At 33.3% G+C, this 144,179-nt stretch overlaps 8 protein-coding genes, 1 long non-coding RNA gene, 1 other non-coding gene and 2 pseudogenes across 14 annotated transcripts; 5 read left to right on the forward strand and 7 right to left on the reverse strand.

The window, feature by feature from the left end:
• Positions 1 to 11,488: 11,488 nt before the first annotated feature.
• LOC144576203 (uncharacterized) lies at positions 11,489 to 18,454 on the forward strand. Of its 3 annotated transcripts, none has more exons than XM_078326506.1 (7): positions 11,489 to 12,774; positions 12,885 to 13,003; positions 13,352 to 13,942; positions 14,440 to 14,731; positions 14,929 to 15,094; positions 15,228 to 15,330; positions 17,898 to 18,454. In XM_078326506.1, the coding sequence occupies exons 1-7, from the start codon at positions 11,761 to 11,763 to the stop codon at positions 18,013 to 18,015; spliced, it is 2,403 nt and encodes an 800-aa protein (XP_078182632.1). In that variant the 5' UTR covers positions 11,489 to 11,760; the 3' UTR covers positions 18,016 to 18,454. The 3 variants fall into 3 exon arrangements, with proteins under 3 accessions (XP_078182632.1, XP_078182631.1, XP_078182633.1); XM_078326505.1 differs by having other exon boundaries at positions 11,623 to 12,774; positions 13,334 to 13,942; XM_078326507.1 differs by lacking the exon at positions 17,898 to 18,454 and adding an exon at positions 15,439 to 15,462 and having other exon boundaries at positions 11,623 to 12,774; positions 13,334 to 13,942.
• A 667-nt stretch (positions 18,455 to 19,121) lies between these two features.
• On the reverse strand, positions 19,122 to 20,078 carry LOC144543611 (RING-H2 finger protein ATL80-like). The gene has a single exon (XM_078291936.1). The coding sequence runs from the start codon at positions 19,967 to 19,969 to the stop codon at positions 19,256 to 19,258; it is 714 nt and encodes a 237-aa protein (XP_078148062.1). The 5' UTR covers positions 19,970 to 20,078; the 3' UTR covers positions 19,122 to 19,255.
• A 2,646-nt stretch (positions 20,079 to 22,724) lies between these two features.
• Positions 22,725 to 23,929, reverse strand: LOC144543644 (stress response NST1-like protein). Of its 2 annotated transcripts, none has more exons than XM_078291979.1 (2): positions 23,452 to 23,929; positions 22,725 to 23,116 (listed from the first exon to the last, which is right to left on the reverse strand). In XM_078291979.1, exons 1-2 carry the CDS (start codon positions 23,866 to 23,868, stop codon positions 22,946 to 22,948), a joined length of 588 nt encoding a protein of 195 aa, XP_078148105.1. In that variant the 5' UTR covers positions 23,869 to 23,929; the 3' UTR covers positions 22,725 to 22,945. The 2 variants fall into 2 exon arrangements, with proteins under 2 accessions (XP_078148105.1, XP_078148106.1); XM_078291980.1 differs by having other exon boundaries at positions 23,047 to 23,252; positions 23,452 to 23,918.
• A 2,839-nt stretch (positions 23,930 to 26,768) lies between these two features.
• On the reverse strand, positions 26,769 to 29,542 carry LOC144543894 (nicotinate N-methyltransferase 1 pseudogene; annotated as a pseudogene). Its single transcript, XR_013508104.1, has 3 exons — positions 28,744 to 29,542; positions 27,701 to 27,765; positions 26,769 to 27,098 (listed from the first exon to the last, which is right to left on the reverse strand). The product of XR_013508104.1 is annotated as a nicotinate N-methyltransferase 1 pseudogene (transcript).
• A 7,609-nt stretch (positions 29,543 to 37,151) lies between these two features.
• On the reverse strand, positions 37,152 to 38,401 carry LOC144576208 (uncharacterized). The gene is made up of 2 exons (XR_013518616.1): positions 38,352 to 38,401; positions 37,152 to 37,708 (listed from the first exon to the last, which is right to left on the reverse strand). It is a non-coding gene; the product is annotated as an uncharacterized LOC144576208 (long non-coding RNA).
• Positions 38,402 to 39,104: 703 nt separating this feature from the next.
• On the reverse strand, positions 39,105 to 40,217 carry LOC144576206 (nicotinate N-methyltransferase 1 pseudogene; annotated as a pseudogene).
• A 10,388-nt stretch (positions 40,218 to 50,605) lies between these two features.
• On the forward strand, positions 50,606 to 53,536 carry LOC144543776 (nicotinate N-methyltransferase 1-like). The gene is made up of 3 exons (XM_078292170.1): positions 50,606 to 51,387; positions 52,303 to 52,367; positions 52,987 to 53,536. The coding sequence occupies exons 1-3, from the start codon at positions 50,703 to 50,705 to the stop codon at positions 53,284 to 53,286; spliced, it is 1,050 nt and encodes a 349-aa protein (XP_078148296.1). The 5' UTR covers positions 50,606 to 50,702; the 3' UTR covers positions 53,287 to 53,536.
• Positions 53,537 to 64,449: 10,913 nt separating this feature from the next.
• Positions 64,450 to 71,262, forward strand: LOC144543895 (putative disease resistance protein RGA3). Its single transcript, XM_078292345.1, has 2 exons — positions 64,450 to 65,554; positions 69,148 to 71,262. Exons 1-2 carry the CDS (start codon positions 64,499 to 64,501, stop codon positions 71,260 to 71,262), a joined length of 3,171 nt encoding a protein of 1,056 aa, XP_078148471.1. The 5' UTR covers positions 64,450 to 64,498.
• A 3,776-nt stretch (positions 71,263 to 75,038) lies between these two features.
• LOC144576197 (uncharacterized) lies at positions 75,039 to 76,478 on the reverse strand. The gene is made up of 4 exons (XM_078326496.1): positions 76,341 to 76,478; positions 76,139 to 76,216; positions 75,871 to 75,960; positions 75,039 to 75,254 (listed from the first exon to the last, which is right to left on the reverse strand). The coding sequence occupies exons 1-4, from the start codon at positions 76,341 to 76,343 to the stop codon at positions 75,189 to 75,191; spliced, it is 237 nt and encodes a 78-aa protein (XP_078182622.1). The 5' UTR covers positions 76,344 to 76,478; the 3' UTR covers positions 75,039 to 75,188.
• Positions 76,479 to 82,975: 6,497 nt separating this feature from the next.
• On the forward strand, positions 82,976 to 86,514 carry LOC144543975 (pentatricopeptide repeat-containing protein At1g07590, mitochondrial-like). The gene is made up of 2 exons (XM_078292419.1): positions 82,976 to 83,395; positions 83,697 to 86,514. The coding sequence occupies exons 1-2, from the start codon at positions 83,054 to 83,056 to the stop codon at positions 84,999 to 85,001; spliced, it is 1,647 nt and encodes a 548-aa protein (XP_078148545.1). The 5' UTR covers positions 82,976 to 83,053; the 3' UTR covers positions 85,002 to 86,514.
• An 8,551-nt stretch (positions 86,515 to 95,065) lies between these two features.
• On the reverse strand, positions 95,066 to 97,458 carry LOC144576318 (putative xyloglucan endotransglucosylase/hydrolase protein 32). Its single transcript, XM_078326653.1, has 4 exons — positions 97,101 to 97,458; positions 96,888 to 96,988; positions 96,562 to 96,779; positions 95,066 to 95,607 (listed from the first exon to the last, which is right to left on the reverse strand). The coding sequence occupies exons 1-4, from the start codon at positions 97,300 to 97,302 to the stop codon at positions 95,241 to 95,243; spliced, it is 888 nt and encodes a 295-aa protein (XP_078182779.1). The 5' UTR covers positions 97,303 to 97,458; the 3' UTR covers positions 95,066 to 95,240.
• A 30,864-nt stretch (positions 97,459 to 128,322) lies between these two features.
• On the forward strand, positions 128,323 to 128,428 carry LOC144543985 (small nucleolar RNA R71). Its single transcript, XR_013508119.1, has one exon. It is a non-coding gene; the product is annotated as a small nucleolar RNA R71 (small nucleolar RNA).
• Positions 128,429 to 144,179: the final 15,751 nt, after the last annotated feature.

The following is a 144,179-nucleotide window of genomic DNA, read 5'->3' on the forward strand; positions in this document are numbered from 1 at the left end:
CTTAATATTTTGCAGCATAAATAATTAGACCCTTAAACAAGTCAAGTTCCAACCATAATAGTGACAGCTTGGCCAGTAAAACGGACTCTCTTATATTTTTCATCCAATTCTATGTGCAACACAGTTCATCAAATTGAGCATGGCGGGTGATATATAGTCTAGAGGTAAGAGGTGGGAGGTTTGGCACTGCGAAGACTCAATAGATTAAAGAGAGAGAGGAAGAAAGGGTAGAATGGTCATTACAAGATTAATTAATATTGTAAAATAAATTTTAATGTTTAAAAAATATGAATTAATTATATTTGGAGATATTTGATATATAATAGAGTTAGATCGGATAAATATGTGAGTTTTTATAATTTTTAAGGATAAATATGTAATTATAGATTTTAGATGGATAAATACGTAATATTGAAACTTTTGAGGGATATACATGAAATTCCCCCTATTAAAAGAGCTTCGTGCATTCTGTTTTAGACCGAATTAGTCCGGATTTTAATCGGTTGGAACTCTGGACTACGCACCGATTGAATTTTGGAACTAATTCAATCTACTTTGTGAATGTGTGCACTCCTCTTTGGATAGATTATCTTGGATTTGAATTGGACAGTGCGGATTTAAAACCCAATATTTCAGTTGCTTCACTGAATCTGAACCCCCTTTATTATCGGTCCCTATACAATCGAACAGATCGAACAGTCCCTTTAATATCGGTCCCTATAAATCTATAATGTCAGAAACTCAAAATTTGCGTTACCGCGGACGAAATGAATTGAAATCAGTGAGGGGCTGAGAAGAAAAGTTTCTATTGGACTGAATATTAAAGCCTGGTAAGGGCCTTTTCTGACAACCTTCAACAGGCCTTGTAATGGCTCAGAATCCAATTGGACGGGCTTTAGTCTTCATTTTTGTTGGAAACTTTGTTGAATTACAAAATTTTGAGGAGCTCTTTTAGTTAAATGGTGGTGCAAATTTAGAAACTCAATTATTTATTTAAAAAACAGTAATTCATTCATTCATTTAAGAATGTACTTCAGCTACAACAAGAGGTGGTGGTCACTGGTCACACAAGGGGGGGAGGGTTCAGTTTTATAGGCAGCTTATTTGTATTATGACAAAAGAATGGGGTGAAATTATAAACTTAAATTACTAATATTCCCCGAACCACTTGAGTTGATGTGGTAACTCAGCCCTATTGTTCGGAACAAAGTATGACTGATGTCTCATCTTTGTTTCTAATTATCGATGCAAACAAAATTCTACACAATTTTCGGCCTAACTTTGTCCTGACTAAACTCTGTCGCTTTCTGATTTTTTTTTAATGTCCTTTTGACTAACTCTGTCAATTCTAATTAGAAATTCTTAACTGTGATTTCTTTATTATTTTCTTGCTTTGCATTGGTATACCGTTTAAGAGCATCTAATCCTGCCGGCCTAAGAGCTTCTAACTGTTAAGAATACATCAACCAAAGAACTGAAACAAAGACCTGAAGCAAATAACAAATTAACCAAATCCAGAGCAAAATTATTTAGACCACGTGCATATCTTGTACTTGACACATATTATATCATCTTTGAAAGTTTTTATCACCCAAAAATAACAAGTCAGTACATATTTTCATCATTTACAAGCTTTTTATCATACAAAAGTAATAAGTGAGTAGACATTTCATCATTTAGAAGTGTTTCCCAATTACTTTTTGCAACTAATAAATTTAAATGCATCAAACAAAAATTATAGAAAAATCAATACAATATTTATACCTACACAAATTGAATTGCTTGATGCACTTGTGGGTGTTTCCCTATTACATTAATAATTAAAAATTCTGAAGCACTGACAACTTCAATTTCTGTGTTGATTATAACTCTTATGTACTAACTCACCTGTAGAAAAATTTAGCAATTTTAAATTTTATTTTGCCTCAAAACAAAAAAGAGTCCAAGTGTTCAGTTAATTTAGAAACTGTACTCCAAATTAAGATCATCATACTATAACACAAACTCATCTGAAAATGAAAAATTTTAAGTAAAATTTAATTGATAAAAACATATGAGAAAAAAAATTGTGAAATAAAAAAGACAGTGTCCTTCTCTCTTCCTTTCGCTAACTCCTCCCCCTTGTACTGCACTAGGTATATTGTTTTTTCCCCCCCTTTTTCAATTTTAACTGGATTATCTCAAGATCCAAGTAACTTAAGAATACCTCCTAAACCATATTGAAATAAAAAATAATCTGAATTGCACTGAATTACAACACAAAATGATGGTCATAATGTGTAGATAAATTTAGAGTTATAATTCACAATTAAATTACTTTTTAGTTCGTTTCTAAATAATTGATTTTCTCTACTATCTCAATAATGGTCATTTTGTAGAGCAAGTAACATATTTTTTATATTAGTTGGGTGTCATAATTTTTTTTATGAATAGACTTATTAGAATTTTAAGTTCTCAATAATTATGCCGTATGTACTCATTTATAAAGTTACAAGTCATATAAAAAGTGATGGACCGCCATACTTTAAATATGAGAAAACAATACCCATGTGATTTCATGACTAGTTTTACATGAATTTAGTGCGAAATTGACAATCATATATTTGCTTGATAATAAAGAGAAAATATTATGCTCCCAAGCATCTATTTCCAAATGCGTCCTTCCACTAATTGAACTGCTAACTACATATTTTACTAATCATCTCTCTTGTCACTATTGAGCATGCACGATCAAGGAAAATGTCAAGCAGGCTCGGAATAAACAGGTGCCAAAAGAGATGGAAAGCATGCCTCTACAGAGTACAGACATGGGATCCAGAGAAGTAGTGTCGATGGAAGACTGGTGATGCATGGCCAATCTGGAAGGACATGTTGTTGTTGATTTTATTGAAACAGTAAAAAAATAAATTATAATCTTGCTTTTTATGCATCTATTGATTCCTTTGAAACGGTCAGGAAGAAGACACGCACATATATTACAAAAAAGACTGTCGTTAATTGCTTTATAATTAAATATTCCTTCTGAAATTATATCTTGTGAGAATATGCATATTTGTTGTGTGTTTGGGTCATTAATAATTTAAGAGAATTTACGCAAATAGGTGCATTCAATTAAAAGGCAGTAATACAAGCTCCAACAATATTTAAAATGTAAAATCTACGTGTTTCTCTTGTCATTTTTTTGAACGCGTGGTTCTTGTATCGTTATTTTAGTTTCTTATTTAAAATCTACGTGTTTGATGTGTCTAAGTTGTAATGTAAATGTTATATATTTTTTTTAATTTTTTAGTTGAATTATTGTGCAGTTGATCTAGTTGTTTACCGGTATATACGTCTATAATATATATATTTTTTAAATAATGTTCATTAGTGTCCTAAATATTTTTTTCTATAAAATTGAATTATTTTACAAATGAACCTTTTTTCAATTGATATTTTTCTTTTCCGGACGAAATTCAACAAACAGCCTTAGATAAGAAAATAATGCTTAATTAGGCTATCTAATTCTTTTAATTCAGGTCAAAAGTAGCTTTTGTGTAATGAATATTTTGGTGGGGTTCATATATTTTTCCAAACTAAGATTGTACCTAGATTTTTTCATAGTATAATATTAGCCTCATATTTATTTTATTTTTTCACCATTCATCCAGAAATCCAGTGCATCACAATTTAGGTACAATCTTAGTTTATTTTGTACCCATCTTAATAAATAGTAAAAAAATTTCAAAAAATATAAAATTTGGTCTCCAAGCACATTTTATTGTAGAGATCACATCTAATGGTTTGGATCGACGATTTGGACTTTCATAATGTAGAAAATGTTTGTTGTAACTTGTTGTAACTTAAAAAATGTTGTAACTTGATCCCTTCTCTTTATAAAAATGCAGTTTCCTTGGGATTCTTTTGCAGATCAATCAACTTTAATCTGCATCCGGTTTTAATCATGTTTATCCAATTTTAGTCTCCGGATTTTGGTTTTCTTATACAAACAGATCACTGCATCTATTTAATATTCAAATTATACATCATTGCAAGTGACTTCTTAGATAATTAGTTTTTAAACTTATTATTAGTCATCAATTTTACAAATGAAGTATATTAGCTCACATTTACCTCCTCAATATTAAATGATTTATATATTTTTAAAAGATTAAAAACGAAATAATTATAAAATATCATTTTAAAATTGTTATTACAATTTTATCTTCTTCTTTTTTTGTCATTACAACATAATTTTATCTGACAGATTATAATCCAATCAAAATTCGATGATCGGAATCAGATAAATCAAAATTGACCGATCAGATAGAATATATGACAAATTTTAGCAAAATACCATAAAAAGATACGCACGTTTATGTGAATAGTACAATTTTGATGAGATTGAACTCCTGCAATAAATGTGTCATTTATCCAGTTGAGATAATTGATGGCTCCATTCTGAGATTTCCTCATTTACAAAACTAGAGAGGTCATAGTCTCCATATGAGAGGTCATGCGTTCGAAATTCGGATGAGATAAATCATTTGTTATAATAACAAGGGTATTAAATAGTTTGGTGGCTTGACTTTCAACTTTTACTCAAAAAAAAATCACAAATTAGACAAAAACGACCCATTTATGCTCAGGGCTAATTTTTCACTTTCATTTCTAAGATGAGAGATCCACTTACATTATTTTTGGTGACACCTGATTACATCTTATATTTTTAAAGTTTTTAAACTTCAATCGATCCAAATTGTTCAATATGATAGATATATTAAAATGTGCATGCAGTTCAAAATTTTATATTTTTTTTTTACTATTTATTAAGTATTTTACAAAAACATTGTTTTCAGACCATTAAATTTTTGTACCCATTTTAATAAATATTAAAAAAAATAAAAAATGTAAAATTTAATCTACAAGCATATTTTAATATATTCATCATGTTGAACAGTTTGGATCAGCTGTTTGGACTTTGAAAATATAGGGTATAATCTGGTGTCACAAAAAAACAGTGTAAGTGGATCCCTGCTCCATTTCTAATAGTGTTTAAGGTATAGTCCTATAGGGTCTAGAGCATTGGATGTTTAAATTACTTATATTAGATCTAAATTATTCATATTTGATTGAGATTTATAGTTATTCGTGATATCTATGAAGAAATAGTATTGAGTAAAGAAGAGGGGAAAAAAAATTGAATGGTGGTTGATAGTGGAATGTGTATCACTTCATGCCACTTACGGGTGCAATGAAGAATTTTGGAATGTCCTTTTACTCTGGCACAAATCTTAAAGTAGACCCTCTATATCTGTAATAAGCATCGGATATATTTTTTTTTTGCTCGACTGGTATTAAATTTGGACCGTTCTTTTTCTATTGTACCCTCAGGTACATGAGGATATACAAATTCGCTGATAGTGGGGTCGTAGGATGCAGGAGGGTTAGCTCTTACGCCACATTGAGAGGTAATTTAAATGTAGAGGTCTAATTTTGGAGTTGTGCCTATTTAGACAGGCCTAATTAATCTACATTGGGTGGAATAACTGAGGCATAAACCCCTCATTATGTTGTTTAAGACTTGAACAAACACCAATCTTTTTTTTTAGGAAGATAAAACGCATATACTACTAAAAAACTATAAGATTACATATTTTCCCTTTAAATTATATAACATCGTATTTACCCTCCTAAATACGTAATTTTACCGTTTTGAAGGAGAAATACGTAATTTTTTTTTTTTTTTTTAGGGATTATATAGAATTCCCTTTTTAATAGAGCTTTGTATCCGTTGGACATCATATCTTATTTCTACAGCAATTTTTTTTAAAGAAAAAAAAAGTATTATTATTGCGTGCCATCCTTTGTTCAACTGCACGTTGAGTGATGATTATAGAGAATTATGAGTAGATATAGATGTGATTGTCTAGCAATAATTTATTTCACAACGACAAAATTGTTGCATAAATACCTTTCTCCGTAGGTATGAATAAACTTCACAACAACTTCAATGGCCAATAAAGTCGCTTCTCCTAGAATATTTAGAATACATTAAGGATAGCTACGCACTTTAATTATATTTAGCGAGCATCTTCATGTTTTGTTTTGGTTTTGTACAAATTTCAGTAACGAGATGGACATTTTTCACGTGATTTCTTTTTTGGATTACGGGTCTATTTTCGTTATTCTGATGATGAAATTAAGAAAATATATAACATGATTGTCAATTAAAACTAGATAGTTCAAATAACATTTATTTTAATTTGTTAGGAAATAAATTTTTTCATTTGGAATTTTTTATTTTTTCAATTAAAACTAAATAGTTTAACATGATTGTCACCTAACCATTTAATTTGTAACTAATTAGTTTTCACATGATTGTCAATTTTAACTAATTATGGCACTTATTGTTAAATATATAGTTCGATACATGGATGCGCCTTTTGATTGGTCAAATAAAGAAATTCCTCGAGACCATAACAATGGATAAATTAAATAAACACATATATAGAATAACATATTGATTAACTTAAACTTGATGAATAAAAATAATAAGGAAGTCATTATTAGCAGATAAGCCATGCTTGAGCACAACGCATTCCCTTTAGAGGAAGCAAGGAACGATTCATCCTGATGACTTTTGAGCCCCTTTATGTAATCATACTTTTGCATGTCTTATATCTGTAACACTATTATTAGTATGTTTCGCTCTAGTCCCTTAGATTTACCTATTTTATGAGATTTCTTATGTTGTTGTGCAACATCATAAATTGACTGTTTTAATCTAAAAAATATTAGATTTAACAATAGCATCGATTGATCAGTAATGTTATGCATAACACTATATTTTAAACTTCATGCACATATATGTGAACTTCAGAGGAAATAATAATAATAATAATAGTAGTAGTAGTAATAGTAATAATAGTAATAATAATAGTAGTAGTAGTAATAGTAATAATAGTAATAATAATAATAATAATAATAAAAAATAAAAATAAAACCGTTAGATGTGATCTATGTTATTTTCTTTATGTGCTCGTAAATTTTTTAGCACATTTTAGTTTTGTTTATATGTGAAACAGTAAGTTGAAAAATCAACGTCTATAAATTATGTACATTAGTAAGTTTTTACAAGCTCTTGATGACAATCAAAATAAAGTTGAAACGTCATAATTTTTTATACGTCCATAGATAAAATGTTGTAAATCATATTCAACGGTTTTATTTTGAGTTTTAAGTTTTAAATTTTGAGTTTGTTTTTTAAATAAAGGTATATGAATCCTCTTCTAGTAATAATGTGATAGTTGTCATTTATTTTGGTACGGAGGTGCTTTATTATTTTGGTTAACTGCCGTATGCATTGCCATGAAATAAGTTATTAGTGCTTTGTTTTAGATGGTTATGAGTTTTTAAATTAACTTATTAACTAGAATATTAATTATTCATAATTAAATAACTAAAAAATATATGGGACCTTTTTGCATTTTTTTTAATATTTTGACCGTTCCTTTGTAGAATTTCACGTATACCCCTCAAAAACTTTAAAATTACGTATTTTCCCCTCTAAAGTTTGAAATTACACATTCCCCCCTCTAAACTTCAAAAACTCACAAATTTACCCATTTTATTGTATTTTATATTAAAACTCATTATAAAAATTTAAAATACCAATTTTACCCTTTATTAAAAGCATATAAAGCCTATCAAACTCAAATTTAAATCTAAAGGGTTCCTCTACTGTTCGATCCGCGTGCATTGCATTAAGATCTGTGCATAGTGCTTCAATATTCATGCTGATCTTGCATGCACGGATCTTAAAACAATGTTGATTCGTGCGCATCGCATTAATATCCGTGCACATCGCTTCAATATACATGCGTGTTGGCATCAAAATTTGTGCTGATCTTGCGCACGCATATTTAAAAGCAGTTTGGACGGTAGAAAAACCGTTCAGATTCAAATTTGAGTTTGATGGGCTTTATATGCTTTTAATAAAGGGTAAAATAGGTATTTTATAAATTTAGAATGAGTTTTAATATAAAAAACAATAAAATGGGTAAATTTGTGAGTATTTGAAGTTTAGAGGGGAGAATATGTAATTTTAAACTTTAGAGAGAGAAATATGTAATTTTGAAATTTTTGAGGGGTATAGGTGAAATTCCCCCTTTTTCTTTTCCTTCTCAAAATTGAATGCAATTGAGTGCAAGTTTTTCTAATGTAAACTATAGGAAGTAAATCTGTACAGCATCAACCTAGTCTTGCTTGTAGATTGCGCACTATGTCCCTCTCATGCTCTTTTATTCCTTTTTCCTTTATTTTTATTCACTTACACCTTGTTTGGATGGAGAGTACCAAGAGGGGAGGTGAAGAATAGAAGAGAATGAAATAGAATAGAAATGAAGATTAATATATTTAATCTCTTCATGTTTGAGTGATTAGTGAGGAAAAATAAATTTAATTGGAAAATTGGTAACTGTTGTAGGTTTGTGATAAATAAACTTTAATGATAATTATATAGGTAAGATTGATATAGAGTTGAGTATTTGTGTTATTTTCTTTGAAAATATTTGCAATAATTTCTTTTCCATTAGTTACACTTCAAATCGGGAGTTATAGGTTTGTGACAATATGATAATTATATAGGTAAGATCGATATAGAGTTGAGCATTTGTGTTATTTTATTTGAAAATATTTGCAATAATTTCTTTTCTATTAGTTACATTTCAAATCGGGAGGAAAAACAATTTTATTGATTACAAGCATGCAAGGTAAACGTTTTCCCTCCTGTACCCTTCACCTCCTGTACAAATTTTGATGCCAACAAATCCTAACAACTTTTTCATCGCTTTGAATTAACATTGCATCAATATAATCCGTGCTCTAATATCAACATCAAATGATATTAAAGGATCGCTTCGAATTTTAAAGCATACAAATCATGAAATGGCACGAGTGCAAATTAAAAAAAATACTCATTGCATCAATATAATCCGTGCTCTAATATCAACATCAAATGAAATTGTTGAGTAAGAGTAAGGGAACATATTTCATCTATAACATTATGTCTTTACTTTTGGAGCCTAAAGCTACGTAGCGAGTCACATAAATTAATCGACAACTATTAATGACCATTATTTGTTAACCTGAAAATACATAATTTGGTTAGTTTATTAAACAAGTTTTATAATATATTAGAACGATTTATTTGTCAAAAATTATATTAAAACGATTTTTTTCCAATTCATGAAATTTCCTTACGAGTCTGTTTATTTAACTACTGCTTCCTGTATTTTCATAATTCTGTTAAAAATCATATTGAAGTAGTTTAGTCAATTATAATTTTTGGATTTTGCTTATATTACCGAACATTTTAATTTTTCAATACGTTGATTACTTGAATTTTTTTATATGAAGTATATATTGCTAAATTTATATATTTTTTTTTAAACTTCCGTGTATCATTCTTTTTTAAAGCGCATGAATTTATGCATCCTAGTATGCTAAGTTTTTATTATTCTTACTAATTACTATTTTATTCTATAAAGTCATCAATTTTTATTAAAAGTTAAAAATATTTTGAGTTTCTATTGATTGTGTCTATTATATTTAGAATAATTTGAGTAAATAAAACATTTCTTTCTAAGTTGCCGATATATAAAAAAATAAAAAATATTTTGCTAACTCGAATTATTATTAATTAAATGTAGCCATAATAGACGGTTTTGCCCTTAATCGACAAGTAGGAATGGCGAAGGGGCCCCGTGAACTCTAACCCGTCAGTAAATTCAAGATTCCGGTAACTCAAACTTTGAGTTTAAATCCACACCATCTTATTAAAATCTGCATATGAATATTAATGGTGCAGATTCTGATCAAATGGACCAAATTCATACGCAAAGTTTGAGTTACATTAGAGGATCCGAACCCATTTTCAGTTCCAAAACGTGAAGAAGGTCAATTTCAAAATTTTATGATAAATAAAATCTGTTTGAACCTCGTGAGTCGTGACACCAAAAACTCACCTAACACAATTGATATATACCCGTCACATTTAATGGCCGCACAGTTGTCACTTGAGAGATTTATGTAATCTTTTTTGTTTTGCCACGTTATCCAAAAAATTTAAATAATAAAAAGGACTACATTGAAAAAAATCAACTAAAGGCGAAACAAAAACAAAACCATTGATTTTGGGTTGAAAAATATCTCCGAGGGAAAATATCAACTATCAATAAACGCACCGACGGTAATGGCATATTTGGCGCCAATACCATCACGGGGCCCGTTCATGCGGGACCCGTTATGGGTGATAAACCCGACACCGTTGGATCAAGCCATCACGGGCCCGTTTATGCGGGTAAATATATTAACAAAGAAGTTTTAACTTCATGCAGCGCATCAACCATGTGCAGCGCCGTTTTGATTCTATATTCTGTGCGCTGCATTAAGTCAAAACTACTCTGTTAAAATCTTTGCACCGATGACTTTATCACAAAGTTCTCAACCTTCTTCGCAGTGTAATTAAAAGAAGCTTTTCGTACGCAAGAAATTTACAAATACTTACGGATAGCTGACGTGTAATGAAACCGGTGGTTAAAATTTTCTTAAATTCGCAAAGTCCGTCGAGTGGTGTATTAATTGCAAACAGTGGAACTGCATCAAAAATACGGTAGGCAGTGATTTTCGCTGTTTCCCGAAGAGAGGGTAGGGGTAGATTGGTAATTTGATATTATAATATATCACGTAGTAAAGTGGGGAAGAAAAAGACAAATCCAGGTGGCATCGAGTGACATGACGTGGACGGTAAGCAACTTGATGTTCTTACCCCGGACTTGTACATAATTAATTCTTCTTGAAAATTAATCCATTTTATCAGAAAAAAATTACTTAATCCATATAAAGCCCCTAATTGGCTAAAGCTTCGTATCTTGAACAAATTTGTTTGCTAAAATAATTCACTATACTTTAATATTATTGCAATCTTGTCTTTTCTTCTTGCTAAATAATTAATAATTAATAATGTACGAATTATTATGCCCATTAAGTTTTTAATTATTTTGATTTATTTAACATGTCTGCAATATATATTCGATAAAGGATTATCACTAATTATTTATTTATTTTTTAACTGCAACCAAATTTTTATCTGATTAACTATGTTTCAAATTAATATTTACTTAGCTTACACATAATTATTTGAATAAATTACCATTAGTTAATGAACTGTTATAATATGAGCATATTAATACTTAGATAGCAAACAAAAGGTTAATTTGGTCTTTATACATAGTTTTATATCATAATAACATTCTTTTATCATATATTTTTAGCCAATACTAATTTCGAGTGTTTTAATCCACAGTGCCGTCCGGAACAATAGATATTGATAATTCTAAAAGGAAAAATATATCCATAGAAAATTGTTTGATCAGTTCTCCTCTCCTGCACATTGACCGCCTGATATTGATCGTAATCTAAAACTCACATCACAACAGATGAACAGAGCAATCACATAATTATCGAAAATTATCCCTCCCAAATTCCCAAATTAAAACAAGTCCTTTTCTACCTCTCTATTAAAGAACAAAATCCAAAATAAAAACAAATTCACCCCCGGTTGAATTGATTAATAATTTCCTCTCCACTTCACCTCGCCTGTCGACTACTCCCTCCCTCCAATTCCTGAATTCCCATTCCACCCCCAATTGATCTTAATTCTTAAATTACACCCCCATTCCCCCAATTTAACCTTTTTAGGGTTTCGATTACAGTCGCATGGACGCGGATTTGCAGTTCAGGCGGGGCCTGGAGGAGCTGGTGCGTGGCCACTTCGACGGGTGCGCCGCTTCCATCTCTTCCTCGTGCGCTGACAGCTCCGCAGCGTCGGAGGAAGATCTAGCGGAGTCGTCTCGCCGTCACGAGAGCCACATCCTTAGCCGCTTGGTCGCTCGTGAAGCCGATGAGATCTTCAACAATATCGAGCGCGAGTCTGAGATCCTCGCTTTGTCTGGTCTCCACTCCGTCTCCACCTTCGACTCTTCCTTACTGCGAGAGACTCGAAGGTCGAATTCTGGCTCCAATACTAATGCGAGTTCGACCCCAGTTGGGAGGGACGCGGGTTCCCCTGCTGTATCGTACAGGTCGCAGGCGTTTCAGATATGGCGGGAACTGGAGGACGTGTCAGTGGCAATGGAGCGGGAAAGGAGACTACAGGGGCGCCGTGAGAGAAGCCGAGGCGGCTCAGAGGTGCTGAGGTCCAGACCCAGTCTTGTCTCACCCGGCGGGTCAGAGGTGTCGAGGTCTAGACCCAGTCGTGAATTCAGTACAGAGATTAGACAGGAGGTATTGGAGAGGGAGAGAGAACGAGAGATGGAAAGAGAGAGAGAGAGGGAATGGGAAAGGGAGAGAGAATCTGAACGGGTTCGCCGTATTATCTCTCAGCTGTTCACAGAGACAGAACCCCGGACCCGGTCACGAGCTCCCCCTTCCAGAGAGGATAATTCACGTACAGAGCAGGTTCGGATGGTCAGGGAATGGATTCAAGAGAGGGATCCGGCCCGTGCGAGCAGGAGGGAGGAGAGGGAGTGGGAGAGAGAACGGGGGAGGGAAAGAAGCGCGGGAGCAGTGGTGGAGCAAGAAAACGGGCAGCGGAGACAGATGTTGCGGATTCGGGGACGTCAAGCCCGATCCGATTTGATAAGTCGCATGGCCAGAGAGAGGCAGAGGGAGCTCCACAGCCTATCGGAGCATCAGGCTGTAACCAGGTTCTCGCACCGGACCCGCATTCAGGTTAGTTTGACTTTTGAAGAACTTTTTTCAAACCTGGGAAATATGCCTGTTCAATAATTTACTTTGTAGCTATTTCCACATTGGTAAAAGATATATTGCTTCACTTTCAGGCATTGTTGAGAGGGAGGTTTCTGAGGAATATTCCAGCAGTTGAAGAGGAGAGGCCTGTTTCTGTGGCAGCTAGAGAAATAGGTCAGCTGAGGCAGAGACAGCGGGTGTCTGGTTTAAGGTGTGGTTACTCAAATATCTTCTTCTTGCTATGATATTGTATTTATACCTCTGTTTGAATTTTACATTAGATGTAAATATATGGTGATCATATACACATCACAACGAAGAGATTTATCGTACTCTAGAGTTGAAAGCACTGTTTAGATTCCGAGATTAGGGAGTTGCTTTTTAACTATTGGAGAGAAGTAGAGCTTTCCATGTGATCAATTCATTTAGTGTAAATTATGGTCTCTCTTTCTCTCTCTATCTACACATTCGGTTTTGTAGATCCAATTACTTTTAATCCCTTCAACTTAAAATTTTTTATGTTTGTCGATGTGCTCACAAGTTTGTCAACACATTACAGATTGGAGGATGCTGTCTCGTATGACCTGGAATCTTATATATCAGATACAACTTCCATTGGACATTCTGAACTCTCTAGTGACGTACAATCTCAGGCGACCATTGAAATGCTTGATAGCCAAGAGACAAACATTACCACCACCGCCGCCCCAGTCACCTCCACCACCACCACCACCACAGCGCAGCAAGCATCGACCCCAAACCAAGATACACTAGAGACCGCACCATCCAACATTGTTCAGATCTCACCACCACCAATCCCTGAAATTACAGCCTTAGAGAATGTCACGGCCACAGAAGATCCCTTGCAACCATCTCCTGAAAACGAGTTTAATCAACGGCACGAAGAAGGGGGAGAGGCAAATATAACAGAGTCAAGAAATGAAGGTGACCAGCTAAGGACCATGACGGACATGGAGTCACCGGAACAGGATTGGCAGGATGATGAGTCGCACACAAGCGATGACAACTGGCAGGATGAGTTTTCTCCTCCAATGATTGATATGCCGGAGTTTGCTCAGAGAACAAATGAATTTGTCCCATCAGATGATGACAATGTGTATAGCATGGAACTTAGAGAACTCCTTAGCCGGTATGTCTTCTGTTTGCGCTTTATGTTTTATTTTATTTTTGATTGAGTTGCATGGATTGTCCTTAAATTTCATAGAATTTTTTGTAATGTTGGCGCATGAACATGTGATTGTACCAGTGTTGTAAATAACGGTATGCCGTCGTCGGATGGACAGGGTACCGCCAAGCGATTAATCGGAAATAATCGGCCGATTAGTCGGGAAAATTCATGACGGTACAATATGGATGATTTATCATTTATGTGGCTTTAATTAAAAAAGTTACACATGCATCTCTTTCCGTCTGCCAAAAGATAGCAGGGTTCAAAATTGTACAAAGTTGAATGCTTAGAGACCAATTTCAACTCCAAAGCACTAAGTACAGTAACTGGATGAAGATTATACTCTAGGGACCATTTTTGTGATCCTTATTTTTTTCCTCTTCTTCCTGATAATGATTGCTGTATTGGCATGATGTTTGCTTAATTCTTTTATATTGTTTATGTATTTATCTTATTAGGAGGAGCGTGTCAAACTTGCTTCACAGCGGTTTCCGCGAAAACCTTGACCGGTTGATACGGTCTTACGTCCAGCGGCAAGGTCGCGGGCCCCTCGACTGGAACTTGGATGGGTCAGCCGGCAATCTGCCTGAAGGAACACAGAACCGGCAGAGAGATAATGGGAATCAAGAATTACGGGACAGGCCCACCCTTGGAATTCCGCCACCGCCTCTCCCGCCACGTCAGAGGCTCTTTCATTCTGCTTTGCGCCACAGCAATTTGACCCGCCATAATGTGCACCGTCATGAATTTGTGCGTTTCCCTCCCTTGTATCTTTCTTTATCGTAGTTTTTGCTGCTGGAATCTAATGTACAGTCCAGGGTAGTAATATATAGGTAATGAGAAGTGCTGGCCAATGGATAGCAATTAGGATTGACTGTAACTTCCTTTACAAAAGTGTAACCGATAGCAATTAGGATTGTGACACAGTGAGGCTTCAAATTTTGTAGGAATGGGAGGCAATAAATGATATACGGAATGACATGGGGCGGTTGCAGCAGTCGATGAACCAAATGCAAAGGATGCTGGAGTCATGCATGGATATGCAACTTGAGCTACAGCGCTCAGTCCGGCAGGAGGTCTCTGCTGCTCTCAATCGTTTTGAAGGTTCATCAGGTGCTCTTTCTTTCTCTCAGACACTAACACAAGCACACACAAGTTTTATGTTGAAAGATTGGGCGATAGCTTGTTCCATTTTTGTATGATTTCTATGTTTATATTTGATGCTAACATTGTGTACCAATTTTAGGGAAAAACATTGATTTAGCAGATGATGGTACAAAATGGAGCCAAGTTAAAAAGGGAACTTGCTGTGTATGCTGTGATACCCAAATTGATTCCCTTCTTTACAGGTTGGCATTCCCTCCCTCTGATGCAATCACCTTTATACCAGTTATTTGTTTATCACATGTGCAAACACCTTATTAAATATTAGAGTTTGATTATAGTGGAAATGACAGGGTACAAGGATAGGATTTGGCAGTGTAGTAAAATGCGGTTTATGCGGCCGCATATGCGTATGCAGTTGGATTCCGCATAGAAATCCTTATGCAGTTCTATATATGCAGATTTGAATATGCAGCCGCATATATAGCCGCATATAACTGCATATATGGCCGCATATGACTGCCATTTAAATTTTTATTTATTAACAAAAACAAATCCAAATTAATTCAGATCCGAATAAATATATATTATTTAAAATGTGAATCGGATTCTCAGTAATAACCGAAATCCAATCCCCAACACTCATCTGGACTAAGCCAGTTGAGTAGATTTCAAGGGTGTTTCCATCTTATATAAGCTCCAGACCGCTCTGTATTTTTTGTTTTAGAATGTTGGGACTAAAATTGTATACCGGACTCCCCTTTTCTTTCACCCGGTTTGAATTTTTTAATAGTTTTCCTTCACGCGAACCAAGCTCTTGACTTTTAGCTTCTATTTCACGCTGCCTGTATTTTGGGCCATTAAAAGAATCTTGGGCCCTTGAGATTTATCAACTTTCAAACACATATTTAAACATTTTCAGATTTTTTGTGGCATATCCAATGGAATGTTAGACCTGGATTTTGTGTGTCCATATTAAATAATTGATCAGATTAAAACACATTAAATATTTAATATTTAATTGAGGGTCTTATATTTAATATTTAATGAAAGAATCCGTATATACAAGTCTGCATAAAAATCCGCATATGCGGCCGCATACCGCATATGCACTATGCAGTGACCTTTTGCATACCGCATGAAAACCGCATTAGTAACATTGGGATATGGCAAGTACAGGACTAAGTAGTCTGTGACAGATAAATAAAAGTCCCAGCACAATGATGAACTTTGATTCAATAATGAGGGTTCAAATGCACCCAAATTTTTGTGCACCCAAATGCACCCTATCCTTTTTCTCTGTTTTCAAAGTCCGAATAGTCAATCCGAACCGTTAGATGCGATCTATATATTAAGATGTGCTTGGAGACCAAATTTTACATTTTTTGGAATTTTTTTTACTATTTATTAAGCCACTTTAAAAATCGCTGATTCAATGGTCCAGAAAATGCAAAATCAGCGATTTTCAAAGTGGTTTAATAAATAGTAAAAAAATTCCAAAAAATGTAAAATTTGGTCTCCAAGCACATCTTAATATATAGATCGTATCTAACGGTTCGGATTGACTATTCGGACTTTGAAAAAGAAGAAAAATGATTTGAAAGATAGGGTGTATTTGGGTGCACAAAAATTTGGGTGCATTTGAACCCTCCTCATAATAATATCTATACAAATTTTAATTTGATTTCTACCTGACACTGGTCATGTCAAGTAACTTACACTTTGTTAAAAAAAAAGGATATCTTTCTTAGTTCCCTTGAAACTTAAATATTACAATGAATTTCTAATCCACATATTTCAATTTTGATCATTGAGTAATATTATGAAAATGGACTTGGCTTAGTCTGTCAAATTGCATTCCAAGTCATTTTGCAACAATACTTCATCACTTGCTCCCAGCCAAAATTCAAAATTCTAGGATTCTACACAGGGGCTCCCCCCCCCTCCCGGCATTTTGAGTTTTAGGGTTTAGGGTTCTACTCGTAAGTCGTAACCCTCGCTCTCAGTTTTGTTCTAAAATCCTGGACGACTTTCACCTCTCGCTTTCGGCGACTACGATCGCTGTTCCTTGTCGTAAAAATGATCGTAAAAGATTTGAAATTGAGTTCGTAAAAAATTCGATTCGAAATTAATTCAAACCAAACTCAAACTGGGGTAAGTTCGGTTCGATTCGTTTGCAGCCCTACATCCACCCATATCAGCGTCTCTTGATTCCATGTTTCATGAATCTATCAAACTCTCAGCAGTATTATTGTTTCTCTCGAGTCTCCACCTCTCACAACCCCCCCACCCACACTCAAACAGTGAATGTGTATAATTATAGTTAGTAATTTCTTGCAACCCAAGTGATAGCGTGCATTCATGATATTGACCTAGCCTTCAACACAAAAGGTTGTGATAAGGGATTTTTCTTGTTTCCTCTCGAGGACACTGGTGTAAATAAGTGGTTGAGGGCTCTGTAAAAAGTTATGCTGACACAAAGGACAGTGCCGGAGGAAACTATTTGTGAATATGTTTTTACCCGGAATGTGTTGCTGTAGCAATATTTGATGCATTTCAAAACGTGTGATGTTTTACATTTTTTTTATTTGATTATATCACATAAATTTGACCAGTCGGCATGTGCATCCTGAGTGTATGCTCCATATAGAAAGTGCCACCAACCTTTTTACGGAATTTTGAAATGTCATTTCCGAAAGATTAAGGTCTCGTATTCTCTAAAAGGACTAGTGTCATATACAAAATGATCCTTCGTACACTCCTTGATTAATACTAACTATGACTAAGAATGGTTCTATTGTTATCTGAGCAGATGTGGCCATATGTGCACTTGTTCGAAATGTGCCAATGAGCTGGTAAGGAGCGGTGGGAAGTGCCCCCTCTGTCGTGCTCCTATTGTTGAGGTTGTCAGAGCATATTCCATACTCTAAGAGATTTCCAATAGAAAAAGAAGAAAAAGAAAAGCAACAGTAGACAGGTACAGAGTTGGATGTGCAAGTTTTTTGTTCGCCAGGAAGGATTTCGTAACTTCTCCTTTCTCCTATATTCTTTTCCTGTATGTAGATTTTTTTTCCTTTTTGTTCCTTTCGTCATTGACTGTGTTTTCTGTGGGATGGTCTTGGAACATAAAAAAAGTTTCGAGTGGAATGAGAACACGTGCCACGTAGTAGTGTGCAGGCCATGGGTGATGAGATGGTGTGCTATTAACTTATAAAGGAAAACAAAAAACAAAAAAAGAGAAAGAAATGCACACACATGTATGGCATTTCAGTTGTAATTATACTCACCAGTAATTTCTACTTGTAATTAATTATTTCATGTAAAGGAAAAGAGAAACAAATGCTTTGAGGTGCCTCAGCACCCATACTCTATTCCTGTTTTCTTAATTTGAATCCTCACTGTACAGAATCCGGCTGATATATTGTTTGAATTTTTAATGAAATATGCAACAAAAAAAGTGCCAGCAGATTTTCAGTCATCTAGATATGGCATGCTGGATTTTTATTAATTTATTGGTTTAACAAGAATCAAAGTGGTTACACAAAAATGATAAGAAGTACGATTTTGGCCTTCTGAATTATATAATGTATTTGGTTCAATAATTTTGTCTAAATTTATTTTGTTTCTTCAAGTCCGTATAATTTTACTTTGCTGCAATTATGTTTCTCAACTTTTGTACCGAGCTCAAGCAAACATCTAAATATTGTACTGATTCGATGCCTTTTTAATTGAATAAAAATATGTTTATAAGTTTAATTCAATCACATACAATAGTTCAATAGTTGGGGGACTTTTTTGAACAAAAAAATATTTTAAGAGCTCAATTGAATTGATTACAATAGTTGAAGGATGGAATCAGACTTCGATCATAAAAAAGATATGAAAAATACTAAGCCCAATTAGAGGTAAATTATGAAAAATGTTAACTATAGATGGAACAATAAATTTATGTTTTTATCTTTTCTTTCACATATTTAAAAATTTCTACTCATTGCAAGTTAACGAAGGCCCAAAAATCAAACAACATACAGATATGACTCGCATCAACCAAAAGGTGTACACAAAAGAATTAACAAAAATGTCAGCTTTGATATAAAAAGGAAATAAACTAATTCCTAAATCTAGCATTGCTATACACGTGTCCGACACGTGCAAATCCATCCAACTCTCTCAAAAACTACCCGTGCGCCGCAGGCGTGACACACTTCCATTCCTTCTCATCTCCCGTCCGAGTCCCCAGCTGTTACTCCTCCCCAGCCGCACCATCTCCTTTGCATCTCTTCCATCATCTTCAATCTCCTCCCTGTTGCTTTCACTCCTACACCCTCTACCGTCATTCACCAAAACAGAATCCAAACCCGAACAAGACCATGAACCTGTTACCATGTCCGAGCATCGGCAAACCGGGCACGACCCGTGCATCACTAACCAAACATCGATACAACCCTGGTGAAACCTGTGCCCGCATCTCGGTATCACTTTCACATGATCCTTCTCTTCAAAATCACTCAAACAAACAACACAACACCCAAATTCCTTCCTTCCCTTAACCACTGGTAGAGACTGTAAAGTTGCTGGATCAAGGCCGTAAGGAGGTGGGAACCGCATGAAGTGCCTTGGATGAGGCGCCATCATAGAAGGTGCATAGATACGCGTATCTTGGCGGTGCACCAGAGAGAAGAGGCGGCGCAAACATGCAGAGAAGAAGCAGATGAAGAATAAAGCTAATAGAAGGACGACAGCGCATAAGGACGCGGCGGTGGAGTCGAGTTGTATTGGGTATGCACGTGGGCCCGGACCCGGTGTGTTGCTTGGTTCCTGCAAAACGGGTCGGGGGATGATGGATAGGATCCGTCGGTTGATGGGTTTCATGGTTTTCGCCATTTGGGGTTAATACTTACAGAAAGGCGTAGTAGTTTTGTGGTGGAGAGAAGGGAGGCATTAGGATGTGATTGAGCAACTTATATAGTGCAGAAATGCGGTCGTTGTTTGATTTTGGTGTTGTAAAATATTATATTGCTTTTGTCGAACAGAGACAAGGAGAGTAATTAAATAGCTGACGAAGAAAAGACGGACTGATGAAGTTATCAGAAAATGGTTGGATATTGCCGTGACCTACTACTGCACCTGACACATAATTGATAAAAAAAAAAAAAAAATGTTTTTTTTTTGTTTTTTTTTTGTCGAAACAGCTAGAGACCTTACTTCAGAAGTGACTTCCCATTTCGCGATCGAGATAATCAAATAAACCGACAGCCGGGAAATGTTTCGGTGTATCGGCGGATAAGATAATTTAGTTTTAGGTTTTCTACAAGAAGTTCTCTTGAAATTATAATTTAGTTTTAGCTCCCTTCGTGGTCCAATGAACTAATGGAATTTGACCGAAATATATCAGGAATCAGACTTTCCTACTATTAGAGTTAAATATATATACTATGAGAATTAATTATATAATTTTTTCTACAAAACATGAAAGTTAATTTAATCGTATCATATTATTTTATTTAAAATTATATAGAATATTATATATAAATATATAAAAAAATAGAGATCAATTAACATCATTCTTTCTTCCTCCTTCCACCTCTGAAAATATAAATAAAGATAATTAAATTTATTTTAAAGTTAATTTTTAAAACAAATGCAATTAATTTTAATTGCTTTTTAGTTTCTGCAATGGATAAGCGAATATGATATAATATTATTATTAAAATGTCATTTTAAAAACAATTTCATTAAAAAAACTTTCTATTTACAAAGTTATTATACAATATCTGAAATTATAAATAAAATTGTCACATAAAAAGTTAAAATTAAAATAAAATTATTATATAAATGTCCATCTTAACACAGTTGCACGAGCATCTTCTAATTAATGTATCTGATCGTGTAAAATACAACACAACATGCTTCAACCCATAAAAAAAAAAAAAATTCAAATGTAACATCATAAATGTATAGAGGAAAAGGTATTTGAGCATTTAATATATAGGAACAGAGGTAAAATATCATTGTTATCTTAATTGTGCAGATTAGGACAGTATGAAGATTAGGAAACATAAGTGCCTTATCTTGTGTTTGGTAAGCGAAACACAATTAATCCCAAATAATACTAATATATTTTAAAAATTTTATGTCTGGTATTAGCGTAGTATTGAATACAATAATTTAAATTATCCTCATAAATTATGTTAACAAATAAAGTAATAAAAATATAAAATATCGAAAGTTAAAAACTTTTTTGTGATTTAAATTTAAGCACCTATATGAAGTTGTTTTAACTTTACTTTTTAACTTTTTTAAGTACTCGTATTTGATAACTTAAAATGTATTAAAATGTATTAAAATGTTAAAATTATCATTGAAGTGCTTACAATTGCTTCCGTGGAAAGTGGAAACATAATTGGATCATAACTCACAAGTACAGATAACAGGTTCAAATAGAAGACAAGAAAGGGATACCGCATGTAATACAAAAGAAGAAACCATTAAACTTACAATACAAAAGCAGTAATACAGTCTTATTTTTTTTTGGAGGAAGAAACCATCATTCCTTGCATCTCTGTCCTCTGATTTCAACATGTTAGGAATCAACAAATTTTGAAAATTTGAAGACCTATACTTGGTGTTGCTCTTTCCAATTCTTAGTCTAAACGGATAGGCGTAAGCAATATTTTTGTAGTTCAATGAAAGTCTCCTTCACTTCCAGTTTAATTATCAATGTTAACAAAACAAATAAAATATGTTCAACTGAAGCAGTACTTTGCCAAGACAAATGTGCAGCCTATATATCAGAATATCTTTTAATCCATACAATTACATGCATATCCTAAAAAAGAAACAAGCTGGCCTTCGAGTGCATTTCTTACCATAATATAAAATCAACATCATTTAATCAAACTTCAGCAGAATTCTAAATGAATTCTACAATATCATATAATCTAACTCGAAAGTTTGTGTTATGGGAAATGATCAGCACAACAGAATGAAATCATGAATACAAACCTCAAGCCACCAACTAGAAAGCTAAAAAGTGTTAATTGCAACGGGGCCTCAACCGTTAGTCGCAATGGAATGCCACTATGCCAATCAATCAAACAAACATCAAAAAAAAAAAAAAAAATCAGGTCCAAGAGACCAATAGATCACCAGTGCATTGCAACATATTCAATATCTCTTGCCAGGACCAGAATATAATTATCCAAATAAATATGTACCGGAAGGAAGAGACCCTTCAATATTTGAATAATTAGAGCTACATATTCAAATGTAGAACTTTTGGTAAGCTTTCCATAGACATTACCTTTCTACAGTTATGTTTGATTCAACTTAAGACGTGCATCCAAACCATGGGCATAGTACAAATATAAATTTCCTATTTGACCCTACTAAGATATTAATTATCTCATATACCCACGCAAAATGAATATAGCACACATACTCCAAAATGTGGCGAATTCTTCCCATTTCCCTCCCAACCCTCTAAAGACCCACAAATTTCTTTGCACGCACTATCACCTGTGCCCTCAGTGCGGGGATGTAATGGTTTAGACACTGTTATCTACCAAAGATGATGGAATAATGAAATTGCTCAAGTCAGTCCATGTAAATGATAAGATTGGACCACAAATAGAACTAATTTTTGGGCTAAGACTAATAGATTCCGGCCAAATTTTAGTTCCAACAATTACAATTATTACAGCAAGAACAGTGAGCAAAAGGATGAAGAGTATGAATGTAATTGAGCACCATTGATGATGGACAACACCAGGAACAAGTAATAACAAGATGTTTGCTCCTAAACATTGCACCATTGAAAGATAATAAAATGCTAGAGGAACAATAAATTTACTAATCATTCTAGAGAGGTTGGGTATCAACAATTGCTTCAAAAATCTTTTGCTGAAGATTCTCCTCACCAACCCAGAGGGAACTCTTCAAGCGCAACTGCTCTCTTTCAGCTGCCTTATTTTTTTGATTTGTTTCCTCTTTCTTCCTCCAGCTCTCCAGCTTCTCAGCTCTTTCTTTCCTCTATTCATCACAGTTAAAATGAAATAAATACCATTAAATGAAAGTACTCCTGCATAGTTACTGAAGCTCATACAGAGAGTTCCCTTTCCATTTCAGTAGCTCTAAAGGACTTCAGTTTCAATCTAGTTATCACAACCTAGGTATAATAGTTAGCTTCAATATTTTCATTTTTATATCCTTTAGGTAGTTGCATCAAATTATACTCCCAGATCAAAATAAATCATGATCAAATTATATTTTTTTTAACTAACCAAAACCTAAACACAAACAATTCAAATAATAAGTGTTGAAACTGACTGAAAAGAAAGTAATAAAGATAATAATATTTGTCATACAAGGGTTTTGCGGAATTCTTTCTGGAAGGCCTTGTGCTCGGCCGCACGGGTCTCTGCAGCAGCGGCCTTGGCCTTCTTCCTCTCCTCATTTTCAATGCGCATGGCCTCGCGGCGAGCATCAGCCTTCCTCTGCTTGTCGATCCGGAGCATCTCCACCTCATAAATGTACTCCTTCCTCATCTGCTTCACCTGCTTCCCGTACGCTCTCCTCAGCCGCTCCAGGTTAGCCCTCGCTATCCTCGGGTCGCTCGGGGGGCTCCAGCTCCCAAGGAATTCGCATGGTTCCCTCAACTCGTCGTCGCTGCGTGCGGAAGAGAGGCGACGGAGGGATTGGGATTGCGGTTGCTGGAGAAAATCGAACCCCCGGCGGAGAAGAGAAGGCGATCCACGGTTGAGGAATCGAGTCATCATCGCCATTGTCGATAGACCAACAGATCGGTCTTACCAATCCAATCAGTGTTAACAGCTGCAAACCCTAACCCTAAACCCTGAATTCACATCCTACCCGGTACCGTAAAAGGGCATCTTCTAGAATTACTGGATCCGGACCGTTCTTTGAACTTTGCACGAATCTTAAAGCTTAAATCATACTGCTCCTGGGTTAGTGCGAATCTCAAAGTTCCTGAGAGTAAATCTATACTCTTCCGTGGAGGTTTCGCGTGTTGGGTCAGCTTTCGGGGTTTGTTTGGTCAGGGTGGCCCGATTTTCTGGTAGTGGAGAATGCCTTTCCCCTCAGCCTCAGGCTGTCAGGCAGAATGGGCCCACTGGCATGCCCTACATGGGCCGCAATTTCAAGTAATAACATTTCCCACTATATATTTTACTCTTTTTCTTTGCTTCTTAACTAGGGGTGGCAACGAATCGAACCGAATCGAACTTACCTTAGGTTTGAGTTTGGTTTGAATAAGATTCGAACCGAACCTAGTTTGATTCGTTTCGAACCGAACCCATTTCGAATCAAATTAATTGCGAACTACACATTTTTCGAATCGAATCAAGAACTAAATTATTTTTTAGCAGCCCTAGTTATACCGGTAGTTTATACATTAATTTTTTCTTGCGAGACAAAATTCACATGGCTTCCTTTTACCGATATGAAATGAGTATTTTTAAGTTAAAAAATTGTTCATAAAAAAATACATCACAACAAATAATTATAAAAAGAGGATTAAGTACAAGAACTGAAATATGCAGTAAAACAAGTAATCGTACCTCGAGTGCTCACTCGATCAAACCCTCGATTGGACCATCTAATGAAGTGAGAATCCGAAAGGTAGAGAAGGCGGAGGAGAGACGACCGAAAAGAGAGGAGAGACAGCCAGTCGCCGAGAGCGTTGGTTAGGTTTTAGAACGAGATGGAGAGTGAGTTAGGGAGAGGCGGAGAAAGAACTAGATTATTGAGATTTGAGAGCGAGGGATCGTCGGCTAAGTTAAATTATGACTCTATCTTGGGTTTTAATTTCATCAGATAAATAAACGGCCGATGTTATTATGAGATTCGAAACATAAAAGTTCACGAACCCATTTCGATCGAACCAGACTAGGTTTGAGTTTGGTTTGAATTAATTTCGAACCGAACCTGGTTTGGTTGGTTTCAATTCGAACTCATTTCGAATCAAATTAAATTCGAATCAAACTCGAATCGAATCATGAACTACGAATTTTTTTGCTAGCCCTATTCTTAACTTTTTGCATGAAAGCTAAGAAGAGTTTCTATCATTATTCATTTTCGCATATGAGTTTTCTCAGCTATGGTTTACATTTCTTATTTTCTTTCATTTGCAATTGTTGATATCTAACCTATAAAAAGAGCTGTACACACCAGTGTCAAACTGTCATAAATTTTTTCGACTAATTGACTGATTATTTCCGATTATAATCTATTATTCCTAATTATTCTTGATCAATCGCTTGGCGGTATCCTGCCAGTCCGACGAGCACATATCGTTATTTGCAACACTGGTACACACCGAGAGTACCATATATAATATTTTGGAGTATACAAAGAAGCAAACAAATTTGTGCTAATGCAGTGCCAATGATATACCAAGATTACATTCTTAGTTATACTTTTAATCAAAGTCATTGGCAAATCAAGACATTTACATACTTAATATAAAAACTATCGCATCACTCAGGATACTATGGCTAGGAGAGACATGCAGTGTGATCTTCGATGTGTAATGTGCGACTCATGCCATCTAGAAACAGGAAGCCATCTCTTCTTTACATGTAGATACGCAGCTACTGTGTGTAGGGGTGTTCAACGGTGCGGTTTAATCGGTTTTGAACCGAATCGAATTAGTTCGGTTTAAACGGTTCGGTTATTTCGGTTTGTTGGATCGGTTCAGTTGGCTTTTCAAAACCGAATTATAACTTCGGTTCGGTTCGGTTTGAAAAATTTCAAAACCGAAATAACTGAACTAACCGAACTTTCATATAATATGAATTTGATCGGAACCACCCAGGTTTATTTCTTAATCAATTGCTTTAAATACTTGGTTTATTTCTAAATATCTTAGTTTATTTCTTAATACTCCGATTTATTTCTTAATACTCCGGTTTATTATAAATCAATTGTTTTAAATAAAAAAATTAATATAGTTTGGTTTGAACCGAATAAACAGAAATAAAACTTTCGTTCGGTTCGGTTCGGTTGCAATGCTAATTCGGTTTGGTTCGGTTCTATTTTTAAAACTAAATTATAACTTTGGTTTGCCAAGTTCGGTTCGGTTGAAACCGAACCGAACCGATGAACACCCCTGACTGTGTGGAAAGAAATAGCAAGAAATAAAGGCACAAGGCTAATGAGAATAGGAGACTCGATTGAACAAACGTGGGACTTGTCTTTGCAATACCCTTTTTATGTGTGTCATTAGGAATCTGTGGAAGCAACGAAATGAGAAGGTGTTTAGAGCCGAAGTACAGACTCCTTTCCGACTTGTCCAGCAAACATTACAAGAGGCTGATCTATGGATGACATGCTGCAGGGGATCAACGAACAGAGAAGGAATAGGTTAATTAACATAGGGGATAACAAAGTTGAAATAGCATAGGAGTAAAGTGTATGTTTATGAAGAGAGGTAATTTTTAGTAGCCACTACCAATCATTTAAAAAAAAAAAAAAAAAAAAAAAAGATTACGGGGAGCCGGGAAGAGAAATATTATGATCCCTATTTTACAATTACATCTACAGTTAACCTTGATTTATTAACAGAGGAAAACAAGCGAAGCATCCACCAGCAGCCATTCCCAAAGATTCCTCTTTTATATTCCATATTGAAAAATGAAAAATTACAGAAACAATTTGTAAATCATCAACTTCTATAAACTCGAATTAATCTGTAGTACTTGAGGAACTCAAGGACAGTGTAGAACGGGTCCAAATAGATGGCCTGGACACTAGTGAACCCGGCCTGGAGACCAAGCTGCCGGAACTCCTCTTTGGTGTGCCCTCTTCCTTGGGTCCTATACATGGTCATGACGAATATGTCGTTTTCAAGTAAGGCACGAGTCCTGCTACTGCAATCGGTTTCCTCTGGCAATACCGGCTCACAAGCAATCAATTTTCCTCCTTTAGGCAAGGCATCATAGCAGTTCTTAAGTATTGCACTGCACTCTTCATTTGTCCTAGTCATCAGAATCCACTGCAAAGAAAAGAACCAGATTGGAATCAGATGTTTCATATTAAGAACTTAATTTTTTATAAAATAAAATATTTCATAAAATAAAATCATAACATTAATTTTTAATCTGAGATCGAATTGATATCCAGTACAATTTTCCTTTCAACGTCACAATTGTTTTTTCAAAAGTCTAACCTAACCAACAGGATTAAATTTCTCAACAGATAAACAAACGAACCAAAAAAAACCAAACAAAAATAAGAGAGATTAAACCAAACAAAATACAAAAAACAGAAGTAATTTAAGTATATATATCAAGTTGAATCGTAATAAGAGAGATTAAACTGAGCCAAATATGAAAAACCAAAGTATTTCGAAAATTCAACCAAACTGAGCCATTTAAACCAAAAAACATAACCATTTAATCCAAAAAATTTCAGTTCGGTTGAAAACCAATTAAACTGGATCCAATGAAAACCTTTAAATGTGATTGTTGAAGTTCCTCCATTTTGCATTAACAGCTATCTTTCTTTCTTTTTTCCCTTTTTCCTTGGTATAGCAAAGTTATGGAATTTCTTTGTAACAGAGACAACTGGAAACCTATAGTTTAGTTTTCAGTATACCTTCATAAAAATGGCATTGCCAGGTGGAATGAAATTAAACATGTTACCCCCAACATGGGTTACTCCTGCATATATGGTTAAAGAACATCAGTTTATATGTATTATTTTCACCTGCTCATCAGCATAAAGTTAAACAAGTCTAATTATGGTCCATGAACTCTTTTTTTATAGTGATCTATTCCAACTTATCTAGATTGGACATGAAGCCAGAACACTCTGTAATTACCATCACCATAGAGGCAATCTTGAGAGGTAAAAACTAATAATCATTGTGTTTTTATCAGTAATTTAGGTTCTTTATTAAGTCAAGCTGTTTGAGGCTATGGACCCCTGTCTGCTGTTTTTCAACAAATTGAAATGGAATTCCTAAATTACAAGATCCTTGGCTGCTTCACTGATATAATGCCAATTTGAAATAACATACTCAAATAATTGCATGTTTGGTTTAGTAGTCCCCATCAACTTGATTGGTTTCTGATGGAACTGCTGGTCATGACAAGTTCACATCAGAAATTTGGATGCACTAAGGAATTCAATCATAGATTGAAATTACGTAGAACAAGGAGTTGTACAGCAAATTTAGGTCATTTCAGTATTTCATATATTGCTTGCCAGGAACGGATATATTAGTTGGAGATGTTTAGGAAAATACCTTGGTCAAGCCTATAAATAGACTCCATGTAATAGATTAATGCCCACAAGATTAATACAAGATTCGCTCTTTTTCCTAAAACTATTAAGTTGGAGATGTTTAGCAACATATCACAATCAAATCTATAAATAGACTCCATGTAATTGTAATCAAGCACACAAGGTTAATACAAGATTCGCCTTTTTTCCTAAAACTATTAAGTTGGAGGCCTTTTTTCCTAAAACTATTAAGTTGGAGATGTTTAGCAATATACCAGAATCAAGTCTATATATAGACTCCATGTAATTGTAATAAAGCACACAAGATCAATACAAGATTCTCTCTTTTCCTAAAACTATTAGATACAAAAGCTAAATGATTAAAATTGCAGATGAAGAGGTAAAAGACTCACTAGGAATCTCCGGTGCAGCTGCAACAACCTCAGGCAAGTCAAAATTGACTCCAGCTTTGACAGACCTGACCTTTTCCATTATCATCTGCAGACAGGCGCCTGAGCTACCTCCCACCTCGACCAATAGATCCACTCCATCAAACCCTGACTTTCTAGTTTTTCGATACCCTTTGTTGTAACATTTTAGAAGCCTTTCCATGAATGGCTCTGAGACCCCCTTCATATCCCACAACATCAGCCCATTGGCCTCGGGATCCGTGCCGTAATACTCGTAAAATGGCACCCCTCCATTGGCACGCCTAAACGGGTTGGGTCCAGTCGGATCCAGTACAGCCTCATGGAGCTTTGGCCAAGCGCATATTAGCGCATCCTGGTGGTGTTGCAGCACATAGTCCGCATAAGAAGATTTACCAACTAGGGTTTCACCAATAGAAGTGAGGGAGTAGCGGCGGGTCCCAGTGTCAGATATGTGCTCTTCGAAGATGTTGTAGGAGGAGAGAAGGCGGAGGAGGCGCTGAAGGAGGGAAGGGTCGTCGGAGGAGGGGAGGATCTCGGAGGCCGAGAGAGGGTTGTTCTCGCCGGAGCACCAGATGACGGCCGGGACGCCGAGGCGGATCACAGTCGTGAGGGCCATTGGAACAGAGAGTAGATTGGCGATCTCCAAGATAGCGATGGTCGCCGCCGGGTCGGTAGGAGGTGGTGGCGCCATTTTTGGATTTCGGAGAGCGAGTTGTGCAGATAGAGAGGGGGCTTACTGAGAAGTGAGATGGGATTTGCTGATTCGAGAAAAAAAAATGTTCTTCTTTTTGGTTTCTTTGTCCAAACAGAGTAGTAATAGTACTGCAGGGGTGGCTTCTCAAGTTCTCATTTCGCGATCAAGATAAACCGAGAGCGGGAAGGAATGAAATCTGCTGAAATCCGTGAGGATTTTAGGGACCCTGAAATTCCAAATCTAACCATCTAAATTTTTTTATACACGAATCTCAAAGCAGACAGTTTTTTACGCACAAATCTCAAAACATATAAATGGTTGAATTCAGAATTTCACACTCCCTGAAATCCCTGAGAATTCCCGCAGATTTGTTTCCGAGCGGGAAATGTTACGGTGTATCGGCGGAATAAGATAAGTGAAATTGCGTTTTATGTTCTATATAAAAAGTTCTCTTCTTTTGAATAATACATAGAAAGGAGAGTAGCATAAGTCGGCGATTTTTATTAATATCCCTAAAACAAATCAAAATTTTAAAAATGCCCCTGTCCTCAAATTTTTATCAAATATGCCCTGACCGCCTGGACCCAGGGCGGCCCAAAACACACAGTGAGGCGCCCGTGGCTGGGGCGCCCCATGGCCCTTTTTTTTTTTTATTTTTTTTTTTATTTAGAGATGTTAGTATTTTAATTTGAATAATTTTGTGAAAAAAAGTTTTCTTATTTAGAGAGTGTATGCCAAAAAGTAAAATATTTGATATATTTACGAATTGATGTCGTCTATTTTTATAACTTTGATTTTGGTGAACTTTGATTTTATTTGTCAGTTGGATATCATAAGTCTAAATATAACACTAATAAGGACTTGGCTTTTATTATGGTTTTTATAATATATGTATAATATACACATACACATACACACACATATACATATACATATACATATACATATACATATACATATACATATACATATACATATACATATACATATACACACACATATACACATACATATACATATACATATACTAATAAGGACTTGGTCTTTATTATGGTTTTTATAATATATGTATAATATACACATATACATATACTAGTATTTTGATTTAAATAATTTTGTGAAGAAAAAGTTTTCTTGTTTAGAGTGTATGCCAAAAAATAAAATTTTTGGATATATTTATGAAGTGATGTGATGCACGAACGATCAAGAAATTGGAAAAAGTAATGGAAAGATAGATTTGGTTCTGAGATCACACATTAAAAACTCAATTCTTTGATAAAACTGAATACATTAAAAACTAACTTCTGCCAAAAGACATGACTTTTATTTAAATACAAACCCTAAAAACATAAAATACATAAAAAAAAAACATAAAAGACCCTGAAAACTCTAAAATTATAAAGAAAGGTCCAAAAGTCCATGAAGGAAGACTCGGATCGCGAATCTGAACCCATGATGGGTGAAACGAATCTATAGATTTGTTTCCTTTTGGCCTTTGGGCTGTGGAGTTCCTGTCAAAATTTCAGCCCGATCCGACGGACGGATCAAAAGTTACGCCCATTTTCGTGAAGCATGCGCAGGACCATATTGCATCATGATGTCGTAAATTCATATAATATGCAATAAATTTTTTTGGCAGGACCATATTGCATCCGACGGACTAAAATAGTATGTGTATATATGTAGCTTTGTATATGTATATGTATATATGTATGTGTATGTGTATGTGTATATGTGTGTGTATATGTATATGTATATGTATGTGTATGTGTATGTGTATGTGTATGTGTATGTGTATGTGTATGTGTATATGTCTATGTATGTGTATGTGTATATGTATGTGTATGTGTATGTGTATGTGTATAATATACACGAGGAGGGTTCAAATGCCTCCATGTTTTTGTGTCTCCATCTCTCTCCATCATTTTCAAAGTTCAAACAGTCGATCCGAACCGTTCAATCTAACCTCCATACTAAAATATGTTTGGAGACCAAATTTTATATTTTTAGGAATTTTTTTACTATTTTCTTAGATAGGTACAAAAATACTGTTTTTAGATGGTTCAGATTTACTGATTTTGTACCTATCTAAGAAAATAGTAAAAAAATTCCTAAAAATATAAAATTTGGTCTCCAAACATATTTTAGTATGGAGGTTAGATTGAACGGTTCGGATCGACTGTTTGAACTTTGAAAATGATGGAGAGAGATGGAGGCACAAAAACATGGAGGCATTTGAACCCTCCTCGTGTATATTATACATATATTATAAAAACCATAATAAAAGCCAAGTCCTTATTAGTGTTATATTTAGACTTGTGATATCCAACTGACAAATAAAATCAAAGTTCACCAAAAAAAATAAAAATAAAAAATCAAAGTTATAAAAATAGACGACATCACTTCGTAAATATATCAAATATTTTACTTTTTGGCATACACTCTCTAAATAAGAAAACTTTTTTTCACAAAATTATTCAAATCAAAATACTAACATCTCTAAAAAAAAAAAAAAAAAAAAAAAAAAGGGCCATGGGGCGCCCCAGCCACGGGCGCCTCACTGTGTGTTTTGGGCCGCCCTGGGCCCAGGCGGTCAGGGCATATTTGATAAAAATTTGGGGACAGGGGCATTTTTAAAATTTTGATTTGTTTTAGGGATATTAATAAAAATCGCCGGCATAAGTTGGTTAGAAAAAAAGTTTAACATTATTGATTACTTAAGAAATGAGAGTTTAATTTTGTCAGGACTTATAATCTCTGTGAAGATTTTAAAAAAGAAAGAAGTTCCCTTGAAATTTCGTTTTAAGTTCAAAAACAGTATACTCATACAATTAATTTTGATTACTTTTAGTATTTAAAAATTGAAAAAGAAATCTTGAACAATATCTAAAATTAATTTGTGAAATAAATAATAAAATAAGGAATAATATTTTTACTAACACGACGTTTTGAAAGCAATTTCATTTAAAAATAATTTTTTTATTCATGAGATCAGAGATTATCATACTTTTCTAAATTTGCAAAAAAAAAATTGTCACGCAAAATTTACATTTAGAATTAAATTACTAATACAGATACTCATTTCAACACAGTGAGTATCCTCTGATAATGCAAATTACTCATAGTCGGGTTCAACACAATTCGATGCTGTCACACCCCAAATCTCGGGTCTGACAGCCTGCCGCGTGTATTTATCAAGTGTCACATATAAACGCAAGGCAGTGGATCTTTTATATGCATTACCAACATCCTCATTCGCTTCAAGATCCGTGTAATAAACCTGAAAATAATCGGGAGGGTGGGGGGTGAGAATAAATCCTCAGTGCGAAAATTTGCCACAGTTTAGATTATTGGACTTGCAATCAAACTCCATATTCAAAAATGAAACCCAAACCAAAACAGTTCAAACAGATATATATTCATAAATAACAGAATGCCAATGCTAGACAACAATTAATCAGATTGAATCACAGTTAACGGAATTTCCAAGATGAATTTCAAACACAACATATATTTTTTGGCTTAACTTGATCAATTAGGCCTTGTAGCAATTGCAGATGTTTTTTCGAGCTGGACCCTTTATCAAACCCACATCTGTAGGGTTACTGACACCTACAGATGGCCAACCAAGCTAGACCCTTTATCTGACACCCATCTGCAATTGCTTGGCTTAACAGTTTATTAAGGTCTGGTTCAAATCATATAAAGAAAATCCTCGTTGGAATCATTCCAATAGTCGTAACATTCAATTGACCTTCCAAATGCATTAACACGTAGGAGAATGCCACCGAGCCATAGACGTTACACATGTCACCCACGATTTCCAATCACATCTCATAACATAATCACCATCCCTCCTCCCAACCGGTACTGGGAACATCGAGGGCCGTTCACCTAAGGCCATTAGGATCCTGGGAATCCAAGTCAGCATACAGCCCGACTTGGCAAATTCATTGGATCCAAGTGCTTAACTTCGTAAATCCATTCACATACATATCCAAATCGTGGTGACTTTCAATCAAATCAGATCATAATAGATAGACACAACCTACAACCATACCAGCATGCAAATCACTCAAGTCACATCAATTCGAGTTTAATTTGATTGGGCTATGCAAATGCTTTACACAATTCAATGATGCAATCAATGATATTCAACATGACAAACAAATACACAGTTTAATTCCTGAAAATAAAGTATCAAACAAGTCCAAGAATCCCGCACCTTAGTATGACGAGCGTACCGCTTAATTTAAAGATCAGGCGTCTCGAATTGCCTCGCGAAATCTTGCTCGACTGAGCCTACACCTATATTATACGTTTACTTGGTTTAGTTCGGTTACATTATCAAAACTTAAATTCCAAAAGCCGTCTTTTAATTCGTCAATTCTTTTATACCTTTCGGCTCATTTATAATCATTTAATTCAAGTCCAATTCCAAATTTACATATACACATCATGTCATATTCATTTCAATATTACAAGGCTTATGAAGTTACAAGTCCAATTCACCTTATTTATCCAATTAAACATTCAAAGGCCCAATTTACTCAATTATTTCACTTTGGCCCATTGACGTATCAATTATTTTATTCCAATTCAATTTAATTAAAGGCCCATAATTTAGCAAAGGTTTACGCCTCTAATTAACAATTCACAATTTATTCCAAGTCCATTTATAACATTTCTAATGCATAGGCCGGCCATTTATTCAAAACCTCACATTTTCACATTTAGGCTATTAATTTATATTACTCTACATAAGGCCTTATATTTTACAATTCAGACCCCTAAATATAATTAGTTTGCGATATGGTCCCTGCCAGTTCAAAGGCTGGTATACACACAAAAATTCAGCACAATACCAGTGGTATCACTGGGCCAGTACCGACTGGTACCAGCAGCGCATACACAACAACAACATGGATGTACCAGTCAAAATTTACCAGTACAACATCAACACAGAACCAGCAAAACAGAACAAGTCACAGGTCAGATCAGAATAGACACACCAGAAATCAACAACACGGCTCAAGCCTCAAGTCAGCACCATTTGTCGGGAAAATCAACAACCCGAGCAAAGGTGAAATTAACTACAATTCCCTTTAATTAATACAAATCACAATGGTCATATATTTTACAATTCCGACCATTAATAAAAATCATTTTGCAATATAACCCCTTATACTTAATTTATTCGAGCAAATCGATCGAGTCGGGAAAATCAACAACCCGTACTCGCAAACTAACAAATTCACATCCTACGACATTAATCAATCCATCACGACACAAATCCAGAAGTTTAGAAGTTATTTTGGAAATTATCCGAAATAGAAAATATCAAAAGAAGCGGCCGATTCCGAGGGTTTCGCCTCGCCTCGCGGCCATCTCACTCGAGCACTAGCAATCACCATAGCACCCCAAGATAGCACCAATCGAGCACCGAGGCAGCACACATCCTCAACCCTAGAAACTAGGATTTCATGGGAGGGGAGGGGGGCAGAAACCGAGAGAGAGAGGGGGGCGGCTGTGGCTCTCACGGGCAGAGAGGAAGAGAGGAGAGATCAGAGGCGGGTCCGGTGGGGTTCGCCGGCGATGGAAGAGGGGAGGGCGGAGCCCTCTCTGATTTGGCGGAGAGGAGAGGAAAGGGGGGGGGGGGGGCGGGGCTGTGGGGGGGGGTCTCACGGGTAGAGAGGGAAAGGAGAGAAATAGAGAGGGGTTTTATTAAATTGGTTGCTTCAAGATTCGTGCTAGCTGAGATGAGTGGTTGATAAAATTCCAACATTTAAGATGCGTGTTGAAATAAATCTAAGGGTTCACAAAATTCTGAAATTCAAGTATAGTCTCATTTAATTGATTTATGGTCCGTTTCTTTTATAAATTCGAGTCGAATTTTCGTAAAATTTTACAATTAAATTCGTATGTATATTTCGGACCTTTATTTGTCAATTTAAAATCTAAATAATTCGTTATCAAACAATATATATATATATCAAATCAAATCCTTAAAATTCTCAAATAAACGAAATTGGTAACTTTTATATAATTTATCTCGTACGAGTAATTTCGTATAATTATATTCTTATTTGGAATTTAATTACTTATTTATTCACACGAATCTAATTAAATCAATTTCTTCTTTCCTAACAATTAACAGGAATTGTAACGGATTTTCTAAGTTTCTAATTTACCAAATAATCATAATTTTATTCCTAGTGCTATATTTTATTTTATTTCTAAATCTCTAAATTTTATTATACATAATTTCATACGTTATTTATATTTCGAAATTTTAGTTTCATTTTAGTCGGTCAGAAAATTTCGGAACGATCGTTAAGTTAATTAAACTTTTTATTTAAGCCAATTGATCGATTTATCAATTTTAATCAAGTTTTTAAAATTTCGGAATGTAACAGATGCATATTTTGAATATGAGTAAAACTTAGTTGTTATAGAGAGCATAAGACTTTCTTTTAAAAATTTATTATATAAATTTTAAATGACAAATTCAAACTGTTAAAACCGATTTACTTTATTATTAATGTGTTTACATGTCAAAATTATAAATTATAAATTCATTTAGTATAAAGTCAAGTGGTGAAAGATAATAAATTTATTATCATTATTTTTTGACCGCTTACTTTATACCAAATTATCTCAATCTCATTCTACATGGCCAGGATCTAAATTCCAGAAACATAGAAGAGGTTTATGCCTAGGGTTTGTTCATTGGAAGAGGATCTGCTGCTTTTCTAGCATTTCCTCTCTGTATCTCTCTTTGAAGAAGAGAAGAGAGAGAAAGAAGATCACGTGAGAGAGAGAGAGTAAGAGGAGAGAAAAAGAGAGAAGAGCAAGGGAAGAATAGCACCGGATCCCATTCCTTGTTCATTGGGTCCGGTTTAGTAGATTTTGAATTGAATTGAATTAGTTTGGACCAAACGGTTTTGGTTTTTTTGGTTTAATGGTTCGATTCGATCTGCTTTTTAAAACCGAATTATAACTTCGGTTCGATTCTGTTTGAAAATTTTCAAAACCAAAATAATCGAACGGACCGAACTTTTATATATTATGATTTATGAATTTGATCTGGACCGCCCCGGCTTATTTCTTAACCAATTGATTTATTTATTTTGGTTTATTTCTTAATACTTCAATTTATTTCTTCATATACTTTGGTTTATTAAAAAAAATTGCTTTGAATAAAAAAAGTAATATATTTTGGTTTGAACAGAACAAACCGAAATAAAACTTTAGTTTAGTTCGATTCAATTGCAATGCTAAATCGCTCTAATTCAATTCTATTTTTGAAACCGAATTATAACTTTGGTTTGCCTAATTCAATTCGGTTACATCCAAACCATCTCCATCTTCAAGATGAGTCGACCTAATATAAAAGATAATTTCAACAATATTTTCGCAATATTTTCCAAATCATCTCCATCCTTACAATATATTTTAATTAATTTTTTTAAAACATTAATAATTTAATATATTTATTTTAACTTTTTACTATTTACTTGCATTTCTAAAATCTACACCAAAAATAAAAATTACTTCACATTTCTATAATAAAAATTACAATTATCATATCAAAATTTACATTTCTTTTGTAAATAGGACGGATATGCTCTTAGATACCGAATTGGTATATAATAGTTCGTTTTTTTTTTTTTTTTTTTTTTCTTTAATGACGACGTTCTTTGTGTCTTTGAAATATTTTGCTGAAACTATAACAAAGCAACAGATTAAAAGGGGAGCCGGGAAGAGAAATATTTGATGATCCCTATTTTACAATTACATCTACAGTTAACCTTGATTTATTAACAGAGGAAAACAAGGGAAGCATCCAATTGCAGCCATTCCCAAAGTTTCTTCTTTGATCTAAACTCAATTCCATGTTGAAAAATAAAAATATTACAGAAACAATTTGCAAAGAACCAATTTCATTTACTTGATGAACTCAAGGACCGTGAAGAACGGGGTCCAAATAGAGCGCATTGAAACCAGTGAACCCAGCCTGCATGGAGACCAAGCTGCCGGAACTCCTCTTCGGTGCGCCCCCTTCCTTGGGTCCTATACATGGTCATGATGAATATGACATGGTCAAGTAAGGCACGAGTCCTGCTACTGCAATCAGTTCCCTCTGGCAATACCGGCTCACAAGCAATCAATTTTCCTCCTTTAGGCAAGGGCATCATAGCAGTTCTTTAGTATTGCATTGCACTCTTCGTTTGTCCAAATAATCAGAATCCACTGCAAAGAAAAGAACCAGATCGAAATCAGATGTTTCATCTTAAGAACCATTTTTTTTTTATAAAATAAAATATTTCATAAAATAAAATCACAACATTATTTTTTAATCTGAGATTGAATTGATATTGAGTACAGTTTTCCTTTCAACGTGGCAATTTTTTTTTTTCAAAAGTCTAACCAAAACAACCGGATTAAATTTGTCAACAGAAAAAACAAACAAACCAAAAAAAACCGAACTAAATTTTGTTGTGCTTGGTTGAATTGAAATAAGAGAGATTAAACCAAACAAAAAAAAAATCAAAGTAATTTAAGTAAATATCAAGTAAATTCGGTTTGTTTAGTTGAACCGTAATAAGAGAGATTAAATCAAGCCAAATATGAAAAACCAAAGTAATTCAAAAATTCAATCAAACCGAACCATTTAAACCGAAAAACATAACCATTTAATCCAAAATTTTCAAATCGGTTGAAAACCAAAAAACCAGATCCAATGAAAACCCTTAAATGTGATAGTTGAAGTTCCTCCATTTTGCATTAACAATTTGTTTTTTTTTTGGCCCTTTTTCCTTGGTATAGCAAAGTTATGGAATTTCTTTGTAACAGAGAAAATTGGAAACCTATAGTTTAGTTTTCAGTACTATACCTTCATAAAAATGGCATCGCCGGGTGGAATGAATTTAACCATGTCACCACTGCATATATGGTTAAAGAACATCAGTTTATATTGTATTCTTTTCACCTGCTCATAAGCATAAATTTAAACAAGTCTAATTATGGTCCATGAACTCTTTTTTTATAGTGTGATCTATTCCAACTTATCTAGCTCGGACATGAAACCAGAACACTCAGTAATTACCCACACCATAGCAGCAATTTTTAGAGGTAATAATCATTGTGTTTTTATCAGTAATTTAGGTTCTTTATTCAATCAAGAGTAAGACTAATTTAGTTTAGTAATATAGAGCTGTATGAGGCTATGCACCCCTATCTGCTGTTTTCAACAAATTGAAATGGAGCTCCTAAATTACCAGATCCTTGTCTGCTTCACTAATAAATTGCCAATTTTAAATAACATACTCAAATAATTACATGTTTGGTTTAGTAGTATCCAACGAGGTAGCAAACATGACCACCTCACAAAAAATAAATATATAAATTCAGTCCCCCTCAACTTGATTGGTTTCTGATGGAACTGCTAGTCATGACGAGTTCACATCAGAAATTTGGATGCACTAAGGAATTCAATCATAGATTGCATTTACGTAGAACAAGGACGTATATGTGACAAGTTGTACAGAAAATTCAGGTCAATTCAGTATTTTATATATTGCTTGCTGGGATTGGAGATGTTTAGCAAAATACCATGATCAAGTCTATAAATAGAATCAAGCACACAAGATCAATATAAGATTCTCTCTTTTTTCTTAAACTATTAAGTTGGAGATGTTTAGCAATATACCAGAATCAAGTCTATAAATAGACTCCATGTAATTGACTAATTGTAATCAAGCACACAAGATCAATACAAGATTATCTCTTTTTCCTTAAAACTATTAAGTTGAAAATGTTTAGCAATATACCAGAATCAAGTCTATAAATAGACTCCATGTAATTGTAATCAAGTACACAGGATCAGTACGAGATTCTCTCTTTTCGTAAAACTATTAGATACAAAATTGCAGATGAACAAGTAAAGGACTCACTAGGAATCTCTGGTGCAGCTGCAACGACCTCAGGCAAGTCAAAATTGACTCCAGATTTGACAGATGGGACTTGCTTCATGATCATCTCCAGGCAGGCGCCTGAGCTGCCTCCCACATCGACCAATAGCTCCACCCCATCAAATCCTGACTTGTAACCTTCTAGAAGCCTTTTCCATGAATGGCTCGTAGAACCCCTTCATAGCCCGCATCATCAGCCCATTTGCCTCGGGATCCGTGCCATAATACTCGTAAGCTGGCACACCTCCATTGGCACGCCTAAACGGGTCGGGTCCAGTCGGATCCAGTACAGCCTCATGGAGCTTTGGCCATGCGCGTATTAGCGCATCCTGGTGGTGTTGCAGCACGTAGTTCGCATAAGAAGATTCACCGACTAGGGTTTGGTCAATAGAAGTGAGGGAGTAGCGGCGGTTCCCAGTGTCAGATATGTGCTCTTGGAAGATGTTGTAGGAGGAGAGAAGGCGGAGGAGGCGCTGAAGGAGGGAAGGGTCTTCGGAGGAGGGAAGGATCTCGGAGGCGGAGAGAGGGTTGTTCTCACCGGAGCGCCAGATGGCAGCCGGGACGCCGAGTCGGATCACCGCAGTGAGGGCCATTGGAACGGAGAGTAGATTTGCGATCTCCAAGATAGCGATGGTCGCCGCCGGGTCGGTAGGAGGTGGTGGCGCCATTTTTGGATTTCGGATAATGAGTTGTGCAGATAGGGGGGGCTTACTGAGAAGTGAGATGGGATTTGCTGATTCGAGAAACTGGGAGTTTTGGTTGTTGACTTAAGATAGCAATTCTTTCTTTTTTTTATCGGAACTTGAGATAGCACAACAGATTGAAAGTTTGAAATTGATTAACTCAAAAGATTCCCTTTTGAGTTAATGCAGAGGAAACGGGTTATCTCAGCAGGTGGCTGGTCGAGCGCGCTATCGAGGAGACGAAAGCTCAAAGTTGGTTGATCTTGGAGTACGAGATGAGAGGGAAAGTATCCTCTGCGGAGTTTTTCGTGCGGAGCTTTTAATCTGATTTGTTCGTTTCGAATCGGACGGATCAGATCAGATCTTATCCGAATTTTAAAAAACTCAAAATTTGATGACACTTAATCCAGTCCGTCAGATTCAAAACGAACGGATCAAATTAAAAGCTTCGCACAGAAAAACTCTGCAGAGGATAAAGATGTGGAGTCATGAGTATTCTCTGAGATGAGTTAGGCTAGGGTGCTATGGATAGCATAGTGGCCTCTATGGCCTCTATGCTACGGCTCAATATTTGAGTTTTCAAAATCCAAACGGTCGATCCGAACCGTTCATCTTATTCTCCATATTAATATCTGCTTAGAGACCAAATTTTATAATTTTCTGAATTTTTTTACTATTTATTAAGCCACTTTGAAAATCGCTAATCCAACGGTTTTACTGTTTTGTGCAGCCACCGTTGGATCAACAATTTTGTAAAATACTTAATAAATAGTAAAAAAATTCAGAAAAATGTAAAATTTGGTCTCCAAGCAGATATTAATATGGAGAATAAGATGAACAGTTCGGATCGACCGTTTGGATTTTGAAAACTCGAATATTGAGCCGTAGCATAGAGGCCACTATGCTATCCATAGCACCCCAGCCTAACTCCTCTGAGATATCTTTTATCTATAGATGTGTGTTATCTAATCTTGGATGGGTTTTGGTACTGTAGGTGAATAGTACTCTCTAGTCTCTACAGTGCGAATTATGGTCCCATTACTCCCACAACTGTTCCTCCTCTTCAACCCAGAACTTTCCACACTTTTCCAGCCCAACAAAAATCACCTCTTCGCCACCTCCATTTTCTCTATTTCTTTCAAATTGCTGAAACTTGCTCTCTCCCTCCATCAGATCGCCTCTTACTCTTGTCTCTCCTCGACGGAATCGTTCTTCCTTTGAGCTCATTCAATCAAAGAAATCACTCACTTTTAACCTTCCTGCTTCTGTTCTTCTTCGACAAGGTAATGTAGTTTATAATGTCCCTCTCTCTCTCTTTGTTTCTTCACGCTGCATTTGGGATTTTTGAACACATCTTGCCTATATCCCTAAAATCAAGTGGTTTTAGCTGCTGCAAACTCGGGGGAAAAAAATTTTACGGGAATTCCAGTGAATGGGTGTTTTGATGTCTAATTCATCCATTATTTCAAAGGCAATTTCGAATTTTTTAGGTCAGAGATGCAAGTTGGTATTTTCCAATTGCATTTCTATATAATTAAGTAAAAGCTTTTGTATTGTCCTTTGTGTCACATTGTTTCTTTCCAATTTGAGTTTTACAAGCAAGAGAAATTGAAATATTAAAAATAGATTTAGGGTTTAGGGTTTATCAGAGTAAATAAAATTTTTCTCCTTTATTTCAATTCATTGTTCACCTCATGCATAAAAAATCAAAGTCACATTGTTTCTTCCCAATTCCATCCATTTCAAAAGCAATTTCGAATTTTTTAGGTCAGAGATGCAAGTTGGTATTTTCCAATTGCATTTCTATTTAATTAAGTTAAAGCTTTTGTAATGTCCTTTGTTCACATTGTTTCTTTCCAATTTGAGTTTTACAAACAAGAGAAATTGAAATATTAAAAATAGATTTAGAGTTTAGGGTTTATCAGAGTAAATAAAAAATTACTCCTTTATTTCAATTCAATTGCTCACCTCATGCATAAAAAATCAAAGTCATATTGATTCTTTCCAATTTGAGTTTTACAAACATTCGTGCAATTTTCTGTTTGGTATTGGTACATACAATTAGCAGGTACATACAATTAGCAGTTATTAATCCTTGCAAAAAAGTTTGGTTTTATTTTCTAATCTAGAGATGTAATTGTTACACAGATTTCAACTGTTTCTTATCTGGATTGCACGAGCTATCTCCACTTCATCTGCACACAGCTTTAGGTCTGTGTACTACATTTTTTTTTCTTAATATTTATCTTCCCTGTATTTTTTTCCTGGTAACTTGTTGTTACATAATAGAGCTAGAAAGAAACATGGCACCAGATGAGAGATTACGTCCTTATCTATTTATTATAAAGGACATAATAATTATCAGTTCTACTCACTAAAGTAATTCTTTAATTGATTTTTTTTTTTGTAATTGCAGGGTTCAAGCAGTGGTTGCACCAATACAATCAAGGGAAACTGAAGTTTGATGACAAGCATAACTTCTGTTAAGTACTGCTTCAGGTTGAGCAAACACTATAACTCTAATTTACATTAGCACACCCTCAGTTGTGCAATTATTTTTGATAGCACATTATACCTTGACTAAGCTTTGTTTGATTTTGGTTCATGGTTTCATTTATGTTTTATATTTCGTATTATCAATAGCTCATAAAATTTACTCAAATGTATTGCACCTAATTAATGTCATATCAGCAACTGGGACCTTTTTTTTTTCAAATGTCTATATATGAATATAGATTGCATGACTACAAATCAGTAAAAACAGAAAGGAAAAAACACATATGTGGTAAAAGAACTTAGCATGTGGATGAGTTATTTAAATAACTTATTATTAACGAATTAAATATTATATTGACCCAGATTGCTATATTAATATTGATGCATGAAAAACTAAAAACTGCAATTGTTCTAAACTTTTAATTTAGTTGAAAAATATATCATACATATGCAATCTTTTCTTCGGTATGGGTACATAAAATCAATAGTAAATAATACTTTCAAAAATATTTGTTTTCATTTTCTAATTTACAGCTGTAATCGTAACACTGTTTAAGTCTGCTACAGCAACAACGGTTCTATTTTTCTACATCGATAAAGGTAATTCTCTAATCTTATCTATTTACTTTTAATTTTCCAAAAAAAAAAAAATCCCTCCTGCAACCTAATATGTATTAGACACTCATTTTACTATGTGTGCTTATATACATATCTATATCCAATTTTACAATATAATTTTCAATCTATTCAATAGAATCGTAGTTAACATCAGGATGTCATAATTTTTCATGGACTTTACTTACTGCCGATCTAAGTGGTTGTTAATTCTTATAAAAAGTTTACATTTTTAATTAGATATCAGCTTCTCAAGTAATCTTCCCAATTTTACTTGAGACTGGTTTAGATCAATTACATCATTCTAATAAATTACATCATGATTACTCTTAAGGTGATATCCTCGCTAAACATATCTCAGCCACAATGTGACATCCATCGTGGAGCCGATGCACCAGTTTTTGTTCGTCCGAAAAGAAACGTCTATTTCTTTCCCGCCAAAGAGCCATGCTCCTGCTGCCCAAGCAGTGCTCCATTGTCTCTTATGGTGTTCTTTTCCATATTATGAAGGACAAGATACAAAGACACACCCAGGACATACCTACTATTTCAAGGTATAATTTTCTTCTAAAAATTGCCTTGCTCAAGTTTATTTAAATGGACAATTAGTCTTTCTTTACAAGTTTCGATTGTTTTTAGTTGATTTTATGTTCTGGAATGATATTAGAGTTTGACATCAAATTTAGTATTTTGCTGGTATGCCACGTAATAAAGTAAAGTCATGCTGCTATTAGTTTATTGGTGCACAACATGATCTGTTAGACTTTAGTTAAGAGGGTAGAGATAACTTTGTGGGTTTATCTAATATCATAAACCCTTTTCTGAATTAATTCAATAAAAAGGGATTTATAAAAGTTTGTGATTCACAAAATAGGTTCGCCAGATTGTAAAATATTAAAACATGTGTCTGGCTGAGAAGTGTTAATGCTATATTACGGGTGTTTGTGCGGATTGGAAGATGCATGGGGAATTGTTGTTGGAAAATTGTAAAAACATACGTTGCACTTGAGCACTTTTGACAGCAAAGAGGTAGAAATATCCGTTGGAAATTTAAATTCATTGTTGTTTATCAATTGCCACTGTTTATAAATTAAGACATTGGCTACTGTTCTTCTTTGCAGATTTTGGTCGAGAGGATAGGAAGACACGCTAATAGCTTACTACTTCAAGGTATAAATATTCTGCTATTAAAAATGATTTGCTAATAAAACTCTTATCATTGCATATTTAATACTACCCCATCTCTATTGGAATGTTCTGTGTGCAATATATATATAAATAGAGAGAGAGAGAGATGGGCTATGGTGCATTGCAATGCATAGGCTATGGTGTGCATTGGACCATAAATCACCGATTCAAAGTCCAAATGACTGATCCAAACCGTTCATCTTGTTCTCCATATTAATATGTGCTTGGAGACCAAATTTTACATTTTTTGAAATTTTTTTACTATTTATTAAGCCACTTTGAAAATCGCTGATCCAACGGTGACTGTTTGGAACAGTAAAATCAGAATCCACCGTTGGATCAGCGATTTTCAAAGTGGCTTAATAAATAGTAAAAAAATTTCAAAAAATGTAAAATTTGGTCTCCAAGCACATATTAATATGGAGAACAAGATGAACGGTTTGGATCGGTCATTTGGACTTTGAATCGGTGATTTATGGTCCAATGCACACCATAGCCTATGCATTGCAATGCACCATAGCCCATCTCTCTCTCTCTCTATATATATATATCCATTAAACAGAAGAACTGAATGAAACAAAAATTAACAGCAATCCAATCAGCACACAACTATTTTGTTCATTTTTGCAGTGGTGAAGACAACAGGGCAAAAAAAAAAAAAAAGAGTGGTTGCACTGTCCTCATACTAACACTTGAAATTTATTTGTTATTTGTAAATAATATTTTGTTCATTGTCCTCTTAGAAATGAGTGCGAATCTGTGCTGTTTTTCTGGGAGAAAAACACGCACTTAAATTTTTTCAACAGTCCAGATTATCGGAAACCATTGTGATATGCACTATGTTTTATTTTTATTGTTCATCAATATAACATGTCCTATGATTTATTGTATGATATTACATGTTCCATGATTTATTTTATGATATGCACTATGTTTTCCTTTCTATATTTAATTTCAATTATCGCTGCCGAAGCAAAGAGAGCCATTATGCCAGTATAATATAATCTTGGATGAGCCGGTTACTGTAGCTCTACAGTACCCTCCTGTCTCTCCTTTGTATGATTCATAACTAATCATTTCCATCCGACGGTCGGATGACTCAGATCTCTTTGCTAATATTATCTAAAGAGTGAGTCTATGGTACTATGCATATTACGATTTGGCACCGTGCTATGGCTCTATATTCGAGTTTTCAAATCCTAACGGTCGATCCGAACCGTTCATCTTGTTCTCCATATTAATATGTGTTTGGAGACCAAATTTTACATTTTTTGAAATTTTTTTACTATTTTTTTAGATTTATTGAAAATCACTGTTTTTGGATGGTCTAGAATTTTCAGATCAAGTGATTTTCTAAATATCTAAAAAAATAGTAAAAGAGTTTCAAAAAATATAAAATTTGGTTTCCAGAGACATATTAATATGGAGAACAAGGTGAACGGTTCGGATCGACCGTTAGGATTTGAAAACTCAAATATAGAGCCGTAGCGCGGTAACAACCCGTGATATGCATAGTACCATAGACTCACTCTTATCTAAATCTTCGTTTCTCTGGAAAGTTCTCAAATTTGCCTCTTGAGTGGTCTGCCTCCACCATCCCTTCGGCCTCTCCTCTCTTCCCTTCGGCCTCTCCTCTCTTCCGCTGTCTCTCTCTCACTCGTATGCTATTCTCTTCTTCTCTCCCAAATTGGACTAACTCTACCTCTCCTCCGTCCGATTGAGATCAACTGCCGAGTCCGCGTTCTCATTCTCTAGGTAATATTTCAAACTGATTTCTTTTACTTTTTCGTTGCTTTAGGTTTTTGTTTGATCATGTTGCCAAAAATTAATTGATTCAGGTTTTGTGATATAGGGTTTGCGATAAACTGATTTATTTGACTTTTTCGTTGCTTTAGATTTTTTCTTTGGTAATGTTGCTAAAAAAATCATTGATTTAGGGTTTAGGGGTTTAGAGTTGTCAATTGAAACAATTTGCCCCTCAAAAGTTGAAATTGTTGGTTTTTTTTAGTTAGAAAGATTTCAAATGGAAACAAAAAAATCAGTATCAAAGTTCTCTTTGACTGTGGTAATATCAATCTATTGAAGTCAATGTTCTCTTTGGCTGAGGAGAAGCAATTTGCCCCTCAAAACTTGAAATTATTGGTTTTTATCCCCCATACAGTACATAAAACCAAAATGTTAAAACAAACAATGTGTAACTTAAACCATACTATTAATATTTTTCAACCAAAATATCAGATTTATGATTAGTCTTTATTCTTACATCATTTGGTAATACCTGTGTGCATATTCTATTTTTATATGTTAGCTTTTGGTACACAATTGTGGTTTGATCTTTAATTTATTTTTAGTTAGGAAGATATGACTGATTTTTTATTTTGTTTCAATTTTATCAAGTAGGATTTTCACGTAATTGTTTTGTAAGCATTTGTTTTAGGGTTTAGGTTTAGGTGTTAGTAACATATCTTACACTTATTGCCACATTTGATTTTTCGTTCTCCAATAGCAAAGGTGTTGTGCCAGCAACATTTATTTACTGAATAATGAAAAAAAAAACACTTTTAAATATATTTGCTAGGCCTAATTCTTTACAACATTCTCTTAAATTATATAATGTACCTCATGAATAAACAAATTTATATAATGCACCTAGCTGAAAAAAATATGAATTGTTGCATAAGTAAACAGTCCTCTAATTTTCCTTTTATATGAATTCATAACAAAATCAACATCTACTCTTAACTATCACAATTTTATCCAACTGGTATCAGATTTTGCAACCCTCTCTATTACATACTAACATGGATTGATCATTTGTTTTTCTTTCTGTCAATGCCCATGTTACATTGATGATGTTTGAAATTAATACGACTAAAATGCCTCTTCAAAAGCTAAGCAGGCAAAATATGACTGAGAAGGTATCGGATTTTGTAAATGCCATGATTTCTAAAATGCATGAGCCTAATGTGGTGACCTGGATGAATTGTTGAACAAAGGTGGTCTGAGGGGGGTGGGGTGTTGATGGACAGGGCTGTCAGAATAAGGTACAAAAGACAAGGAAGGTGTGATTGGGCTAAGAATAAAGCATAGTGTGACTGTTTTGTGTATGCCTTTGTGACTGTAATCATTTATTACAAAACTGTACAAGTGTTATACTTGCACTACATTCAATAAACAGAATTGATACTTAAATTTTGTAATGGTAATATGTTTGTAAAAAAAATTAGAACAAATAGAAAAAGCCACTCTTAAAAAGTTAAAAAAACATTCAAGCAATTAAAGAAAATAGTTACATCATAAAAAGATGCATGGTAATTAAAAATGGGAATCACAGAGTATGATACATCAAACTAAAAGAAATTCTGGGAGGTGTAGACAATTCTACGGTAACCACACATATAGCAAAATAGTTTATTGTCATTGAGAGCATTCATAATTATTATATAAATGAAAAAAAAATACTATAATAATGTTTACCTGACAATATTCTATTTTCGTTGGAGGTACCTAAGTGATGCGAAGAAATAATTCTTCAAGTCAAGAAACTCAAACTTTGGAGACTGCATGAAGAGGAAGGAAAACAAATAAATGCATAAATACACCTCTTGCAAAGTTAAACTAATTAGCTTCCTAAGCTTGTCTCTGATCAAGATACCTTTGCCAAAAGGGTGTGTATTCCAATACACCCAAAATAAAGAAAAAAAGATTTTATGAAATTAATAAAAGAAATCACTAATGTGCTTTTCTGTAACTAACCTCGTTGGCAATGCCAAATTAGTCTCCTAAAAGGACCGGATTGTTCCTATGTCCTTCCAGCAGTCATTAAAAAATGTAGGACTGTCAAATTAAACCGTCTATTTAGTTTCTCAAGTCAATGTATGAGCATTTATGCATGTTGTATATTGTAATTCCATTGGCATACCTGGACCTGGTACTGTTAATTAACGGATAGAACTTACAAATTACTCTGTTAATCTTCGTGCGGAAGCGAATCTTGCAAGCGTAGCAGTATCATTAGTTCTGCAAGGAATCACAAGCCAAAGCCGGAAGCCCTGCGTTTTCCACGACCTAAAACCTTCACCTTAACAGAGTGTTTTTTTCTCTTTCTTGACAGTCTCTAATTTCGGATTTATTATCAGATGAGAGTCAGAGAGAAAATGATATGCATGGTTTATATAAAACCAATGCACATTTTCTTAATGGGTTGGCATCTATTCATAACGGGTCGGATTTTGAGTTTTCCATAATGGACGTACCCTTTATTAAATCCAACAGGTACTATGTCAGAAACGATGGAAATATTTGTAATCCGAAGCCGTTTGATGATGGCATATTTTGACCTAGAATTAAAAATTAATTAAATAATTTACCAGATCTAGGGAATCGTGACTCAGTGTCAGATTCAACCAAATATCTTAATTTGTATTGCAAACTATATAGTGCTTTTACTCATAAGTTGTGCAAAAAAGGTGAAACAATGAATTACTTTTGTAGACGGTTTTAAAATGTAGACCACAAATAGAAAATGATTTAGAGTAAGAAAAGACAGAGAAGGAACGCTTAAAGGTGAAGGAGCAAATTTTTGTGACATATGTGAAATATATAAGAATTGAGTCCGGTAAAGTTTGCATAAAATTTGTGGTCTACATTTTAAAACCAGTGGCATGTTGTAGATCAGTACTATGTAAACTCCAAACTCTAAATTTTGATTATGAATTCTAAAATCCTAAATCATAGTTTAGAATTCAGAATTCTAAAACCCTTTGCATAAAATTTGTGGTCTACATTCTTAAAATCAGTGGCATGTTGTACATCAGTATTATCTAAACTCCAAATCCTAAATTCTGAAGTTTGAAACCCTAAACCCTAGTACTTTCTCAAATATTGAGAAAGGTGTTTTTTCCTCTGTTAAGAAAGGTGTTTTATTGAGACCTTTAGAATACGTGTCAGTCCAGCAATTAAATCCCGGTGCAGACCATTGCTTTTGTGCAAATACTAATCGGTGATGAGCTTCCGAGCTGAGCTATAGATAATTAACATAAATTTTGGGCCTGTAGAATTTAGGCTCATTCGTGCTTTGCTGTCTCGTATACAAAATATTTTTTTAAATTACTGCGAAAATGTTTATTATACAGACTTATTTAAGCATGTACATCTATATCAGACAAGGTTCTCAAAAAGACAGTAATTTCGAAGTTTCTAATCATCCACTACAACAAAGTATTTGCACCCGTACCTTTTTTGTATGCAGGATCGATCATAGTAATGACATTCGTAAATTATTATTTATTTCCAGTATATTTCATAATAAATAAATGAACTAAATATAATTTTGAATTATTCGGAATTATTCATTAATAATTTGTGAACTTTACAAACCATTTCTAATTACTCGTAATCATTCTAATAATTTGTTTTATTTTTTTAAGTTTAAAAATATTAATATTTTATATACATTACGTAATATATATACACATTATGAAAAAAACGAACTAAATTAAAATTATATTCAAATCAAAAACTTTTATATGCTTTTAATTATTCAAGTTTTGAATTTGTCACTGGATTGCCATGCAACTGTAACAAATTGCATCTCACCGTTTGTCGTTTGATAACATAATCTGCAACGGATCTGCAACAGAGGACCTGGTGGCTATAAGCTGCACGGATAGAAAATGAACTTGGTCCACCATTCTCCCAGTATGGATAGTCCGAGTCTGGACTCTTGAGATTAGTTTAAGCTTCATGCAGCGCAAGAACCACATGTATCGTTGTTTAAATTCTATAGTTCGTGCGCTGCACGAAGTGATACCTACACTGTTAAAATCTTCAGCCCTCTTGACTTGAATTCGCGTCCTCTGAGATATCTCGTACATTGAGCGACTTATTAGGAAATGTGAACCGTTTAAATGAGTTATGCACCAATCTCGAAGTTCAAATAATACCGGTCCCCTGCGCTATCCCCGAATAGGCACCGGACACGTCCGTCACGCAATATATGAAATATCTCAGAGACTACTCAGTACTCACTCCATGACTCCACATCCTCGTACTCCAAGATCAACCAACTTTGAGCTTTCGTCTACTCGGTAGCGCGCTCGACCAGCCACTTGCTATCTCAAGTTTTTTTTTTTTTTTTTTTTTGCATTCAGAAATGCCCGTAGGCTGGATACATAAAGTTGCACAAGAAGACAACAACCAAACCTCCCAGTTTCTCGAATCAGCAAATCCCATCTCACTTCTCAGTAAGCCCCCTCTCTATCTGCACAGCTCGCTATACGAAATCCAAAAATGCCGCTACCACCTCCTACCGACCCGGCGGCGACCATCGCTATCTTGGAGATCGCCAATCTACTCTCCGTTCCAATGGCCCTCACGGCGGTGATCCGACTCGGCATCCCGGCCGCCATCTGGCGCTCCGGTGAGAACAACCCTCTCTCCGCCTCCGAGATCCTTCCCTCCTCCGACGACCCTTCCCTCCTTCAGCGCCTCCTCCGCCTTCTCTCCTCCTACAACATCTTCCAAGAGCACATATCTGACACTGGGACCCGCCGCTACTCCCTCACTTCTATTGGTCAAACCCTAGTTGGGGAATCTTCTTATGCAGACTACGTGCTGCAACACCACCAGGATGCGCTAATACGCGCTTGGCCAAAGCTCCATGAGGCTGTACTGGAGCCGACTGGACTCGACCCGTTTAGGCGTGCCAATGGAGGGGTGCCAGCTTACGAGTATTACGGCACGGATCCTGAGGCCAATGAGCTGATGTTGCGGGCTATGAAGGGAGTCTCAGAGCCATTCATGCAAAGGCTTCTAGAAGGTTACAAGTCAGGATTTGATGGGGTGGAGCTATTGGTCGATGTGGGAGGCAGCTCAGGCGCCTGCCTGGAGATGATCATGAAGCAAGTCCCATCTGTCAAATCTGGAGTCAATTTTGACTTGCCTGAGGTTGTTGCAGCTGCACCAGAGATTCCTGGTGAGTCCTTTAGCTGTTCATTTGCAATTTTGTATCTAATAGTTTTAGGAAAAGAGAGAATCTCGTATTGATACTGTGTGCTTGATTACAATTACATGGAATCTTTTTATAGGCTTCATTGTGGTATATTGCTAAACATCTCCAACTTACTAGTTTAAGGAAAAAGAGAGAATCTTGTATTGATCTTGTGTGCTTGATTACAATTAGTCAATTACAGGGAGTCTATTTATAGACTTGATCATGGTATTTTGCTGAACATCTCCAACTAATATATCCGATCCCGGCAAGCAATATATAGAATACTGAATTGACCTAAATTTGCTGTACAACTTGTCACATATATGTCCTTGTTCTACGTAAATGCAAACTAGGATTGAATTCCTTAGTGCATCCAAATTTCTGATGTGAACTTGTCATGACTAGCAGTTCCATCAGAAACCAATCAAGTTGAGGGGGACTGAATTTATTTATTTATTTTTGTGAGGTAGTCATGTTTGCTACCTCGTTGGACTTTACTAAACCAAACATGTAATTATTCGAGTATTTTTTTTAAATTGGCAATATATTAGTGAAGCAGACAAGGATCTAGTAATTTAGGAACTCCATTTCAATCTGTTGAAAAACAGCTGATAGAGGTCCATAGCCTCATACAGCTCTCTATTACTAACCTAACTAAATTAGTCTTACTCTTGGTTGAATAAAGAACCTAAATTACTGATAAAAACACAATGAAGATTGCTGCTATGGTGATGGTAATTACAGAGTGTTCAGGCTTCATGTCCGAGCTAGATAAGTTGGAATAGATCACACTATAAAAAAAGAGTTCATGGTCCATAATTAGACTTGTTTAAATTTATGCTGATGATCTGGTGAAAAGAATACATATAAACTGATGTTCTTTAACCATATTTGCAGGAGTAACCCATGTTGGTGGTGACATGTTTAAATTCATTCCACCCGGCGATGCCATCTTTATGAAGGTATAGTACTGAAAACTAAACTATAGGTTTCCAATTTTCTCTTTTACAAAGAAATTCCATAACATTGCTATACCAAGGAAAAAGGAAAAAAAAAATAGTTGTTAATGCAAAATGGAGGAACTTCAACTATCACATTTAAGGGTTTTCATTGGATCCGGTTTATTTGGTTTTCATCCGATTCAAAAAAATTTGGATTAAATTGTTATGTTTTTCGGTTTAAATGGTTCGGTTTGGTTGAATTTTTGAATTACTTTGGTTTTTCATATTTGGCTTGGTTTAATCTCTCTTATTATGGTTCAACTAAACAAACTGAATTTACTTGATATTTAATTAAATTACTTTGGTTTTTTATATTTTTTTGGTTTAATCTCTCTTATTTCAGTTCAACCAAGCACAACAAGATTTAGTTTGGTTTTTTGGTTTGTTTGTTTTTTCTGTTGACAAATTAAATCCGGTTGGTTTGGTTAGACTTTTGAAAAAAAAATGCCACGTTGAAAGGAAAACTGTACTGGATATCAATTCAATCTCAGATTAAAAAATAATGTTTTGATTTTATTTTATAAAAAAATAGGTTCTTAATATGAAACATCTGATTTCGATCTGGTTCTTTTCTTTGCAGTGGATTCTGATGACTTGGACAAACGAAGAGTGCATTGCAATACTAAAGAACTGCTATGAGGCCTTGCCTGGAGGAGGAAAATTGATCGCTTGTGAGCCAGTATTGCCAGAGGGAACCGATTGCAGTAGCAGGACTCGTGCCTTACTTGAAAACGACATATTCGTCATGACCATCTATAGGACCCAAGGAAGGGGGCGCACCGAAGAGGAGTTCCAGCAGCTTGGTCTCCAGGCCGGGTTCACTGGTTTCAATGCGCTCTATTTGGACCCGTTCTACACGGTCCTTGAGTTCATCAAGTAAATGAAATTGTTGCTTTGCAAATTGTTTCTGTAATTTTTTATTTTATTTTTCAACATGGAATTGAGTTTAGATCAAAGAAAAAAATTTGGGAATGGCTGCAGGTGGATGCTTCCCTTGTTTTCCTCTGTTAATAAATCAAGGTTAACTGTAGATGTATAAATAGGGATCATCAAATATTTCTCTTCTCGGCTCCCCTTTTAATCTGTCCCTTTGTTATAATTTCAGCAAAATATTTCAAAGACACAAAGAACGTCGCCATTAAAGAAAGAAAAAAAAAAACGAACTAATTATATAGCAATTAGGAATCTAAGAGCATATCCATCCTATTTACAAAGGAAATGTAAATTTTGATATGATAATTGTAATTTTAATTATAGAAATGTGAAGTAATTTTTATTTTTGGGGTAGATTTTAGAAATGCAAGTAAATAGTTAAAATAAATATATTAAATTATTAATGTTTTATAAAAAATAATTAAAATATATTGTAAGGATGGAGATGATTTGGAAAATATTGGGAAAATATTGTTGAAATTATGTTTTATATTAGGTCGACTACTCAGCTTGAGTTCCAAATTTGTAGTGCGTACGCACCCACTGGCCCCAGAAATCTGATACACTGCAGCAAGACCCACAGCTCAAACGTCCAAATAAGAGAAGGAATGAAGGATAGGTTCATGTAGGAGTTTGTATCCTCTTAAAATAGAGTTTTGAACGGCTTGGATATGTTCCGATTTTTTTATATATATCCAAAACTTCAATCAAATTACAAAAAATAACCGAAGCACCGTTAAAATTCAATTTTTACCCAATCCGGTTATCCAATAACCGAAATTTATAGAAATGTCCGGTTAACCACTCCCCGGACTCAAAATGCACAAATCCGGTTAATGGTTAACCGGATTTGTGCATTTTGCCTTTTTTTTTTTTTTTTTTTTTGAAAACAGAAATTTTTTATTTTTTTTTATTTTTTGTATTAAAATATTAGAAATATTGAATATATTTCTTTGAAAACAGATATAATACAATATAATTTGATTTATTAGAAAGACTGCAACAAATAACCCGGATCAATATTTTTCAGATCCGATTTTTCGCGGCTGTAAGAAAAATTAATATATTTCTTTATGTGTTATTGGAAAAAAATAAAAATAATTAGATTCTGAGTTATTGATCCCGGTTCAAAAGTCACTTCTAGGTAATCCAGAAAATATTGTGACCTTTCTAGTACATTTAATTAATAAAAAGTTGTATCTATTTTGAGAATTCTTTTTGAAAAACAATAATTAAATAAATTAAAGTTTTTTATTTTTTTCAAAAATAGATACAACTTTTTATTAATTAAATGTACTAGAAAGGTCACAATATTTTCTGAATTACTTAGAAGTGACTTTTGAACCGGGATCAATAACTCAGAATCTAATTATTTTTATTTTTTTTCAATAACACATAAAGAAATATATTAATTTTTCTTACAGCCGCGAAAAATCGGATATGAAAAATATTGATCCGGGTTATTTGTTGCAGTCTTTCTAATAAATCAAATTATATTGTATTATATCTGTTTTCAAAGAAATATATTCAATATTTCTAATATTTTAATACAAAAAAAATAAAAAATAAAAAATTTCTGTTTTCAAAAAAAAAAAAGAAAAAAAAAAAAAGAAGGCAAAATGCACAAATCCGGTTAACCATTAACCGGATTTGTGCATTTTGAGTCCGGGGAGTGGTTAACCGGACATTTCTATAAAATCCGGTTATTGGATAACCGGATTGGGTAAAAATCGAATTTCAACGGTGCTTCGGTTATCTTTTGTAATTTGATTGAAGTTTTGGATATATATAAAAAAATCGGGATATGTTACTTTCGTATTTGGGCTTCGAAGAAATAATATTTTCTTGGGTATAGGTTCTTCATCGATTCGGAGGTAACCGAATCCAACTACGCAAACTAAAGTTATAATTCGGTTTTAAAAATAGAATTGAACCAGAGCGATTTAGCATTGCAAATTTGCAATCGAACCGAATCAAACTAAAGTTTTATTTCGATTTATTTGGTTTGTTTGTTCAATTCAAACCGAAATATATTACTTTTTTATTTAAAGCAATTTATTTATAATAAACCAAAGTATATGAAAAAATAAACCGAAGTATTAAGAAATAAACCGAAGTGTTAAGAAATAAACCAAAATAAATAAAACAATTGATTAAGAAATAAATCGGGGCAGTCCAGATCAAATTCATAAATCATAATATATAAAAGTTCGGTCCGTTCGGTTATTTTGATTTTGAAAATTTTCAAACCGAACCGAACAGAAGTTATAATTCGGTTTTAAAAAGCAGATCAAATCGAACCATTAAACTGAAAAAACCGAACCATTTGTTCCAAACTAATTCAATTCAGTTCACAACCGACCAAACCGGACCCAATGAACACCCCTAGGCATAAACCCCTTCTACGTGACTGGAATTTAGATCCTGGCCGTGTAGAATGAGATTTGAGTTAATTTGGTATAAAGTAAGTGGTAAAAAAATAATGAAAATATATTTATTATTTTTTATCACTTGATTTTATACTAAATAAATTTATAATTTATAATTTTAACATATAAATGCATTAATAATAAAGTAAATTGGTTTTAACAGTTTGAATTTATCGTTTTAAGTTTATATAATAGATTTTTAAAACAATAGTATAGACTATCTATAATATTGAAGTTTTACTCATATTCAAAATATGCATCGAATTGTGTTGAACCCGACTATGAGTAATTTGCATTATCAGAGGATACTCACTGTGTTGAAATGAGTATCTGTATTAGTAATTTAATTCTAAATGTAAATTTTGCGTGACAATTTTTTTTTGCAAATTTAAAAAAAGTATGATAATCTCTGATCTCATGAATAAAAAATTTATTTTTAAATGAAATTGCTTGCAAAACGTTGTGTTAGTAAAAATATTAATCCTTATTTTATTATTTATTTCACAAATTAATTTTAGATATTGTTCAATATTTCTTTTTCAAATTTTAAATACTAAAAGTAATCAAAATTAATTGTATGAGTATACTGTTTTTGAACTTAAAACGAAATTTCAAGGGAACTTTTCTTTTTTGAAAATCTAATTGTTATCTGGTCACAAACTTGAACCGGTGTGGAGTCCGGATGTATACGAGGTAATGCACTGTTTGAGTTTTAATTCGATTAGCCGATTATAGTCAAGCCGGTCCAAATCTCTAATATACGATATTCTTTTAAGATTCATGATAGTATATAACAATCTACAAGATATTAATCCTTTTTTTTAATTATTACAATCTTTACAATGACATCAAATTCTATCATCTCCACGAGGGGGGGTGTAGTCGTGTCATCCCTCCTGGATTTCGAGTTTTAGTGGTTGCTGTCTCTTTAGACTTCGAGTTTTAGTGGTGATCTATTTTTGTCCCCTCTGGATGTTTGATTTAATTCGGGTTAAATTTAGTGTTAAAATCAAATAAATTTCTTGAATTATAATTGGTAATTAGAATTATAAGTTAAAACATTATAAATTATAAGTCATAGCATTGAAAAATACAAGTAGTCAAAGCATTGATTTTTTATCGAGTACCTAATTAGTTAATGGATTTAAATCCGATAAGCTATTTAAATCCGATTCGATATTTTTTTTTATCCCTCCTAATGAAAATTCTAGATCCGCCCCCGCTTGTAAACTCTTCCACCTCAACTACATATACAATATGATTACGTTGTACTTTAGACATCTAAGTAGTACTCTTTTAATCTGTAATATAAAAATTTGAATTTAATGCATGGTTAGAAACCATATAAATACACAAGGTTCAATTAGTACAATTGTCTAAATCTGTACGCGATTTTTTAATAGGAAATCGTGTGTAAATGTCGGTACTTTTTCTACACAAATTTTTTTTTTTGAGGTTTATTTTCTACACAAATTTTATTTAATCGACCGTGTGTGTATGTTGGAATTTGTTTGCAGGCGCGCCTCTTTTCTTTACACATTGTTTGTTTGGAAATTTGTCGGAATTAACCGTGTATGATGTGCCATATGTATGATTAAAGTTTTTGTAGTAGTGATCATTAGCAACTGGGAAAATATACATACAACAGTCTTTGTATAATATATATTAAGGAGATGTAATCTATTGCCAGGATTTCTATTCGATGGTCATAATTCCTGCAATATATACCCATATATCACGAGTAAAGACGTGAGAGTTAAACATTTATTGGTTTGTATATATATATATATGATATAATATTCTAATTAAAAATGGTTGGTTACATGCATGTGTTGGTCTGATTCCCCACCTAGAAATATCAAGGATGAAAGATTAAACTTAATTAGGCTCTCTTTTTGGAAAGTGTTATTGTATACTATATTGATAAACATCTCGAGAAGATGTTAAATATGAAAATATCAACCACAAATCGAAAAATCAAAAATCAAAAATCAAAAATAAAAATCGAAAATAAAAATTGACCACAAATTGGAAAATGAAAAATTACGATAATGTGACCATCCTAGTTTAATACTGCATTTTGACGAAAATTCCACCAACTATTTGAATAAATTTTGATGGAAAAACAGTTTCCTAATAGTGCTTCTGGCCGAGAGGAGATTAATAGTGCTTCTGGCCTTGAATATATATTTTATAATCTTTCATATAGTTTGCTGAATTCGTCAATATAATTTTAGACCGAAAACATGGTGTAATCATGCATATAACACATTAAATGTACATTTCTAAATTTTTGAAACATTAGAAAATAATTTGATAAACGAAGTTCATTCGGGGTGTTCCGGTATATTTGAAGATTTGATTAAATGAGTTCATAAATTCAAATTTTAGGAAATTAACCACAAATTGGAAAAAAAAATGACATTGACCATAAATTGAAAAACTAGAAATCGAAATTGGAACTTTATTGAAAAATAAAATATCAAAATCGACCACAAATCGAAAAATAGAAAAAAAAAAAATTGACCCATAATCCCATATGCAATGTATAGTTTATTTTATTTATACATAGTCAATATCTAAATACGTGGTTTATAAAGTTTAGGGTTTCAATTTTTTGAGTTTAGAATTTAAGTTTTGATTTTTTTTTTTAGTAAAGTGTTTTATTGAATATTACCAGTGTTCTAAATAGCGTGCTATAATGTTTTTGGACCCTAAACGCTAAGCTATGGCATCAAAACACACTATTTGAGCTATGAATGCTATAGCGCATAGCGTGTAGCGCAAATAGCGCGCGCTATGCAACATGAGTTTTTTTTTTCAATTTATATGAGCTTTAAATAAAGGCTCAGATTGGATTTTAACCATGATTTTTTTTTTGCCATTGACGTACTAAGTTTTATATTCAATTATTAATTATTAAATAAGAGATCCATCAAACAAAATCAAATAAGAAAGCTACAGCGCGCTATGCAACATGAGCTTTTTTTTTTCAATTTATTTGGGCTTTAAATAAAGACTCAAATTAAATATATTAAGATATTTCTTGAAGTAACAAAATGATACTTACTATATGGTAGTTTGAATATTTTGACTAGATTAAGATAGTTAATTATGTCATGATGTCTAGGTTATTTTCAAATTTAAATAGAAAAAAAAATAGATTATGTTATGATGCTGAATATATTTTGATTAGAAAAAGATCGATAGTTTATGATATTAGTTACTATGGATATTTTGAGTCGTAATTTGAACTTTGTATTGGTTCAATATGAATATTATAATTTTTTAATCAATTTGATGTTATTTATTATTCTATGAGATTTAGATAATGTTGATATTTAGTACAAATATATGATATAATTTTTATAAAAATAGAAAAAACGCTATGTAGCATAGCTTTCTCTATAGCGACACTATTTGCTCTAACTTTTTTTGTAGGCTTCCCGCTATGATACGATGAACGATATTTAGAACCTTGAATATTAGTATAGTTTGGTCCAATATGAAATAAGAAACAAATATTTGCACAATTTCGTTTATGATGTGATTGACAAAATTGGACAAATATTAGTTTTATTCAAACTTATATGCTCGTAAATTTTTAATTAAACTTAAGATTTTTATTATTAAGAAAACAATAGATCGATATTAAATTTTTCACAAATGTAACTTTTTATTAAGAATAGATATGCTAACAAAACTATATACAATTATAAAATTTGCATATATATTTTTTGTGTTTGCATTTTGCACTAATCAATTAAACGAAATTATCTCAACCGTAAATAAGATATACTGTGATGTTAACAATTATTACTTTCTTTCATTATTGTGTAGATATAGGAAAAAAGAGCTATTTTGATACTACGAATACAACTAAGAGAGATATATGGAGCTGATTCATGTTGGACCAAACTACTGTAGTGTTCAAAAGAACTAAAAAAATTTAAACCCTAACCTCTATAAACCACGTAATTAGATATTGACTATGCATAAATACAAATACAATAAACTATAAATTGCATATTGGACCAATTTCTTTCCCATTTTTCGATTTGTAGTTGAATTGGATTTTCGACTTTTCAATAAACATTCGATTTTCGATTTGTGATAGATTTCATTTTTTTTTTCTATTTGTGGTCAATCTTCGAAATTTTGAAACTTAAATTTGAGTAGAAACTACATTTTGAATTTATTTTCTTCTTTTATTAACTAATACAAACACTTATTAAAATATATCGGAATAACATCAACTTTTGTTTAGCCATTGATTTTTATATGTTCGGAGTTTTTTTTTTAATGTATAGCAATGGATCGACGAACTTAAATCTCGATCTAAAAACAATTGATACCAGACATTATCGAATAGTGTATGAGGGGTATTAAAAACATTGCCAAATAGCAAATTAGCAATGAACCTATAAATATTATAATTCTTTTTTACTTTAATATTTGATATATTCGTTACTAGGCTCAGTGTTTTAAAATGTGGTTTTGTTCATGCATGCGGAAGGCCACTGCATACCGCATATGTGGTATGTGGATACATATGCGGATTTATATATGCGGATTTTAAAATAAAAATTCACGTATATATATATATATGTATATAGGACTTGGCTACGGTGCTATGGGTAGCTAAGAGGCCTCCCGTGCTACGGCTCAATATTTGACTTTTCAAAATTTTAATGGTCGATCCGAACCGTTCATCTTGTTCTCCATATTAATATGTGCTTGGAGACCAAATTTTACATTTTTTGGAAATTTTTTACTATTTTTTTAGATTTATTGAAAATCGCTGTTTTTCAGACAAATCTGGACCATAAAAAACAGCGATATTCAATAAATCTAAAAAAAATAGTAAAAAATTTCCAAAAAATATAAAATTTGGTCTCCAAACACATATTAATATGGAGAACAAGATGAACGGTTCGGATCGACCATTAAAATTTTGAAAAGTCAAATATTGAGCCGTAGCACGGGAGGCCTCTTAGCTACCCATAGCACCGTAGCCAAGTCCTATATACATATATATATATATTCATATTCATATATTTGAATTTATTTTCACATAATGACATAATCAACAATAGTTTTTTGACTTTTTTCACATAAATTTTAATTAAAATACAATCAAATTATCAAAACCGCATGACCACATATTCAAACCGCATGGCCGCATTTTTAATCTGCATATGCACTTTTTTATTCCGCATGACCGCATATGCGGCCGCATGGACATTCTGAACACGGCTGTCGACCGCATACTCATATGCGGCCCATGCGACCGCATTTTAAAACACTGACTAGGCTATTAGTCACTAACCTTTTAAAAAACAGGACCCGAAAATCCAAGTCAATGCCAATCCAAACAATACTTAGTTTGGATTGGCATTGGCCTTGACTTGACTGACGTGGATTAACTTTTGTGGGGCACAGTCTAAGGTGGTGAATTGTGTGTTCAGAAACCGAAAATTTTGATGGAGACCGAAGGGAAGTGGAGGTGAATTGTATGTATATAGTTAGCGATTTTATTTACCCCCGATTCACGGTATAGCACAGGTGAACTGTACTGACGTCTCTTCCCATTTTTTTCTACCTGTTGAATATTAAACTAACTAACTTCTATTATAAATGGAGAGTACAAGAGTTTACAACACTACTTGATATATTTTTTATTCTATAAGCTCTATTTATAGATGGGTGTATGTCGGTTCAGAATTTTCTAGATCCTATATTTCATTTCTAACACCGACTTTGTGAATTGTCTGTTTCCATCTTCAAGATCATACAAGATACAAAATTAAACTTGATGGAAGCATCTAGCTTTTTCTAGCTTTACCGATGGAGAGTTCTTGAATTTTATATTGGGCTTGGGCCGGCTACAATGGTGCTATGATTTCAACACTACCAATTGTGGAGCACAGTCTAATTAAGGAGCCCAGCACGTGAGGATAATTCTCAAGACCTCAACAATGCATAATGGGCAATATATGTTTTGCTACATATGATGTTATCCAATTTCATATATACCAGACAAGTCTCGAGTAAGTTTGAATTGAGAGTCTGTCGCTACATTTGCGTCTGATGTGTTTTGATACCGATATGTGAATTTGAATCTAAAATAGTTGAATAGTAGTCATAATTAACAGATCACAAGTCGCAGGATCCGAAGTGCAATATAGATTGAGACGAAGAGGAGAAATTAATGTTGATCAAACAGTTAGCCCCCTCTCAAAATTAAGAGAAACTGGCAATGCCCACCATTGTTTGAGCCATGTCGCAGGCCGAGAGGCCATCCACCACCTCAGCCATACTGCAGACAGAGGTTCCAGGGAAAAAAGATGCTTATATTTAGTACTTATTCATGTAATTTCTTTATTTAATTTCTAGTATTATTTTGCTTGTTTTTGGACAGATACTCATGCATGTATGTGTATGATATTGACTTTGATCTATATATATTTTGCACGTTTAATCTGTTAATTTTTTAATCTTTGTATATATATATTTTTTGGACAGATACTCATGCATGTATTCATGTTTATTATTTAATCTTTGTATACATATATTTTTACCTGTTAATTTTCTAGTTAAAAACACACATAAATAAATCAATAAGATAACATGCATTTATAAAATATGAATGCAATTGAACTCAAAACACAAATATATACAAACTGAATCAATACAAACAAATTTTGAACTCGTTCAGACATTCAGTTGATCAAGTAGTGAGTGAATCTAACACGGATTTTGAGAGAAATCTGTGTTTGGATATTTGCCCAAAACATACATGATTTCTAAACTATTAACCATGTATGAAGGCCTCAAGTCATACACGGTTCAATATTAACAATCTGTGTACAAATATTAGTGATTTCCCAACATATTTTGGTACTAATGGACCGTGTGGTTATGTATGAGTTTTTTTTTTTTTCGCGCAAGCACCTCCTCTCATTACACACTGTTAATGTGCAATTTTTTCTCATCTGTGTATGATATGCTGTGTATAGTCGTGTTTTCTGTACTAGTGGACATGTTTTTCCAATAAATTGTTTGTTTGAAATTATTTAATTTCGGTCGAGTTTTCACTTTCATGGCAAATCACCGATTGCTTGTGATCTATGATATATGATATGATAATGAATTATATGGAGAACCTAAGTGGTATTTTTTACGGAGATAGTTCTAATTAATTTTTGTATTCTATGGTTATTAGGTTCAGAGGCGGAGCTACAGCTACACAGGGGTAGGCAGCTGCCTACCCCTGGATTTTGAAAAATCTCACCAAATATGTTAGGATTTGGGTTTTGCCTATCCCTGAATTTGTGTTTGCCTACCCCTGTCTCGACCGAAGAGAGCAAGGAGTTGAGTCTCCTAGAGATAGAGTAACTGCATATTTATTTTTTAGGAAGAGCAGAGTCATTAATGGCGGATTGAAAGAGGATCTAGCATAAGGAAAGGATAGTGCTTGACGACAGAGAAAAGAAAGGTCAAGAGACGTCTGGAGGAAAAATCGGATATGGGCCTAAAAATATTCAACTTTTCTTTTAGCCCATGTCTAAATAGAAGTGAAAGAATAATTTGGGCTTGACTTATAAATTATGTTCAAAAACTAAGAAATGAATCTATATAATTATTGGGCTATTGTTTTGGGCTGATAACTTTATCATTGAATTCTACATTTTTATTTGGAAGCTTTCTTAAAATAGAGAATTGAAGTATAAATAAAACAGATTCGTGAGCTGGATTAAAATGTAAAATGACTAGTTAAACAAACATTTGTCTTTGTTTTCTGTTGTTTCAAATTTTCTTTCTTTCCTCTGACATGTGTTTGTTTCTTAAAAATTATAATTTTGGTTTAACAATCTTTATGAAATTGAGGCTTTTTTGCATTTGATTTACCAATTTTATTGGAAATAATATGGTAAAATTCCGAAAATTAGGTTTTGAGCATTTCATGAGATTAATTTGGTAAAAACTGGTAATATTGGTCAATATAGTTTATCATTAGAAGATTTTTGTTTGTTAATATCTTGTATCTTCTCTTCATTATTTTTAATTTAGTTCAATGCAGTCATGCAATTAAGCTCGTAAGAAGGTTATTTTAATTACAATTGACAACTTTTACTAAATTATTTAGATATGCAACATATCTTCGTTTGAGAGAAATGATGTATTTACAATTCTAGTATTTATTAAAAAAATAAAAATAAAAATAAAAAGATTAATAAAATAATAATAAAATAATATATTTTTCTTGCCTACCCCTGACGAAAATCCTGGCTACGCCACTGATTAGGTTTATTATATATGAAGAAAAGCAGCTCGATCCGATCGAAACAAAATATTCCACTTCTAAAATTATTGATAAATTGGGGATCTAGACATAGCTAATATATATAGAAATGCAAGACGTCGTTCTCCCCACTAACTTTTTCTCAATTTTTTTTTTTACTCTCCGACAGATAAAAGTGAGGTGTGCACGTAACCAAAAAAAGTCAATTTATTGTTAAAGCCAAAATAAAAAATAAAAAAATTAAAGTCAATGCACTCTGGCTGTTTATTTCGGCGGTCGCCGGTTTTGGTTCTCTTGGACAATATGTTGCATGATATTCTTTTAGACTATTCCGGGAATGGCATATCAAAATCAAATTATTCCAAAACCACATTGCAATCCCTCTTCCTCCTAATCACTAGCAACAGCTCTCATTCAAAAGAGATATGGTGATGATACTTAATGCCTTCATGCCAAAGCTTAGCGCACTTCTCATGGAAATGGTGCAGGATGAGGTGGGCATGCTGCTGGGCATCCCTGGCCAGATCGAGAAGCTTAGCGAGACCGTTCGTGACATCCAATGCGTCCTTGCTGATGCCGAGAGGAGGGAGAGCAAGAGCAGTGCCATCGAGCGGTGGCTCATGCAGCTGAAGGATGTCATGTATGATGCTGATGACATCATCGACCTATGTCAGATCAAGGCAAAGGACCGCCTTGCTGGCTCCAGTTCCCATTCCTCGTCAAATGCTCGTTGTGGCTGCCTTTTGCTGTCTTGCTTTCAGAACCCATTCTTTGCTCATAAGATCGGTTCCAAAATCAAGAATATCAATTCGAGGCTAGAGGGGATTGCTAAGAGAAAGACTGATTTGGGACTGATCGAATCCCAAAACTCTTCAAGGCCTTCCGATCCAGTTCGCCGAGTGGATTCGATCATCACCCGCAAAACTGATCCCTTGGTTGTGCTAGATGATATTGTGGGTGAAAAGATTGAAGAAGATACTGAGATGTTAGTGAACTGGTTGATCGAAGAAGAGAAGAGTGAAAGAGAAATCATTCTGGTTCTAGCAATTGTGGGAATGGGTGGAATTGGAAAGACCACTCTAGCAAGTAAGATCTTCAATGATAGAAGGATTCAAGAAGAATTCCAGATAAAAATTTGGGTTTGTGTTTCAAAGGAGGTGAAAGGAGTAGAACTATTGAAATGTATGATTCGGGAGGCAGGAGGTGAGCATGGTGCCGCACAAGAAAGATCGGAGTTGGCGCCTATACTCAAGAGGCTCGTCCAGGGCAAAAAGTTCCTTCTTGTTCTCGATGATGTTTGGGAAGAGAGTCGAGCAGTGTGGAACAGTCTATTGCGAGCTCCCATGAGTGGCGGAGCTCACGGGAGTAGGTTACTTGTCACTACACGAGATGACAGAGTTGCGGACGGAATGAGAGCAGCAAAATTACATCGGGTAGAGAAGTTATCTGATGAAGATGGGTGGTCTCTATTACTAAAACAGGTAACTTTTATTAATTGTTTAGCCTTCCTACTTTGTCTAGATTATGATTTAATTATTGGGTTCTAAAACAAACTATTTGACAGTCGTATAACAAATACAAGCTTATTTAATCCTATCCAAACAATGGGGATTTTTTTATAATTAAGCAACAATAGATATAGTGCCCTATGATTATTTGCCTTTATAATGGAATTTCAAATTAATATATCTCGCCAATTGGCAATTTTTAACAATTAAGATATTTTTCAAAATATTTTGTATATATCTTTGCTTTCTAAACATTTATTAAAAAAAAAATTCTACTGCTTTTGGTGAGGAATAATTCCACACTTCGATATTTATAACTACTGCATTCAAGGAACACTGCTTTCGTGGAAAAAAAATATCCTATTTGATATGAAGTTTTAAATGCAAACAGGTCCTTAAAACAATCTTGTACAAATTTTATTCAATAATTGGTTGTGAATATTACTTCCAAAGTTCTACTCTAGCTCCGTACTGATGATGAATAGTGGGTACCATCTAGATTAATGAAGCGTCACTTCTATAATGAAAATTTATATTTCAAATAAATTTACAGATATAAATGATAAAATAGTGAACGTTGTGTTACCTTTTATTCTGAAAAATATATATTTACAGGACCGGTCCACCTTATTTTTATTTTTTATTTTGTTATCACATACTTTTACAGGATTTAAAAAATATGCACTACAAATAAGAAATTATGAAATTTTAATTTTTCTTCTGTGAGCATATGGATTAGCATCAAATAACTATCAGTAAAAAAAATTATGTAGAATCTACAAACTAATTATACTACTAGCTAATACCTATCTTCGTTTTTTTTTTTCTGTATTATGCAATTATGATCCAAATATTCTATTTTTCGAATCAATGCTGCTTTGATCTAATTTATAATAAGATCATTATGTGACTACGTATTCAAACCCAAAAAATATATTGAATTAAATAACAAATTAAATAAGCATTGTTAAATAAATAAAAATTAAATACAATCTCGGTATGACACAAATTACCCTCGATTGTTGTAATATATAATGTAGTAGCATAAAAATAAAAATTATTATTTCTTTAACAATGTATAGTAAAATCAAATATATATTTCTACATATAAATATGTATATGCAGTATGCAGTGGTTTACACATGCATCAATAAAACCGCATTTTAAAACATTGATAAAAATGCTAAACGTTAACGGGTTTTATCTTTCTTATTGTGCTAGATTGTCAAGCATCAAAAGTTAACTAAATGTGTTTATAAAAAAACTTTCGTACATATTTGAGGTGAGGAAATGATTATGTTACCTTTGAAAATACAATTGACTATCTATTTTAAATTATTTATAGATTTGAGAATTGAGAATACTTTTAAAGGCGCACCAAATTCAAAGCAAGTTTTTTATCATGCAACAACATTTGAAAAAAAGCAATTAGGACTGATTGGCAATTAAAGAAGGAATCATTATTTGATTATGTCTAATTAATTAGGTGTCCATTAAAGGAGTAAACAACCACTTTATTAGTTTCCTTTATGAAACATGGATAAAATTGTCCAAATATTTTTTTCTCTCACCTATTCGCTGCTTTGAGTCAAAATTTTACTATTAAAATCAACACACTGAATAATAATTTCATGAAACAGTTTTGTTTCATGAGATTTTTTATTTATAGAAATTATAATTAAATAATAAAGGAAAACAAAAAGAATGTTGCACTTTATTAATGGCATAGATAGATTAAAAAAAAATTGGATCAAAACTTTGAAAATATTTATTTTCGGATCCTAAGTAATTTTTTTTTTCTGGAAGAGTGGCTGATACTTTTCTTAAATATAAATTTTTGCTAAATCTATTTTGAAACATAAAGAGTGTTCGAACTTTTTTTGAAAGACCAGCTGAAATTTTTTAAGACAAAAAGAGTAGCTTGATTTTTTTCTAAAAAATAAAACACTTCGGTTCCGGAAAAAATTCCGGCTCCATATATAATTTGGATCCGAAATTTTTGTTCTTTTTTATTTAACAATAATTTTTATAAATAAAAAATTATCATGTTACATTGGTAGTGTCATGCATAATATATACAATGAGTTTTTTTTATTTTAAGAAATTACTATTAAATAATAAAGGGAAAAAGAAAGAATACAAGGATTTTTAATGGCATAGATGAATCTGAAATTTAAATTTCAGATCCAAACTTTGTACCTCAATTTTTTTTCGAATCCAAAGTATTTTTTTTCAAATAGCCATAACTTCACGTATATGTTTTCCAATGGCCACAGACAATCTCAGTTGCAATCAAAACTTTAGATCCGGATCCGTCTACACAATCGAAAAAAAACCCTCCATTATTTCTATTTCCCTATTCAGAACAGAAACAAATATGTTGTTATTCCAATAGAATAATAGCAACCTGCTATTTTGATATCATCCCTTCAAATTTTTACATACGGGAATTTTAATGAAGAAATTTTTTCATATGCGAATTTTAACGTATATTAACGTCTGGAATTGGAATAACAGGTTTCACAGATTTATTTCTATTCGGAACAACTGATCCACCACAACAACCACCAGCTACAAAAGTATATTTTCTGGACTTTAGCAATTTAGTGTTCCATGCTGGCCTAATTAAGCTTATTTTGTGTTCCCTGCAATTTAGATTGTGTAGTTTGATTTTCTTAGAAGGACAAAATACATATTTAATTTTATATTTTATCATCATGAGTAATGCTATAAATATACATATATATTTGAAAAATCTAGGATAAATATATTTGGGAACTTCATTTTAATTACATGTGATGCCCCGTTCTTCGTTTATCAAGTTTACACCAATAGTCCTCGAAACTTTTCAAATTCAAAATTTATAAGCATTAATTCATATACTTTTTGTACCGAAATTTTTGTTTTTACTATCTTAGAAAAAAATAAACCCATTAACCCTGTTTTCTGAGAATTCAATAAATACCAGAATCGTAGTTTCAAACTGCGATCACTGGAATCGTAGTTTCAACTCAATTTAATGTATAGAGGTGGCTGTCATTCTTTTGGATCCCATGTATTTGACTGTGTATTGGATTGAATCTGTAAAGTTTAAAATAAAGATAGGGTCGCAGTTTTTGTCTGTCTATTTTCAGTGAAAAGTAATTGAACTAATTATATCTTCTATTTTGAAGAAAATTAAATGAAAAACTACTTTTTTATATCTTATTACAGTTCTCTCTTTTCCTTGTTAGGGTAAAATGTTAGTTTCGTATTTTATTCATTTTAAATAAGTACCTTATATAGTTATACGGTTACAGGATAACATCTTCTGATTGGTAGTCTCATCATCGCCTGGGTTTCAATATAGATATGTAAATTATGATATTTGTGCATTACAAAAGGGAATATCAGAAATTTAAAAAAAAATGCAGTCAGATGTAGCATATAGATGCTATTTGATTTTTGCTCTATTGATATAACCCTGGGATCTCTAGTTCTACTACAATCTTTAAACGTCTAAATTTTCTAAGACACATGAATCTTGAGTAAACATGAATCCTAACTTTTAATTCATTTATTGACAGGTATTTCAAAATGAGAAGGAGAGCGAGATTCAAAAATTTAAGGATATTGGGTTGCAACTAGTTGAAAAATGTGATGGTTTGCCTCTTGCTATCAAAAATATAGGTGGTGTGCTTTGCACAAAGCCAAAAACCAAAGCCGAGTGGCAAGCTGTTCTAAATAGCAATATGTGGTCAATTGTTGGGATGTCAGGTATCCACAATGCATTCCATTTGAGCTATGAGGACCTTTCATCACCTTTGAAGCAGTGCTTCATCTTTTGTTCCCTCCTTCCGGAAGATTTTGAGTTTGGTAAAACAGAATTAATCTATCAGTGGCTAGCAGAAGGATATCTGCAAGATAAGGTAGATTTCTGGAAGTTGGGAAATGAGTACTACATAGAGTTACTGGTACGAAATCTTTTGGAAGATACTGGCAAATTATATAATCAAGGAGAATGCAAAATGCATGATCTTTTGTGGTCCTTTGCCCGCCAATTAGGAAAAGATGAGAACTGTGTATTAAGGGAGGGACAAGTTTTATCCAGGCCTAAAGGTCCACTGAAAATACGACGGTTATCTATAGAAGGGAATAAGGTAAATACTGAATTATTTAAAAAGGAAAATGGGTTGAGAACATTATTGCTTCGCGATAAACCTGAAATTGCACTTGATTATCTGTGCAAAGCTTTTTCAAACCTTCGCATGTTAGATCTTATGTGGTCCAATTTCTCAAGCCTACCTGATTCTTTTTGTGACCTCATGCATCTGAGATACTTGGATGTCTGTAATTCAACTATAAGAAATCTTCCCCATTCCATCGGAAATCTCAAATATCTAGCATATTTGAACCTTACTGGTTGCAAAAGTTTGTCAGATGTCCCTCGTAGTATCACCAATCTACAAGAATTGAAATTGCTCTCTACTACCAATTCAGGAGTTAGGGGAATCCCAGTAGGCCTAAATAAACTAGAGAAGCTCGTTCAACTAGTCGGATTCAGTCCAGACAAAAATAGTTTGGAAGGATTTAGTAGCCTAGACAGCATAGAAGCTCTATCACAGCTAATTAATCTCAGGTTATACAATTTAGAGAATGTATCGGACAATAACATAGCAAACAGGGCAAACCTTCAAAACAAATATCGTTTACAAGATCTAAAATTTGTTTACAGAACATTGAGCCCGGAAGAACAACTTTCCCAAACTGATGAAGAGAAGATGACAACTGAGGATGTTTTGAATGAGCTTTGTCCTCCACCTTCTCTAGAAATTGTTCAAATTGAAGGTTACTTTGGCAGCCACCTTCCTAATTGGTTAAATTTGAGGGCAAACCTTCCAAATTTGAGATATATTCATATCGAAAATTGTGCATGCTTTGAGGAGCTTGCGTTGTTAGGCCAACTCCCCAATTTGGATTTTCTTCGAATAATAGGTGCTTATTCAGTCGTGAGTGTGGGAGAAGAGTTCTTGTGGGGAGGCATCCAAAACAGAGATACGACAGCTACGAGTTGTCATGCTAATAAGCTTGCATTTCCCAAATTGAGTAAACTATTGTTTGAAGGGATGCCCAAGTGGAAAGAGTGGCAGTGGAATAAGGAACAGATGGCCATGCCCAAGCTGAAAAAATTATTTATTAGAGATTGTCCCCAGTTGAGATCTCTTCCGGAGGGTCTTTTGCATCATGCTACTTGCTTGGAGTATCTAGAGATTGATGGTGCTAATAAGATGATTACAGTAGAAAACCTCCCATCAATCAAAGATATTTGTGTTGTTAGATGCTCAAACTTGGAGAGGATTTCAAATTTGCCTAGCATCACACATATTATAATTGTTGAATGCCCGAATCTAGAAGCTGTGGAGAACCTTAAAGCTTTACAGACAATGAAATTTAGGGATTTTAAAATGGAAATTCTACCAGATTATTTGAGGACGATAATGCCACAGAAGGTACGAATCGATTGTAGTGAGGAGTTGCTGGTGAAGATTGTAAGTCAAGGAGAAAGTGGTTCTGAGTGGAACAAATTCAAGCACATTTCCAAGGTGACTATCTACTCATCGGGTGAATCTTTCTATGCTACTTACCAGAAAGCACCATACAGTTTCACCACCAATGTACGCACAAGCTTAGAGATAATGTGAGATGATGTGACAACAAGAGAAGAAGCTTGATCTTGCCATTACAATTTTTGTTCAGGTATATTATAATTCCTCCACTTCATCATACTAGCTTCATATTGAGATCTGGAAAATTGCAATGTTTGGAGGTAAAATAGATCATTGGAAAGGAGATTTTTCTAAAAGGTTGTTTTTATTTAATTTTTATATAATTTGGTTATGCTTGCTTTTTTGGGGTCATTTTTGAAGGGCGATGTTTCGATGGGCATTGGGTCAAATTCTATTCAATGCCAGGTTGGAGTCATTTGTTCCGCATTAAGATTCACATGAACTTGATCTATACGTATCTTGGAGTAGATCAAATAGAATAAATTTGATCCGATGTTCATTGAACATCCCTGATTCCTTTATAATTTGGATTGGTCCGGTATTTTATTTGGTACAAGTACAATGTGGAAATTATATTCTCAATTCCATAATTTCCATAACTGAATTTAGTTTGTTAGCACTATTTTTTGTCCTTAGAACTGAATTTTCCATTTTGACAAATGTAGTGGGTATATATTCAAATTTTTGTACCTAGTTGGTTAGCTTCTAAGTACATAACGCACCATAAATTAGTACCATACCAGGACGGTCCTCAAGTGAACTCAATTTTTAAATATATTGTTCTTCTCTGTTTTCTTTCTAATTATCTAATTCATAACATTCATACAATATCTCTACAAGAAATACAAGTTTTGTACTCGTGCATCTGGTTTTTTTATTTTACATTGAGGTATGTCAATTTAAATTGGGATTATCTAGAGCTATGTAATGCCGGTATCAAGTTTCATCCAAAAAATAGAAATATAGGACAATGAAAGAACAGAAAATTTTAGTTTTTGAAACATGGGAGCAATCCTTAATTAGTTTGTGGATTTTAAGCACTATATATATGAAAGTTTCTGTATTATAAAACTCATTGATATTTTCTTTTTGAGCTTTGCAGATTTAGAAACGAAAGGCTTCAATGTTGAGATATGGAAAAGAGCAGTGTTGAGGGTAAAATAAATCATTGGGAAGGAGATTTTTGTGAAAGGATGTTTTGTATTTAATTTTTTATTTGATTTGCTTATGCTTGTTGTTTTGTGGTATTTGTGGCACTTTGATGGGTATGCCATCAAATTCGGTTCATTGTCCAGTCAAAGTCATTTGATTCACGTCAAGATTTGTATGAACTTGATCTACATGAATTTTATAGCAGATCAAACAAATCAAATTTGGTCTGATGTTCATTGGACACCCCCTATTTCTTGTCATGGGCTGTATATATTTTTCATTATTCTTTTGTGTTTGTTTGTGATGAAAGCTTAGTATGGTAAAAAATAAAAATAGTTTAAGTTTTCTGAACAAGATCTGGACTATTTATCCGGACGAGCAATATTATGATTGATTTTTTTTTTTTCAGTAGCAACGTTGTTATTTGTTATTTTTATTAAAATTAATCCGTTATTATGGAGCCTCCTTTGCATATCGATGATGGTGCAATTAAAGGAGATTTTTTTTCTAACATTGTTTAACGAATTTTGATTTCCAAATAAAACTATAAAAAAATAATATTTTTTTAAATTAAAATCATTTTGATAGAAAATTATTTTGTTTGAGAATAGTTTAAACACTTTTTATAAACATTACAGAGTTATAAAAAAAGCATTACAATGAAAATTAAAATTATAAATTATAAATTATATTATATCATAGGCTCGATCGTTAAATATATACTTATTTAAAAGGAATAAAGTATAATATTAGAGTCATTTAATTAAAAAAAATAAAAATAAAATTGAATTAGACGGGACTAGCGTAATTGTTTAAAGATTTTAACTCTATTTAGAATTAACTTTTCGCAAGTATTAATTATAGCCTTTCTTAAATAATTCTCTGTGGTAAGAACTTTGTTGTCTAGCATATAGCAGGTGGAAACTAAGTATTGTTTGGATTGGCATTGACTTGCTATAATTTCAAATAGAATAGTTTGGATTGGCATTGACTTGGATTGTTTGGATTAACTTTTTTTTTTTTTTTTCAAGTAGAATAGTTTACAAGGTGAGGTTGTCAAGAGAAAATCCCTCTTTGTCATTTTCTCTATAGTCGATAGTCAAGTCAAGGCGTTCCTTCATTTCTCGAAATGTTGCGAAAGAGACATGTCAAAAGTTGGACCGTTTAGCTTTGTAGTTGCAAACCAAATTAATGGAGGACGCGGATTGTTTGTGCCGATAATGAAATTCATTTATAATATAGTTTACCAAATAATTAAAAAATAATTTATTAACCTCAAATAACAGAATGTGAAAGCTTTACAAGGTAATTAATAAGGGAACAATTATATATGATAAATTTTATTTATACATTTAATTATATTATATTTATTATTATAATGAGATTAATTCATAATATATTTCATATAATTTTATTAAATTTAGTAATTCATATTGCTTAAAAATTAATAGAGCCAATAATTATAATTTTATTACGAATATGATATTAAGTACATTAATAAACATTTGATTTTCGATTTGTGATAGATTTCATTTTTTTTTCTATTTGTGGTCAATCTTCGAAATTTTGAAACTTAAATTTGAGTAGAAACTACATTTTGAATTTATTTTCTTCTTTTATTAACTAATGCAAACACTTATTAAAATATATCGGAATAACATCAACTTTTGTTTAGCCATTGCTTTTTATATGTTCGTAGAGTTTTTTTCAATGTATAGCAATGGATCGACGAACTTAAATCTCGATCTAAAAACAATTGATATCAGACATTATCGAATAGTGTATGAGGGGTATTAGAAACATTGCCAAATAGCAAATTAGCAATGAACCTGTAAATATTATAATTTTTTTACTTTAATATTTAATATATTCGTTACTATGCTATTAGTCACTAACCTTTTAAAAAAAAGGACCCGATTCCAACTAAAAAATTGAGGTATCTTAGGTGATATGAATTCACCGTTACGTGGTATCATATTTTTAATTATGATCTCATGCCACATGTTAATTTTTGTTCACAATGAGTATTAGATCGTTTTTAGACTAATCAACGTCGTTGTTCGTTGTGTTTCTCATTTGTACTTGCGTGGTACCAGAAAAAAATTGAGTTGTACTGTATTATTGGTAGAAATTACTTTAATACTTATGTGGTGTATTATAAATTTATAAGAAAAGTTCGTGTCTGCTTGATTTTGCTTCAATTTGAGAAAAACTAATGCATTTATTGTTATACACCGTCAGATTTGTGTGTAGGTATGATGATTCAATGATTCTAACCTCATGAAATTACACAATTCCGATATTTGGAACTAAATGAGAACTTAATTTAATGCGAGTTACTTTGGAAACCAAATTTAAAATATATTTAGTTGAATGAGAAGAATTTATCTCATAATTGGTGAAATATAATAAAATGAAATTGAGTTATTAATATACACAAGATAGAAAGGTGTGCATTTTATTTTATGTATTGTCGCACTCTATTCGGCGTGTTAGGATTATAGACTAAAGTTCCAAATAGAAGTAAATTTATCCAGTCAAAATCAGTTCCAGTAATATTTCATATGAAATAAGGAAAATTTTATTTTAAAATTTCAATTAAGCAAAAAAAAAAACATGATCTAGGTCCCGCATTTTTTTTTAATGATGTTAAAAAATTACTTGTCGTCTATACCAGTTTCAAATCTTCATGAGAGATTAGTGCTCCATTATTATCCAGCACTTGAGTTATGCAAATTATGAAATCGCTTAGAAAACAATTCTACAAGAAATTAACATTACTCCAAGACAAACATATATGTCTGACAGTTCTCCAACAGATGCATATATTACAAACACTAGTTTATTGCTTTCCAAATAAAAGAAATACCTTGCAACTCCATTTGTAGTATTACAATATATTAATCCAGTCAATCCCTTTTCTCTCCATCAATTGTTTGTTGATGTGGATTTGTGATTTTTTCTTCATTTGCACCCTGAAAAACAAACAAACATAAAAAAACATAAATATAATGCACCTTGGTATGAAATGCAAAAGCAAACGTTACATTTGATAAACCCTATAGTATATTCTATAGCCTATTACAGTGAACAATAATTAATACAGGTTTCTAAACTTGCATGTTTCACCATAGGGAAAGCGTTGGAGAAAAAATTCTCATATTATCTTTACACAAAATAGAATTAATGATAGCATAGGAGCAATTTCCAAAAACATAAAAAGTGGAATTAATGAGTATTGCTTTCTAGATGCACACAGTAATTACTTGAGAAAATCGGTTGGAACCGTACAAGTAAATTCCAACACTTAAACAAGAAAAAAAAAAAAAAAGAATCCTAATGATACTAATTTATATCGCTGCCACGCTTAAATGGCAAAGTTGCAAAAATTAGCACAAACAAACACCCCCAAATCCTCCAAAAGCATAAACTACGCAACCAAATCTTTAATTCAGAAAAATTAACTTTAGTTGTTATTAGTTATACTAACCACAAAGGTCGAATTTTGCATACTTTAAACACAATTATGCCACAATAATACAATTATTGCATGGAGATCAGGAAAATAGTAACAATCTAAATGGAGCTTACCTGTTCGGCATTCTTCGGTTTGTACGGGCAAGCAGGTGGGACCCGCTCAGGCTTCGTGTATTCCCATCCAAATAAACTGTACACCTTTCTCTGCATATCATTATGTATAAAATAAATATATGTTGAGTGTTGTTATTGCACAAATCAGGTCTGGTAAAGTTATCTTACTGGCCAAGTGCCATTTCAGATCCAATTAAGGTCTGAATCAGATCAGACTATACATTTTAACAAAATGTTAAAAAAACAAGAGAAAAGGGTAGTAACTTACAAGAATGAGATCAAAGAGCAAGGGAAGCGCGTTGACCACTGGGATTAGAAAGAGAGGCACCAAACAAAAGATGCAAACCTTCAATATAAAATAAACAATTTCAGGTTTTTACAGAAAAAAAATTAGAATCTCTCGATCGATCGGGCATAGGAGGAATAAAATCACATCGATAATTCCGAGAAATTAAAAAACTGAAACTTGCCATGGTATCAGATCGCTTCGATCTCTTTGATTTTCGACGAAACGGAATCGAAGACTCGAAAGAAGAAAGGTGGATTACCGCGGCGACTATTATTTATCTCTCTTAATTTTGCGACCACATCTCCGAGACATTTTTTTGTTTATAACCCTGTCGAGAAAAAATAATTTGGTTTAGATCTTGGGCCGTACAGTTAGCGAGTTGGGCTGTTTCGGCCCAATTGCTTATGTTACAGAAAGGATAAATTTCCTGCTATGTAATTGTTATCCGAGTGAGTTTACGGAGATATGCATATTACAAAGCAGCTCGTCTTCGTGTCATGGACTTGAATAATTGTTAGAATTTTAAAATTGACCTGAAACCCTCAACATTATCTGCTTATGAAAATTTACTTTCAAATAAAAAATTATATTTGTTAGAACATTTTTTGATATGTAAAAAAATACCTGATCTAAAATTATTGGACTATTCAATAGAAGAATAGAAGTGATTTTCTACCTATTTAAAAACAATTGTAAAATTTGGTCTTCATACACATTTTTATATAGGAGTCGTGCTTAACTGTTCGGATCAACTATTTAAAATTTGAAAATTAAGATATTAATTCATAATATAAATCAATTCGTAATATACATATTACCATATATCATGTTTGATTGTGGCATAAGTCATAAGATAAATACCTTATTATCCACTTATGTTGCTAAACATGGATAAAGTATGATAGAATAGTATGGCATAAGAAACCACTTATGTCGTTATAAATTAACCGACATATTTAGGTTGTATAACTTATGCCGCGTCTTTTTTTCTTTTTTTTTGAAATTACGTAATATGTGATGGACAACTTATTTGTATTTGCTTTTTAATGTGATGGACAACTTATTTGCATTAGTATTTGTATGTAATAGAGAATTTATTTGTCATTTGACTTTTTAAATTAGGTACAGCTGCAATTTAATTTTATTTCTAAATTGTACAATATTAATTTTAAAAGTCTTCGGATATAAATTCTTGTGTTGTAATTTTTTTTTTTTGTAATTTCTTAATTCAACAAAACACTATTCAACAATAAAATATAATAATATACAACTCAACTATAATGAGTTTAACTCATGACTTAACTAACTCACAATCAAACAAAAATATCTTATGCCGTTACAACTTAGAATAAGAAATATATTTCTTTTTTTTGAAACCTTAGCAAAAGCTGCCAAGTAGAATAAGCAACATATTTCATCAGAACTTTAATCCACAATCAAACATGATCATAGTCTCTATGTTCGGGGGACAAACTTCCATCATTCTATCATTTCATCTATGCTTCATCTTAGAGTAAAAGAAGTTTTTTTTTTTTTTTTTGAAAGAATGACGAAGGTTAAGCCTCTAAATTTCATACTCATTCTTTCAAAAAAAAAATGAGTATGAAATTTAGATACATTTTGGCTCTTCAGCTTCCTCTTCACACTAGTTACTCTCTATATCGTTGAGATTTCTCTTATTTCTCACTCTTCTTCTTTGTGTCACCTCATTTTTCCTCTCTTCACACTAATTTTCCTACCACTTACACAATGATATGTGACTACATTAGTAACTTGTTCGATCTAATACTTCTCATAATTTTAGAGTGGCCCGTGAGTCAGGAGGTGGTGCTTACATGCGTGATGTTTAAAAGGTGGAACAACATATAGACCTCTTTAACCATCCTTAATATCAATGTGAAGGATTCTCAAGCCCAACCTTCTATGGAGGGAATCAATACTTTACTCCAGAAGATTACAGATGTTCATCTTCTAGAGTTACATCTTAAGTGTGCTCTGCACCTAGTATAATATCTCTAATTAACTTATCTAATTAATTTTTTACTACTACGCATGCATGCATGCATGTATGCACATCATCAATTGACCTCCATTTTTTATTCAATTATTTTTTGTATTTATAAGTTATTTCTATAATAGTTTACAATAAAATGTTTCAGGCACTGTAATTAATTAAATTGACTCTCATTCACATTAGTTTCAATTTTATATGATTGATCCACATATATTGTTTTAAGATCCTGAATTGCATGCATGGTGTGCTAATTTACAATGCACGGTGTGCTAATTTGCATGCATATATGGTATCCTGAATTGAATTTGCAGTGTATGGTGTGGTAAGTTTATATGATTGACTCACATAATTTGAAAGTCCGCATGCATATTGGTGTGCTAATTTTATATAATTAACTCACATAGTTAGTTTTAAGATACCGAATTACATGCATATTGTTGATATTTAGGTTGAAAATGGTAGACTGTCCATTAATTTGGTAATGATATTGTGCGCTTGAAATCAGTTTTGATGCTTAATTGCTTGAATAATTAAATAAGATATCCTAATATTAATTTGTCGCGGAAAATATTATGCACTTGAAATTTGTACTTGACCAAATCATTCGCATATCGGCTTAATTAATACTTGGAACCATACTCCTCAATAAATTTTTGTTTATAATAATCAAGCTGGAAATAGTATTGCAGTCATAGTTTAAAAGGTTTATATATGGATCTAGGGTTTTGATCAGAAGTAAACACAAATAATTGATAAGAGTATATATATTTTTTTCTCTCTGAACAAATAGTGAGTATGGATCTAAAAAAGTCACGGCATGACATGGTTCCGTCACGGCATGTGTGCCGATTACATGCCGTGACCATCCACATGACATAACCATCTTTCGAAAATTTGACACATCAAGGCACGTCACGCAAAAAATTTGGTCACGGCATGACACATGATCACGTGTAATTAGAACGGTTAGATCTTTGATCGAGTAGTAAACCTTAAATAATCTAACCTAAATTATGAAAAAAAATAGTTAGATCGACGTGACCAAACGTGACAAACGTGATCGGTCACGTTTGGACACGTCATGTGTGGTAATGGCGTAAGTAATGTATTGTGTCCATTCACGTGCCATGACTGTCCTTTCAAATTTGCTCACGGCATGGCACGATACGTGATCCAAATTACGACGTGACTAGTCACGACATGGTACATATTTATATCCTTAGTAGCGGACTTCTTTTTTCTCCTAACAAATCAACAATTCTACTAAGTGGAATAACTAATCAAATTGCGTATTTTTTATTTTTTTTCTTTCTTTTACGCGAATCAATCTGAACCGACTTATATTTCTATACAATTTTCTTCTACTGTACTATACTATATTCATCTAGGGGTGAGATAGACACAAGTATAAAATATTATTTGATCTAATTTTTTTTTTTTTTCGAATCCAAGCATAGGCAAGTACCTACTCCGGACTCTTCTCGAGTCCGCCAGTGCTAATTACACTCATTTGTTCCTATTTAGTTCTAGTCGTTCCTGCTCCTAGGTGCAAAGTCGTTTCAATTTATCTCTAGTGAACACCACATCATATATAATCTTTAAAGGAATTCATAATATAAATGGTAAATATAATTTAAAAATTTGCTACCAATTATCATGAAGGTTCTAACAAGTTGATTCATTATCATCATAAATATCTCGATACCAGTTGTAAACTTTTGCAATTCCCATCAATCAATACAGTATCAACAAACCCTCTAAGGAGCATTTCAGCAAACAGTTAACGTGGGTTTATCAGTAAAAAATTATATATAACAATTATAAAATCAATAAAAAAATGTAAACAAAGGCAAAGGTAAATGTAATGATATGATGACAGTGAGCTTCCATAAGAGTCTTTCATTTCAAAATCTGATCCGACTTGATACCTCCGGTAATGACCCGAATCAACCGATTACCGGCTTGCAACTGAGCCAAGACCATCCAATAACCTGATCAAATTGCCATTTCAAGTTCATATACATTAATTACCAGTAAAATATAAAGTTACTTTTTACCAGTTATCTTAATAAGTGTCTGATAGCAAAAATTCAGATGGAATTTCTGCAAATTTCATTAATTAACGGGCCTGAACTCTAACCCGATCCAAAAGTAGCAAAATATTTGAATGTTCTCTTACTTGTTCTCACCTTCTCATCATAGAATTGGTATCAAATAGCGACTACTGAACTGTTATCCTGGTACACATTGACCTCTCGTCATTTTTTGAGTGCTGATATTAATTTTTAGAACATAAATAAATCTAACAGGTGTTTATACTTTTACGTTGTGTTCTTAACTAGAATATCATTTATCATTACTCATAAAACTCTAGGTGTTCATATCTGAAAATTAAGGTGTTTATATTAGCACATTCTTCATAGAGATTATAATATTTCAAGCATTTATATAAGAACTCCGCCTTTTTTGATCTGAGAATTAAAATTGGAATAGAAAAAGGAACAAAATTATCAAAAGAGCTCAATTTTTTTTTTTTTTTTTTGGTTTAAACCTCCCATGAAGTACTTCATTTTATAGAAGAAAAAAACATTTTTTTTTTGAAAGAATATGTGATTTTCATATAATATAAAACCATACAATATCCAATTGGTACCAATCAGCTGATACCGATGTTGGAGAATCATAAAGACTAAACAATTACGCCTTATCTAGAGATTAAACAATTACATCTCATCTAGGAGTCAAACACTTACACCACGGGGAAGGAGAAACAGTTCCCCGCCTTAACCTAAGAACCGTCCTATACCAAAGAGACCCAAAATATAAATCTGAAGTGCGGAACATAATACCTGATTCCATGCCGTTTATCATGGAATATCCAAAGCCTTGTAGAGCAAGCCGTCTCCGTGAGCACGAGAAAAGTCTTCAATGGCAAGAAGTCCTTCTCGCCTTTTGTCGTCGGGTCAAGGAATAAGTCTTTCAAGACAGCAAGGAGTAGCCATTGAGAAATCCTCTCCAAATTTTCTAATGGATTTCTCTTCTTTATTCTTTGATGATGAAAGAAGAAAAGAAGACACACATAACTGTATTTTTCTTAAGAGAAAAACATATATAATAACATTTATGGTTATCTACCAAATTGAAAAAAAGTATAATGTGTTGTGCATCAAAAACCGTGTTGGCGCATCAAAAATCGTGTTGGCGCATCAAAAGCTGTGCAACTGCATCGATATCCGTGCAGACAGCACAACCCTCTATAAAGGTAGATTTCTGATATCTGAAAAAGGTACTTTTATGAATTGCAAATTTCTAAATCAGTCCATCAATGATTTAATCTTTGTCTAAATTGTTCTACACATTTATGAACCACATCCTAATGAATATATTAATTGTCTATTACGTTATTTGATCACTTTAATTGACAATCATATATGACAGTAAACAATCCATAATTAGATTACATATATGCTTAATGTTGATGTTAAATCGAACGAGGTTGACAATAAATCCAACAACCGATACATCAACAAAACAAGACAATATGTATAAACCTACTATATCATAGTATAACCAAAACAAGTAATCAACAAAGAAAAACATAATAGCCTATAACAACACCAAAAGCTCCATACATATGCCAATATTCAAAAAAGATCCTGTAAGACTATAAATTGTCAGAGAATACGGAAGAGCTGGAAATAGCCATGTCATCAAACCAAAGCTATACATGTTCCATGAATATGGATTGAATTATGTATAGCCTCCTTGGAAACCATAGTGGAGTCTATCAGGTCCTTCAAATCAGAAAGTAAGATTAGATTAAGTTGAGATGTAATATTAGACTTTTGATTGGTAGCCCAAAAGTTAGCTACAACAATAATTTTGGCTCCTAAAACCTTTACAGTATGGATATACCCTTCATTAAATAGAATTTTGTTTCGATCAAGCCATAAGATCCATAAAACAGTCCCACGAATTATCTCTACTAGATTAGCATCTTTGAGAGGGATGCAATAATTCACTTTCCATAAATCAACAACATAATTACATACAAAAACAAACCTATTATACGTAGCAATTTGAGCTCATATAGATCTAGCAAAATGACAATTGACAAATAAATGATCAACATACTCCATCTCGAAACAGTATACACATTACATATTTCCAGACCAACCCCTTCTACTAAGGTTATCTCTTGTTAAAACCCTATTTTGCTTAACTAGCCATAAAAAAAAAAAAAAAAAATTTAGGGGGATGGTAGCACCCCATATATTCTAAAATTCAAGATTATGAAAAATGTCATATTCGAGCTTGCATTTTTCAAATTTAAAGTTTTGGAGTGACAAATAACCAATTTTCTCTATAAAAAAAATACTTCTACCTTTGTTCTCTCGAAATTTTTTTAGTTACCACCCTAGCAAATCAACATTAAATGATTACCATTCGATTAGCTAGAATTTCATTTATACCACTCTCGCAGACTGGATCAGTGCACGGATCTCAATTGATTCACAGACTCAGTTTGCGCACGGATTGTATTTTTTTTTGCATTTTACAATTCATATTACTGAAAAGAAAAAGAAAAATTCGTGTGTAGACTGAGTCTGCAAATCGGATTATAATTTTTTTTTCTGCTTCACAATTTAGATTACTGAAAAGAAAAACAAATCCATGCACAGACTGATTGTGATCCATGCGCGGACCCAGTCTACGAGAATGGCAGAAATAAAATTCTGACTAATTGGTGGTAATTATTTAATTTCGATTTATTTGGATGGTAACTAAAACAACGGCTTGTTCTCTCTTCATTCCTTCCGACCTCTGCTCTATTGCACACCAAGTGCTCGACAATTTGCTGCATAGAAAGAGAAAGAGAGATGCAATCCCTTCTAAGACTACTAAACACTCAAACAAGAATCAACACAGCAAGGAATGGAGGATTATCTTTTCTCGCTTCGTGCACCACTCTTCCAGCCTCACTGTTCCAATCGGATCCTCAATGCGACCATTTCGCGTCCGATCCGAAATCTCGATCTCCGTCCGTACATGGATTGGAACACAATATGCTGACGTCGAGGCTGGAGAAGCTGCCGCCTGGCGAGGCGATCGTGCCAGTCCTTAAGGGGTGGATGCGAGATGGATTTGCGGTGGATCGCAATAGCATTTTTCAAGTCTTAATTTGTCTTCGTGGCCGCCATCTCCATTCCTGTGCTCTCGAGGTATTTTTTATTTATTTATTTCTGTACTATATATATTTCCTGTTCATTTATTAATTTTTTAATTTTAGTTTAGTCAGAAATTATTTTATTATTGATTTTAAATAGTCCAAAGTTTTTGGATTTTAAATGATGGAGGGTTCTACATTTAATTTTTAAATTCAATTTATTCTCTTTTTTTTCCAAATGAAACTTAAAAATTGATTTAATTAAATCTGAGATTGTATCATTATCTAGTTTTTTTTTTATTTATATATATATAAGACCAATCTTTTCAAATTTTATTGTTTCTGTTTTCTTATAGGTGATGGAATGGGTGGTGAGAGAAAGGCCCTACAAGTTAACAGAACATGACTACTCTTACCTTCTGGAATGTACCAGTAAATGTCATGGCATTGCTCGTGCTGAGAAACTCTTTCAAACCATTCCAAAATTGTACCAGAACGAGTTTCTCTACAACGAATTAGTCATGTACTGTTTGGCTGACCGCAATATCGAACTTTCTCATAGATACATGAAAAAAATGCGAAAAATGTCGTTACCTATATCTCCATCTGTATATAACAGTCTGATAGCTCTACATTTGGCACCTAGTCGTAGAGAGAATATACCGGATATTCTTACACAGATGAAAGCCGATGGTGTCAAACCTCACATCCACACTTTTAACATTCTTCTCAACATTCATGCTGAAAAACATGATATAGACGAGTTGTCGAAGTTGTTTGATGAAATGCAAACGGCCGATGTAGAGCCGAATGAGAACACCTATTGCATTTTAGCAAAAGCCTATGCCATGGCTAGGCTTTATACTGTTGCGGAAAGTTACGTTAAGGACCTAGAAAGGTTAAAAACGGAATATAATTTGGTTTCGTTGAATGCTCTTGTAATGTTATATGGTTGCCTTAACAAGGTTAAAGAGTTAGATCTAACTTGGAAGTCAGTACAGCAGCTTCCTTGTGTGGATCCAGACAGTTATTTGTTAGCAATAGAGGCATTTGGAAAAGTCGGGTTGGTCTCTAGTGCTGAGGAAATTTGGGCCAAATTGAGAAGGTTTAAAAAGATAGATCAACCGAACCAGTTCAATTCAATCTTGTCGGTTTATTGCCGGTACGGGATCATAGAAAAAGCAATTGGGATTCGCAAGGAGATGGATTCTAATAATTGCAAACCAAATGCAATTACTTACCGCCATTTGACACTAGGTTATCTAAAAGCAGGTCAGGTTACGGATGCAATAAAAACACTCAAAGATAGTAAATGGACACCGTTGACCAAAAGAAATATGCAATCGACAGCGTGGCTAGAGAGCACCTTAATGGTTGTTGAAATGTTTGGTCACTCGGGTATATTAGATTATGCCGAGTTTGTTTTTAAAGAATTGAAGAGATCAAAATATAGCCGGCATACATTTGTGTTTAATGCACTTTTGAAAGGTTATGTTACAGCAAGGGTTTATCGACATGAAGATGACGTCTTGGAGTGGATGATTTCTGATGGGGCAAAGCCTGATGCCGAAACTTATCGACTTTTGAAACTTATTAGTGGAGGCAATGCAACATCAAATGCTCTCATGTTCCATCAGTGGAATTCCACTGATGGAACATGAGAGCATAATACTACATTCACCTGTCCCGGCAAAAGAACCTTTTGAGGCAATGCAAACATTTAAATTTTGTGTTGCTGTGGAGGCGGCAATGCAAACAAGAAAACGCTAGATTCACCTGTCCCAGCAAAAGAACTGTGATCCCAGCAATTTGAACTTTCAAAACAAAGATTTTGATACGTCTGCAAGTACACCTGACTTTTACCATGTAGGCAAAAGACAGCCAACATTTGGTATGTTGCATCTCAAAATGAAAAAGTTTCAGATAATTTAGAAGTTAATAAGGGGTAGCCCTCAAATTTATGCTGGTTTATTAATTGCTATAGCATTCAGAGTTAATAGCTATAACCCTTTCATGTAAGTTTTCAACTATGAACAAGTAGACAGGGAGAAGGTGGATTTCTGGGATCTTGTATGGAACAGAGGCGACTTACAGCCCCAAGTGAGGCTCTTCATTTGGAAGCTGAGCAAGGGAGCACTGCCACTATCAGCAATTATCTCTTCCCGTATCACCACTTCACCAGTGCAGACCCAACCTGTGCTACTTGTGTAACAGGTACTGGGATGTTGCTCACCTCCTTTTTAATTGTCCCTTCTCAAGAGGCTGCTGGTTTGCAAGCTGCCTTGCCTTAAGATCCGACAAGCTGTGGGAACTTTTACAAGAAGGCCCTCAGTTTCTAACCCAACACCTATCTGATGAACAATGGACTGACTTTGCAAATATCACATGGGCAATATGGAGATGTCGAAACGATAGGGCATACAACGGCAAGATCCCAACAATTGAGTTGTTCCACAGGTATTTCTATCAAATCTCGGCTGAGTCGAAAATTGCAGCAACTGGGAAGTATCTCACCAAATCAGCAGTGCATAATGAGGTGTTACCAGAATCGGAATACATATGCTGGTCAGATGGGTCCTGGTCCACTGACTGGAAGGGAGGAATTGGGGGAGTACTATTCAAGAATGGGGTTTTAATTGCTTACTGGTCCAAATCTGTCAGGGCATGCTGTCCACTTTTATCTGAAGCTTTGGCTTTAAAAGAAGGAATCCTTGAGGCCTTGAAATATGGGTTAACGGGTTGCCTGTTTCTTACGGATAGCAAAGAATTGGCGGGTCTGGTTGCGCAATTGCCCCCGCCTTTACAAGCTGATTGGAAGGTGTTTAAGGAAGTGCAAGAGATATGGAGGCTGTTGCAGGACAACAAAGAATTCAGGTGCCACTCGGTGTCAAGAAGCCACATTGAGATGGCTGATTATCTGGCAAAGAAGGGGCGCTATGAAGACTGGAATTTAACAGGGAGTACTTATCCATTGTATCAGGATTACAGAGGTGCTTAGTTCTCAGTTCTTAGCTTTTTTTGCTTTAAGTGTCCCTTGAGAGTATAAGGTTTTCTTTTCTGACATATAATATGTAACTCAATCCTTTTGGGATTTTAGTCAGATGTAAAAATTGGCCTACGGGCTTTCTAATGATCAAAAAAAAAAAAAAAACTATGAACCCAGTGCATTAAACTTGACTAGCTTTTGTATGAGGGTAATTATTTGTTTATTTCTCATTGTACGGGACAATCAATCCAGATAATATTGAAGAAATGAAATTCTGTTTTTTTTATTTTTTTATCATTCTTCTATTCAATTTCTCTTTATTATATACCATCTTGTTTAATTTGTTTCTAATTCTTGAAATGGGAGTAGGCCTAACATAGAATTTTGATTTCTTAGGATCCAAGGATAAAGAACAGTACATGTTGAAATCCTTGCGTGCTTTTTTATTTTCCCTCTATTTTATAACCTACGAAGCAGTTGGGTTTTCTTTCATGGTTTTTATGAGTTCTTAAAATCAGCATATGAAGCATATGGATAAATTCAGTTCGATATAACAAAATCTGATCCGATCCGAAGGATTTACCTGACCCGAACCAAACTCGACCAATTTGATTTTTGTAGAAAGAAACTAAAACATATCTGACCTGAGATCTAAACATGAACAAAACTTAAACATTTTTTTTTAAATGTCCAACGAGTTTGACCTTATTCATTTTGACCCGAACATGATCTACTCGTATAATGCTACTATAAAATTAAAAAATTCAGTAACCTGTCAGATCCGACTTGAACTTGTTGAACAGTCAAACTGACTCGAATCCAATCCAACCTGACCCGTTTGAAATCCAAACCTGATACTAAACTCTTTTCTTTTATGATGAAAAGTCCTTAGGCGTGTATTCTGTTATAACTTGATAAAAAGGTTTTACAACTCCCTAAAACATCTAATGGATAACAACCATAATAAAAAACATAAAAAAAATAAAATTAAAAACTAGAGTCTCTCTGATAATCTGATTAGATTAAAGAAGTGAAGATGGACCCTTGTAAAAAAGAAAAGTTGACGGACCCATCTGTAACTTTTCTTCTCCTCCTGACATTTCCATCTCATGTTACCAGTTAATACGAAATCCCCCTGCTCCATCATTCTGAGCCTGATTTTGTACCAGTAAATGTTTGAAACTGCTCTATTACTGCGGCCATATGAGATGCTGTGTTGAATTGTGAGGGAGACCATTCAGTCCTTTTCCCTAAAGAAGGAAATAAAGGTCTCTAAAACATTACATTCTCCCAATTATAAATGATAAATACCCTCCCCTTTCTACTTGCAATTAACAGAGATTGTGAGGACCCCTTCATAACTTTCCTTCTACACTGTGACAGCTTATTCCCTCTTACCAGTATGTGGTACCGGTCCTGCTCCATCTCTTTTTAGCACAATTTTCCTTCCAAGCACTCTTCTTTAAATTCACCATGCTCGGTTGCTCACTCTACCGAGCATTGTACTTTGTACAAGGCAATCGTGACAGTTGTCAGCTAATATCCCTGTAACTGAATGTCTGAAATCCAAGCCAACCCAACCCGATCTGACCTGTGACTAACAATTATCAGAAGTCAGACTAACTTAATCCGACCCAGCACAAATCGAACCTAAGTTTCTAAGTTATGAACCAAAAATCATAATAATGCAAAATGGAAGTTAATTTGGATATTTTACTTTAGATTAGGTCAGAATTTTCCCAAAGAGGTGGTTTAAATCAACAACATGAGAATTAAACTTTACACTAAACCAAATTCACATAAATACACAAATTATTCCAATAATGATTGGAATAATATGACAACGTGTTCCACCAATTATCAAATGATTTTACAAAAAAATTGTTCTCAAATGATTTTCCTAAATAATTGCGTTGTGTCCAAAATAATTCATCAAGTCCATTAGTATCTTTACTTCCAGAAAATCCATGGATTGTAAATATACGTTACCATTTTACAGATGGGTACATTAAAGAAACATCATTAATATACTTCCAAAAGAACTTTGTGGTGTGTACTAATTAGCAATTAAGAAAAAGATCAATAGAGATCATATATTTATGGCGTTCTTTGTAAAAATAGATATAATTCACTATATATATATATTTCGTGTATAGGAAGAAATGGTTATAAATGGGAATCATATCTTGGTAGATATTCTACATGAAGACCATATATAAAAATAGACTTCCGACTCAGAAAAATGCAAACAATTTAGAAAGAAAGATTTGTAAACAAAAGCAAAGAAACATAATTAATCATGAAGCAACTTCTTCTCCTCTGCCTCCTCTCCCTGAGTTTTACGCTGATATATGCTTCCATCGTAGAAGACACGTGCAAGAATGTGACTTCAAGACAAGAGAGCTACGACTTCTGCATCACCTCTTTTCAGGCAGTACCCGAAAGTCGTAATGCTGACAAATACGAGTTAGCGGTTATAGGCCTCCAGCTGTCCTTGGCCAACCACACCTACAATCTTGCCAAGGCGAAGAAGCTGCAGGAAGAAGAGATGCATCGATGTGTGTGTTGACGTCTATGGGCCGTCACTTGTAAATTTAAACAAGGCAATTGAAAGCGCTCAGAAGAAATCGCCGTTTAGTATGGATATAGCATCAGCAGGCATGCGTTATGGTATCAACTTGTGAGCAAGCGTTTGAAGAGGCAGGTGAGAAGGACCTCTTAGCAACACAAAATAGAAATGCTTACAAATTAGATTGCATTATGGGAGCTATTGATGTTTTGCTTCATCCTCGGCAATAAATTTAAGGCCAGAACAAAAAAAAAAAGTTTCATTTTGATATTTAGGTTCAAAATGCACTACAGCAAAACAGAGTTTCAGCGACCGGTATTAGCGACCGGGAGTGATGCCGGTCACTAATGTTAAATTTTTCGTCAAATATAAAAAATTTCACTCAAATTTCGGCGACTAACTGTATCAACGACCGGCGCCAGCACCGGTCTCTGAAATTTTTTTTTTTTTTTTTTTTTTTTAACGCTGATTTTTGGGTAAAACGTGTGGGCGCCAGAACCTTCTCCTCCGCGCGCCAGAACCCCAATGGAAACCCTTCAAATTTTGATCGGAACCCCAAACCCGTTTCCAAAATCGATCGCCTCTCTCGCCTCAGACCAATGGCCCTCAGCATCTCTCTCTGGCTCTCTCGCCTCTCTCGACGCACCATCTTTCTCTTGCTCTCTTGCCGGACCAGCCAAGACCGAGCCGTTTTCGCATGCGGCGGGTTCACTTCTGACTTGACCAGAGTCGCAGGGCCTCCCGAGCTATCGTCGCCATGGCTAGATCTGGAAAGGTGATGCTGTCTTCTTAATTTCTGTTTGATTTGTTCTCTGATTTGCTAATTAAAATTTCTTGTTCTCTCTCTCCCTTTCTTCTTAATTTCTGTTTGATTAGCTCTGACATTTACTTATTGCTTTTAATGTTGTCTTTCGAAGAGATATGGCAATGGTCTGAACTTACAAGCTTTGGAGATTTACCGTCACCACGCGAGTTTGTTGCAGCTTCAGCCATAGGAAACCGTAGAATTGTTATGTGGGTCCCACTCTCTGATACTTTCCATTGACTTTTCATTGTATCCAGCTTATGTTCTTAGAAATTTTGGTTACAAAATTATCCTTCTTTGCCCCTATACAACCTCAGTATATTTTTTGTGCCTTGCTGATTTCTTTGTTTGTCGTGATGATTAGTTGAATTGGATTTGATAAATCGAGTGCGGATTGTTGATTTTTCCGACTCGATTGAATTACTTGATTTTGGAGGTTATGCGGCTTTGATTCTTATAACTCTGTCTCTGATTTTTGTTGCTGCCGTGTTGCTTGTGTGGTGGCAGTGTTGGTACCAGTTCGTCGGTTCACGGCAATTAATTAAAAAAGTTGATGCATGTGAAAAAAAAAAAAAATCTAAACTTAGGCAAATATTTCAGAAACGTGCAGAAAATAGAGTTTATATATGTTTCTATATTTGTCTTTAGAAGATTGTAAATATGGCCTTCTATTTATCTTTAGTAGTTGGTTAATTTAAAGGGAAGTATACTTGCATGTTTGTGTTGTGTTTGATGTTTCTATATAATTGAATGCAGGGAAAAATTGGAGGATCCTGAGCTTAATGATGTTTGCGATGCACATGGTGGCTATGCAAATCGACTCAATTATTGCAGGTGGCTATGCAAATCAGCACATAGGTGTTGAATTTATCATGTACTTCTTTGTTTAGTGAATATGAGTTTGAGTCTGTCCATTTATTTCAGCTTGAAAGTATTTGAGTCTGTCCATTTATTTCAGCTTGAAAGTATCAGTGATGAAGCCTATTAATTGACTCAATTGTTATCAAAAAGGGTCAAAAATACCCTTCTGTTGAAAACTGGCAAATCAGAGAACATAAACTCTGATTTTGGTAAAATAAATAGGACAAACAGATAGAGGATTTAATTTCATGCAGTTTAGGCTCCAATTTTGATCAATTTGGATTTTTTGGCTATTTTTAATGAATTTTTGAAGTTCAGTCTTTGAAATGAAAAAAAACAGCAAAAATGACAGAACTGTTCCTAGTTTACCCCTGTGTTTAGGCTACTGTTTGATATAGCTAGGAAGCCCCAAAATTTATGAAACTTTACCAGCATATAGAACACCATGTCTTGAGAATTTTCATATAAAGAACATGAAATTTGGCTTAGTAAAACTCTTGGAATGAATTTCTAAAGTTAGCTACGATCCCTTCTTGACCTCCTGTGACAGATCAGCCAGTGCAGGCTGATCAAAAGTCCAAATCCAAAATCCACTTATACAGTTAGATAGAGGACAGAAAAACAAGTGGTTTAGAGATGAAGTTTTCTTCATTTGGATTTTTCTACTATTTTCTAGCTATTTTCAAAGTTAGACTTTTCAAAAATATAAAAACAGCATATATGATTTGAATTTCTCCCTATCGGCTTATCGTTTGAAGCTGAAATTTCTCACAATAAGTTCTTCTTGCTTGGCACCTTTTATTAATTGGTGTTACTATCATTTGCATTTGTTAGATTCATGGCCGATCATCATGTTCGGAGAGAACTCGTTGTAATCTATGTTTCACTACAAATGTAAGAAATATCTTTAGAAATTAAGTAAATTTGTAACTAATGGAGTTTGTAACATTGTAGAAAAATATCAATGTGTGTATATATATGTGATGACTTTTTATTTATGTTATATGAGATCATGTTGTATGTCAATATTGAATTGTTGTACAATATTTCATATTAAATTTGAATCGAGCTATTATGTATGTTATGATTATTTGATATTATATTCGAATCGAGCTATTATTTGATATTATTTTTTAATATTTGTGAATGTTTGATACGTGTGGTACCAATTAAATGGGAAAAAAGTAAACATCTAAAAAAATCCAAAAAAAACTAACAGAAAAGTATCAGCGACCGGTTCAACAATCGCTGATGTCTTTACATGATGTCAGCAAAAACCAACAGCGACAAAAAAAAATTGGTCGTTGATACGTTATCAGCGACCGGGATGACGTCATTCAGCGACCGGTGGCGTCATCGGGTGAGCATCAGCGACCGTTTTTGACTATCAGCGACCGGCGTCATGACTATCAGAGACCGGTTTCACCGGTCGCTGATAGTTGCATTTGTTGTAGTGATGGTAGACTGCTCTTTAATTTGTTCAGTTTGATATATGCGCGCTTTAAATCAGTGTTGCTGCTTTCATTCCATATTTTGGAAGATTTCTAATAATTAATAATCCAGATTTTACCTTTATTTTGGTGATAAAAAAAAAAAAAAGAGTTTGGCTAATATAACATCAGTGTCATTTCAGCATACATAACACCAACTCGAAAACATATCAAATTAACTTCGAACGACTAATTCAAACTGTTCAAACCGATTTACATTATGAGTGATGCATTTACATACAAATTTTTTATATTTTCGAGTTATTTTAGTATCAAATCAAGCGGCAAAAATATTAAAAAATTAATGTATTAAAATTAATTTAAAAACTCACACATTTGACCGCTTGACTTAATACTAAATAAATTCGAAAAGTTTTAAATTTTGCATGTAAACGCACAACTAATGAAATAGATCGGTTTGAATGGTTTAGATTCACCGTTTAAAGTCGATTGAATAGGTTTTAGAGTTGGTGTTATAAATTGAAATGACATATTATCCTAGCCAAACTCTAAAAAAAATCGTACGTGCTACTTTTATTCCATTATTCAGTTCCGATGTGGTCCCCACGTACTAGGATTCAAACTAGATTTTATCCAAACTTGGCCGAAAGCCAGGGAAAGAACATGGTCCATAGAGCATATATGATTAAAGAGTAAGATTTAGTGCTATGAAAGTTCTTTTGTACAATTGTCTTAAAAATTTATTATATAAATTTTAAATTTTAATCTAAGTAATTCAATAAATTGGTTATATAATGAACTTGTAAATTGTCAATATTTATTATTTTTTGAATTTTTTATTTTTTATAATTTGTGAAATATGATAAAAAAATGACTTAAAATATTGATAATTTTTTTTTAAAATTATTTTTTGTCATCTTTCATAAATCACAAAAAATAGTAAAAAAAAATTCAAAACTAGTAAAAGTTGATTTTCTACAAGTTTATTATGAGGAGGATTTCAATGCCTCATCCTTTTCATAGTTCATCATACCTCATATTTTATATCTTCGTTTTCAAAATCCAAATTGTTGATCCGAACCGTTCAACATAATATTTATACTAAAATATGCATGGAGATGTAATTTTATATTTTTTTTTGAAATTTTTTTACTATTTTTTAAGATGGGTAGAAAATCATTGTTTTTTTAACTATAAAAAAAAAAAATTTCTACCCATCTTAAAAAATAGTAAAAAATAGTAAAAAATTATAAAATTTCATCCCTAACCATATTTTAGTATATATATCATGTTGAACGGTTCGGATCGATAATTTGGACTTTGAAAACGAAGATATAAAATATGAGGTATAATGAGGTATGAAAGATATGAGGCATTGGAATTCTCCTCGTTCATTATATAACCAACTTACTGAGCTACATCAAAGTTTAAAATTTATACAATATATTTTTAAGACAATAGCACGGGAGCCCTTATATAACCAATTCAACTAAGCTTTATTCTTGATTAAATTCAAACCTTATAAGCTGTTGTGTTATGTTTTCACTTTTCAGTATATGAATGGCAGCAGCTGCCAATATCACTAAAAAAAAAAAAAATCATTTGATCTTGCTTGCTTAATTACTGTGCCAAAGATTAAAGACAAATAACAACCATCATAAAATCTCCCCAACAACTTTTGACTTTTGAGGTGGCCGCTCAATTTTACCATCTATTTATTAATCATTCAACTGTCGAATTAATTTTTATCCAAATTGAAGCGTTATCTTTAAATTCAAATTACATACAAATTGTACATATTTTGAAACTTATATTAGTCGTGAACTTTACATACGAAGCAGATATTAGCACATTTTTTAAATTATTAATTTATTATGATGTTTGTTTTACAAAATTTTAAGATTTTCAAAAGCCCTGTATTGCAAAACATATTTTTTATTTCGATATTTCATTACAAAATAACTCCGGAAATTAGTTTTTAATTTGTTTGCAATTTCAACTTTACAATAAAACGATAATATAATTTAACTAACAGTTTTAAAATAAAAATTCAGTGACTAAATAATGATTAGTCTGAATTGAATGGAAAAATAGCCAGTAAAGTTGAGCAACAAGAAAGCATTCAAGCTTGGTAGAACTGCAATATGCTCCGTAATAAAAAGTTTTGAGTAAATGTTAGAGGTTATGATATTCAACTATTTAATATTTACAAGAGATTTTTTATCTGATTTTGAAATTACGACCTTTCATACATAATGCTGCAACATGTCATACGGTATTGTACAAGTTGGATGAAGATATTTTCATACATGTTTATGTATAAATTTAGTTGTATTCGAACAAAAGATATAACAAATAAATAATGACATTAAAGTTTGAAATATATTATGGACATAACATCATAAAAACAATCTAATTACTGGTGTCATTAATTTAAAAAAATATATAAGTTACTGATTAAATAAAAATGTACAAAATTTTGTACAAATAAATATTATTAAAAGTTACTGGTTAAATACAAATATATAAAATATTGTATAAATCAATCTTGTCATAATAACAAGTCTTTTGTACTTATCAATTATCTTATTAGATGATAATATAGAGAATTTTCTTTAAAATCCGTGCAAACTTAAATTAAACAGTCTGAATCTAGTTTTACAGGTTAAGCTAATCTTTTTTGTTAGATTGTGGCACCAGCCGACCTAAAAAATTTAAAAATGTACATCTCCAATGTTAACAAGTAAAAACATTTTTCATTTCCTTTATAATAAAAATGAATAATTGTAACAAAAATTCAAAATGCACGCCTCCTAACTCCAATGGCAACAAGTAAAAACATTAATTTGTTTCTTTTATGATAAAAACAATGGTGACAAAATTGGAGATGATAGAAGCTGACAGGCTGTTCCCATAACGGCTATAGGCTTTAGTCACATCATTTATTCATCGAAGATCCAACGATTACACATTGAAAGGGAACAATCAAGGAGGACCCTCACAAAATGACAAATTGAAGGAGAGAACAAGCTTTTTTGCCCGTTAACCCCTAAAAACCAAAATAATCCAATTATTCATGCAATACAGTAAATTCCATACTTTTGTTCTACACTTGTACTAGATACACTTCCAACCTCTCAATGATATTAAAAATTAACAAAAATAACCTACTAATCAATATTAATTAACTGACGAATTTAAATTGTAATATAATTTGATTATATTATTCTAATTCCAACACTCTGGGGTGAGAGAATGGTCTCTTTTCGGGTCCTTGCAGTAGTTATACACCATATGGCGAGTTTGGGCCCAATGCATTGCCATGTATTGCCGGTTGCTTAGCCCACCACCAGATGGTGAAGACGGAGCTGTGCGACAATGGCGTTGCGAGTATGGACTAGTACATCCTCGGACTATGAATTTCGTAAACCGCGCAACAAAAGGCTGGTACCGGTAGTCAGCCTTATATTTTCCATTGTCGGTGGCCCAAGAGGATGCATCCCATATCGAACCGTATAGCCACATTGGACGAAGAGGAAATGTCGAATCACTTTTCTTTTGATATCGTCTTATTGGTATATCATCTACAAAAAATCTGCAAATAAAAATTAGCCAAATAATTAGTTAATTAATAGCACATGCCATTGATGCTAATTAGCAGCCTAATATGATGTTATGCAATGGTTTGTATAACATCAAAAATCTTAACATTGCTCATCATTTTATGAACACAACATTTTTCACCCACTTTAAGTATCTTTTCACAATGTAATTACGACTGTGCATACTCATTTAAAGTTAGTGGCGCAAAGCTCTTAATTTGAAATAAGTTTTTTCCCAAAAAAAACTAAAAAATTGTTAATGGGATAAAAAAATATATGATATACTAGAAGTTTGAGGAGCATGGATGGTTTTTTGTTTTTTTTTGTTATCTATGAATATATATATTTTTTAAGAAATAGTACCTAAAATTATTGTAATATAAAATTGGCTGTTATCACGGACAGAGGTGGGCCAATATGAGTCTCATGAAAAAAAAAACTTTCCATAAATTTGTGAACGGGATTATACAACAGATCCAATTTTTTGGGGTCAATTGGAAAGAAAGAGCCAAAGGGCCTCACGAGTCTTTTGTGAACTTGGCTGACATAGTGATATTTATTCAAAGGAATGTATGAACCTCTGGTTGATTTGTACAATGTATAATGTTATTTTTTATAATAATAAAATACTTAAAAACTTGACAGACCTTATTTTAAATTGTGCATAAACCCTATACAATATTATTTTTACCTTTTTTGTTATTGTGAATATGTTTATTTACAACATGTTATTTTTTTAATAAAAATTTATCTTTGGGGTTCTTTTACATTATTTAATATCTTTTTCCAGCTTGTTAATGCTGAAACTACTGATTAACAGTTTAATTAATTATTTTCTCTCTTTCCTTATTTTTTTGAAAAATCTCTGAAACCAGCAGACAGCATATGCAATGCTTAAGAACTTACTAATGTGAACTAACAAAGTAATTGATTAGAGGGAAACATACATGATCTCATAGGGGGTCCAAGAAATCGCATAATTGTGAAATGCAGCAGTCGGATCGAACCACAAATGGAACTTCATTTCCCGACCGATTATCCGACCGTCACCGCTTCCTCTGATATAAACATTTGTCTGCAGTGTGTATGGCCTGCTTGGTGTGGTGCCCAAAAATTCAATGTCTACTTCATCATGAAATCCAGGGTATGCTTGATTATTTGACAGCTATATAAATTTCCAAAGTAAAAGGTTATCACCAAGGAAAAAAAATATAATTTTTAAAGTCATTGATAGACAAGATGACATCTGATATTAAGCTTAGATTGTACATACATAAAATGCAGTGATCACGCCAGCGGTGTAGCCCGGCTGAAGCTTAATCGAAGCCCCAAAATATCCACTCATATACGGGTGTCTCGACTTAAATCCACTCCCTGTACAAAATTTGATCAGTACATTTTTCAATTAGAAAATGACCTACCAAAATAATTATATACATGAAAATAAAAAAAATAAAAAAATAAAAAAAAAGCAATTTATGGCGACCTGAGGTTCGATCAAGCCATATTGTGGTGGACGATTGATCACTGGTAACCGTCTGATGCTGCGGCCCCCAGAGATTCAGAAATGCACGGTAGAATTGCGAGGGTTTAAACTGATAACTCGGGTAATACCCGGGATTGGGTTGAGCATTGCTGGAATGGAAGGAGAGAAGGAGAAGAACAGAGATTAATACAAGTGATGACATGAAGACCAAGAAGGGAAGTATATGACAAATGTGAGTTATGGGTTCTTCCCTTGTTTGCTAGATTGGGGAAGCAAATGTTGGAGGATAAATAGCAATGATTTATGGTAACAGGAGAGGATCCAATGTGAGAGGTGGAGAGAGTGATCAGAGGTAGAGAGAGAACTTGGGTTGGTGAAGGAAAGCAGTAAAGAGTAAACTGCGTAAAGAGCAAGTACTGGTAACTGGTGGTATCTAGGTGATCCTAACTATCCATCATTTCGGGAAAATATATTAACAGAGCTGTTCTTTCCTCATGCAGCGCAAAGATATTAGAGTGTTGAATAAGACTGTTGCACTGCATAAAGTAAAAACTACTCCGTCAATATATTTACCCATCCAGTATCTCTGTTTTCCTCAGCTGTGGATTCACATGTGGTTTGGGTTGGGTTTGGTACTTAGTTTTGTTTGGGGCATTGATGTTTGCCCGATATTGAAGGGAAAGTTAAGAAATTTAGAGGGACCCATCTGAAGAATTGCATTTATGTTTTTTTTTTCTTTTTTACCAGATTTGTACTCGGATGCAAATCTACTTGAATGAATGGACTCAATTCACATTTATTTATTTTCAAAAAAATTGTTAGAGCAAAATGTTACAAGTATACTGTAAATTGGTCTCCATACTCCTGTCTCAAAAAAAATTGGTCTCCATACTCAGTATGAAAATTTTATATAATTAATTTTTAATGTGTTTTCATCTCTATAAGTTGACAGTCTGACTTCGCTCCAGTCGGTAGGATTCATTTTTTTTTTGTGATGAATGGAATTTCTTTGTTAGTTGTCAAAATTGTCAAGCGGTCTTCACTCTTCAAGAAAAAATATTATCACTGGGGAATTTTGACAGGATTTTTTTTACCCGAAAAGTATTCAAAAATTGAATTTGAAAATTTGTGAAATAAGAAAGATTCAATTAGTGCTGAAAAGTTACAGTCATGTTTTAATCTGTCTGTACGGTCACTTTAGATTTGTGTCTATAGTCAGAACTTGATCAAAAAGTCTTATTGCAATTTTGTCTCTTTGCTATTTTCAATTTTCAAGTGCTAATTTTGATTATTTTTTTTCAAACAAAAAATAATTCTGTTACGAGACTTATCTATATGATGGAAAGTTAATGGAAATATGATGGAAGCAGACGATGCTAATTAAGGGATAAACAAATATTAATTTTGATGTTTGACGTAGCAAAGAAGGAACTAATAAGCAGAAAACAAAAATATATTGAAGAAAAATTAGAAACACTGCTCTTGATCTTGAAGACATTAATTAATGTTGCTATATATTACCAGTAACGGTTTTTGTATCAAATAAATAAAGAGAGACTGGAATGTATTCATTCTATAAATTAAATCATAGCATATGTAATTAGGAGGAGGGGGACTTGAATGATAATTATGTAGTATTTTTATATCATAATCTTCTGATTTGCTAAGTTTTGGGGGAAAACATAACTCTACATTTTGTCCTTCCTATTTCTTCCAACATCTGACCAGCCACATGTATTCCAAAAATAGCACAAATCAATATCATATCCATAAGAAGTTGCAATTTGCTGTATTTAATGTGCATTAATAATTAATATACCGTTTGAACGTAATAAGTTTATAACCTCAAGATTCTCTTTAGTTCTAACTCAAAAGTCCCACCAACATTTATTAATAGAACCCGCCATTTCATAATTCGGGAATATAAATATTGACAAAGTAGTTTTAAATTCATGCAGAGCATAAATCATATGTAATTTCAGCAAAAGATATTAATGGTTTGCTTTGGCAAGTAAAATTTTTGTGGTTTGTAAATTGTAAGTGTGTGATCAGTTGGTGCCAACTGTGCAGGACAAGTTCACACTATGAGTGCCGAGTGGGGGCCTTGGATTAAAAAGGGTTAATTAAATGATCATGCTATGTACAGTACTACTGTATGTTTTCTGTTATGGAAATATTAAGGTAGCAATAACATTTATTAAAAAAAATTATTGATACTAACATCTTTGCAAGAATATTAATTGTTGGACCTAAACTTTTAAAATTGAATTTCTCTTCATTTTGAAGTACTTCATGTAATACTAGTATCATACCCGTGCGTTGCAACGGGGACATATTATAAGAAACAAATATATCAATGAAAATAATAATTATCTAAAAATTAAAACACATGTTAATAGAAAATTTATATGATTATGTATTTTTAATTAACTTTAATCGTGATCTCTGATAACAATTTGATGATGTGATGATTTTTTATTTTTAAGCACCAATGATATCAAATAATAGCTCGATTCGAATCTAATATCAAATATCATACAACAATTCAATATCAACATATAATATGATATAAAAAAACATAAATAAAAAATGTTATCGTGTGTATGTATATGATATACACACACACACATATTATAAGAAAAATATATATTTACACACACGTTCCAATTTATATTCTTCTTTGTTTCCAATTTAGAACACACACACATTGATATATTATATATCGGAAATATATTCTAAATTGTACACACCAATATGTATAGAAACAAAGAAAGAGAAATAAGGAAATAAATAAAAAATGATTTCCATTGTGATCCGTATAGAAACGAAGAAGTAAGGAAACAATAAATAAGAAAATGGAAGGTGGAGTCTTCTCAATTGAAGAGGAGAAATATGAAAACAAAAAAGATAAGGAAACGGATAAATATATCGCTAAATTTCAAAATTTATTCAATTTTAACTGTAACATATCGTGCGGCAGCATATGTGGTGAGTATGTTTTTAATTAAATTTAGACTTCTATACATAAAACAGATGCATTTAATCAAAAGAAGATAAAATATGTAATTGGAGAGCTGAGATCAAATCCGAAGTTTCATCTCTCAATCGTAACCGTTAGTGGATTGGACACCCAACGTGCTTAATAATAGAATAGAGATTTAAAATTTCATATTTAGGTGACCGAGAGCATTTGTATTGAAACTTCCTTCTTTCTTTTTTTTTTTTTTTTTTCTAAAAGCATGTTATCACTTCTTATTCTACTTTTTGAGATTTAATGTAATTTCTAATTTGAACTTTAATTTTTTATTAAAATAATTAAAATTTAACTTAATTTTTATTCGGTGCTTTCTGCTTTGACAACTGGCTTTAATTTTTTTTTTTTACTGATGTAGTAGATGCTTTGATGATTATAATTATAAAGTGATGAAGTATCATTAGTTTGGATTTTTTGAGATTGTGAATTTATTGTTTTTACCAGTAATATAAACTGATAGCAATAATAAAATGTCGGTGCCTCGGTGGGTTCAATTATTTTTATTCTGGACTTCAGGTTGTGTTAGTGGGTCCTTTTCTTTTATGATACCGCGTCTGAATTTTCAGATTTCTTTCTTTTTTCTCTGTTAAAGAAATTTCATGGTTTTTTTTATTCTGACAAAAGAAAGAAATTAAGTGTTTTTTCTAAATTTGTAGAAATAAATGCTTCTAACCATGGGACCCCACTTTTGTTTCCCTTATGTGAATGAAACTGATAGATAAGTTAATATATATCTTCTATTTCTCTAAAAAGAGAAGTTTGTATTATTTTAAATTGGATTGTATTAATTCAAAATTCAGATAAACTGTTAATCTAACAAATTAATGACATAGCAAAATAACGAGCTAGCTCTTTAATCCAAGAGTTCATAACAACATTTTTTTTTTCATCCAAAGACATAATAGCGAAGCTACTTTTTGCTAACCTAAACTTTTGCTATTCCATCACCATCAATGTGCAGCGGTACAGATACCCTGGTAAGTGCCGAATTTTTATTTACAGCATAAAAAACAAAAATCAAATCACCTCAGAATCCTGGGATTTAAACCAATATCCAGGCGGGTGTTCTGCGGCCTCAAATATTGGAGTCCGCACAAACTTTCTGCGGTCCTAGCCTGGAGTCCGTAAAATAGTTATGCAACTTCAACTTTTTTTTAAGAACATTTATTAACTAAAAACAAAACAAAACAAAAAAAAAACTTTGGTTTTTGTGTTAGTGAGGTTTTAGAATTTGGCGTCTGACGGCCAAGTGGTTTTAGAATTTGATTTCTAATTTTTCTGATTGATTTATAATTTTTTATAAAAAAACAAAAAGTTGGGGCTTCATAAGACACTAGGCTGGGGCCGCTGAGGCATTCTGCGGACCTCAATTTTTGGAACGTGAAATACCCTTGCAATCTGAATATTTGTCGAATTCTAACCAAACAGCCGATTTATTTTGTTTTTATCCTGCTAGAAATAAAAATTTCGGTGGTAAGTGACCTTTGCACTTGCTTCCTATATTTTTATTTTTTTAAGGTAAATATAGAGTGAATCCTTCCTACTTTAAATATTTACACGAGATATTTTAATCAGATTTTGAATCAACCACCTCTCACACGAAATCATTACCTTAATCATTAAGTTATATATCGAGTCTCCCACTTGCTTGTTAGTAATTTTAAGTTTCTAGTTATATGCCTTCATAATATATACAATAAATGATAAATCAATGCTTGATTTTTAGGTCAATTATTGGAAAACATACATAAATAATGATTAAAGAGCATTAGATCTTCTTAGGCATGATTTTGAATGTGGGAGTGCAAGATCTAAAAAATCATAGCATTTGAGTGTCCTATCAACCCAAAATAAAATAAAAAATTCTCTACATTTTTTCTTAAGAATCCACTAAAATTATATTTTTTTGTCATTCTTTGCCATGTGATTCTGTTGATAATAAACTGATAAAGTATATACCTTGCATATTCTACTACACTGGCCAATGGCATTTTCGTCACAATAAGATATTTTGGGAAAAAAAAATGATATTTTTTAAATTAAAAATAATTTTAGTGTACATTTAAATATTCTATGATAATATTTTGAACTAAAGAATGTAATAATTTTTGTAACAATAAAAGAAGTTTTTCGTCCATTTGCTTCATTAGAAAACGAAAAAAAAAGTAGTTTGCCTCAATTTGATTACTATTGCAAATTTATTTTTCTGTCCTTTAAATAAATGACTGTTTACTTTGAAGTCTGAATATATGCTAAGACAGAAAATGTACACAAATTTAAATGCACAATAAAATTGTCTTGGTAGAGTATACAATAAGTAACTTAAAAAATGTACAGTTTATAATTGAACTAATTAGCTCAAATGAAAAATATACAATCTACGTACATAAAGGACTTAATTCGTGGCATTTTTTATAATTGAAAATATTCAAGTAATTAGAAATGTTATTATAAAATTGTTTCATAATAATATTATTATAATAATCATTACCAAAAAAAATATTATTATAATATTTTAGTTATAGCATTTTGAGAAGAAAAAAAAAAATCTCATGATACATACATGTAAAACAAGTTTTCTCATGTATTTCTTCATAATATCTTCTTTGGCCTCGTTAAAACCGAATATCTCCTGCATAATCACAGGAGATAAAATATTTCTAACTGTATCAAAATCAATTCAGTTATTATCACTCTTATATTATAAGGGGAGATTAAGAATCATCCTTTCATATAATGACAAAGGTAGCACTCTCTGTGTGGAAAATCGTGAGTTCGAAATTCGAATAGGAGGTTTTTTGTAGACAATTTAATGGAAATTAGAAGTCTAGATCTTTATCTTTCTATCATGTAAAAAGAAAAAAAAAAAGAAAAAAAAAGGAGTATTTTGTTTTAAAATTTGTGCTAGATTAACATAGACGACTCAGATCTCATTCTACACGGTCAGGTATTGCACAGGATTTTAATTCATTTTACGCACTCCAACTTTTTGAAGAAAACATAGAACTATATAACTTTAGGTGCTGTTTGACAAATAAGATATTAAAAGTTGAAATGTAAATTCCACTTGGAATATAGATCCTCTCTAACAATTAATGCTGCACCTCGTTCAATAGTGGTGCGGTTGTTGGATCTCACCCATTTTACCGTTTTGTAAAGCGGTGCCACGCTGTACTGGAAATAGACCAATTATAAATGAGCAACCTGCCAACGGCCAACCCCCCCTGAAATGTTGACTTACCATTGAAGAATTAATGATGCCATGAGTACCCCAGACATTCACATTAAAAGACAACTCATATTATATTGTTACTTGTTAAAAAATAACATGCTAATAAAATCGAGTAATTATCAATCAAATATGGATTTATGATCCTATTTTTCCTCCAAAAATAAAAAAAATTGAGTCATTGAGAGAATTAATGTTTGATTTATTGGGAAAGATAATATATTTTATGTAGGAGGTTGTATTTTCAAAATTCGATTGAAGATTCTTTATAAATATTAAATTATTGAATTGTTGAGTCAAGTCGTTCGAACTAATTCGAACTTGAATTGAACTCGATCGTGAACACAATATTAGATTTGTATTTTTCATATTTAAAAATAAATAATTAATAATATTTTTACATAAAAATAATTTAATTTCAATATTCTGAAATTTGAAAAAAAAATATTTCATTTGTTTAAATATATTACCATTATATCTTATGTTAAGTGCTAGCTATCTCAAATTGGATAATATAATAATATATCGAGCTATTTCGAATCGAACTCGGAGAAATCAAATCAAATGGTTTGAAATAAAACTAACCAAATATCTAATTATAGGAGCCAAATTTGAAATAGATACAAGGGACCTAGCCACAAGTTACAAGCTAATTTACAATTCTTTAAAAAGCAAGACTCTTGCTTTTTTGAATAATACTCCCATAATGCTTTTTTGAATTGTAGAAGTATAATAATTGGTAAATCAGTATGGAAGTTAGAATGATGCTATTCTTGCGGCCATTTTTATTAATAACCCAAAATAAAAAGTGAATTTTAAAAATAATCCCGCATTCTATTTTTTTTCAAAAATGACCAAACCGCCCCCCCCCCCCCCCACGGGCGGTCTCCTTTTTTTTTTTTTTTTTTTTTTTTTTAAGAGATCTGAGTATTTTGATTTAAATAATTTTGTGAAGAAAAAGTTTTATTGTTTAGAGTGTATATGCCAAAAAAAATTGTATATATGTATATGTGCATATGTATATGTGTATATGTGGATGTGTATATGTGGATATGTATATATGTATATATGTATATGTGTATGTGTATATGTGTATATGTGTATGTGTATGTATATGTGTATATGTGTATATGTATATGATGGCATTTCAATGTTGTTTTGGTTGTCATCAAGAGCTTATAAAAAATGTACTAATGTGGATAATTTCTAGACGTTGATTTTTTTATTTATATCCAAAAAAATATATAAATTTAAAAAACTAACCAAGCCTCTTGATTATTTCCAAAACTACCCAAACTGGAAAAAAATTTTCCGGTTTCCATACCAATTTCCGAAAAAAAAATTCCGGAAATTGGTTCCTAAATCCGGAATAAATAAAAAAATCGGTGGATAGTTTCTAGACGTTGATTTTTTAACTTATTGATTCACATAAAAACAAAATTAAAATGTATATCAATATTTTAGAAAAAGAATATGCATACTTTTTTTTGCAAGTAAATTCCATCGGAAGCAATATATCAATAACAACTATAATATATTATAATATTATTATAATAATAATTTACTATATTAAGAATATTAATTATTAATTATATAATTATTAATAATAAGATACTAATTATATAATATTAATATATTAATAACAACTGTAATATATTGTAATATTATTATAATAATTATTTAATATATTAACAATATAACATATTAATAATAATTATGAATAAGAAAATATTAATTATACAATATTAATATGTTATAATATTATTATAATTATTATTTAATATATTAACAATATAGGGTATTAATTATATAATTATATATTAATAATAATTATTAATAATAAGATACTAATTATATAATATTAAAATATTAATAATAACTATAAAATATTATAATATTATTATAATTATTATTTAATATATTAATAATGTAACATATTAATTATATAGTTATATATCGTTAATAAGATACTAATTACACAATATTAATATATTAACAACATAATATAATAATATAATAATTATTAATAAAAGGATATTAATTATATAATATTATTACAACCAAAACAACAATGAAATGCCGTCATATATTAAAATGTATCCACATTATTTTTAAAATTAACTTTTTATTTTGGGATATTAATAAAAATGGTCCTCATATACATATACACATACACATATACACATATACATACACATACACATATACACATATACATATGCACATATACACATACATATACACATATACACATATACATACACATACACATATACATATATACATATACACATATACACATACACATATACATATATACATATCCACATATCCACATATACACATACACATATACACATATACATATGCACGAGTTAGGCTAATATGACACTAGTGTTATATCAAACTAAATAACACCACATCTTAAACCCTTAGATCTGGTTTAAGATTCGTACAAAATGAAGTGCTTGAACAGTAAAAGCGTATAGTACGAATCTTAAAGCATATCTGAGAGTTTAAGATGTGGTGTTATTTAGTTTGATATAACACTAGTGTCATATTAGCCTAACTCCATATGCACATATACATATATACAATTTTTTTTGGCATATACACTCTAAACAATAAAACTTTTTCTTCACAAAATTATTTAAATCAAAATACTCAGATCTCTTAAAACAAAAAAAACAAAAAAAAAGGAGACCGCCCGTGGGGGGGGGGGGGGGGGGGGGGGGGGTTTGGTCATTTTTGAAAAAAAATAGGATGCAGGGTTATTTTTAAAATTCACTTTTTATTTTGGGTTATTAATAAAAATGGCCGCTATTCTTGTATATTCTGAAGAGTAAAACTGTTGTTTGGTATCATTCTGAAAATGGTGGCTTGTATAATAATAGTATTAGAGTGAGATTATGGTAATATGAATATTACATATTGACTTTGACTTGTGTTTATAGATCTATATCTTTATTTTAAACTTCAAACAGTTGATCCGAACTGTTAAATATGATCTCTATATGAAAGAATACGTAATTGAAAACCAAATTTTATATTTTTAAGAATATTTTTACTATTTTTTCAAATAAGTAGAAAATTATTATTTTTCGAATGGTCCAGCATATTTAGATTAAGTGGTTTTTCTATCTATTTAGCGAATAGTAAAAATTATAAAAAAAAAATGTATAGTTTTGTCTTCAATTATGTTTTCATATGGAGATTATGTTTAATAATTCAAATTAATTATTTGAACTTTGAATATAAAGATATGAATTTATAGTACAAATCTATCCGTAATTTACCATAAGCTCACTCTAGTAATAATAATGATGATGATAATGATAATGATAATAATAAAGAAGAAATACTTCATAAAAAAATGAATAAGAAGAAGAAAAACAACAACATCAACAATAATGATAATAAATATACATTTGACTTTCATTGAACAGCTCGAATCCACCGTTTGCACTATGGAAATAAAAATATAGAGTCAAAGTACGGACCTGTTATTGCTTTGTAAAGCACCATATATAACACCACTCATGAGTAATAATAATGATAGCGATGATATGACCAATAACAGGTCCCCCATTTTTTTTTTAAAGTACCATAATACAAAAAAAAAACCAAATAACCATCAAAATCTAAAAATTATAAAAATACACTAGCTGCATTCTCTATATGCGGACGGACCCCCTTCCTAAGGACCGTATCCCCTAGAAGCAGACTCAAAATGGGGACTGCTTCCCCTAGATGCGGCCCAAGGGACCTCAGCTAGGCAATGTGGTCCTTTTTTTTTCTAAGAAGTTTTAAGTAGTTTGATTTTGTTATATCGGGTTTAGAAGTTTGAAGCATCGTTGTAAATGCACGAGTTATGACTGTTTAGAGAGCATGAGCACGTCATTGATATTTTGGCAATGAAACATCGATGCGCTTCTGCCATCGTTAAGTCGGACATAAAACATCGATGCGTTATCGGTGTTTTTGCACAAAAATCATCGTTGTTTTTTGAAAAAACTTTAAACAAACATAATTTTGGTTAGGAAAGTCGGATTTGTGCGTATGACCATAATTCGGAAAGGGGGGGACGAGATGGATCCGGATTTTGTCTGGGAGAGCATCTCCGGATATTGACGGAATTAGAATTGCAAAAAAATGTTGTTTAGTGCCTCAAAAATTCAGTTTAAGTTTTTTTTATCAACGGTAGACATACAACACCGGTATTTTGTTTAGTATAATTTAGGTTTTTGTAGTGTAATTATTAATTGTATAATTGTTTAGTTTGCATGTAGTATAAATTAATTGTTGAATGATTTATTTTTTTAGTGTAATTTAGATTTTTTGTTGTTCTAGCAATAATCCTTTTAGTCTATTTGACTAATTTGCAAAAACATACAATTATTGAATTTTACGATTTCTTCTATTTTAGAATTATGCAGGTTCAAGTCAAATGGAATTGCAATATGGAATACTTGAACTGAAGAAATCATGAAGACTTATCAAGAATGTAAATTGTAAAATCTAAACTTGGTAAAGTGTTTTTGATGTTGTTTCAACAGGATAAAAACGTTGGTAACGTTTGTAAAACGTTATAACGATTATACCTTAAGAAAACGCTGTGAAACAACTCGATCAAAGTCAAAAAAAGTCAAAAAACGGTGCTGTAACGTTTTAAAACGTTGGTAACGTTTTCTGAACGTTTTAAAACGTTGGTAACGTTTTAATTAATTTCCAAACTTCAGAAATTCCTGATTTTGATCAAGTTTTTTACAGTGCAAAACGTTATGTAACGTTTTATAAACGTTGTAACGTTTTTGAAACGTTTGTGTAACGTTTTGGTGCAGCTCTCGGACTTTTGAAGGCTCATAAAACGTTACCAACTTTTCTGGAAAACGTTGTAACGTTTTAGCTCAATCAGCTCATTTTTGAGCTGCCACTATAAATAGACCGAAGGGATCACTTTCAAATCTAACCTAGCCGTCCCTAAACTTCAAAATAGGCGATTTTCTGAGAGCTTGGTTCCACCATTGTTGATTGAGCTTAAAACTTCAATATCTCTCAATCAATCTCAAACAACCTCAAATCCACTTCACTAATCTCTAATTAGATTAGGTTAGAGTGATCTATTGAGTGTTTCTCTTGTTCTTGAGTAGCTCGTGTGACTTTCCTTGGTTGTAAGGGCTCGCCGGCGCTCATCTCTCGTTGGCCGTGACTTCCCGTTTTGTAAGGGCTCACGGTTCACAATTGTAATCCTTTCATATTGGGTAATAGAAAGGCGCACCTAGAAAGAGGTTGCGACGCCCCGGAGACGTAGGCCATTGTTTTGCCGAACTCCGTTATCATCCCGCGTGTCAATTTCTCTAAACTCATCTCTTTTACTTTCAATTGCAATTAATTTTCAGTTTTCGAGCTAATTAGCGGTGCCCCTTAAGTATAACATTTTTGTAATGTAATTGTAGAATAATGTAGAGTGATAGAATGAATGTTAATATTTAATTGGGTTTGCATGTCATGCATGTCAATATTTAATTGGATTTGCATGTTAATATTTTTTTATGTATTGATTTATATTGTAGTTAGATTTGCATGTTAAACAGATGCAGTTGATACATAATATAATATATAATTATTCAACTTGCGCCATATCTTTTGTTTAAAAAATAATATAATGAAAAATTTCGACATCTGTTTTGGGAAGAAAAAGAAAAAGGGGCCACATCGGGTAGATGCGGACTCAGATCTATCTGGGTTCGCATCGAGTATGGGTCTGCATCTATCCGATGCGGTTAGGGTAAATTTCGAATTTCCAGAATTCGATGATTATTTGGTTTTTTTTTTTGTATTATGGTATATTTAAAAATTTCGGCAAAATCATAACACAAATAATAAACAATGATATTACTAACGAAGTAATGATAATAGTAGTTAAATAATTACTGTAATGACATGACATAATAAAAATATTAATGTAATAATAATATATCAGAGGAGGGTACAAGGGGTTTTTTTTTAATAACAAAAAATTAAAAGTTATATGTTAAAATGAAACCACTAAATGTGAACTATATTATTTTTTCTATATACACGCTAAAATTTATGTTTTTTATTTTGTTTTTATATGAATCAATAGGTTAAAATATCAACATTCAGAATATATCCATATCAATGTATTTTTACAAACTCTTGATATTGATCAAAATAAAGTCAAAATGTTGTAATCATTTATATGCTCATGAAGAAAATAATAAGGATAAAATATAATAGTTTTATTGTAATATTTAAGTTTAAATTTTAAGCTATTAACCTTTGAAAAATAAAGGTATAATAAAGACATAAAAAAATAAAAGTATTTGAATCCTCTTCAATATATCATATTGACAACGATACATTCATTTTATAAAAAATTTAAAATGAATAGATTAAATTCCCTAAACCTCTAATTTGCTGTTCGACCAACTCATGAAATAATAAATTAGTCAATTTTAAATTATTTTAAATCCTTGGAATCGTAACCGGTAACTAACACACACTATTTATGTTTCAAGTTTCAACAGTTGGTTCCTATGCAAGTTGAGGTCGTCTACCGCGAAGCTCTCCTGTTCCCTAGTCCTGAACTGTTGGCGATAAGGTTTACTCAAATCACAAGCAAATCCTATGGATCAAAATTTTCATTTTTTATATTTTTAGAAATTAAAGAAAATTATCGGAAAAAGATATATTATAATTTTTCAATCTCATGGATGACATAATCATTCTATAATTTCTATTAGAGTATATATTTATATGGATTGAATCAATAATTCGGTCTCAGTAATATTCGTAAGTTGCAGCTTTTCTTCACTACTGAAACCAAAATATTGATTTGGTTCAAAAAGTTGCAGTATTTCCTCTCTTCCTTTGAGGTCCTCATTGGAGAGAGGCCAATAAGACTAAATCTATAATTTTATCTTATTATTTTTTATACCATACTGAATCCATTGACCTCTGCCCAATAAAACTGAATCATTGTTCGGTCCTATGAAATAATCAATCTGATAAATTAATTTTTGAATTTGTAAAAATAAAATAATTACAGGATTTGAAATGCCATGTCATGCGCTTATTATAAAATAGAGAAAAGGTTCCTGTCCATCATGTTTTGTCCACCATCTGTCCACAGCCTTATCCGGCTCCGGTTCAACTGACTTTAACTGTCAAACTCCAACGACCTGATCTATTTTCTAACGAGTTTTCACGGTAGCCGGTCTCCACCAACACGATTTCCTTAAATAAACCTTCATTCTTCAACATCGTCATTTCATTTTTACAAATTTTCGATCTCTCCCCGTACTCTTTTCTCTCCTGATCCCTCTCCCCGTTCTCTTCTCTCACCGTAATTCTAATTCTTATTCATTGATTTTTAGCTTTTGCCCCGTTTCTTTTGCATTCAAATCTGATCTCGGCTGAAACTATCTTCGAAATCTCTCTTCTGATCATTAAATCATCACATCCACCTTTACTTCTGCCTCTAAAATACCATTACAAGATCGAATCTGAAGAATCAATGAAGAATCGATGCTAACTCGCTCGATAATGGAGCAAGAGGAAGAGAGGGATGAAGGGGCCCTTGACAACGACATTAACTTGCTCAGAGAAGAACGGTCTTACGCCTCATTGGTGTGAACCGGATACCACAAAGGTCTACTACTGGAGCAAGCAAGAGAGAAAGAGATGAGTTCAGATGGCGAAGGTAAAGGAGAAGAAATGGATAGGATAACATCTATAGCAGCGAGCAGATCCATTTCTGTTCATTTTATCTGCCTCCCTGACTCCACCTGCTACTGCCTCCACAACATTGTTACCTTCTCTTGATTTTCACTAGCTCTGTAGATTACACATCCCCGATGGTAACTTAATGATTTTGTATTGTCTTATTGTTAGAGTATGAGGTCAGATCCAATACAACTCCATTACTTATCAGGTTAGTGTGCGGTTTTTTGCTTTGGCATTTCGTCAAACAAGTTATGTGCATGGTTTGATTTGTGATGGTATCATTTTTTGTTGTGTATGATTTGAATGGTGGGTTGTTAGGTCAATGGATTCCATCTCTCTTGGGATCAAAGAGCATATTTATGAAGTATAATCTCGCAATTAAGTTGAATTAGTATTACACAATCTGTTTATGAGATTGAAGATGACCGATGGGACTGCCTCGACCCCCTAGAAATGACCGATCACCAAGATAAGGCTGTCCTTTCTCTTTAATCTATCTCATCGGTTCTTGCATTAAATTGGTGTTGAATATTATAGATTCATACTTGGAGTAATGCAATGTTCATTTCCATAGTTCTTTGACTGAACTTTACTTATTGCAACACCAAATCTGGATAGTCCACCTAATTGTGCAAGTTCACTGATAAAGTACCATGTTATTGACTCGGGCAGCTTGAGAACATTGAAGGAGAAGAGAGACTTCTTCTACCATTTTTCTCTTATCTTGCATAATAGCAAGCCGTTGGCCATTAGGTTATTTATTTATTTTTCTTCTTTTCAGTTGTAAAAAATTTGTTGGTGTATAAATGATTTTTTACTTCTGACGAACTCAGAATTAATGTTTTGATGGTTAATATCTCATATAAGAATAAAATTCATGGAGCAAAGAACGAAAATGAAGTAATGAGGTACCATCAAATCATATATTAGTGTGACATCTATTTTTTGCATGTAATTTCCTTTGCAAAATAGTACCTTGCTTTTATTTCAGTAGTGTTTTTAGTGTAGTCTAGAATAAGCATGAGAGGAGAGAGAGAGCCTTGGGCGGAAGAATTTCTCGCTTGAATGAGACAAAAACTGGAGATGTCCAATGCTGTGTTGAACAAAAGTCTAAGAATAATGAACATGGTATATTTGAAAATATATCACCATTACCATACTACTAAATGACATCTGTAATTTGTGTATATTGCAAACATATCAATTAATTGTCCTCAAAGAGTGTAATGGGGGTTGGATCTATTCTTAATCTTCTGAACTTCTCTCGATTTTGGTGGCCTAATAGTAAATTAAGAGAAGAGGTACAATCTGCAGCATTTGAGCTTGTCTTATGGTTTTGAGGTTTTGATCAAGGTGCTCATTCTCTGGCTTAGTATTAGCTTTTAATTGACCTTTACTGTATTAGTTCATTCTATTTTTCTAATGTGCAAACAATTTGAGTTATCAATTAATGTGCGTCAAATACTATGGTGCTACAGGATTGTAGTTTATGGTGGTAAAGATGTAAATTTTTGTATATAATTTGACATTGCCTGATCATTCCCTTGATAATTAAGCTTAAATTTAGCTCTCAAGTGAAAATTTACTTTCATTCCCTTGATTGTAGTTTATGGTGCTGCAGAGAGGTCCGTATGATTTTTAGCTTTACATGATGTACTTACTAATTTTATTGGTTTCATTAGTAAGTTTATAGGATTTTTGCAGTTACATAGGATAAATAAGTTAATTGTGTATGATACATTTGTCAATGTTATAAGATACATCTGTTATTTTATAGGAAAAATTAGTTAACTATATTAGTTATATCAGTTATTTTACAGGATTTATTTTGTACATACATAAGATACATCCGTTAATTTCATTGATTAGATAAGTTATTTTACAGGATTGTTTTTATCACCTATATAGTATACATTAGTTAATTTTATAGGATACATCAGTTATTTTGCTTGATTGGTTTTAAAGGTACATAGGATACATCAGTTAATTTTATATGATACATCAATTATTTTGCTTGATTGATTTTGCAGATTGTTGAAATGGTTTTTACAATATGGAGGAGAGAGATGAGATAGTGGCGATATGGAGGAGATATGAGGAGACGATCTGAGAGAGGCGACATGGAGGAGAGATGAGAGCGAGGCGATTTGGAGTATTAATTTTATTAATTTTACAGTATTCACCTTGTGATTTTACAATACGCATCTCGTGATTTTACAATATTCATCTTTGTTGAACAATGATGTATTACAGTTTGCAATTGTTATTTTTATAGTTAACATTATACATAGATTTGTTTTACAGTTTGTATATTTGTTTTTATATTTTAAGTTGACAGCTTTATAGTATTGAAATTTTGTATTTTTTACATTTTGTTTTATCGTTTTCATATGCTTATTTTACATTATTGAAAATTTATAGTTTTTATGTTTTGTTTTCACAGTTTAACTTGATATTTTTACAGTATTGAAAATTGATATTTTTTAACATTTTATTTTATCGTTTTCATCTGTGAATTTTGCATGACTGTAATTTTATAGTTTGTACATTTTATTTTTATAGTTAAAGTGGTCAATTTTACAGTATTCATTATTTTAATGATTTATTTGTGTGTTCATTAAATAAAGAAAAAAAATTATTCAAAAAATTTAATTTTGCCTTAAATAACTGCCAATAACTTCCTATAACAGTAATTTCCGAAAGTACACTTGAAAGTATATTTTTTTGTCATGTTGTACAAGTTGCAATTTGTTTCTAACAATCTTGGGACTACTTTGAATACTAGATGGTTGACATTTTATGTGATATATTGTATTATTATACATCATGTAGAAGTAGTTTTACAGTATTCGTGCAAGTCAAAGCTGTGGACAAATAGTGGACAAAAGACTGTGGACAATTAGACGCTTCCTATAAAACAATAGAAGAAAAGAAAAAGAGTACTTTAAAATTTGCATGCATAGATGGATTAGTAAAAAATATCAATCTAAATAGTTTTTTTTTTCAGTTATTTTAAATTCTTTGCGGTTTCCATCCTGTGAAAAAAAAAGAGTTCAGAATCGAAAAAAATTTGCTACAGGGAATCGAACGTAATTGAATAAAAAAAATCTTGAATTGATAAAAAAATATATTTCATATTGGAGAATTTTTTTTACTGAACTATTTATATGGTTCTTACTATTTGTCTTTCTCTCTGTTATTTTATAATATCTTCTATAAATAAAATATCCTCTAACCGTCCAATGCTATTTGATCGTGCTGTCATCAACTCCGTACGAAATATGTACTATAGATATTTAATGAAGGGCTCCTAAATCTACACTGTCCCTGAATCACAGTTGCATTGCATGATAAGGGAGATGTAAATCCAATTTTGTGTTCCTTCTTGTAATTGTAAGTACGTAATGATAATAAAATTGTTTGCATCTTTGTTGTTGTTGGTCAGAGGGATTAACATGTCATCACTTGTCAGACATTATTAGAATTTGAAGATTTGTTTTTTACTCATGCAAGTAGTACAAAATTTGAAACTTTTGTTTTGAAGATATTTTTGGAAAGAACATTATGATATTCTAGTCTTTGAGATGTGACATGCAAAATTTGTGACATTTCTTTGTAAAATAGAGTTTTGTTATGATGATTTTTATCATTATAGTCGTTTATTTTTTATATCAAAATTTTAAAGTAGTGATTTGGTTAAGAATAAAATAGTCAAATTATAATACCATTTATGTGCCAAAAACATATTGTTTCCACATTGTTGCTGTTAATGTTATTGTCAGATTTACAAATAAAAATAACTAATTTAGTCATTACATTTACAATATTTTACAATAATAAATTAATATTGCATTTTATACTCATTAATTTATGAGGAGAGTTCCAATACCTTATTATTTTCATATCTCATCATACCTCATATTTTGTCTTTATTTTTAAAGTTTAAATTGTCGATCTAAAACGCTCAACATGATATTCATACTAAAATATGATTGTGGATGAAATTTTATAATTTTTGGATTTTTTTTACTATTTATTAAGATAGCCGAAATTTTTAAATATACCATTTTCAAAAAAACAAAAAAAACCATCCGTTCTGGGAAATTTCAAATCTACCATGGCCTCAACTAGGGGATGCAACCTCTTTTACTGGGGGCCTCAACTAGGGGATGCGCCCCCCCCCCCCCCCCCCTCTTTTTTTTTTTTTCTTTCAGATGAGGTCTTTTTTATTTATTTGGATTTTTATTATTTGACGAGGTATGTAATCAATTATATTTTTAGTTGTATTGGATTTTTTTCACGATATATTTTTAAGAATATTATTTATTTCATGTTTGTTAGACGTACTTTTATTATAATCATAATAACATTAGCATGATATTGTTCTATTTATGGCTTCTTCATTTTTTTCCCAACAAAACGACATTTAAAATAAAAATACATCGGATTTTGTTGTTATTTGCAAAAACCAAAATAAATGAAACATAATAAAAAGAAAAGAAAATTAAAACATAACAAATAACAAAAATCCAAACAAATAAAATCTCATCTGAAAAAAGGGGTCCGCATTCCCTAGTTGAGGCCATGGTAGATTTAAAAATTTTCAAAAACAATGGTTTTTTTGTTTATTTTTTTTTTGAAAATGGTATTTTTAAAAATTTTGGTTAAGATAGGTACAAAATCACTGTTTTTGGACCATTCAGAAATATTGATTTTGTACATATCTAAAAAATATAGTAAAAAAAATTTAAAATATTATAAAATTTGGTCTCCAAGAATATTTTAATATGGATATATATCATATTGAGTGATTCGAATTGACAGTTTGGACTTTGAAAATAAAGATATAAAATATGAGACATAATAAGGTATGAAAACTTGAGGTATTGGAACCCTCCTCTTAATTTATATATTCGCTAAAAAGAGAAATAGATAATATCATAGTAAAATCCTCTTAAATTAATGCAGATAGAGATCGAATATTACAGGAATACGGATATGAATACAAATATAGTTCAGATATTAAAAATACAATTATGACAATTTCTTTTATAAAATTAACTACATAGTACTTTCATAATAGATGCATTAGTTAAAATTATATTAACTGACAAAAAGTTATTATTAGTTATCATTATATCATTAGTCAAAATATATCAAAACTTGTAAATCTTACTAAAAGTTGAAGTTTGACTAGATACAGTTGAGCAATTATATTTCAAACTAACTGCAATTGTAACAAAACTTCATGAGTAAGGCTACGGTGCTATGGGTTGCATAGAGGGCTACGGTGCTAATGTTCAATATTCGAGTTTTTAAAATTCTAACGGTCGATCCGAACCGTTCATCTTGTTCTCCATATTAATATGTGTTTGGAGACCAAATTTTACAATTTTTGAAAATTTTTACTATTTTTTTAGATAGGTAGAAAATCACTTGATCTAAAAAATTCTGCACCATTTAGATATTTGATTTTCTACCTATCTAAAAAATAGTAAAATTTGGTCTCCAAACACATATTAATATGGAGAACAAGATAAACGGTTCGGATCGACCGTTAGGATTTTGAAAACTCGAATATTGAGCCGTAGCCCTCTATGGAACCTATAGGGGGGACTAATGTATAAAATGTATTATGTGAAAAAAAAAACAAAAATAATGTTGCTAGTGGAATTTGAACTCGTAATTTTACAAATGTAAGGTCAAATATAACTCTTACCACTAGACTACAAAGTATACATTTGTTATTTTGTGAGGGGAGACTAAATTATATAAAAACTTAAAATAACATAAATTTAATTAAATTTTACGTACATAATTAAAATTTTGAAAATTATTGGAGTGACTTAACACCCCTGCATGTGCATGTAGATCCGCCACAGTCAGTGTACTTGAAAGTTCAAATAAAAATGTAACATATGAGTCTCTGGAATAAATATCTGAATTTTAAAAAATCACACATAAATACTGATTTAAAATTCGAACATGAATGGATCATATCCGAAATCATAAATATCTAAATACTATTCGAACATGAATGGATCATATTCGATGTATTTACAGACAGCCATGCATGGTGGGAACACAGAAAGCATTATTTTCTTTGACATTATTTTCTTTGACTTGCCTTATTCATTCAAACAAACGCACATTAATCAGGAGCCAAAAAGTCTGGTTTATATGTTTAAATTCGGTAGTTCGTTCGTTTTTAATCTTAAACTAACTCTTTTTAGCTAGCTTTTGTGTACCGTACCACGGCTCTGTCCCTTCTTTAAAGCTGTGTCTCTGCCGACACACAACAGGAAACAAATCAAATCAAATAAAATCCTAAAAACTTGTGTCGTTTTGTGCCTCAATTATTGTAAATAAATAGTTAGCAAATTTTCGTGAAGAATTATGAATCTCACCGGCATTCTTCTATTCCTTTTAGATAATATTAGTATAGATAAGATTTCGTTTAGATAAGATTTTTAGTAACAGATATGAATATAAAAAAATATTTGTATTTGGTATGTATAGTGTATTGCTGTTGGGTAGGGGCCGGGCGGGCAGGAGTATTACGGGTAGGGATCGGGCACAAGTATTACGAAATATAATTCATGGGATCCGAAATACAATTTATGTATGACAACTAAGTATGAAACTTGGTAGATCTTCCTGAAGGATCGAAAATCATTCGAAACAAATGGATTTTCAAGAGGAAGATGGACATGAATGGTAACTTGACAACGTACAAGATAAGACTTGTAGCAAAATGTTTTACTTAAATTCAAGGAATTGACTATGATGAAACTTTTTCACCAGTTGCCATGTTTATATCTATTCGGATTATGCTAGCTTTTGTCGTATTTCATGATTATGAAATATGACAGGTGGATGTCAAAACAGTTTTTCTAAATAGAAAATTGGATGAGGAAGTATACATGGTATAACCTCAAAGTTTTGAATATCCGGAAAAAAAAAATAGTAGCAAAGTGTATAAACTTCAGAGAGCTATTTATGGCTTGAAGCAAGCATCCAGGAGTTGGAACAAGCGCTTTGATGAAGATGTTAAAACCCTTGGATTCATTCAAAGTAAGGAAGAACCTTGTGTATACAAGAAGGTTAGTAGGAGCCACATTGTGTTATTGGTCTTATATGTCGATGATATATTGCTAATAGGTAATGAAAAATCTTTGATGGAGCAAACAAAGAACTCATTGAAAATAATATTTTCAATGAAAGACATGGGCGAGGCTCAATATATCATAGGGATTAAGATATATAGAGATAGGTCTTGTAAGTTCATTGGTCTAAGTCAAAATGTGTATATTGACAAAATCTTGGAAATATTTCATATGGAAAAGTCCAAGAAAGAAAATGTATCAATGAGTATGTCTGTGCAACTTAACAAGTTGCAGTGTGCCACAACATACAAAGACATTGAATACATGAAGAATGTTCCCTATGCTTCAGCTATAGGTTCCATCATGTATGCTATGACAAGCACAAGACTTGATGTTGCGTATGCTCTGAGCATGATAAGTCATCATCAAGCTTCACCTGGTCTTGATCATTGGACTGCGGTCAAGAATATTCTTAGGTACCTGAACAGAGCTCATTGTAAAAGACTACATTGATGCTAGTTTTATGATAGATCTAGACGATAGAAGAAAACAAAATTTCATTATTATGGATTGACACCAACAGCAACACAGTTGATCCCTTCACTAAGCCCTTATCACAAGCCAAAAACGAAATTTGTTTCGAGTCCATGGATCTACAAGATCATGGAGAGTGGCTTGAAGACTAAAAATGACTTATAGTTTTAGAGTTTATGCATTTATTTTGTATATGAGAAACTTTAAAAACAAGTGGCAGACTGAAGGATGTGTGTTTTGAAAGTTATATTTTAATAATAATTTATGTGTTGTTCATGATTTTATCACGAATATTATTATGAGGAGGGTTCAAATGCCTCCATTTTTTGTACCTCCATCATGCCTCCATTTTTAAAAACTTTAATAACTCAAAATTTAAATCTTAAAATTCAAAATAAAACCGTTGGATATGAACTATATCATTTTATCAATGCATGTGTAAAAAATTATGGCATTTAAACTTGTTTTGGTTGTCATCTTGAGCTTGTAAAAAAGTATACTAATGTGGATAATTTATAGACGTTGATTTTTCAACTTATTGATTTATATAAAAGCAAAATCAAAATGTGATAATTTTTTTTATGGACACATAGAGAAAATAACATAGATCACATCTAACAGTTTTATTTTGACGTTTAAGTTTTGAATTTTGAGTTATTTAAGTTTTTAAAAATGGAGGCATGATAGAGACACAAAAAATGGAGGCATTTGAACCCTCTTCTATTATTATTCTTGTTCCTTGAGATTTATATGTTATATCTTTGGAAGTATTCAAGAAGATGCTCTTGATCTTGAATCATAGAACTCCTAAGATGATAAACATTTAATCACTAAGTAAGTTCACGATCGTGGTAATTAAGGAGGAACATTAATTACCGAAGAAGATTGTCATGTAGATTAAAGTACATTGAAGTTCTATAAATGTTGATAAAGGATTATCATTTAATTACATGGTTATATAAAAATGTGTATTTTATATATTGAACATGACCTAAATGAATGAAACATTATATGGATTGTGTTTTGTGTCATTAATGTTTCCATTGTGTCTTTAGAATCTTAGTTATGAGATGTGTAGGTTTTTCACATGAGAAGTATATAATGCGATTACTATTTAAATACTATCTTATGATAGGAATAAAATAGTAGTTCGTTGTGTACAACTTGTGCGGGAGAAATCTATATGTTAATATTATCATTGTCCCTCAATTTGAGTTATGATATTACTGGGCCCCTTGGTAAAGTGTTATTATATAGTATGCAATATAACTAATGTAGTTATAATTATAATTCACTTGAGATACCAAGAAAATGAATATAATGCAAAAATGGCACGATCCTATTTTGCATATTATTCATAATATCATGTGACAAGGATAGACACAAAATTAGTGGATTGAGTAGATTATTACTATGTCGTTTGGATAACTATAATGTAATGATAGAACCTCTTATAGTCAATAATATAAATATTTATATTATTGCCAAGATGACATAGATCATCTATACGGTCACACCAACTGAAGAGAAACAACAAGCATTTTACATTTCATAAAGATGTATAAGATAAAATACATGTGATGAAATGCTAAAATAAAATGTCATAATATGACATACTTAGACCATAAATAAATTTATGAAGTTATGCAAATATTATTTGGTATAATGTTTGAATACATTATAAGAATAATATAAATATTGTATAATAGAATAATATGAATAATATTATTTGTTCATAAATTAATTTATTGAACCAACCATAAGATGAGATTAAAGAGAGCATGAGATGGCTAAATAAGGCTAGTGACATTTGTGTAATTGATTCAAACCTTACATAAAGGGTTGCCCTAACCCTTGCCTATTTAAGAGGGCTCATTTGGGAGAAAAATATGCTAATTTTCTGCCTATAACCCTTGCCAAAATCAGCCCTTTTGAGCAGCCACGTTTTTCCTTTCACCTTGGTCGAAAGTTGAGAACCTTGCTCCCTCATCTTCTCTTGTTAGGTTTAGCCACCAAGAAATCAAATAGTTTGTTGATTTAAAGATCAAGAGGTTGTATCTAAGCCTTGAACTCCATATCCATCTATCTAAGATGTGTGGTAGTTCGTTGTTTAGGTTCAAGATGAACCAAGATGTGCTTTCAAGAGAACGGCGGTTCCAAGAGATCTAGAAGGGAAATCGACTTCCCTCTAACAATAGATTTGACAATCTCTTTAGGTATGAATTCTTATCTCATCTTATGTGAGAAATAAATTTATTTAATTTTATTTGAAGCACATGAGATGCTAGAAGAATTTTTTTAACATAATATTGCTTGCAATTGTCATGCAAATGAGATCCGTTGTGTATTGAGTCAAGTGGTGATAATAAAAATTTTAAATTCTCACCATATAGGCATACACATGAAATCCATACAGGTGTTTTGGAAATCTATTGTGCATTCTAATTACTAATTTAGACTGTTTAGCCCTAAGGATGTGAATTAAACACAAATTTCTAAAATTTGTTCAATATTCGGTTTGCATAAATATAAACCAAATCGACCATATAACCCAATCAATTGAATTAGAAACCAAACCAGATTAATTGAAACTCAATTTGATTAATTTGGTTGAGCCGCACTAAAATAAAGAATTCAATTCATCATTATTATAATAATAATAATAATAATAATAATAATAATAATAATAATAATAATAATAATAATAATAATAACAACAACAACAACATCATACTAATTTGATAATTTATGTATCGATACGTGTAATATTTTAACACCAATATTATATTTATTAACATTTTGAACCGTAAACCGAACTACCACAAAAATTAAATCGAACTGAACTAAACAAAATAAATTAGTGAACCGTTCTATCCGTGAAAACAAATTTAGTTAAGTTAAAATCAAAATAACCAAATTGTTTGAACACTCCTACTTCTTTAATTACACACTAAAGACAAAACAAAATCCTGAAATGATCTAACCCTGAAATTTGACCACCACAAGATTTGATAAATATCTACAGACCCCTGATCTGACTTTTTCACCGACCGACCTGATTATAAAATTTGTACAAAATCTAGCAGACCCACCTGATCTGACTTCAAGTGACCAAAGAGTAAAATTGATGCCAACCTAATTTTCACCGACCTATTAGTAGGCCAAGTCTACTGTACAGGAAAGCCAAAACCAATCCTAGAGATCCTTTTACTATATATATTATTCACTCTATTTGGGATAATTTCCTTTTGAGTAGAACTAGGGTGCTCTTAAGCTCACTAAAGTTTTGATGAGCTTAACTCTAAAACTTATCAAATCGATTTCAAATGATGAATTCGAACCGTTGAAACCTATCTACCTTACGTGTGATGCATCTACATGTGAAATTTTTAAACATTCGAATTAATTTAGTATAAAGTCAAGCGGTCAAAAATCGTTCAAAAATGAATGCACTAAAATTAATTTATTAACTTTCTAATTTTGACCGCTTGACTTTATACTAAATTAATTCGAATGTTTAAAAATTTCATATGTAGATGCATCACACGTAAGGTAGGCGGATTTCAATAGTTCGGATTCGTCATTTGAAATCGATTTTATGAGTTTTAGAGTTAAGCTCACCAAAACTTTGATGAGCTTAAGAGCACCCTAGTTCTAGTCTTTTCTTTTTGCCAATTAACTCTATTTGAAATGTGAATTAACACCATTACTGAGCAGCAAAAAAAAAGAAGCCACACACACTATACTGCCGAAATTTTTATTTTTATCATTTTAGAAATAAAAATATACCAAATAACCAGTTTTTGTTTTTTTTTTCTGAAAATTTGATTTTTACCCTGTCTGCAATTTTAAGCTGCAGACATTCAAATTTGATCCGTAGTTTGAAACTGCGGACCATATATTGGTCTATTATAGTCTCGAAAATTCTGTTAAACATGTGGCGCCACTTCAAACTACGTATTGGCCATAACAATAAAATTTTCAGAAAAAAAGCTAGTTATTTGGTTTATTTACTTTTTAAGATGGTAAAAATAAAAATTTCGGCCGCTACTGAGCAGTTTGACTTGGCCAGTGGGAACTGGCAGGATAGACCGGCCAGTGTACTACTGTGATGACACACATCCTCCCTTTTGGGACTAAGCTCAAGTGTACTACTGTATAAATTAGCGCATAGATTATTTTTAAACCCAATCTTTAGCTCAAGAGTACTAAAACAGAGAAAGAACGAAGGCATGGCAGTAGGGGTGTAAACGGATCGGATATTATCTGATTTCGTCCGGATCCGAATATGAAAAATTATCTAAATTATCCGATTCGTATCTATATCTGTATCCGAAAAATTATAACGGATAAAGATACAATAAGACTTTTAACTATCCGTATGCGACCGTTTACACTTTTAAATCACAACAAATGTACTATATGTTCTTAAATTGACTTATTAAATTACATATTGTACCAATAATTTATTAAATTACATATAGATATATATTTCGATGAACAACATAATACTATGACATAATTAGTGACTAATATTTTAATAATATAATATATGTTTTGTAACGAACAATTTAATTATGAAAAATACATGTATCCGTCCAATATCCAATCCGTATACGTAACGTTTAATATCCGATTCATCCGTATCCATATTCGACTGTTTACACCCCTACATGGCAGATATTTTCAAGTTCCTAGCTATTTTGACTGTATTTGCATGTTTCATTTACCCAGGTTTAATTGATGTATTATCTGTCAATAAATTTGCCTTTTGGCTTTTGTCCGTTTCATGTCCACAACCGGATCCGTATCCTCCCAGGTACCTGACTCAAGCAAATTAAAACTGATGGACCATAATAATTCTAGCTAGATCAAATTCAATTCGGATGTGAAGACTATTGGGTTCCGTTTTGAGATTTGGGTCAGGCTAAGAGAACCGTTTGATTGTAGTATTTGGTAAATGCTCCGGGGGCCCAACCCAGACCGGTCCGCCCGTACCCGTGCCCGTGCCACGGGTATGCACGGGTACGCGGGTACATGGGCACGGGTATTAAACGGGCCGTACCCGGTTTTTTGGAAAAATACCCGTGAGAACCCGGAACCCCGTACCCGTAACCCGTACCCGTGACGCCCGTGCCCGTGAACCCGTGCGCCCGTGCCCGTCAGCCCGTGACAGATTTTTTTTTTTTAACTTTTGGTCTAAAATTCAAAATTTAAATCCAAATTCCCTCCATTTCTGCTTTTTAAATACTGTTTTTTAATTTCTGTTTTTTAAATTTTGTTTTTCTTATTTCTGTTTTTTATTTCTATTTTTTAAATTCTGTTTTTTTATTTCTGTTTTTTATTTCTGTTTTTCTTATTTCTGTTTTTTTATTTCTGTTTTTCATATTTCTGTTTTTTATTTCTGTTTTTCTTATTTCTGAATTTTATTTTTGTTTTTTTATTTTTGTTTTTCTTATTTTTGTTTTTTATTTTTGTTTTTCTTATTTTTGTTTTTTTATTTCTGTTTATTTTATTTTTGTTTTTTATTTTTATTTTTTTATTTTTGTTTTTTTATTTTTGTTTTTTTATTTGTGTTTTTTTAAATTCTGTTTTTTAAATAAGAAATAAGCAAAATAGAAATAAGATAAACAAAAATAAAAAACATAAATAAAAAAACAGAAATAAGAAAAATAGAAATAAAAAAAATCAGAAAAAAAAACATAAATAAGAAAAACAGAAAAAAAGAAACAAGAAAAAAAAACAGAAAAAAAACAGAAAAAAAAACCGGATCCGGACCGGACCGCCCGGCCCCCCGTACCCGGACCGTCCTGCCCCCGAACCCGTGACGGGCACGGGTATTAAACGGGCAGGGCAGGATTTTTGAAAAAAAAACCCGTGATGCCCGGCCCGTTTTGCCCGTGTGCCCGTGACGCCCGTGCCCGTGGCTACCCATGCCCGTGCCCGGGTTTTGCCCGGACTGCCCGGCCCGGCCCGTTTACCAGACACTATTTGATTGTAATTGTCCTCAGTCAGATAACATGAGAGGATGTGAATTCGTGGATAACCAGCATTAGAAATGTTATTGTGCATGATTATGAACAATTTGGTATGATAATTTGATCTACATTGCTTTTCTTTCACAGGTCATGCACAATGCACACTGTCAAATATCTCAGTAACACAGAAGCCGACCGGGAATATGGTTGGCGGCAAACCCGAATATGAGGTCACCATAAAAATTTTGGTCCCCTCAAGCTTAAATCTTTACATAATTAGTGATGTTAATCAATTCAGAGACTCAAAGGAAAAGGGTCAGAACCAGTGAACTTACAGACTTTTTAGAAGGGATGGTGGGCATCGGCGAAGGTGACTCCTTCTCGTGCGCAATATCGTTGGAACTCCATGAAGGCCTCACTCATGAGCTTGTTTAAAGTCTCCAAGTGGTTGAGCCTCTTGAATATTTCATCAAAGTCCACCCCCTCCCTGTTCAGGTATGATCTTATGGCTGCTGTAGGAGATACGGACTCGTCAGAATCCTTCATGATGTGGTAGGAGCGAACCGTGTAGTTCTGTGCACAGTTGTGGTACATCCGTGTGCTATTGGGCATGCGGTTCAGTTGGTCCGTGTGCAATTGAGTGCGCGGTGGAGAATGCGCAGTTCTGTTGCGGCTGCGTCTGATCTCTGGGAGAATGCGTCTTCTGTCCTTCCTAGGCTTTGTGAGGAGATTGTCATGGGTGTTAGGTCGTCTTCTCCTTCTTCATTGACTTGGTTGCGAGGGTTACGATCGGTGGGGGTATAATGGTCGATATGGATGAGAGTGAAGTATTTGTTGGCCAAGAAGAGGTAGTAGAGAAGGTTGCCCGTGTTTTGATCAAAGGCCATCTTGACATGCCTAGTTTTGCTCAAGAAGGTTATGTTGACGCGGTTTTGTCCCGTGGCCTCTTTTTCGTGACTCACATGGATGTTGAGATATTTGCATAATAGGGTGACGATCCCTCCTACGGCAATAACCCTATCCATGCGCAAATCGGTGGCCACCGCACATAGATGCTCGCGGACGAAATATCAAATGTTTGGCTGCTATGTCCATGAGTCGTTCTTCATTTGTTGAAGAAAGAAGATGTCACGTTCGGTCATCTCATCATTGACTTCCCCTGTGGCGAATATGGAATTGGCAAGTATGATTTGGGAGTATTGCAAGGGTGCCTCCAAGATATGATGTGCCTCCTTAGGGTGTGCTTTCTCCAATTCCATTGAGACTTCCTCCCAAAAGCTTTGCCTCACCATGCAAGGCCCTAGGTCGGTATGGCCAGATTTGGAGGTCCCCAAAGCCTCATTTATCTCGTGATCCAACATATGATACCCCCTATTATAGATTGCGAAAGATATGACTCCTCCGTCTACATGGATGGTTGATAGAAGCTCCAAGGTGGGATGAATGTATGACTTCTTTGTCCTCAATTTGCTGGTTAGTCCCCAAACATGGATGTTTGACAACAAGGTTCTTACTTCTCCAAAGATGTTCATGGCTCTCATGGAGTTGTAACACATAGCCTTAGTATTCACCACTTGGCGCTCCTTCAGGGCTTGGTATCGTGATTGGTGGATGTCAGATGTGAAGTTGAGTCCCATTTCGGTTGGTGCTTCCCATGGTGGAAGGTTCCTGCTTGACTCAGAGTTGCCAGCCATCTTCCAGAGACACCGTGCAGTTCGTGAAGGATCCGTGCGGTTTAGTGCTGAACCGTGTGCTTCTGGGATGTGTAACAGAAAACCTGCAGAATTTCTTAAACTTTGATGGTTAGAGAGAATTTCGAAAATTGCTAAGTACTATGAGAGAAAATGTCAGAGAATTGAGTCAGGATTTATAAGGAGAGTAGTAATCAAGAGATTGGAGTAGTGAGTGCTGGTTATTTTGGATCATGGGTGGTTATTTTGCTTAGTGCATAAAACCTCCAAAATAATCGAATCATGGTTATTCTCTTATCTGATCGTGTCTCCAAATTCGTTTAAGTCCTTGTGATCATAGAATGTAGTTAGTATATGAGTTGTAACTTCCAGAAAATCTAGAACTTAGAAAGTTTTCCTGAATTTTCCTTTAATCCGCACAAGTATCAGAATTGCGTGCGGTTTGCTGCCAAACCGTGTGCTTGCTGGAATTACCTTCTTCAGGGCCAACAGTGATCCGTGTGCAACTGGTTTTACCTTATTCAAAGTCAGCATTCGATATGAAGGAAAAACGTTTGCGTTTTGATACTTATGTTTCCTTCTATTGTGACAACTAATGCAGTGTTTTGGTCGCGTGCGATTCTCACGTGATCCGTACGGTCACAAGATGTCAGATTTTTCCTTAATCATGATTGTTTCTATTAGAGAGCCATCCGTGTGCGGTTCTAGCCTGAACCTTATGCTACTGAGACTGCTGATTATAGTAAGGAGATATGGATTTGGCACTTTCTCAGTTGCACATGATTTAGGTTTGAAATGTACCGATGGGCGAGAAAGAGAATTCCGATAATTGTGACTGTTTAGAATTCTCACATAATTACTTCTGATTAAGTAATATTGTACCCATTAGTTGTAATTCTCTATTTGAGCCTTGGGTGTTAAGTTATCCCTCTTAAGTGTGCAAGTTCCAACTATAACATAATTTTAAAAATGCTACAAAAAATATAAAAAAACAAAAAGAAAGTTGAAAAAGTAGAGTAGGTTCTTTGGTTCCCTCCCAAGCAACGTATCTTTTCTAGTGGTTAGGTGGTGGCAAGAATGATCCTCCTTCGCTAGTTGAGGGTCCTTCATATCCGCATTCTTTTTGGTGGTTGATACACTTACAACGCGCCTTAGGATTCACCTCCAGCTGACCCAGTAGGTTGGATCTTCCTCTTGAGAAGTCGGCGAAATCATTTGCTAGATGAGCGACCTGATTTTCGACATTCTTTGTTCGGTCAGTTAATGCAGCCACGCTTGCAGCCATGTCATCGCTCACCTTCTTTTGAGATCTAATGAATTTATCCATCCTCCATTCCATATAAGGCTTGCGAGATGGTTGAGCATCAAATTGTCGCTGCGGATATGGTTGCTGTTATGTGGGTTGATTTTGATAGTTTGGTTGGCGCACACCCCCTTGGTTGTTGTAGGTAGGGTTCTGATTGTTTCTCATTCTTGCATTGTAATAGTTAGAGTTGTAATTATTTGATTGAGGATTCCCTACCATAGCAATTTGTTCGGCCTCGACCTCGGTCATGAGGACAAGGATCTTTAGGGTTGTGAGGCTCTCCACAGTCTCCATAGGTTATGATATTTGCCACAGTCACCTTTTCAGTTATCAACTTGGATAAAACATTGGTTAATGCGTTCACCTTAGCAGAGATGAGGGTGAAGTCATTGACATTGTGCTTGCCAGGAGTGGCGGCCCTGTCGGAGAACGGACCGAAGTTGAGTAGTTTTGGCTTTGGCACAAGTCATTTATGATTCAGTTAGCATCCTTGACACTTTGACTTATAAATGCTCCTCCAGCGGATGAGTCTAATATTTGCTTCAGATGAGGGAAGAGATCATCATAGAAGGATTGTACAACTAGCCATTTGCCAAGTCCATGGTGGGGACACTCTTGTAAGAGGTCCTTGTGGCGCTCCCATGCATCATTTAGAGATTCTCCATCTTGTTGTTGAAAATCGGTGATTCTCGATCAGTAGTCAGCGGTCATCTTAGGTGGAAAGTACTTGGCAAGGAAGACAATGGAAAGCTCGTCCCAGGTTGTGATTGACTCAGGATCTAGAGAGTCTAGCCATGCTTTTGTCCTTGGTTCAAGTGAAAAGGGGAATAGGCGGAGACGCATGTGGTCTTGCTCTACTCCTTGTCGGATGGAATCACTGATGGTGAGGAAGTCAGAGTATGGATGTGGGGGTTGTCTCCCGACCGGCCTTCAAATTGATTTCTTTGTACTTCATGGATGTATGAAGTCTTGAATTCGGTTTAAGCATTGGTGGCTAGTATACGGATGCTACTTCGGTTGTGCTCCCCAGTTGGTATGGAATAGTCTTTGATAGGCCTAGTCTCTTCTTCATTAGCTTCCACTCGGTTGGGTGGAGCTTGTTGATTGTATTGTAGTTGTGGATCCGGTAGAACTCCATCATTGGAAGACATCTCGGAAGGCTTGGGCAGAATTCCCTTGGAGAGGTCTTGCTTCCTTACATACTTTCTTTTGACTGAAGTTGAGATAGGAGGGGTTAACTTCTTGTTTGAGTTGAGAGCTAGACTAGATCTCGTGTATCCAGCCAGTGTATGCACCTATAAGAAGAAAACAAGAGATTAAGAAAGATTAAGAAAAGAGATCAAGAAATATCGAGAAAAGAGATTAAGAGAGGAAACTAAAAGAACTAAAAGACCTAGATTCAGTTTGGTAACTTAGACACCTTAATGACAATGTAAAAATTTGTGAGAATTTTTACACCATCCCCGGCAACAGCGCCAAAAAGCTTGATAGGGTGAAAATCAATGCTAATAATATTTATAACTCTAATTTCTACTTACCGTCGATTCACAAGTGCATGAATCTATCGTATAGTATAGATTGGGGTGTTGATCCACAGGGATGGTGTATTAAGAGATCCAAGATGTAAACTAAGGTCTAGGTTATCGGTTCCTTTAGGTTGGTTGATTGTTGGTTTCTCAATTGTAATATTAGATTATAACAAAGAAGTGATAGTAGTTTAAGTGTTTAGAATACGGGCTTCTAGCGAATCAGACATTATATCATTCAAACTTGTTTAATTTGGGTTCTGGTTGTCATAACAATAGCGCACGGTTCTGTCATGTACGATCCGTGTGAAGATCTGTACGGGCCGTGTCGGACAATGGTCCTCTGCTCCTCAGATGGTAATCGCCCGTGGGAGGAGGAGCGAATTCCAGCTTGTTCCTGTGGTGAGAGAAAAAGAAAAGAAAATATACAAATTAAAATCTAGAATTTATCAAAATAAGCAAAATCCAGAAAATTTCGATGCCATCCTCGGCAACGGTGCCAAAAACTTGTTCACACAAAAGTATGCACAAAGTTTCAGTACAGCGAGCTGTACCTTTTAACCTTGATTACACTTTCGACTCAGATTGCAAGTGTACAATCCTAATCGCGTAGTATTATCAGGTATCGATCCACAGGGACGGTTGAAACTTAACTGGACTTTACTTAAATTAAACAAACTCTAGAAGTTGCAAATGTGATTTTGGTGTTTTAAAAAGATAAATAATAATATTCAAAACAATAAATATTTTTGGGGTTTTGTTTAATAAGAATAAAAAGGCGTTTCCAGGGTTTCAGACTCATTTCTGTTCAGCCCCGAGGCATACGGCCCGTACAGATTCCTGTACGGTCCGTATGGGACCCCGAGTAGATGTTACAGCTACTGTTTTCTGCGTTGATACTAATGTTTAGGGTTTCTATCGACCAGATCTAGATACCTAACCTCAACTTTCGCATTTTGGCCTAGTACCCGATTACCGGACTCAAATACTTCCCTCTTAGATGCGTTAAACCTCAACTTTTGCATTTTGGCATAATTTATCTAAGTTACTTGTCGGTTTACTAAAAGTATCCAAGGACTTTCGCCTCAAGGAAAGTTTCACCTTTCGGGTACTCCTTGGTTTCACCCTACTTCATATACTTTATTCGGTTGGATTAAATGTCATAGACTTGGCTCCTAACACTTAGATGTGCGCATTCATCTAACGGGATGACTAATCAATTCAAGCAAGCACAAATAAAGCAATCGAAATACTACACAACAAGGTAAAAACAAAGCATTCAACACAAAATCCAAGGAGCATGTAAACAAAACCAAACTAGAAACTACATCTTAGCCCTAGAAACTAAAAGAAAAGAAAACAAATAAAACAAGTAAAGATAACGATAAGGGAGCTCATGGCAAAACTCGAGGAACGAAGAAGATCCGTCGCAAAACTCTCATTTTTCTCCTCTCTACTTGTTCTCCAAGCCAAGCCCTCACTCCCAAACCCTAGGTTGATCCCCCCATGATGCAGAATGATCTCCCCCTTTTTTTGGTGTGGAATATCTCATTTAATACCTCAGATCACGCCCCAAGAGGCTTCCTTTTCGGCCTCCTTAAATTATGCTCATTTCAGATTCCAGCTAGATTTTCCGAATTAGCGTCGTACAGCCCGTAGGGGACCCCTTACGGGACGTATGCCTGTGCTTTGTCTTGGAGACTTTGTGCCTCTGTTGTGGAACCTTCTGTGTGGTTGGGCAGATCTTGTATGGTCCGTAGAGAATGTCATACGGACCGTATGAAAAGTAGTCAGAACCAGTTTTTCGCCCTTTTTCCTACAAAATACCAAACAAAGCATACCAGTACCACATTTCATCAAAATACAAGTACAAAGTCCACTTTTAAATGCTTTAAAACACAGGTCTTAGTGTAAATCAGGGCTGTAATTTAGATATAATATGGAGATATCAATAGGGCATTTACAACCCAAATACAACACTCTAATTGAAGGTGTTTGGGGAACTCTAGTAGTGTCTCTATTTGGCAAGATAATAGGGCATTTACAACTTTAATACAACACTCTAATTAAAGGTGTTTGGAGTACTCTAGTAGTGTATCTATATGGCAAGATAATAGGGCATTTACAACACTAATATAGCACACCATATAATGGTAGTTGGACCAGTCTAGTAGTGTCTCCATATTGCAAGATAATAGGGCATTTACAACCCAATTATAGCACTCCAATTGAAGGTGTTTGGTGCACTTTAGTAGTGTCTCTATATGGCGAGCTAACAGGGCATTTACAACACTAATACAAAACTCTAATTGATGGTATTTGGAGCACTCTAGTAGTGTGTCTATATGGTAAGATAACAGGGCATTTACACCCCAAATACAACATTCAAATATGGTAAGGTAATAGGGCATTTACAACCATAGTACAACACTCCAATTGAAGGTGTTTGGGGAACTCTAGTAGTGTCTCTATATGACAAGATAATAGGGCATTTACAACCATAGTACAACACTCCAATTGAAGGTGTTTGGGGAACTCTAGTAGTGTCTCCATATTGCAAGATAATAAGGCATTTAAAATTGAAATACAACACTCCAATTAAATGTCTTTGGACCACTCTAGCAGTGTCTCTATATGGCAAGATAATAGGGCAATTACAACACTAATACAACAATCCAATTGAAGGTGTTCAAGGAACTCTAGTAGTGTATCTATATGGGAAGATAATAGGGCATTTACAACTCTAATACAACACTCTAATTGAAGGTGTTTGGAGTAATCTAGTAGTGTCTCTATATGAGAAGATAATAGGGCATTTCCAACCCTAATACAGCACACCATATGATGGTAGTTGGACCAGTCTAGTAGTGTCTCTATATGGCGAGATAATAGGGCATTTACAACACTAATACAACACTCCAATTGATGGTATTTGGAGCACTCTAGTAGTGTGTCTATATGGTAAGATAACAGGGCATTTACACCCCAAATACAACATTCAAATTGAAGTTGTTTAGAGCACTCTAGTAGTGTCTCCATGTTGCAAGATAATAGGGCAATTGCAACCATAATACAACACTCCAATTGAAGTTGTTTGGAGCACTCTTGTAGTGTGTCTATATGGTAAGGTAATAGGGCATTTACAACCATAGTACAACACTCCAATTGAAGGTGTTTGGGGAACTCTAGTAATGTCTCAAAATTAAGATAATAGGGCATTTACAAACCAAATACAACACTCCAATTGAAGGTGTTGAGAGCACTATAGTAGTGTCTCCAGATTGCAAGATAATAGTGCATTTACAACCATAATACAACACTTCAATTGAAGGTGTTTGGAGCACTCTAGTAGTATGTCTATATGGTATGATAATAGGGCATTCACAACTATAATACAACACTGCAATTGAAGGTGTTTTGAGGACTCTACTAGTGTCTCTATATAGCAAGATAGTAGGGTATTTACAACCCTAATACAACACTCTAATTGATCTTGTTTGGAGCGCAATATTAGTGTCTCCATATTGCAAGATAATAGGGCATTTAAAATTGAAATACAACACACCAATTAAAGGTCTTTGGAGCACTCTAGCAATGTCTCTATATGGCAAGATAACAGGGCACTTACAACACTAATACAATACTCCAATTGAAGGTGTTTATGGAACTCTAGTAGTGTCTCTATATGGCAAGATAATAGGGCATTTACAAGCCTAATACAACACTCTAATTGAAGGTGTTTGGAGTACTCTAGCAGTATCCCTATATGGCAAGCTACTAGGGCACTTACAACACTAGTACAACACTCCAACATAAGGTATTTGGAGCACTCTAGTAGTGTCTCCAGATTACAAGATAAATGGTCATTTACAACCCAAATACAACACTCTAATTGAAGGTGTTTGGGGAACTCTAATAGTGTCTCCAGGTTGCAAGATAATAGGGCAATTACAACCCTAGTACAACACTCTAATTGAACGTGTTTGGAGTACTCTAGTAGTGTCTCCATATGGCAAGATAATAGGGCATTTACAAGCCTAATACAACACTCCATATGATGGTAGTTGGACCACTCTAATAGTGTCCCTATATGGCGAGATAATTGAGCATTTACAACCCTAATACAACACTCGAATTGATCGTGTTTGGAGCACCATATTAGTGTCTCCATATTGCAAGATAATAGGGCATTTACAGCACTCCAATTGAAGGTGTTTGGAGCACTCTTGTAGTGTCTCTCTATATGGCGAGCTAACAGGGCATTTACCACACTAATACAAAACTCTAATTGATTGTAAGATAATATGACATTTACACCCCAAATACAACACTTCAATTGAAGGTGTTTAGAGCACTCTAGTAGTGTCTCAAGGTTGCAAGATAATAGGACAATTACAACCATAATACCACACTCCAATTGAAGTTGTTTAGAGCACTCTTGTAGTGTGTCTATATGGTCAGATAATAGGGCATTTACAACCCAAATACAACACTCTAATTGAAGGTGTTTGGGGAACTCTTGTAGTGTCTCTATATGGCAAGATAATAGGGCATTTCAAACTTTAATACAACACTCTAATTGAAGTTGTTTGGAGCACTCTAGTAGTGTCTCTATAAGGCAAGATAATAGGGCATTTACAACACTAATACAACACTCGAAATGATGGTAGTTGGATCACTCTAGTAGTCTCTCTATATGGCAAGATAATAGAGCATTTACATCCCTAATACAACACTCCAATTGATTGTGTTTGCATCACCATTCTTGCCTCTCCATATTGCAAGATAATAGGGCATTTACAACCCTAATATAGCACTCCAATTGAAGGTGTTTCGAGCACTCTAGTAGTGTCTCCATATGGCAAGCTAACAGGGCATTTACAACACTAATACAAAACTCTAATTGATGGTATTTGGAGCACTCTAGTAGTGTGTTTATATGGTAAGATAATAGGGCATTTACACCCCAAATACAACACACCGATTGAAAGTCCTTAGAGCACTCTAGTAGTGTCTCCAGGTTGCCAGATAATAGGGCAATTGCAACCATAATACAACACTCCCATTGAAGTTGTTTGGAGCACTCTTGTAGTGTGTCTATATGGTAAGATCATAGGGCATTTAAACCATAGCACAACACTACAATTGAAGGTTTTTGGGGGAACTCTAGTAGTGTCTCTATATGGCAAGATAATAGGGCATTTACAACCATAATACAACACTCCAATTGAAGGTCTTTGGGGAACTCTAGTAGTGTCTCTATATAGCAAGATAATAGGGCATTTACAATCCTAATACAACACTATAATTGATCGTGTTTGGAGCTCCATATTAGTGTCTCCATATTGCAACATTTGAGGGCATTTGAAATTGAAATACAACACTCCAATTAAAGGTATTTGGACCACTCTAGCAGTTTCTCTATTTGGCAAGATAATAGGGCAATTACAACACTAATACAACACTCCAATTTAATGAATTTGGAGCATTCTAGTAGTGTCCCTAGATTACAAGATAATATGACTTTTACAACCCAAATACAGCGCTCCAATTGAAGGTGTTTAGGGAACTCTAGTAGTGTATCTATATGGCAAGATAATAGGGCATTTCCAACTCTAATACAACACTCTAATTGAAGGTCTTTGGAGTACTCTAGTAGTGTCTCTATTTGGCAAGATAATATGGCACTTACAACACTAATACAATACTCTAATTGAAGGTGTTTGGGGAACTCTAGTAGTGTCTCTATACGGCAAGATAATAGGGCATTTCCAACCCTAATACAACACTCTAATTGATGATATTTGGAGCACTCTAGTAGTGTGTCTATATGGTAAGATAATAGGGCATTTACACCCCAAATAGAACACTACAATTGAAGGTGTTTGGGGAACTCCATAGTGTCTCCAGGTTGCATGATAATAGGGCAATTGCAACCATAATTCAACACTCCAATTGAAGTTGTTTGGACCACTCTTGTAGTGTGTCTATATGGTAAGATAATAGGGCACTTACAACCAAAGTACAACACTCCAATTGAAGGTGTTTGGGGAACTCTAGTAGTGTCTCTCTATATGCCAAGATAATAGGACATTTACAACCCTAATACAACACTCCAATTAAAGGTCTTTGGAGCACTCTAGCAGTGTCTCTATATGGCAAGATAATAGGGCAATTACAACACTAATACAACACTGCAATTTAATGTATATGGAGCAATTTAGTTGTGTCTCTAGATTACAAGATAACAGGACATTTACAACCCAAATACAACACTCCAATTGAAGTTGTTTTGGGAATTCTAGTAGTGTATCTATATGGCAAGATAATAGGGCATTTACAACTCTAATACAACACTCTAATTGAAGGTGTTTGGAGTACTCTAGTAGTGTCTCTATTTGGCAAGATAATAGGGCATTTATAACCCAAATACAATACTCCAATTGATGGTGTCTGGACCACTCATGTAGTGTCTCTATATGGTATGATAATAGGGCATTTACAACCATAATACAACACTCCAATTGATCGTGTTTGGAGCACCATATTAGTGTCTCCATATTGCAAGATAATAGGGCATTTATAACCCTAATACAGCACTCCAATTGAAGGTGTTTGGAGCACTCTAGTAGTGTTTATATTGCGAGCTAACAGGGCATTTACAACACTAATACAAAACTCTAATTGATTGTATTTGGAGCGTCCTTGAAGTGTCTCCAAATTGCTAGATAATAGGGCGTTTACAACCATAATACAACATTCCAAATGAAGGTGTTTGGAGGAGTCTAGCTTTGTCTCTATTTGGCAATATTATAGGGCATTTACAAGCATTAGACAACACTACAATTGAAGGTGTTTGAAAAACTATAATAATGTCTCTAGATCGCAAGATAATAGGGCATTTACAACTATAATAAAACAGTCCAATTGAAGGTGTTTAGGGAACTCTAGTAGTGTCTCCATATGGTAAGATAATAGGGCATCATTTACACCCCAAATGTAACACTCCAATTGAAGATGTTTAGAGCACTCGAGTAGTGTCTCCAGGTTGAAAGATAATAGGGCAATTATAACCATAATACAACTCTCCAATTGAAATTGTTTGGAGCACTCTTGTAGTGTGTCTATATGGTAAGATAATAGGGCACTTACAACCAAAGTACAGCACTCCAATTGAAGGTGTTTGGGGAACTCTAGTAGTGTCTCTATATGGCAAGATAATAGCGCATTTACAAACCTAGTACAACACTCATATTGTAGTTGTTTGGAGCACTCTAGTAATGTCTCAAAATTATAAGATAATAGGGCATTTAAAAACCAAATACAACACTCCAATTGAAGGTGTTTAGAGCACTATAGTTGTGTCTCCAGATTGCAAGATAATAGGACATTTACAACCATAATACAACACTTCAATTGAAGGTGTTTGGAGCACTCAAGTAGTGTGTTTATATGGTAAGATAATTGGGCATTTACAACCATAATACAACACTCCAATTGAAGGTGTTTGGGAAACTCTAGTAATGTCTCTATATAGCAAGATAATAGGGTATTTACAACTCTAATACAAAACTCTAATTCATCGTGTTTGGATTGCCATATTAGTGTCTCCATATTGCAAGATAATAGGGCATTTAAAATTGAAATACAACACTCCAATTAAAGGTCTTTGGAGCACTCTAGCAGTGTCTCTATATGGCAAGATAATAGGGCACTTACAACACTAATACAACAACACAATTGAAGGTGTTTAGGGAACTCTAGTAGTGTCTCTATATGGCAAGATAATAGGGCATTTACCACACTAATACAACACTCCATATGATTGTAGTTGGACCACTCTAGTAGTGTCTCTATATGGCGAGATAATAGGGCATTTACAACCCTAATACAACACTCCAATTGATCGTGTTTGGAGCACCATATTAGTGTCTCCATATTGCAAGATAATAGGGCATTTACAACCCTAATACAGCACTCCAATTGAAGGTGTTTGAGGCACTCTAGTGGTGTGTCTATATGGTAAGATAATATGGCATTTACACCCCCAAATACAACACTCCAATTGAAGATGTTTAGAGCACTCTAGTAGTGTCTCCAGGTTGCAAGATAATATGGCAATTACAACCATAATACCACACTCCAATTGAAGTTGTTTAGAGCACTCTTGTAGTGTGTCTATATGGTCAGATAATATGGCATTTACAACCATAGTACACCAACACAATTGAAGGTGTTTGGAGAACTCTAGTAGTATCTCTATATGTCAAGATAATAGCGCATTTACTACCCTAATACAACACTCGAATTGAAGGTGTTTGGTGCACTCTAGTAGTGTCCCTATATGGCAAGCTAACAGGGCATTTACAAAACTAATACAACACTCCAATTTAATGTATTTGGAGCATTCTAGTAGTGTCTCCAGATTACAAGATAATAGGACATTTACAATCCAAATACAACACTCCAATTGAAGGTGTTTAGGGAACTCTAGTAGTGTATCTATATGGCAAGATAATAGGGCATTTACAACTCTAATACAACACTCTAATTGAAGGTGTTTGGAGAACTCTAGTAGTGTCACTATATGGCAAGATAATAGGTCATTTACAACACTAATACAGCACTCCAATTGATCTTGTTTGGAGCACCATATTAGTGTCTCCATATTGCAAGATAATACGACATTTACAACCCCAATACAGCACTCCAATTGAAGGTGTTTGGAGCACTCTAGTAATTTCTCTATATGGCAAGTTAACAGGGCATTTAAAACACTAATACACAACTCTAATTAATGGTATTTGGAGCACTCTAGTAGTGTGTCTATATCGTATGATAATGGGGCATTTACACCCTAAATACAACACTCCATTTGAAGTTGTTTAGAGCACTCTAGTAGTGTCTCCAGTTTGCAAGATAATAGGGCAATTACAATCATAATACAACACTCCAATTGAAGTTGTTTGGAGCACTCTTGTAGTGTGAATATATGGTAAGATAATAGGGCATTTACAACCATAGTACAACACTCCAATTGATGGTGTTTGGAGAACTCTAGTAGTGTTCTATATGGCAAGAGAATAGCGCATTTACAACCCTAATAAAACACTCCAATTGAAGGTGTTTAGAGCACTCTAGTAGTGTCTCCAGATTGCAAGATAATAGGGCATTTACAACCATAATACAACACTTCAATTGAAGATGTTTGGAACACTCTAGTAGTGTCTCTATATAGCAAGATAATAAGACATTTACAACCCAAATACAACACTCCAATTTAATGTGTTTAGGGAACTCTAGTAGTGTATCTATATGGCATGATAATAGGGCATTACAACTCTAATACAAACCTCTCATTGAATGTGTTTGGAGTACCCCAGTAGTGTCTCTATTTGGCAAGATAATTAGGCATTTATAACCCAAATACAATACTCCAATTGAAGGTGTTTGGACCACTCTTGTAGTGTCTCTATATGGTATGATAGTAGGGCATTTACAACCATAATACAACACTCCAATTGAAGGTGTTTGGGGAACTGTAGGAGTGTCTCTATATAGCAAGATAGTAGGGCATTTACAATCCTAATACAACACTCTAATTGAAGGTGTTTGGGGCACCATATTAGTGTCTCTATATTGCAAAATAATAGGGCATTTAGAATTGAAATACAACACTCCAATTAAAGGTCTTTGGAGCACTCTAGCAGTGTCTTTATATGGCAAGATAATAGGGTACTTACAACACTCTAATTTAATGTATTGGGAGCACTCTGGTAGTGTCTCCAGATTACAAGATAATAGGGCATTTACAACCCAAATACAACACTCTAATTGAAGGTGTTTGGGGAACTCTAGTAGTGTCTCTATATGGTAATATAATAGGGCATTTACAACCCAAATATAGCACTCCAATTGAAGGTGTTTGCAACACTTTAGTAGTATCTCTATATGCCAAGCTAACAGGGCATTTACAACACTAATAGAAAACTCTAATTAATGGTATTTGGAGCACTTTAGTAGTATGTTTATATGGTAAGATAATAGGGCATTTACACCCCAAATACAACACTCCAATTGAAGGTGGTTAGAGCACTCTAGTAGTGTCTCCAGGTTGCAAGATAATACGGCATTTACAACCATAATACAACACTCCAATTGAAGGTGTTTGGGGAACTCTAGGAGTGTCTCTATATAGCAAGATAATAGTGTATTTACAACCCTGATACAACACTCCAATTGAAGGTGTTTGGGGAACTCTAGTAGTGTCTCTCTATATGCCAAGATAATAGGACATTTACAACCCTAATACAACACTCCAATTAAAGGTCTTTGGAGCACTCTAGCAGTGTCTCTATATGGCAAGATAATATGGCAATTACAACACTAATACAACACTGCAATTTAATGTATTTGGAGCATTTTAGTAGTGTCTCTAGATTACAAGATAACAGGACATTTACAACCCAAATACAGCACTCCAATTGAAGGTGTTTTGGGAATTCTAGTAGTGTATCTATATGGCAAGATAATAGGGCAATTGCAACCATAATTCAACACTCCAATTGAAGTTGTTTGGACCACTGTTGTAGTGTATCTGTATGGTAAGATAATAAGACATTTACAACCATAGTACAACACTCCAATTGAAGATGTTTGGGGGAACTCTAGAAGTGTCTCTCTATATGCCAAGATAATAGGACAATTACAACACTAATACAACACTGCAATTAAAGGTCTTTGGAGCACTCTAGCAGTGTCTCTATATGGCAAGATAATAGGGCAATTACAACACTAATACAACACTGCAATTTAATGTATTTGGAGCATTCTAGTAGTGTCTCTAGATTACAAGATAATAAGACATTTACAACCCCAATACAACACTCCAATTGAAGGTGTTTAGGGAACTCTAGTAGTGTATCTATATGACAAGATAATAGGGCATTTACAACTCTAATACAACACTCCAATTGAAGGTGTTTGGAGTACTCTAGTAGTGTCTCTATTTGGCAAGATAATAGGGCATTTATAACCCAAATACAATACTCCAATTGATGGTGTTTGGACTACTCTTGTAGTGTCTCTATATGGTATGATAATAGGGCATTTACAACCATAATACAACACTCCAATTGATCGTGTTTGGAGCACCATATTAGTGTCTCCATATTGCAAGATAATAGGGCATTTATAACCCTAATACAACACTCCAATTGAAGGTGTTTGGAGCACTGTAGTAGTGTTTATATTGCGAGCTAACAGGGCATTTACAACACTAATACAAAACTCTAATTGATTGTATTTGGAGCACTCCAGTAGTGTGTCTATGTGGTAAGATAATATGTCATTTACAACCCTAATACTACACTCCAATTGATCGTGTTTGGAGCACCATATTAGTGTCTTCATATTGCAAGATAATATGACATTTACAACCCTAATACAGCACTCCAATTGAAGGTGTTTGGAGGACTCTAGTAGTGTCTCTATATGGCAAGATAATATGGCATTTACAACCCTAATACAACACTCGAATTGAAGGTGTTTGAATCACTCTAGCAGTATCTCTTTATGGCAAGGTAATAGGGTATTTACAACACTAATACAACACTCAAATTCAAGGTGCTTGGAGCACTATAGTTGTGTCTCAAGATTGTAAGATAATAGGGCATTTACAACTCAAATATAACACTCCAATTGTAGTTGTTTGGAGCTCTTTAGTAGTGCCTCCAGATGGCAAGATAAGGGCATTTACAATCAAAATACAATACTCCAAATGATAGTGTTTGGTGCACCCTAATAGTGTCTCTATATGGCAAGACAATATGACATTTACAACCCTAATACAACACTCCAACTGAAGGTGGTTGAAGCACTCTGATAGTGTCTCTAGATGGCAAGACAATAGGGCATTTACAACCCAAATACAACACTCCAATTGAAGATGTTTGGAGCACACTCTAATTGGAAGGATAATAGGGCATTTAGAACCATAATACAACACTCTAATTGAAAGCGTTTGGAGAAGACTCTAGTAGTGTCTTTATAAAGCAAGATAATATGGCATTTACAACCCTAATACAACACTCCAATTGATCGTGTTGGAAGCACCCTATTAGTACCTTGTTCCCATTCAAGTCGATTAGCTCGCAAGTTTCTTGCTCTTAAGCAAATCATGGAATTATTTAGGGTTTAGGGTTTAGCGTTTAGGGAGCCTTTGTTTAGATTTTGGTTAGCAGTATTTCTGTGTTCGTAGGTGTGAAAAGAATACAGTTAATGAGGCGATCACTAATTAATAGTTCCTGTTTTCCTCTTTGATTTCCATTTTTTGGGAAATAGAATTAGATATATCTGTAGAACTAGGGTGTTCTTAAGTTCACAAAGGTGTTTGGTGAGCTTAACTCCAAAATATATTAATTAGCTTCAAACAATAAATCCAAATTGTTAAAATCTTGTATTAAGCATGTAGATGTTTTCATCCGTCAACGACTGTGATTTAATTAACTATATTTTAAACAATTAAAATAAAAAAGTCTGCAATTGTGGTTTTATGTGGCAATGTATTGACATGTATTGTGTTGAAGCCTGTATTTATTTCTGTGAACACTCTCTCCTTACTATTTCTTTATATGAATGTTTTCATAAAAGTAAATAATTGATAACATTTATTTCTTTCTCTTTTTATGTTATTGATTATAACAAAATAAGTAATTAACATGTTTGCTTACTAATATTGATTACCTTTATGTATCTTTCTATTTAACAGTGAGGCAAAGACAAAATAGTTCATTTTATTGTTGAATAAAAATAAATTATTAAAAAAATTATTGCCAAAGATAAAATATTTGGTCTGATTTACTTTTATTTTTATATTTTTTGTTTCAATTTTGACCCCATAACAAAGCAAGGGCAAAATACTAGTTTGTGTGTGTAAAATCAAGCATATAACTAGGATGTTCTGAAGTTCATCAAGTCTTTCAGTGAGCTTAACTTTAAAAAGCTAACGAATTAACTTCAAACGACAAATTTGAATTGTTGAAACTAATCTATATCACGAGAGGTGCGTTTATATGTAAAATTTATAACTTTTAAAATTAATCTAGTATTACATCAAGCAGTCAAAAAATGTGTACGGACAATAGAGTCAAAACTGTTGTCAATATTTTTACCAGATCTACTTTTCTTACCATATAAACTACAACTTCTCATGATCTTGTCCATCGGATCTAAAACAAAACGAACTGGATCTACACTTATCCAAATTGAAAATATCCAATTATTTACACATTGTTCTCTCCTTCTAACAATGAGATTAATAAATAGGAAGCGTCTAATTGTCCACAGACTTTTGTCCATCATTTGTCCACAGATTTGACTTGCGCGAATACTGTAAAACTACTACTACATGCTGTATAATTATACAATATATCACATAAAATATATCAGCTAATCACAAAACATCTAGCAACTATTTGAAGTGGTCCCATGATAGTTAAAAACATATTGCAACTTGCACAACAAGACAAAAAAATTGTACTTTCAAACTGTACTTTCGAAAATTACAATTATAGAAAGTTATTGGCAGTTAGTGTTAGTTATTAGCAGTTATTTTGACAAAAAAAAGTGATAAAAAGGCAAAATTAAATTTTTTGATTATTTTTTTAATTTTTTTTCTCGATTTAATGAACACACAAATAAATCATCGAAATAATGAATACTGTAAAATTGATCACTTTAACTATAAAAATAAAATATACAAACTATAAAATTACAGACATGCAAAATTCACAGATTAAAACGATAAAATAAAATGTTGAAAAATATCAATTTTCAATACTGTAAAAATATCAAGTTAAACTATGAAATCAAAAGGTAAAAACTATAAGTACAAAATTGTAAAATTAGCAGATTAAATAAAATTTTAAAAATGTCAATTTTCAATACTGTAAAATTATAAACCTAAACTGTGAAAATAAAAAGTAAAAACTATAAATTTACAACAATGTAAAATTAGCGGATGAAAACTATTAAATACAATTTAAAAAATATAAATTTTCAATACTGTAAAATTATGAATTTAAACTGTGAAAATAAAACGTAAAAATTATAAAATTTCAATAATGTAAAATAAGCATATGAAAATGATAAAATAAAATGTAAAAAATACAAAATTTCAACTTAAACTATAAAAACAAAACATATAACCTACAAACAATCAATACTGTAAAATTTCTAAATTTAAACTATAAATCAATTCCATGTATACTGTAAAAATTTTAAATCTAAACATACATTCATCATTTGTAAAATAAATACAATGCATAGCTCATATAAAATATATGATATATCATGTAAAATTGTGAAATATATCCTAAAAAATACTCTACATAAATTTAAAACCTAATTGATCAATCATGAAAAATAATGCATAGAACATGTAAACTAATTACATGCATCCTGAAAATTTCAATCCGTAAATAACTCACTCAAATTAAATTTCATCGCTGCTCTTCAATCCGTAAATAACTCACTCAATACAAGTTCAAAGCATTTATAGAGAAAACCAAAACCTGAAGCCTAATCAACGAAATCAATCAGACATTTTTTTTTTAACTTGTATCTCACAGTTTTCAACAACAACAAAATAAATTAGGATTTCCAAATATCAAATTCATAGCATATCCAGGTGAACTTATTAATAAAGGCTATGTGTTACGACAGCACAACTTTTAAAACAAAAGCAAAAACACCAGAATCAAAGGTCGAAAAGACGATCCATATATCCCGATCAATTACTCGGATTCACCAGCAGTGGCCATCTCCTTTTCGCGGAGCCTCTCTGGTGCCTTTTCGTGGGAGCAAGTCTCGATCAGATCAGGCTTCGTATTCAGCCCCACACCAAGGATCATGATCGCGAGAGACG

The sequence above is a fragment of the Carex rostrata genome, chromosome 25 (genome assembly GCF_964058835.1).
Source record: "Carex rostrata chromosome 25, lpCarRost1.2, whole genome shotgun sequence".
Lineage (NCBI taxonomy): Eukaryota > Viridiplantae > Streptophyta > Magnoliopsida > Poales > Cyperaceae > Carex > Carex rostrata.

Bases quoted from the DNA above. Each gene is read 5' to 3' on its own strand.
- LOC144543644 (XM_078291979.1), bottom strand. From the start codon at position 23,868: ATGGCGATGATGACTCGATTCCTCAACCGTGGATCGCCTTCTCTTCTC. The intron at 23,117-23,451 runs GTATGACAAATA...TGTGATGAATAG, and splicing joins AAGAATTCCGCAAAACCCTT to AGGAAAGAAAGAGCTGAGAA.
- LOC144543776 (XM_078292170.1), top strand. From the start codon at position 50,703: ATGCCGCTACCACCTCCTACCGACCCGGCGGCGACCATCGCTATCTTG. The intron at 51,388-52,302 runs GTGAGTCCTTTA...CCATATTTGCAG, and splicing joins AGCTGCACCAGAGATTCCTG to GAGTAACCCATGTTGGTGGT. The intron at 52,368-52,986 runs GTATAGTACTGA...TTTTCTTTGCAG, and splicing joins GCGATGCCATCTTTATGAAG to TGGATTCTGATGACTTGGAC.
- LOC144543611 (XM_078291936.1), bottom strand. From the start codon at position 19,969: ATGGCGAAAACCATGAAACCCATCAACCGACGGATCCTATCCATCATC.
- LOC144543895 (XM_078292345.1), top strand. From the start codon at position 64,499: ATGGTGATGATACTTAATGCCTTCATGCCAAAGCTTAGCGCACTTCTC. The intron at 65,555-69,147 runs GTAACTTTTATT...ATTTATTGACAG, and splicing joins GGTCTCTATTACTAAAACAG to GTATTTCAAAATGAGAAGGA.
- LOC144576197 (XM_078326496.1), bottom strand. The intron at 75,961-76,138 runs GTAAGTTACTAC...AATGATATGCAG, and splicing joins TGCTCTTTGATCTCATTCTT to AGAAAGGTGTACAGTTTATT. The intron at 75,255-75,870 runs GTAAGCTCCATT...TTTGTTTTTCAG, and splicing joins AACCGAAGAATGCCGAACAG to GGTGCAAATGAAGAAAAAAT.
- LOC144543975 (XM_078292419.1), top strand. From the start codon at position 83,054: ATGCAATCCCTTCTAAGACTACTAAACACTCAAACAAGAATCAACACA. The intron at 83,396-83,696 runs GTATTTTTTATT...GTTTTCTTATAG, and splicing joins TCCATTCCTGTGCTCTCGAG to GTGATGGAATGGGTGGTGAG.
- LOC144576318 (XM_078326653.1), bottom strand. From the start codon at position 97,302: ATGTCATCACTTGTATTAATCTCTGTTCTTCTCCTTCTCTCCTTCCAT. The intron at 96,989-97,100 runs GTCGCCATAAAT...AATTTTGTACAG, and splicing joins ATGGCTTGATCGAACCTCAG to GGAGTGGATTTAAGTCGAGA. The intron at 96,780-96,887 runs GTATGTACAATC...AAATTTATATAG, and splicing joins GCGTGATCACTGCATTTTAT to CTGTCAAATAATCAAGCATA.
- LOC144576203 (XM_078326505.1), top strand. From the start codon at position 11,761: ATGGACGCGGATTTGCAGTTCAGGCGGGGCCTGGAGGAGCTGGTGCGT. The intron at 12,775-12,884 runs GTTAGTTTGACT...CTTCACTTTCAG, and splicing joins CGCACCGGACCCGCATTCAG to GCATTGTTGAGAGGGAGGTT. The intron at 14,732-14,928 runs GTGCGTTTCCCT...CAAATTTTGTAG, and splicing joins ATGTGCACCGTCATGAATTT to GAATGGGAGGCAATAAATGA.